This window comes from Zingiber officinale, chromosome 2B (genome assembly GCF_018446385.1).
Source record: "Zingiber officinale cultivar Zhangliang chromosome 2B, Zo_v1.1, whole genome shotgun sequence".
NCBI lineage: Eukaryota > Viridiplantae > Streptophyta > Magnoliopsida > Zingiberales > Zingiberaceae > Zingiber > Zingiber officinale.
The window spans coordinates 124769214-124913392 of record NC_055989.1 but is presented as its reverse complement, the minus strand read 5'-3'; the positions used below and the strand labels follow the sequence as shown (position 1 = coordinate 124913392).

The 144179-nt window shown below is 38.5% G+C and overlaps 4 protein-coding genes across 5 annotated transcripts; 1 reads left to right on the top strand and 3 right to left on the bottom strand.

The window, feature by feature from the left end:
- Positions 1 to 55493: 55493 nt before the first annotated feature.
- Positions 55494 to 56550, bottom strand: LOC122049514 (bZIP transcription factor 44-like). Its single transcript, XM_042610887.1, has one exon. The coding sequence runs from the start codon at positions 55933 to 55935 to the stop codon at positions 55564 to 55566; it is 372 nt and encodes a 123-aa protein (XP_042466821.1). The 5' UTR covers positions 55936 to 56550; the 3' UTR covers positions 55494 to 55563.
- Positions 56551 to 59165: 2615 nt separating this feature from the next.
- Positions 59166 to 60844, bottom strand: LOC122047026 (zinc finger CCHC domain-containing protein 10-like). Of its 2 annotated transcripts, none has more exons than XM_042608041.1 (2): positions 60731 to 60844; positions 59166 to 60175 (listed from the first exon to the last, which is right to left on the bottom strand). In XM_042608041.1, exon 2 carries the CDS (start codon positions 60132 to 60134, stop codon positions 59340 to 59342), a length of 795 nt encoding a protein of 264 aa, XP_042463975.1. In that variant the 5' UTR covers positions 60135 to 60175; positions 60731 to 60844; the 3' UTR covers positions 59166 to 59339. The 2 variants fall into 2 exon arrangements, with proteins under 2 accessions (XP_042463975.1, XP_042463976.1); XM_042608042.1 differs by having other exon boundaries at positions 59166 to 60189; positions 60731 to 60818.
- A 15374-nt stretch (positions 60845 to 76218) lies between these two features.
- On the top strand, positions 76219 to 78535 carry LOC122048652 (heparanase-like protein 2). Its single transcript, XM_042610193.1, has 8 exons — positions 76219 to 76431; positions 76502 to 76538; positions 76730 to 76913; positions 77051 to 77199; positions 77274 to 77507; positions 77622 to 77814; positions 77886 to 78011; positions 78136 to 78535. Exons 1-8 carry the CDS (start codon positions 76219 to 76221, stop codon positions 78533 to 78535), a joined length of 1536 nt encoding a protein of 511 aa, XP_042466127.1.
- A 4265-nt stretch (positions 78536 to 82800) lies between these two features.
- Positions 82801 to 122472, bottom strand: LOC122047025 (serine/threonine-protein phosphatase 4 regulatory subunit 3B). The gene is made up of 21 exons (XM_042608040.1): positions 122416 to 122472; positions 117723 to 117802; positions 113355 to 113414; positions 112034 to 112133; positions 111869 to 111946; positions 111053 to 111120; positions 110913 to 110981; positions 110758 to 110835; positions 110566 to 110661; positions 95061 to 95131; positions 93608 to 93685; positions 93433 to 93526; positions 87892 to 87993; positions 87247 to 87446; positions 87044 to 87158; positions 84735 to 84866; positions 84535 to 84642; positions 84280 to 84389; positions 84107 to 84202; positions 83604 to 83803; positions 82801 to 83304 (listed from the first exon to the last, which is right to left on the bottom strand). Exons 3-21 carry the CDS (start codon positions 113406 to 113408, stop codon positions 83222 to 83224), a joined length of 1932 nt encoding a protein of 643 aa, XP_042463974.1. The 5' UTR covers positions 113409 to 113414; positions 117723 to 117802; positions 122416 to 122472; the 3' UTR covers positions 82801 to 83221.
- Between the last annotated feature and the right edge of the window lie 21707 nt (positions 122473 to 144179).

Sequence of the window (144179 nt, the reverse complement as noted above, 5' to 3'; positions counted from 1 at the left end):
CTATCACTACAGATTCCCTTTTCCAGAAAGCAGTTGATTCTGATAGTAATTTCAGATCTAAACTTATCCAATTCATAATTTCAAACCTTCCTTCTAGCACCAAGAAATCAAACTCAGAATTCAAACAGATAAGAAACAAAATTTGTCAAATGAGAAGTCCTGAATTCAGAAACTAGCATAAGCAGATATATCCAGAAATCAACATTGCCTATACTGTTGCCACTTTTCCATGTTCAAATAATCTCTACACTATTCTGTAATCATCATTCCATCTTTCTTACCGTGTACCTTAGTTCTTAATTTCATAATTGAGATTTTAAGACAACTTGAAGTAACTTAAAACAACAGAACAGTAGACTCCACTTGGTACTTTAGTTCTCATTGTTTACCATTCCTTGGGCTGAATTTCGGGAACACTTCTGGAATTCTTTGACATTGCACTAGACCTGGTTATGGATACCAATGCAATCTACTTAAGCACCAACAGTTTCCAGTAGTAGCAACATTCAAATTCTCAGATTAAACAGCTCCAAAAATCAGGTTCACAGAAAAATCTGCTCTTACTTCAGCAACCACACTTTTATCAGCAACTTAACAGATTAAATTCAGTAAGCCTAGTTGGATTCTGAAATCTGTAGCTTAATTTCTTTCATTCCTCATTCCGCATATCATACTTCCAGGAACCACATATGGAATTCCAGCACAAGCTACAAAGACTCTAGAATGGAGTTAATCCCTGTTATCATCTTTCATCTCTTCACTACTTTTAGTATCAATTGTCTGAAATTATTTCCATTTTTTTTTGAAAGTTTATATACCATCAGCAATGCTTCTCGAACTGAATGGCAATCACCAATTGAATTTCCAATCCTACTCCTTAATCAGAACACAGCAACTCACTCTCTGTTTCAGCAGCTTCACAATTCCTGTGTTCCACTCAACATGTACTAGTTGGTACATTGGCTTCATTTCTGTCAAAATCAGAATTCAGTAGTAAAGATTATGAATTAAGAGATTTGCAGCTTCCTGTGGATTTGAAATTGCAGAAATAACTCAGCTTAAGAAATTCAGAGTGACAGCTCTATTCCATATAATTCATCAGTAGAGTTATTTAAAGCTATGGAACACTCCTTACAGCCTCAAAATTTTGTACACAACTTGCAATACATTTGTGACAGGAATCATAACAGATTCAGATATGAAATTACTTCCAGCAATCATCACAAACTCAATATCTTGTAATCTGAATACCAGCTGCCCAGAATCAATATGGCATAGCTTCCACTCGTTTGGATATTGCATTCTAATTCTTGATACAAAACTGATACAAACTTTTCAGCTCTGCTCTTCTCTTTCTGCAGAATTCTGTTTCATTTGCTTTGTCTCTGTTTTTTTTTCTGTTTAATTCTGCATCTTCTGTCCATACCTAATTCAGATATCAGTAACCAGCTTAAGAAGTTCAAAATTATAGCTCTATTCCATTATCTTCAGCATTGAAGTTGAATCATTGGCTAAATCTGTAAGCACAGATTACAGAAATCTGTGCAGTTAAGATTCTACTCCATTCACTTGAAATTCCATCAATTTTCTGCAGATTTTCAGATGTGCAGTGAAGTATTAAATTCAGCTCAGAATTTCCAGAATTTAGCTTCAAGTGGAATTTAAGCAATTAGATTAGTCTTTGACACAGATTCTCTTCTTAATTCAGAATCAAGCCTGTATTCCTATATTTCAGACATTCAGAAATTCTTAGAACACCATTCAATATTGAAATCAACCGAATTTTACATAAATTCCATCTCCCATTGAACTTCCTTACAACTATATTTTCCTTTAATCACACATGGTTGAGAACTGATGAAATTTGCAATTTGGCACTAACAGATTCTGTTTTGACAAGTTCTGTTGATACAGCAACATGCTTCTTCAAAAATTAAGCTCGTTGCCATCTTAAGAACTTGAATTGAAAAACATGTTCTCAAAAGCATTTTCAATTGGCACTACTAGTCTAAGCTTGGATTATGAAAGGATTATCTCAAAAAGACCTAATTCAGCACTCCAACCAATTAAAAATACATCCATTTACTCAAAAACACCAAACATCTCCCCCACACTTGAACTTTGTCCTCTTGGCAATCAAACTCATCATGTATTCAACCAAAACTCCCAATAGAAAGAATGGCAAGCAAAGATTATCAAGAATTAAAATACTTGATGAGAATATTTCAAGAAAATTGTGGAGAAAGAAATTGAAATAATGAGGGAACAAAAAATGACAAATATCCCTTATCTCCACGCATACATATGTTATTGTGACTTTGAAAAGAAACTAAGCAAGTTCTAGAGTTCATTGTTGTAAGTGCATGCCACACAAAGATAAAATGTGTTTAGGCTTTAAGTGGTCATCTCTAGGTATTTTTTAATGCAATCAAGCTCAATTAATCAATATGAAATCCACCACCAAATTAACCAATAACATGCAAGAAAAGCATCCAATCATGTTAAATGACCTAAAATTGATGATCAAATTTAAGAAACTTTTACCATCTTAAAAATATTACTAGAAAATTTCCATGGGAGAATTTATTCCAATTGAAATGCTATATACTAAACAAAATGCAAATCTGAAAATAAAGTGTGGAAGTAAAATGCAAAATGCAAAGTATGTAACTAAAGAAATGCATAAAAATGATTTATTAACAAAGCATGAATTAAAATGCAAAAGAAAATGAAATTAGAACCAACTCCCCTTTCATTCCGGTGGCCGAAGAAGATTTAGCAATAAAATCCACACCGGACATAGAGTAATCGTGGTTGCAATCAATTTCTTTTTATTAATCATTTTTCCTTTCAAGGCTTTTTCCGAAGGTCTGAGGCGGTTCAGTTCAAGCATCCAATCCGGAAGCTTGTGTTCTCCTACAACATCATGAAAAGAAAAAAACTCCCACACGCTGTGGGGTAAAAAGAAAATAGGAGAGTATTAGTGTGGGTATAAAATATATCAAAGAATGCATCACAACTAATAAAATCAACAAATGATACCTCTATTGAATTTTCTGATGAATCACAAAAAATACTCACCTTATCGTTTTGAACGGTACCTGGAGTGGTGATTGTTACCTCCTTTTCATCAATATATGGCTCAAGCTCTAGTTCTGGTAAATGTTCATCCTCATGTAGTGATTCTTGGGTGCTTGGCTCCATAGCACAAGTCCCTACACTTACATCTTCAACTTCTTCAAATCCAGGTGATTCTTGAGTGCTTGCTTCCGGTAAGCATTCCCCTACACTTAAATAATCTTCAACAACATATTCAGAACCTGAATCACTATCAACATCTTCAACAACAAAATCATTAGGATCAGAAATTTACATAATTACATAATTATCACAAAAAATACTAGAAAAATCATGTGAAGTGACAGAAGTAGGGTCAGGCCTGACAGAATCGCTACTTTCCATCTCTCCACTGGAATTCTGTGCTTGTAGCTGATTGATAGATGATGCAATCTGGTCTAACTGAATCTGTAGGTTCTGTATCCTTGAAAATTGTTGCTCTTGATGTTCACTCATTTGTTGCATGATCTCCTTGAGTTTCCATGTTGATTCATCCATCTGAAAATCATTCTGTTGGTAAGGTTGTGGCATAAAATTTGTTGAAACTTCTTGGAACCCATATGAACTCTGATAAGCTGGATATGGCTCAAAAAATGATCCTTGTGCACTTTCATACCTGAAACATGAATTATCCACCCAATTAGTATTAAAACCATTTGAAAATGACTCATACCTGTTTTGTTGATCCAAATTTGGATAAATTTGATACTCAGGCTGAAAACACTGATAATTCTCCATTCCACCTCCAAAATTATGAAAATATGGATCCATGCTAAAGAAATCTCCTGTTCTTCACTACAACACTAGCAAACTCAATATTAGAAGACTCAAAAGCATAAAGTTTCAAACACATGATAACATGAACAGTAAAAGCACTTAAAAAATCAAGAATAAACCAACATGAAAATACAAAAAGAAAATAAGCAATCAAATCAATCAACATGCTAACAAATAAAATCACTCAATGATCAATCTAAAATAAACACACATTGCTAGTTAGTTCCCCAGCAACGGCGCCAAAATTTGGTGTTAGCCTTTTTGCATGTCACTTGGCACATCAAATTAATTAAAATTGAAACTCATTTAACATAAAGATAAGCGTTGTAGCAACGAGTCCCAAGTCGTATTTTTTTCCAAGGGCAACTAGTAAGTGTATGAAAATCCTAGAATTGTTTCAACTCAAAATCTTGCATTATCATGGTCCAGAATAGAATCAAGGTAAGAATATTCTTAACTAGACATGCTCTATTAGATCTCATCACGTTAATATCAGTAAAGTTTAGCTCCCAAAGCATCATCAAATCAAATAATTCAATTCCCGAACTCCAAACCAAGTAAATTCAAAACTCAAGTCACATTTGCATAAATCAAACTACCTCCAATTCTCATTAACAATCACCTCAACAAACAAGCTCAAGAATTCAGTCACAATAAAATTGAATAGAGGTAGCAATCTAAACATCAAATTAAACATTCCAACACTTAAACAAAATTATAGAAACAAAGATTGAATTGCTAACTAAATCTTAAAACTCTACAAACTGTTAGTATCAGAATTGCAAAAACTAATCAGAATTAGGTCTAAGGGTGGGGTTTGTAAGCAAGAAATCACAAACAGAATTGCATAAGGAAACATGAAACAAAATAGAAATTGCAAAGAAATGTAATCAGATCACAAGATCTGAGCATGTTCGTGGACAATTCAAAGATTAAGAAATAAAGAAAACTAAACCCTAAAGCATTCCACATCCAAATCCTTACTGTAAAACCTTCATCATCCTGCTGTCAACAGAATTGCCTCAGAGAACGCCCATATGGCAATCGACAGCAGATCTCGAGCTTCCAACTAATCCACCGGATGTCTTAGCCTCAGAGAACGCCCATACAGCTCACACCCGAGTGGAATTCACAAGGCACAAGGAACAGCGCCGGAATCTGAAGATGCGCAAACTCCAATCGATTGATCAGACCGATTCCGGAGTTGCTGATGGAATGGAGAACGCAAGTGTGATCAGAACCTCAGAGAACGCCCATACAGCTCCGGTGATGATGGAAATCGCGGATCGGAGAACGCCCCTGCATCCGGATTGTGAAATGGACAGAAACCAACTGCGCGGTCTGGAGAACGCCCCTGTCGCTTTTGTGACCTCGGTCGATGATCGCCGTCAGCTTATAGATCGTCGCCGGTGAAAAAGGATAGCTCACGGATCTGGAATGAGGGAATGGGAGCGCCGATCGTCGCGCGAAGAAGACGACACTGTAGCAAGAAATCGCGAAGCCGAGCCCGTCTTCTGCACTGTAGCTTCTCAGATTTAAATCAGATCTGGATCTGATCGGACGGCTGAGATGATTCCGGGCTAAATCAACGGTGAAAAGTCATCCAAAATATGATCTGAAGGTACTGATGTTGATCTAGGGTCTGGATCTACTCTCCTGTAGGTCGGATCGATCAGATCATCACTAGATGGTCCAGATCCGACCAGTCTTCAATGAACGGTCCAGATTAATCCTGCTGGATCAATGGCTGGATGAACTCAGATCTGGATCAAAACTTCTGGATCTTCATAAATAGATCAGATCTGCTCCCCATTAAGTTGGATCGGCCATATCTTCAACGGATGGCTCAGATCTGCTCAATCTTGGATGAACGGCCTATAATGCTTCGATGCTTGATCGACTTGATTAGCCCTTGATTTGAGCCCAAATGCAGCCTGATCTGATCGGGTCCATGACCCTTTTGATGCCTACAAAATAAGGATCAAATATTAGCATCAAATTAAGCCATAATAACATAATTTGTAATTTAGTCCAAAATTGATACAATGTATAAAAATGTAATGTAAATATGGGTTATATATATGAAAACTATATCAAACCATGATTATATGAATGAGAATAGTATAGTAAAATCATGGTTATCAGGTATTACGATAAGAAAAATTTAGATGATTCTTCCACCCGGGGTTGTATGTGTTGGAGTATAGATTATTTTACCTTTGATTATAACTCACAATAGCGTCACACTACTTAAGTTGATTAATTTATGCAGATATACCTCCCAATGGGAAGGACTAGAGATTATATGCTAGTCTACCAAGCAGACGATTTGCTCCCTGTGGGTTACACGGATTCGGACTTCCAATCAGATAGGGATAACAGTAAGTCTACGTTAGGCTATGTGTTTACTCTAGGAGGTGGAGCCATTTCATGGAGGAGTGTTAAGCAGAAATGCGTCTCGGACTCAACCATGGAAGCTGAGTATGTAGCAGCCTCTGAGGTAGCCAAAGAAGCAGTATGACTCAGGAATTTCCTAATGGACTTAGATATGATTCCTGATTTGCCCAAAATCATCACAATTTATTGTGATAATAGAGGTGTAGTTGCAAACTCGAAGGAACCACGAGCCTATAAGACAAGTAAACATATAGAGCGCAAGTACCACCTGATACGAGACATCGTCAAGCGAGGAGAAGTTGTCATCACTAAGATTGCATCAGCAGATAACCTGGCAGATCCTTTCACTAAGTCCCTTCCGGCGAAAGCTTTTGATCGACATGTGGAAGGGATGAGAATCAGATGTATGGCAACAGATTTGGCAGCTTAGTCTTTTAGTATAAGTGGGAGATTGTTGGAATGTATACTAAAAGCCTAACTTTTGTAAACATTTATTTTTGAAATAAAAGAATCACATTGGTCAATATCTACATTTATTTGTTAAATATAATTGTTCAATTAATTTATATTGTAGACAACATGGTGTGTGGTGTCATACATAGAAGATCATGTTGTCGGTTCTTTATAAATTATAAACAGTTGCTCACGATTAAGATAGAAAGGAACAAACCATCAGAATAGTCGTAGTGTAATTAAGTATTAGTTTATCTTGATTAATAAATTACACTGATACACTCTTAGTGTATTGAGTAGGACCATTTTAGGTAAGTTCTTTTGTACTGACTTAATAAAAGAACTAGACATTCGTTATTATAGAAGTGTATGCTCTTAATTCTAATATAATAACAAGCATATATATATTTAATATTTATTTCTTTGACTTATCAAAGGGTGAGGTTTAGCTCGATAAATCAATATGCCCGATAAGTTGAGAAATGATATTACTTATAGTGTGTGTTGTTGATTATAGAAGGAATCTGTGTCATAGTTATCTAGGTTGAGAATGTCCCCAAGAGGAGCTCATAAGGATTGTCATGTTAAACCCTGAAGGTGGACTTAGTCCAACGTGACAATGAAGTTGAGTGGTACTACTCTTGGAGCTAGATATTAATTAAGTGAGTTGTCAGTAACTTACTTAATTAGTGGACATTCATTATCTTAAACACAAGGAGACTAACACACTCATAATAAGAAGGAGTCGATAATGTAATTTGGGATTGGTGTGGTAGTGCGATAATAACTCTCTAGTGGAATGAGTTATTATCGATGAACTTGAGTTGTGTGTTCAGGGTGAGCACGGGATACTCAAGCTCATCGGAAGGCCAAAACCAATTTCTCCTCTAGGTCCCTGTCGTAGCCTCATTAAACCCTCAAGTCCACCCAAAGAAAGGCCCATCTTGGTGTCAAGAAGGGGGCCGGTCCATTGCTTGGTGACCACACAAGCAATGGCCGACCACCATATCCTCTTAAGGGGCCGACCCCTTGCTTGGTGCCCAAGTAAGAGGGGGTCGGCCACAATAATTCAAACAAGGAGGGGTGTTTTGAATTTTTAAAATATTCTCTTTGTAGAAAACTATAAGTTTTAAAAGAGAGATTTTAAATTTTAAAACTTTCCTTATTTTAATTAAGACACATGTTTTAAAAGAAAGTTTAAAAGTTTTACAACTTTTCTTTTTTAACCATCTTCATGGTTTAAGGAAAAAAGGAAGAGAAGTTTTAAAATTTGAATTTTCTATCACCATGTTAAAAAAAGAAAATTTTATAAGAGAAGTTTTAAATTTTAAAACATGGTTTTAATTTTTAAAACTTTCCTTTTTTAACTCCTACTTTAGGAAAGAGAGCTTGTAAAATTTTATAAGAGTTTTTCTTCTTGTACAATTTTATAAAAAAATATTTTCTTCCTCTTTAAGGTGGCCGGCCAAAAAGAAAATAAAAAGATCATCATCCAATTAATGATTGGTGATTGATTCAATCAAGAGGAAAGAAAAGGAAAAATAAAAGGGAAAAGGAAAAACTAGAGGAAGATTTTAATTTTTGTAAAAATTCTTTCCTTATTTGCCTTGAGCAAGTAATATAAAAGAAGGGGTGAGGAGACTTCATGAGACACAACTCTTATTCTATTGCTTGGAAGTTCTCTTGGTGTGGTCGGCCCTCTCTCTTCTCCCTTTCCCTTTGCTCTCTTCTCCTTGGTGGTGGCGGTGGCTGGATTTTAGAGGAAGAGGAAGAAAGCTTTTGGGTGGTGTTCATCTTGGAGGATCGTCGCCCACACGACGTCCAAGGCGAGGCGAGGAATACGGCATGAGGTCATTAGCATACAAAAAGGAGGTATAATTAGCAATTATTTTCCGCATCATGCTAGTTATTTCTTTTTGTAAGAATTCCAAACACAAGAGGCATTAGATCTAGTATTTCGAATTAGTTTTTCGAGTTTGTGTTTTCTTTGTTTTTGAATTTGTGATTCGATTGTTCTTTTTGGTTAACCTAGAGTTATTTAAGGAAATTAAATATTAGCTTTCCTTAAAAGGCTTTGTCTAGGCGGTGGTGGTTGCTCCCATATCCAAGAAGGTCATGTGCCTCACCATGCAGTCCTGGAAGCCAATTTTGGAAATTAATATTTAATGGAATTAATAACATAGGTGAATTTGAATCAATAGTGTTAAGTTCCGCTTGCGATTCAAATCTAAACCATTAAGAATAGATAAGTTAAATTTGGAATCAATGATGTTAAGTTCCGTCTACGATTCCTAATTTAACTTCTAAAGAGCACAATAGGGTGCAGCTATCATATCCGACATGTCTATATTTGCACAATTACATTATAACACACACACACATTCATACTTGTAGTAATTAAACCAGAACAATAATGACTTATATGATAGAACTAGTAAGATTTAAATCTAAATAAAAATTTGCCTTAACATTAATGACTTATAGTATAACTAGTGAGATTTAAGAATTTGAATCATTAACATTAACATTTTATAGATCCTTCTTACTAGACTCTGTTAGTTTAATAAGCTCTTCACTACTGAACATCTCTCTATTATTGACCCAGAGGGGCCAGCCAGAGGAGGTGAATTGCCTATAAAACGAAAATGTCTTTCTCATTCTTTCAACTTAGATTAGTAGCCCATGACAAGGCCGTGTGGATCCACACGACCTCTTCCTTCTGGCTCACGGCTGGGATGACATGGCCGTGTGGATTCACACGATCGTGTTCTGCTTTGGTTCTGGATGAGCCATATGGTCGTGTGGCTCACACGGCCTAGCTGCTCTTGCTTTTTGGAGATGCTGCACGTCCATGTGGATTCACACGACCAACCTCTGCTTGCTCTCTGGATGTTCTTGTGGGATGACACGACCGTGTGGGTCACACGGTCGTGCCTTGCTCCTTCTCTGGTGAGGCCACACAGTCGTGTGGGTCACACGGTCATGCCTTGCTCCTTCTCTGGCAAGGCCACACGACCGTGTGGCTTCACACGACCTAGTAGTTCTTGCTTTCTGCTTCTTTGACATGGCCTGTGTGAGTTACACGACCTAGTGCAGTTTGCCTTTAGTTGCTGCCTGGATCGACCACAAATGTCGTTTTCTCTCCAATTTTGACTCTTGTCAATAGAAAATGCAGAAAGAGCATATCTCCGAATAAAGAAGAGTAATTATATTGAAAGTAAGACAAGGGGTAAAAAATGCATAGACAAAACATGCGTAAAGTATGTGAATGTGCGTCAAAACATATATAAAAGTGCATATAATCTACGTACATCAAGGGACAATTCCGGGGACCCTTTCCCTGGCTCGGAACTGATGTTTCTTATTTTGCAGAGCGGAGCGAAGTCTATAGTCGGTCAGCGAAGTCGCCACAACCCCAGTTTTCCACCTTCCCGCTTTTGGACAGGATCATTTTGGCGTTGTCTATGGGAACGTAGCTTGCATCCGAACGAGAAGATGGAGGATGCTAGATGATTCACCACGGTGATGCTAACACAAGAGGAGCTCGACATGCTGGTACAAGCCCGAGCAACCAAGATAGTGGAGCATCAATAACAATAGGCGCTGGCCGAACGCCAAACGCAGGAGCTCGCAACATCAGCCGCTAGTTGACCAGCTGAGCATAGTGACCGAGCGGACTTAGTATCTGCTTGGGGTAATAGCAAGAAGCCGGCTAGCACATATGGGGAAGCGCCCAATGCGCCTATCCCCTTCCACCAAGCGCTGTTCAGGACCCCATCAGAGGAACGAGGCTGAGCAGACAAGGATCAGGGGTATTCTTCAGATGATGCACCCGTTCAGGACAGAAGGAAAGGAAAGGCACCTAGGGAGGATGATTCACCCGAACGAATCAATTAGTAATTTTCGGAGGGGATTATGAACGACCCTCTGCCAAGGCACTACACGCCACTAGCAATAGGGGAGTATAACGAAACTACCGACCCGGACGACCATTTGCCAAAATTTGACAACGCGGCTACTCTTCATTAGTACACTGATGGAGTGAAGTGTCAAGTCTTTCTCACCACTCTCTCTGGGTCAGCACCACACTGGTTCAAGAGGTTGTCAGACGGATCAATCCATAGTTTCAAGGACTTCTGAGCAGCGTGTTAGGATCGATGGTCGCGGCTAGAGAGGGGGGGGTGTGAATAGCCGCCCCAAATCGTTCGTTTCTTTCTACAAATCAACGTTAGCGCAGCGGAAATGAAACCGTAGAAACGAAAAGGAAAAAGACAAACCTCAAACTCGATGGATGTAACGAGGTTCGGAGGTGATACTCCTACTCCTCGGCGTGTCCGTAAGGTGGACGAGCCCTATCAATCCGTCGGTGGATGAGTCCCCGGAGAACCGACTAATAAATACTCCTTGTGGGTGGAGAAACCTCGCCACAATAGCTTGCAACAGCAATATGGAAATACAAAGAAGAGCAAGAACAAAATACACGATGAATGTACGAATACTCGCTTGCCTTCTCGTCGACTGAAGTCCCGGATGAAGCACCAACTTCACGGACGAATGCCAACAAGCAACTCAGTCAAAGAAGCTCACACGAAGCTTCGGAGCTCAGCAAAGCTCAAGAGCACAGCTTTCAGAAGAACAGCAGCTCAGTTCAGAGGAGGAAGAAGAAGGAAGAAGTAGTCACACTGTAGAAGCCCTCAGCCTCTTTTATACCTGCATCCACCTGCGAAGAAGAAGCCAGAAGACAGCAGAAGACAGAAGACCGTTGTGAGCCAACGGATAGTTCTGGACCGATCAGGCTGAAGCCTGATCGGTCCAGGGCACCTCTGATCGGTCCTGGGACCGATCAGGCCCCAGTCTGATCGGTCGTGGGGACCGATCAGGCTCTATGCTGATCGGTCCCCAGACCGATCAGAATGCTTTCACAGAGAGTTGCCCAACTCTCTGTGCGTACCCTGATCGGTCCCGGGGACCGATCAGGCTTCCTGCTGATCGGTCCCCAGACCGATCAGTAAGCTCACAGAGGCACACTGATCGCTTTCTGATCGGTCTCCAGACCGATCCAGGTCTTGGTTTTTGCCCAAACCAAGTCCAAACCAATATCCGGTCAACCTTGACCTCTTGGTACATCATGCTTAGCATCCGATCACTCCCTTGACCTGCTAAGACTCCCCACCAAGTGTCCGGTCAATCCCTTTGACCCACTTGGACTTTTCTCTTCGTGTCAAGTATCCGGTCACTCCCTTGACCTACTTGACCTTCTCAACACCAGATGTCCGATCACCCTTGATCCATCTGGATTTTCCCTTGCCCGGCTTCACTCACCAGGACTTTCACCTAGCTTCACTCACTAGGGTTTTCACCTGGCTTCACTCACCAGGATTTCCAATCTGCCCGGCTTCACTCACCAGGACTTTCCAACTGCCTGGCTTCACTCACCAGGACTTTCCCACTGCCTGGCTTCACTCACCAGGACTTTCCCACTGCCTGACTTCACTCACCAGGACTTTCACCTAGCTTCACTCACTAGGGTTTTCACAACTGCCTGGCTTCACTCACCAGGACTTTCCCACTGCCTGGCTTCACTCACCAGGACTTTCCCACTGCCTGGCTTCACTCACCAGGACTTTCCACATCCAGTCCAGAGAACGAGCTACCGAGCCCTCTCTGACCTAGTCCGGAGAACGAGCTACCGAGCCCTCTCCGACTTCCACTTGCCAAGTTCCCATACTTGGACTTCTCCGTGCCAAGTCTCCATACTTGGACTTTTCCCGTGCCAAGCTCCCTGCTTGGACTTTTCACCATGCCAAACTCCCTGCTTGGACTTTTCCCATGCCAAGCTCCCTGCTTGGACTTTTCCCGTGCCAAGCTCCCTGCTTGGACTTTTCCGAGTCAGGTCAACTCACCTCGGGTCAACCAGGTCAACCTTGACCACGGGTTGCACCCACAATCTCCCAAGCTTGTATCCTTGTAAAACATCAAGATACAACTTTTCTGTTCACGTCAAACATTGTCAAACATAACTCGTCAAACATCAAAACACAACTCGAGTCAAGTCAACTCGAGTCTGGTCAACCAGGTCAACCTTGACCTAAGGTTGCACCAACACAGCGTTCCCTTTTTGATGTTTGACAAAACCCATAATCAAACCCATAATCAAGTTAGGTTAACCCGATAACTTAACTTAGGTTTTCCAATGTTCTTCCCTGAACATTCTCTATTCTCCTCAAACCTACACTCTCCCCCTTTTTGACACACATCAAAAAGAGTGAATCAAGGTCAAGAGTTTCTTCCTAATGAAAGTCCCATACCTTTCATTGAAACTCTTAGTTTCCCCCTTGATACTAAGGTCCAACAATTAACTTAGTGATAATCCCATATCACTCAAGTCTTTAGGAGTAAAAACTCCCCCTAAAAGTCAACTCCCCCTTGACTAATAGGTAAAACTCCCCCTAAAGGTCAACTCCCCCTTGACCATTGCACCAACAATGTCTTGGAGAGTTTCAAACCTTCAAAATACCAACTCCCGAGCTGAAATTTCAGACAACCAGTCGAATTTCAGTAATTTGGCATGCCCTAATCGGTCACCAGACCGATCAGGCTCCCTCTGGATCGGTCCAGTGACCGATCCACACAGACCTGGACCGATCAGGGAACCTCCTGATCGGTCCACGACCTCTGATTTCTGATTTCTGATTTCTTCTCCCGAAATTCAGAAACCTCTAGAAAATCACAGAAAATTCTAAAAATTGTAAAATTTTGAGGATACACTCCTCATAACATATACTATCATTTAAGTTCCATTTTCAAATCTTGATACAAAGTTCAAAAGTCTTTGAAATAGCTCAAAGTTAACTCATCTTTGTATCACTTTGCTCAATGATGAATGCTATCACTAGAAAAGCTTCATCAAGGTTTTTCAAATCAATTTTGAAATGATTTTAAACCATTTAATTTAGGACCACAATCTTTGGGCTAAATGTACATGACTTGTACATAAGCTTTCCCTATGATCCCCAATTTTAAATTAGGCTCATCTAGGTACAAGAACTATGCACCTTGTTCCTAACTCATCATCCTAATATCTCACACACATCTAAGGTGTATGAAACACATCCAAGTCAATTTTGATGTGAGATATGGGTTTAGGTTATCTTAAGCTAAGTTCTCATGCATTTTCTAAACAATAATTTGATCTCCATATCAAATTGTGTTTTAGTCCTTAAATCAATTTCATTGATCATTAATGCACAAGATGATGACATGACATATAATTGTGTCATAAATGGAAACATGTGCCAATGTCATGATGTCATGGCATAAAGTATGAAACTTAAATAAAGCATGACATTTAACTAACCTAAGCATTATCATGACATTTTAAATGATCATAAAATAAATATGATGTCATGACATGGCATATGGCAAACAATATATGGCAAATAGCACATAAAGGTATAGAAAATACCTAATTCTAGCCTTAGTTGCCATTTTTGATAGTTTTGATAATTTTGCCATAGGTTCTATATTCCTAAGTGTAATAGACCTAGCATCTTATACCAAAGATTTTTAGATCACCATGTGCCAATTAGATTGACTCTAGAAAACTCCTCAAATTTGATTGGCACATCCTAATCACCTTAGGAATAACTTTCCATTTCATTTTCAAGGCTTGATTACACCTTGAAAATTCCTAAAGTGCCACCTTTTGCCATGATTAGGTTAACTACCTATTCAAGTAAGGTTGGCACACCCTAACTCATCTAGCGTGATGAAATCACGCTCCTAGGAACCCAAACCTATTTGAGCTCATTGGGTTCACTAAATATTCACTAGGGATGACTTCCCTAGCAACCCTCCTATGACCCTCCTAGGCTTTGAAGCCTTGGTCATTTAGGACTTATCAAGATCAACTCTAGGGGTGACTCCCCTTGTGACCTTGGTGATGGTCTTCCTAGTCCTAGGTTTTGTTCCATAATCGAATGGAACATCATGGTAAGTGGGCTTGACCACTTGGGACTTAGGTTTGTGACCCAAACCTTTCTTGTCCTTGGACTTGGGTTTTTGACCCCTAGACCCTAGAGTCAAATCCTCAAGAGCCTTTTCTAGAGAGTCAAGTCTTGACCTCAAGACTTGATTTTCTTTCTCTAATACCTCAAGCTTTAATTTATCATTTTTCTTTGAGGTATTCCTAGGCATATGTCTAGATGATTTGGGATTTCTACCTAGGTTTTCCTTAACCTTAGATGAGGTAATTCTAGGGTTAGAATTTCTAGAATTGTCCTTACCTAGGCTAACATGTTTGGCACCTAAGCACATGTATCGATTTCTATTGTTGTCATGCCTATCTTTATTGACAATTGCAACGAAACTACTATTAACATGTGTCTTATTCAAATTGCAAGAATGTGCCTTAGAGATTACCTTAGGGTTTGCCTTAGCTCCCCCTATAGACGTGCTCGATCTCTTGTCCTTGTGAGATTGCCTCCCCCTCGGACATTGGCTCCTATACTGTCCCCTTCGCTTGCATTGGAAGCACACCACGTGCTCCTTGCTTTTGCGTTTCGGGACTCCGGCTTCCTTGACCTTTGGTGCCGGTGGAGTCTTCCTAATCCTCTTTGGACATTTACTCTTGTAATGCCCAAATTCCCTACACTCAAAGCACATTATATGTAATTTACTTGAAATTAAATGGCTTGAGTTACCTAGGGTTGAGGATGGATGAAAGCTCTCTTCTTCATCCCTTCCGGAGATAGAAGCTTCTTCTTCTTGCTCCGATCTTGAAGAGGAACTCTCCTCCTCTTCTTCTTTAGATGTTGAGTGGTCCTCAACTTCTAAATCCATTCCTCCATGAAGTGAACTCCTTGGCTCACTTGACTCCTCTTCATGGCTTGAAGTGGAGTTCCCCTCATGGAACTTAGCCAAGTTGTTCCACAACTCCTTGGCATTGTTGTATCCACCTATCTTACATAGAATGTCATTAGGTAATGAGAATTCAAATACTTTCATTACCTCATCGTTGATTGTGGAATGGTGGATTTGTTCCCTTGTCCACTTCTTCTTCTCGAGTGGTTTTCCTTCCTTATCCATTGGAGGCTTGAAACCTAATTGAACACAACTCCAATTTTCAAGGTTAGTCATAAGAAAATACCTCATTCTTACCTTCCAATACGCGAAGTCGTCGCGGTCATAGAAAGGTGGAATGGTGATGTCTTCTCCGAGTTGATCCATCTCTAGCTTGTGCTCCCTCGGGTGTTAATCCGGCGAAGAGCGACCTCGCTCTGATACCACTTGTTAGGATCGATGGTCGCGGCTAGAGAGGGGGGTGTGAATAGCCGCCCCAAATCGTTCGTTTCTTTCTACAAATCAAGGTTAGCGCAGCGAAAATGAAACCGTAGAAACGAAAAGGAAAAAGACAAACCTCAAACTCGATGGATGTAACGAGGTTCGGAGGTGATACTCCTACTCCTCGGCGTGTCCGTAAGGTGGACGAGCCCTATCAATCCGTCGGTGGATGAGTCCCCGGAGAACCGGCTAATAAATACTCCTTGTGGGTAGAGAAACCTCGCCACAATAGCTTGCAACAGCAATATGGAAATACAAAGAAGAGCAAGAACAAAATACACAATGAATGTACGAATACTCGCTTGCCTTCTCGTCGACTGAAGTCCCGGATGAAGCACCAACTTCACGGACGAATGCCAACAAGCAACTCAGTCAAAGAAGCTCACACGAAGCTTCGGAGCTCAGCAAAGCTCAAGAGCACAGCTTTCAGAAGAACAACAGCTCAGTTTAGAGGAGGAAGAAGAAGGAAGAAGTAACCACACTGTAGAAGCCCTCAGCCTCTTTTATACCTGCATCCACCTGCGAAGAAGAAGCCAGAAGACAGCAGAAGACAGAAGACCGTTGTGAGCCAACGGATAGTTCTGGACCAATCAGGCTGAAGCCTGATCGGTCCAGGGCACCTCTGATCGATCCTGGGACCGATCAGGCCCCAGTCTGATCGGTCGTGGGGACCGATCAGGCTCTATGCTGATCGGTCCCCAGACCGATCAGAGTGCTTTCACAGAGAGTTTCCCAACTCTCTGTGCGTACCCTGATCGGTCCCGGGGACCGATCAGGCTTCCTGCTGATCGGTCCCCAGACCGATCAGTAAGCCACAGTATCAGTGGATCGGTCTCCAGACCGATCCAGGTCTTGGTTTTTGCCCAAACCAAGTCCAAACCAATATCCGGTCAACCTTGACCTCTTGGTACATCATGCTTAGCATCCGGTCACTCCCTTGACCTGCTAAGACTCCCCACCAAGTGTCCGGTCAATCCCTTTGACCCACTTGGACTTTTCTCTTCGTGTCAAGTATCCGGTCACTCCCTTGACCTACTTGACCTTCTCAACACCAGATGTCCGATCACCCTTGATCCATCTGGATTTTCCCTTGCCCGGCTTCACTCAACAGGACTTTCACCTAGCTTCACTCACTAGGGTTTTCACCTGGCTTCACTCACCAAGATTTCCAATCTGCCCGGCTTCACTCACCAGGACTTTCCAACTGCCTGGCTTCACTCACCAGGACTTTCCCACTGCCTGGCTTCACTCACCAGGACTTTCACCTAGCTTCACTCACTAGGGTTTTCACAACTGCTTGACTTCACTCACCAGGACTTTCCCACTGCCTGGCTTCACTCACCAGGACTTATCCGTCTGCCTGGCTTCACTCACCAGGACTTTCCACATCCAGTCCAGAGAACGAGCTACCGAGCCCTCTCTGACCTAGTCCGGAGAATGAGCTACCGAGCCCTCTCCGACTTCCACTTGCCAAGTTCCCATACTTGGACTTCTCCATGCCAAGTCTCCATACTTGGACTTTTCCCGTGCCAAGCTCCCTGCTTGGACTTTTCACCATGCCAAACTCCCTGCTTGGACTTTTCCCATGCCAAGCTCCCTGCTTGGACTTTTCCCGTGCCAAGCTCCCTGCTTGGACTTTTCCGAGTCAGGTCAACTCACCTCGGGTCAACCAGGTCAACCTTGACCACGGGTTGCACCCACAATCTCCCAAGCTTGTATCCTTGTAAAACATCAAGATACAACTTTTCTGTTCACGTCAAACATTGTCAAACATAACTCGTCAAATATCAAAACACAACTCGAGTCAAGTCAACTCGAGTCTGGTCAACCAGGTCAACCTTGACCTAAGGTTGCACCAACACAGCGTTCCTATACTACTTTACTAGCAGTCGTTGCCATCAGAAAACGAGCGTGAATTTATTCTCGCTGAAGCAGGGGCCCAAGGAAGCATTGAGGGCCTACATCCATCTCTTCAATCAGGTGGCTATGGACATTCCAGCAGTCTCCTCAGACATGCTGGTAAACGCCTTCACCCAGGGGCTCACTAAGGGTGAGTTCTTCCGATCACTCATTCGAAAGTAACTAAGGGACTTCGACCACTTGCAAAAGAATGCCACCGAGTATATCAACGTAGAAGAAGCCCAGGTGGCGAGGAGGAGGGTTACGCCCGCCCAGGCCATAGGAGCATCTGAATGGCGACAACCGAGCAACCATCAACCCCCTAAGGGGTCTCAATCGGGAGAAGCTCAGCTACACCATGAGCCTAGGGCGCATGCTGTGTATGTTGGTTAGTCCTAGGAAAACGTACCGGTTCCACTGTACAAAATTTTTTGTATAAGTGTCGAACCTTTCCTTAAATAACCTATTGTGTTCTTTAGAAGTTAAATTAGGAATCACGGACGGAACTTAACATCATTGATTCTAAATTTAACTTATCTGTTCTTAATGGTTTAGATTTGAATCGCAAGCGGAACTTAACACTATTAATTCAAATCTACCTATGTTATTAATTCCATTAAATATTAATTTCCAAAATTGGCTTCCAGGACTGTATGGTGAGGCACATGGCCTTCTTGGATATGGGAGCAACCACCACCGCCTAGTCAAAGCCTTTTAAGGAAAGTTAATATTTAATTTCCTTAAATAACTCTAGGTTAACAAAAAAAAACAATCGAATCACAAATTCAAAAAAGAAGAAACACAAACTCGAAAAACTTATTCAAAAAACTAGATCTAATTGTCTCTTGTATTTAAAATTCTTACAAAGAAAATAACTAGTATGATGCGGAAGAAAATTACTAGTTATACCTTCTCTTTGTAAGCGAATGACCTCGAGATCTTCTGCCGTATTCCTCGCCTCGCCTTGGACGTCGTGTGAGCGACGATCCTCCAAGATGAACACCACCCAAAAGAGCTTCTCCTCCTTGTAATATTCGGCCACCACCACCACAATAGAAAAGAGAGCAAAGGGAGAAGAGAGGGAGAGAGGGGCCGGCCACCAAGAGAGTCTCCAAGCCAAAGAATAAGAGTTGTGTCTCATGAAGCCCCCTCACCCCTTCTTTTATATTACTTGCCCAAGGCAAATAAGGAAAAACTTTTTACAAAAAATAAAATCATCCAAGAGTTTTTCCTTTTTCCTTTTAATTTTTCCTTTTAGTTTTTCCTTTTCTTTCCTCTTGTCACTCACCAAATCAATGATTGTGATCAATCCTATTTGGTTTAGGATTGAGTTTGGCCGGCCCCTTGCTTGGGCACCAAGCAAGGTGGCCGACCACCATATTTAGGAAAGAAAAAATAATTTTTTATAAAATTTTACAAGAAGAAAAAATTCTTATAAAATTTTACAAGCTCTCTTTCATAGAGTTAAAAAAAGGAAAAGTTTTAAAAAATTAAAACCATGTTTTAAAATTTAAAATTTCTCTTATAAAATTTCCTTTTTTAACATGATGATAGAAAATTTTAATTTTAAAACTTATCTTCCTTCTTTTTTTCTTAAACCATGAGGATGGTTAAAAAAGGAAAGTTTTAAAACTTTTAAAACTCTCTATTAAACATGTGGCCAAATTCAAATAAGGAAAGTTTTTAAATTTAAAATTTCTCTTTTAAAACTTATAGTTTTCTACAAAGAAAAGATTTTAAAAATTCAAAAACAACCCTCCTTATTTGAATATTGTGGCCGACCCCTACTAGCTTGGTCACCAAGCAATAGGGCCGGCCCTTTAAGAGGAGATGTGGCCGGCCATTGCTTGGTCACCAAGCAATGGACCGACCCCCTTCTTGGACACCAAGATGGGCCTTTCTTTGGATGGACTTGAGGCTTTAATGAGGCTACGACAGGGACCTAGAGGAGAAATTGGTTTTGGCCTTCCGATGAGCTTGAGTATCCCGTGTTCGCCCCGAACACACAACTCAAGTTCATCGATAATAACTCATTCCACTAGAGAGTTATTACCGCACTACCGCACCAATCCCAAATTACATTATCGGCTCCTTCTTATTATGAGTGTGTTAGTCTCCCTGTGTTTAAGATTACGAATGTCCACTAATTAAGTAAGTTACTGACAACTCACTTAATTAATATCTAGCTCCAAGAGTAGTACCACTCAACTTCATTGTCATGTCGGACTAAGTCCACCTGCAGGGTTTAACATGACAATCCTTATGAGCTCCTCTTGGGGACATTCTCAACCTAGATAACTATGACACAGATTCCTTCTATAATCAACAACACACACTATAAGTAATATCATTTCTCAACTTATCGGGCATATTGATTTATCGAGCTAAACCTCACCCTTTGATAAATCAAAGAAATAAATATTAAATATATATATGCTTGTTATTATATTAGGATTAAGAGCACACACTTCTATAATAATGAAGGTCTAGTTCTTTTATTAAGTCAATACAAAAGAACTTACCTAAAATGGTCCTACTCAATACACTAAGAGTGTATCATTGTAATTTATTAATCAAGATAAACTAATACTTAATTACACTATGACTATTCTGATGGTTTGTTCCTTTCCATCTTAGTCGTGAGCAACTGTTTATAGTTTATAAAGAATCGACAACATGATCTTCTGTGTGTGACACCACTCACCATGTTGTCTACAATATAAATTAATTGAACAATTACATTTAACAAATAAATGCAGATATTGACCAATGTGATTCTTTTATTTCAAAAATAAATGTTTACAAAAGCTAGGCTTTTAGTATACACTCCAACAGTGTAGCATGTGACAGTCGGTCACCCAAAGGCTGCAAAAGGTAAAATATAGATGCTAATGTTTTGTTTGTTCCATCAGTCGGCGACACACAACACCCGGGACTGCTATGACCTGATGTCGATAGCTAGCAAGTTGGCTCCAAGGGGGTATCACCATCGATCACCATCTCATGATCGGAAACATAACACCAATAAGTCGGGCGAAGGGAAGAAAAAAGGATGACGGTCGAGCCTCAACACCACCAGTCCCAGCGAAGTAACAACACAAGTCTCACCCGAGCATTTGCCAAGTGGGGCAAGCCTTCGGCTCGAGAGGAGGAGAACATGAGCAACACCGCTCAGGGAGAAATAGGAATGATCGTTGGTGGGATGACTGGCGGTGATTCCAACCGGGCGAGGAATTCGCACACTTAGCGACTCGAGATTCATACCGCGGGCTACAGCAAGGAGAGGGTCGAAGGGCCCGAGATCAGCTTTGGCCTGAGGGACCTAGAGGGAGTGGAGATTGTTGGTGCAGGGAGCACCAGACGATCAAACCTGAGTATTTATTATGTCAAAGGATCCAAAGTTAAGTTGTCTTATGATCTAACAAGTTTGATTGAGCTCACAGGAAAGTCCTAAGTTATCTTAGGCAAACGTCCTAATGGATTCTAGGTAGGTGGAAAATCCGAGGAGGTGGTAACCCTAGGTGAAGAAAAGACCTAGCTACGGTTAGGCATGTGGAAAACCCTAGGGGGTGGTAATCCTAGACGGAAAGTCTTGGCAGGTCGAGTGATTCGAGCAGAAATCCTAGAGTCGGGGACTCTAGGTTGAAATCCTGGTGTCGCGAACCGGGTGGAAGACTGGATGGGTCGTGGAGCAAACGCCCAGCAGAAAGTCCTGGAGCCTCGGGTGTTGAGCAAAAGTCCAGTCGGTCTGGAGGATCGGTCTGGCAATAGATAAACTCTCCTAAGTGGAGTAGGTGAGGACGTGTTCCCCAGTGAGGGAACAATATGCGTCGGTTCGACCTAGGGTTTCTGGATGGAAATCTGAAGTCAGAACTAGATAGTCCGAAGACTGTCAAAATGACTTATTATTTCTTATATTATTATGCTAAACTTTGTTTTGCAGGATATGTTTTGTATTTTGGACTAACATATCTTGTAGGGAGTGAAAAAGCCTTAAAGCCTCGGATGAATAGTACCCGAGGCGCCCTCCATGGAGCTTGGAGGCGCCTTGGGTGCACTGCTTGAAGACTCCGCGCAGCAGAGCAGGAGGTGCCCTCCATGGAGCTAGAGGAGCCCTGGACGCTGGGTGGAGGGCGCCCTCCATGGGCTTGGAGGCACCCTCGGGCGGATAAGCACCGGGCAATGCGAAGCCTATCCACGCGCGGTTGACTCGGGGCTTGAGGGTGCCCTCCATGCAGTTGGAGGCACCCTCAATAGTCTACTTAAGGTAGATTCGAGCAGCAGCTTCTACACAACTCGAAATCACAATCTTCCTTCTGTGCTTTGCTTAAAGAACGATCCGACAAAATAGTAACAAGATTCTAACAACCAAAAGCTTCAAGTTTACCATTTTCCGTTGTCGGTATAATTTTTATTACTACTTTAATATTGTACTTCAAATTGTAAAGAATTTTTGAACTTATAGTGATTGCCCACCGAAAGCGATCAACGATCACGGGCGTTGGAGTAGGAGTCGCCATAGGCTCCGAACCAAGTAAGTCTTGGTGTTTGCATTGTTTCTTTTATTTCCGTTGCGTATTACTCGATAGTTTTAAAACAAAAGTGAAAGCCACGAGCGCTATTCACTAGGGGTGGCAATTCGGTTCGGGTTCGGGTTGGCAGGTTGACGGGTTGGCAAATGACAACCTGAACCTGACTTGATTATTAATTCGGGTCAAACTATTCAACCTAAACTTAATCTGTTTATTTGCACTTGACCCGAACCTGACCCGTTTGACCCGTTTAACCCATTTGACCCGTTTGACCCAAACATGACTTGAATTCATTAAAGAAATTTTGTATATTAAATTAAAAATAATATTTATCTACATAAATTGAAAATCCATATCATAAATGATAAGCCATGGCAACATTGCAATCAATAGCATATCTCTATGTAATTTTAGTTGACCCGAACCCGACCCGTTTTAACTTTTTTAAATTTGTAATTTTAGTTTAAATTTATAATTATTTATAAACGGGTTCGCGGGTTGTAATTGGGTCATTTCAGGTTGACTCGAACCCGACCTGTTTATTAATTGGGCAAATTGGGTCGACCCGATTTCGACCCGAACCCGAAACTATCCAACCCTAACCTGATTTTTTCGTGTTCGGTTCGGGTCATGTTTTCGTGTCGGGTCAAAAATTGTCACCCCTACTATTCACCCCCCTCTAGTGCTTTCGATCATACAGAGATGCCTCATGACAACGCGCTGATCATCCGAGCGATAATCACTAACTACGTTATTCACCAAACTTTTGTTGACATAGGGAACTCGGTGAATATCATATTCAAGAAGGCATTTGATCAGCTGCAAATCGATCAGAGCGATTTGCTGCACATGATGACTTCACTCTATGGATTCACAGGCAACGAAGTGTTGTCTATCGGCCAAGTTCGCCTGGCTGTCTCGCTCGGGGAGGAGCTGCTCAAAAGGATAAGGACCACAAATTTTATTATGGTGGACATGCCATCAGCCTACAAAGTCCACCTTCTTCCAAAAGATCAAATTCCCGGTGGATGACAAGGTGGGTGAAGTTAAAGGCAACCAGTTGGCCACTCGGCGGTGCTACGTCGAGATGGTCAAATCCGAAGCAAGAGCTGCTCGAAAGAACCCACACTTGGAGGTGAACGCTATCATAGAGAAGCCTCCTACGCTGGATTATGATGAGAAGGAGGAGGTGAAAATTCACCCAAGCCGACCGATGGCAACTACCTTTGTTGTCATCGACTTGGAAAGCGAGAAGAAGGCAAAGCTGGTCGCCTGCCTTAGACAAAATCACAACGTGTTTGCCTGGTCGACACATGAGCTCCTTGGGATGTCTCCAAGTGTGGCTTAGCATGAGCTTCATGTCCGACCGAACGCTAGGCCCATGAAGTAGAAAAAGAGGGACTTCAGCATGGAGCAGAACCTGATCATCCGAGCGGAGATCAAAAAATTGCTGAAGGTTGGACACATCTGGGAAGTCCAATTCCTGAGCTGGCTCGATAATGTTGTGCTAGTCTCCAAGCCAGGCAATAAATGGAGGGTCTGCATCGACTTTCGTGACTTGAATAAGGCGTGCCCGGAAGGATTTCTGCCCACTGCCAAGGATCAATTAGATGGTGGACTCTACGGCAGGATGCGAGTTGATCTGCATGCTCGACGCATACCAAGGGTACCACCAAGTGCTGCTCACCCGTGAGGATCAGGAGAAGGTCAACTTTATCACCACCAATGGGACATACTGCTACAATATGATGTCGTTCGGACTGAAGAACATTGGCCCCACCTACTAGAGGCTAATGAATAAAGTGTTCTATCGGCAGATCGGTCGTAACATGGAGGTATATGCCGATGACATATTAATAAAATCCCTCCGAGCTGCTGATTTTTGTGCAGATATCGAAGAAACATGCCGAACCTTAAGGGCATATGGGATAAAGCTGAATTGAAGCAAATGTCTGTTCGGCACGAAGGGTGGTTGCTTCCTCATATATATCATCACTGAACAGGGCATCATGGTGAATCCGAGCAAGGTGAAGGCGCTACAAGACATGCCCCCTCCCCATAGCTTAAAGGAGGCCCAACGACTGACTAGACGGATCATCGCGCTATCAAGGTTCATCTCCAAGTCATCCAACAAGAGTCATCCGTTCTTCAAGGTGCTACACAGAGTGATGAAATTATGCACCGACCAAGGAGATGAAGGCGCTAAAATTATCACAGTATCCATCACTAGCAAACCATGGAGATGAAGGAGTCCACGGTGTCTTGCCCGTTCAACCAATGGAGCATGGACATTGATCCTGTCTGAGAAGCCTGACAAAATGGAAAACTGGGAGAAAACCTACTGCTGATGAAGAATAATACCTGTAGAATACCGATCCGAGAAACCCAAAGCGGATCTAGGAAAATGAAGTCAAAGAATGTCCTCCTCGTGCGAAGATCCAAAGACGAAAGGAAAGCTTTAATGAAGAAAACCAAGATCTGGAGCTTCCAAAGCTTCCTGCGCATAAGAGACCAACCAACACTATTGTCAACGACCTAAGACCGGGGTGGGAATCCCTGGCTAGGCCCTCTGACGCACAAGTCAATGATCTCTCTTAGTGTGGAAGAAAGAAGAAGAAGAAGATGAACAGAAACTGAAAACTAGGGTTGTGAGTGTGAGCATCAACGTGAACATACCTGGCCAACGGAGAGGATTCCCCTTTTTATACCACTTCATATAACCTCCGTAGTTATGAAGTTTGTTATGAGATGACGTAAGCCCTGTACTTGTATAAAATAACTTTTAAGGAATCTTTTTTGTACCCCAGATGTACCTTCTTTGTCGTCTAGTACCTGCAGAAGAATCTAGAAACATACTTCCCGCCAAATTAGCGAACCTGTTATACAATCACATACCACAGATATTTTCATTAAACTATTCATGAATATTCTGGATGTATTTGCTCCTGCCCTGTCTTTATTATGTTACAGACAACCCGATATGATAGTATGCCCTGTATTGGCCGAAATTGAACCCAGACTATGTTCGGTCGGTTTATTACTACCGTTTAACTAATCGTTCAGTAATATATTACAAATTCTATAAAGCCTTAGATCTTTTCATTCCCGAGCGATCATGTATACTCAATTAATACTAGTTTATGTTCAGGTATGCAACCTTAAACAATCCTGGCTTTTCTATCTTAAACGTGTAAACCCGGCCGATATTGGTTTACCCTTCCTAAGGTATATCCCGACCGATATTGGCCTATCCTTCTCAAGGTATTTCTCGGTCGATATTGGTCTGTATCTCCTTAAGCCTATTATCCTGACCGATGTTGGGCTATGTTTTATTAAGTTATGTACCGGCCGATATTGAACTATCCTTCCCAAGGTATTTCCCGGCCAAGATTGGCCTATCTCTCTTAAGATATATCCCGGCCGATATTGATCTATTTTCTTAATTCTGCTATCTCCTTTCCCTTTTTCAGTAGGGACCTACTAAACTTAACCCATATCACTAGCCTTCCCTTCAAGTCTAGTCGAAGGAGGTGTAGACGACTGACTAGACACAAGTCTATTTTTGTTTCTTTGCCCATCTTTACCCGTGACTCTGCCATGGGCACTGTAGTGACTTTGTGATCTTCTTTATAGTAGCCCTCGTGACTTTTGGTACAGCAATCCCGTGAACCCAAGTATAGTAATCCCGTGAATCTTTTGATCCTTTAAATAGGGCTATGATCCTTTCTTCATTCTCCACTCGCCTCAGTTCTTTTTCCCCCTTGCTTCGCCCCTTCTTACTGAGAGTATGTCTTTTAAACTCCCCTTTCTGGAGGTAATTCTTATTGAACAAGGCGAAATCTATATATGAGGTTGCCTAAGCTTTAGATTTAGTTAACTCTCTGGTCCGAGAGCTGGAAACATTTCTATCGGTTGCCCAGTTTCAAGTGCACTCAGAAACTACCCTGAGGAACAAAGTTCCTCGAGATCTAGAATCTCAAGCAAAAGACATGACTGCTCTGCAGGCCCGACAGGCTCCAGAGGGGTTCACACTATTCATGGAGGTTCAAGTAATTACCCCCTGGATGTCACGATGAAGGCATAGCCCAGGTTATTTGCAGGTTAAGGCGGACACTCTGGAAGCAAAGCTCAAAGGCTCAAGCAGGAAAGGGACTCTTCAGTCACCTTTCCACCGGGGCATAAATAAATCTACCCTTCCTTGTTCATGTGACCACTCTGCTTCATAGTTTCCTTCGTCCCGGGCAAAATATTCCCACTTCTGCAGCCCGGGCAAGCTTCCTTCGTGCCAGACAAAATATTTCCACTTCTGTTGCTTGGTCGGGTTTACCCTTAGTTGGGTTGAAGTTTTCTAAGAAGTATGAGAGCTCGTGTTTCAGCATGTTTCTATTCAAGTCTAGCTGAAGGAGGTGTATGAATTTATGTTTAGTTGAATTACCTAGTTTAGGCAACATTACGTGTTCAATCAGACTTTGCCTATTAAGTATATGTAAACCCTATTTGTTCTTTACTTAATTGATGATATATTTTGAGTTATGTAAGGTTAAATGCTTTAACTACAATCAATATGTTAGACTCAATTAAACCCCTTTTGACTTTGGTTGATATTAACCTATCTTTCATAAACATATTAACTTAGCCGATATTGGTCTACTTCTGGTAACGTGTTGGCCTGATTGATACCAACTCATCTATGGTAGACAGGTTATCCCGACCGATTTTGGCCTGTTTATTGCAGCTAAGGTTATCCCGGTTGATGCTGGCCCATGCTTTATAATTATATTAATTCGGACAGTGCTTTACGCCTAAATGACTCTCATTATTTTTTATTTTCTGTCCTCGGTCCGGGTTCTGTCAAACTCAATGCATCCTCCTTTATCACACATAGTAAACTGCGCCTTTTCCCCCGAATTTCCTTGATTATGATTGGCTCTTCAACGGTAAGAGAATGTTGGAGGCGCACGATGAGGTGTTACCAACCCCAGCATGATTTGATTTGTCGCATCCAACATAAATGCCCATTTATGATCATATGACACGTGTCTTCTCTTTCTTCTGCGTAACACTGGCCTTTGCCCTTTTTTTTTATATAATCAACGGCGTCTATTGAAAAAAGATGTTCTAATCTAACGGTGGTTGTGTGTCTTCTGAACCCTAAACCCTTCATCTTCTTGTCGACTTTGACCCTTTTTTCCTTGCCTTAGCATTCTTTCTTTGCTGCAGTCTTTGATCAATCCTCGCGCTCACCGCTTTCCAGTGATCTTCTTTCTTGACTTCAGTAAGTAACTTGTTGTTCTGCTAATCTTTACTTCTGTCTATGGCTGAAGAAACGATTTCCCCCTGGAATACTCAAATTTCTTCTTCTTTCGATGAGAATGCTCGACTTTCTATTTGTATGCAATATGAAATTCCTAGGGAATATGACATCATCATTCCTAAACCAGATGAGCATCCTCATCACCCTCCTACTAACTGTGTAACTTTCTTTAGGGACCAGTTGATAGGGGGTTTAAGGTTTCCCATTCCTTCTTTTCTAATCGATGTAAGCCAATACTTTGATATTCCTCTCCAACAATTTGTGCCTAATGCCTTTCGCTATTTGTGTGGTATATACATGTTGTTTCGTACACTGGATATTCCTCCTACTCCTCAAAATGTCTTCATGTTCTCCTATCCAAAGGTAGCAGAGCCAGGTGTCTTTCTTTTTCAATCCCGGACTAAGATGGTCCTTTTTGATGATATGTCCTCTTCTCTCAAGGCCTGGAAATCTCGCTTCTTCTTTATGAAGTTTCCTGGGCCTATTCCCTGGTCTCATGTTTGGAGATCTTCTTTACCTCCTTTACATGATATCAAGGAGTTCCATCTTCACCCTTCTTTTCCTATTTATTGTGAAAAGTTGTTGTGTCGTCGTCTTTCTATCACCAAATGGCTGTAGAACGATCTACTATATCTGTTTAGTTTGAGCCCGGTCAAACATAAGATACGCGGCTCCTTGGTAAAGTTCTGTTTCTTCTTTTATCAGTTTTTATTAACTAAAATATTTCTTCTAATTTACGTAGTGACTAGTTTTTATGCTGCTCTGATCGATGAAGAGTTGTGTCTGGAAGAAGCTGCACTTCATGCTAAAGAACAAGAGCTTCTTATGGTCCTTAATCCACCCTCGTCCACTGAAGTCTCAGCCCCTCCCGCTGAAGCTTCCAGCTCTCAGGTGGTTCTGGAAGTTCCTGAGGGTCTTCCTGCAGGAATTCCAGATGTCCCTCTGCCAACCGTTTCTTCATCAGTGGTTGTTGCTTCTTCAGCAGCCACTTCCCTTCCCGTCATTGAGCTTACATCTCCTGTGAGCTCCGGTAAATCCTTTGTTGAAGTTGCTCCCGGCAAACACCCCAGATGCAAACTTACCAGAGCTCCTCCTCCCAAAAGGAGACTTATTCTTCCCGCTGAAGAATTACTTTCAGAAGGTTTTGCCTCTGCAGATCCTTCTTCTGCTGAGCCTACTTTGGCTGACCTCTATCCTTCTCTCATTTTCTCTGTCTCACCCTCTTCCAGTACTAGTGCTCCTGGTGGCACTTCTTTTACTTTTCCCCTATCTCTTCCAGAATCTGGGTCTTTACCCTCCTCACTTTCTTCCTATCTGGTTTTCGCTCCCCCTTCTATTTCAACCTCTTCCTTCTCTATGGGTTCTTCTGTCGTTCCCATCCTCCCTATATTGCTGGGAGGTTCTTTTGCTAGTGCTTGGGAGAAAATTCATCCTCTCTTTGGAGAGCTCACCACTCCTGAGACAATTGATCAATTCTCTCACAAGGAAACCCAGGTATGTTTATTAGTATTTATTTATTATTTATTCTTGATTATTTTATGACCCTTTATTATATTTTTAGCGATGGATAGCCAACATGGGTCTGTCTCGGCTGATGCATAACTTATATAATGAGAATAAGAAACTGAAACAACAAGTTGCTGAGATGCCCTTTGCTAAAATTTCAGAAGAATCCAAGAAACAATATGAAGCCCAGATTGAGAGCCTTCAATCTCAATTCAAATAAGCTACGGATCTCAACAAGGAATTAACTTCCAAATTAGAGAAACAGACTGCTGAGACAAACAAGTTGAAGTCTGATTATGAGTCTGCGTTAGCTGATAAACTCAAGGCACTACATCTGAAAGATGATGAAATAGCTTCTCTAAACACCTCCTTGAACACAGTTAAAGCAGAGGCATCTACCAAAGACGCCGAGCTGAAGACTTCCCAAACAACTTTGGTCGTCTACAAGGCTGGTGAAGATACTCGCTTCAAGGAGCGGACCCCACCGTCCTGATTGGCTTTGCTGAATTCAACAGGCCCATCACAAAGTCTATTTTGGCTACCTATACTGCTGGGGCTGAAGGAGAGATTAAGCAATTGCGGGAGCAGGGCTTCCTATCTTGTGATCCTCTTCTTAATTTCTTGGATCGACGCAGACTTCTTGCTGACAAGCCCGATGATCTATTTCCTCAATTGTCTATAGACTAACTCATTTACCTTAATCTTGATTGTTGTAAGGTTAACTACTACCGGTCATGACAACTCCTGTTAGAACCTAATTTATTTTTGTGAGGTTAAACTTCTTCTTATTATCTGTTGTCAAAAATTGTTTGTGTTAATGAATCTGTTAGACCATTTGGTTTACATTTTTATTCCATGCTTTTATCTTTCATATTTATGTGTTTTAAAATTATTTGTTTCATACTATCAAACTGGTTCTTTTCATTTAGGGTGGGTTACTTCCTAAATTTTATCTTCTTTTCATAATCAGCTTTTTCTCCCTACCCTTATCATATTTTCCACTCTATTATTGTTTACACAAGGACCTAATTTCCACCAGTATATTGTAACATCATCAATCTTGACCGATTTACCATATCTCGATCGATTTACTGTATTATTAATCTTGATCAATCTATTATAGCATCCTCACTCCCGATCGATCTACTATAACATCATCAATCCCGATCGGTTTATTATAAGGTTCTTAATCTCAACCGATTTTATCATAACTACCCGATTTACTATAGTATCGTCAATCTTGACCGACCAATTTATTATAACATCATAAATCTCGAACGGTCTGTTATAAGGTTCTTAATCTAGACCGATTTTATCATAACCGCCCGATTTACTATTATGTTTACAAATATCGTTCGGGATTTTACAAGTAGCGGCCTTTCATCCAATCTAGTATACTCATACGGGATTATTGTTTAATCAGATAGTTAATCTTAAGTTGCCCACTCATCCTTATACCAGAGCGACTTTCCTCACGCTTCTTTGATTCCTTTAGAATCAAGCGCAAAGAGAAAGTAAAACCTTGTCGCGTTTTTCCGAGGATGATCGTTGAGCTTACCTTCCTTTCCTTGGGATTCATCTTTCTTTTTGAATTTGATCCCATCTCTTAATGACGCCATCTCTTTTTATGGCAGTTATGTCTCCTTATGTTCTTCTTTATTGAGTTTACATTTTTTCTTTTCCTACCTTCCTTTATACCTAAGTTCTGTACGAATTATCGTCGGCCTTTGGATTTCTCCCCCCTTTCCAGTTCTTCTTCTATTTCTGTTTGAGGGTTTTTGGTCTAAGGCACAGAGGAAGGCAAGGGTTTAAGATGCTCTCTTCTGCTCCCCGACTATTTCTCCTGCTTTTCCCTGTTCACCTTCCTCCTGCTATTCAGCCTTGGCCACTTCTTCCCCTGCGTGGTTCCTTTTGTGCGCTTCTGACCTTATAGAGCCAGAGGAGGTGGAGTTACAAGTGAACTATGGTTTTCCTTCCTATATAGTTCACCCTACTCCTCAGGATAGTCCGCACCTTCCTCCTCTATGGAGTGTATCTATCTTTCGGGATCAAGTTTTACAAGGTTTTCGATTCCCTCTTCATCCCTTTTTTTTTCTGATGTTAGTATCTACTTTGAGATTCCCCTTAATCAATTTATTCCTCAGTCTTTTTCTATCCTCATAGATTTTGTTGGGGTGTCTCAACTGCTAGATTTTCCTCTATCCCCTCGTCTTTTTCATCACTTCTTCATTCCCCGCTAAGTAGACATCGGTGTCTTCAAATTTCAATCTCGCCCTAAGGGTATTTTGTTCAACAGAATTCCTCCTCAAGGGGAATGACGTCACAATTTTTTCTTTATGTGTCTCCCTTCTTCCTCTCCTTTTCCTATCAACTGGATATATGATCTTCCTCCAGTTCCTAGTACCGACAATCTCCTCGATGATCCCTCTGTCTTTTTCACTTTATCCAAACTAAAGGGGGCAAAATTTTCCCTATCGGCCCTGACTGTAGAGGGTTTAATGTTTCCCTTTGGAATAAGCTCTATTGAAACCCCTTTGAAGGTCTCTTTTGGTACGTTCAGACATTCTCAACTACGTCTATTAATCACTTGTTAATTATTTTCTATAATAACGCCTAATTCTTATATTTCAGCTGATACTCTTCTGCCAACTTTCATGTACAAGAACACTACTATGACTAAGTCTTTTTTGAATAATCTTGGAGAAAAATGGTTACAGGATCGTCGAGCCAATCTTACTTCCTCTACTTTAGGTTTATTATCTAAAGAAGAGCAAACAGCGGAAGCTGTTGCTGCTATGGAAGAGGAAGAGGAACAACCTTTTGTTGCCGTAATCAAGAAACCCCGGCTTACTGAGGATGTTTCTTTTTGCAACACTTTTGGTACTTTTGTGCAGACCCCCGTTGTTCCTTCTCCTATTTCTTTTGAGAGAGGTAAGGCACCAATGTCCTCTACCCACCTTATCTCCAATCTTTCCCTTAGAATGATGAGACCGGCTCTACTTATTCCTTCCTCTTCTGTTATTGTTTCAGCTACTTCTGCTTCTCAAATGGCTATTACCCCCTCTGCATCCTCCCAACCTCTTTCATTGGCCTTGCCTCCTCTGGCTTCTGGACCACGTGCTAAGAGAACACCTTGCAGGAGATCTTCTCCGAGTCCAGGGCCATCAGCTATCCATGCCTCGATAACTGAATCAACTTTCCTTCCGTTGCCATCTTCCATCCCCTCTAGTTCTTCTTCTGTTGTTCCCATTTCTACTACTTCCTTGCTTTCTATTCCTTCTTCTTCTTCCCGACCTCCTACACCTTCTGTCTCCACGCCTTTATTTAGACAAGCTATGATTCTTCCCTCTCAAATGAGACAAACTTTGAACCCTCTTGGTTATGGTTTTTTACAACTGCAAGGTCTATTGTCTGAATCTTGGCTGCATAGCCAAGAACTATTAAAAGGCACCAGTATTTCTAGCCACGCCGACAGTCATAGTCGCCAAGCTGTTGTTGTAAGTGTTTTCATTATATATTGTTAACTTCTTATTACTCCCGTTAATTGTACTATTATTTTAGTTCCTTGCCTCAAGTCTTCACCTGGACCAGTTAGTCGTTGCCTTAGAAAGGGAGAATAGCACGTTAAGGCTCAGGTGGAGGCATTGAGAGCCAATCATCCTCCTTCTCACACTGAGCTTACTCAATTACAAGGGAAGATGACTTTACAGGCTCAACAATTAGAGGCTATGAAAAAGGAATTGCAGCATCAACAATAATTATTGAAAAACAAAGAGCTTGAAAGAAAAACTCTAGAGTTGAGAGTGGATCGGTTGAATTCCAGCCTTCAGGTGGAAACTGCTTTGAAAGACAAAGTCATCTCCGATATTTCTCATAAAAACATTGTCTTAGAGAAAGTGGAGAGATTTCATAATGTCTTTGTTTCTGAGCAGGCTCAAGATTCAGCTTCAAGAGATTTTGCTATTCTACAAGAGCAAGAATAAAGGAAGGCTCAGGATGCCGAGATATCCTTACTCCAAAAGGAACTAGAACAGCTTAAATTAGAGAGAGACACTCTCAAAGATCAAAATACTAAACTACAAGCTGAATTTCAAAGTTATAAGGAGCAGGAGGAAGACCGATGGGAAGATAGGCGCTTAACTTATCTAAGGTCTCCGGCGTTTGTTAAAGAATATGTCCATCGAATCATAGAGGCTCTAAATCATTCTGTGACAGGGGTTATTCAACAATTGAGGGAAGGCGGTTATCTATCTCAAGAACCCCCTTCTCTATTCATAAATCATCGCAGACTTAACCAGGAATTACCCGAAGATTTGACGAGCCATTTTGAATAAGTATGATTATGTACTTATAAAAGATTTGTAATTAAAGGACTTGTAATTAAGTATTTGCAATATTAAAAAATTTGTACTTACCTGTTTTTCTGGCTTGTGTTAGCTTGATACTGCTTCCTTTGAGACGATCCTGAGAGCTAAGAATAAGTGCTATCTTGTTCAAAAATACTTCCTTATTTCTTGAAACGATCAAGCAGGAATATATATAGGATTCCATCCATACTTCAGGAGGGCGTGTAAGCTCGAGCAACTTTATACGAAAAACTCCATAGGATTTATGTCTTCTTGGTCGAGCGCACAACCCCGGATGATTTTAAATAGAGAACTTCATATGATTGTGACTCTTGATAAGGAATGTAATTTTGAAGGATTATATATATATATATATATATATATATATATATATATATAAAGAATTCCCTTTGAACTTTGAATCCTGGTCAGGAGTGTGACATCGAGTGATCTTTATAAGAGAACCTAGATGACTTTGAATCTAGGCCATGCTTATAATCCCGAATGATTTGATATGAATAATTTTATCAATCCTTGAATTTTCGGCTGAGTGTGAAATCCCGATAATTTGAGTCAATAAAGTCCTGTGCTCTATCAACATCTTGATCAGGTATTCAATTTCAACTGACTTTGCTAATGATAGTTTAAAGTCTTCAGTTCCTTTCAAGAAGACCCGTCTGAGTTACTTCAAGAGATTTTTCGATCGACTATGCTTTATGATCGTTTAAAGTCTTCGGTTTCTCCCATGAAGACCCGTCCGGGTTACTTCATGAGATTTCTTGATCGACTATGCTTTATCATAGTTTAAAGTCTCCGGTTCCTCCCATGAAGATCCGTCTGGGTTACCTCATGAGATTTCCCTATCGACTATGCTTTATGATCGTTTAAAGTCTCCTGTTCCTCCCATGAAGACCCGTCCGGGTTACTTCATGAGATTTCCTGATCGACTATGCTTTATCATAGTTTAAAGTCTCCGGTTCCTCCCATGAAGACCCGTCCGGGTTACCTCATGAGATTTCCCGATAGACTATGCTTTATGATCGTTTAAAGTCTCCGGTTCCTCCCATGAAGACCCGTCCGGGTTATTTCATGAGATTTCCCGATCGACTATGCTTTATCATAGTTTAAAGTCTCCAGTTCCTCCCATGAAGACCCGTCCGGGTTACCTCATGAGATTTTCCGATCGACTATGCTTTATGATCATTTAAAGTCTCTGGTTCCTCCCATGAAGACCCGTCCGAGTTACTTCATGAGATTTCCCGATCGACTATGCTTTATCATAGTTTAAAGTCTCCAGTTCCTCCCATGAAGACCCGTCCGGGTTACTTCATGAAATTTTCCGATCAACTATGCTTTATGTAAAACTAAAATGCTAGCACTAACCTTGTGATGGTTTAGCGTCTTTGAGATTTTCTTAAGGAAACAAGGTAGGTCCTTCCTTAAAGCTCCCAATCGACGGTCGCTTGAGAAAATTAAAAATGTTTGCCCAATAATTATCACACCATTTGAACCATTTTTATTTCTCGGGCAATATTTGTCCTGCATTATATTTATCGAATTACGTGAAGTACATGAATTATGAGCATACTTGTCATTTGTTCGCAGGGAAACTACTTCAGGTAATTTTGATTTGTTCTCTCGGACGTATTCTTGAATGATATGAGCTTGCTAAGTTCAGTAGGGCTGTAAATGATTTGCACTCCATGGACGATCGAGAATTCTTCCTTCAGTGTCCTGGAGATAATATGAACTCGATGCAAGTTTTTCTACCACCTTGTAGGGTCCTCCCCATTGTGGTGCCAATTTGTTAACGTCACCAGCAGGCTTGACACGTTTCCATACTAGATCTCCCACCTGAAAGAATCTTGGGTTGACTCTCTTATTATAATTCTGCCTCATTCGCTGTCGATATGATGTGAGGCGAGTTACAGCTTTTTCTTGAATTTCTTCTATCAGATCTAGCTCCATAAGCCGTCGACTAGCATTATCATCATCATATAGTTGTCTTCTGTCGGATTCCACTCCTACCTCATTAGGAATGACAGCTTCTCCTCCATAAACCAGCTGGAAGAGAGTGATTCCTGTAGCCTCTCGGGGTGTAGTACGATATGCCCAAAGAACACTGGGCAATTCATCTACCCAACTGCCTCCAACATGATCCAGTTTGGTATTTAATCCTCTTATAATCTCTCTGTTGGTTACTTCTGCCTGACCGTTAGTCTGTGGATATGCCACAGAAGTGAATGCTTGAATAATACCATAGCTTTTGCACCAGTCTAAGATTCTGTCTCCTTAAAATTACCTTCCATTATCAGAAACTAATATGTGAGGAATGCCAAATCTGCATACAATATTTTTCCACAGGAATTTAAGAACTGCATTTTCAGTAATCCGAGCAAGTGGTTCTGCTTCTACCCATTTAGAGAAATAATCCACTGCTACCAATAAAAATCTCCTTTGTGCAGTCACCATAGGAAATGGACCAACTATGTCCATGCCTCATTGGTCAAAGGGGCAGGAGACTATAGAGGTTCTTAACAGTTATATAGGATGGTGTGAAATATTCTGATGTTTCTGACAAGAAATACAAGTTCTTACAAATTTTATAGCATCTTCATGTAAAGTAGGTCAGAAATACCCTGCTAATAAAATTCTACAGGCCAAAGACCTTCCACCTATATGACTACCACATAAGCCCTGATGGACCTCTTGCAAGATGTATTGTATATCTTCGACTCCAATACATTTAAGTAAAGGTCTAGAGAAAGCCCTTTTATATAACTATTCCCCTATCATAGTATATTGAGCAACCCTCTTCTTAAATATCCTTGCTCATTCTGCATCAATTGGAAGAATACCTTGCTGTAAATATAATATGTTTTGCGCCCTCCAGTCACCTTGTATCTCTACGTCAGCCTGCCTTTCAATACAAGATACTAACAATGTCTGCTTTATTGGTCGATCCAAGTTCCATGGTATTATAGCAGAGGCTAATCTAGCTAACTCGTCTACTACTCGATTCTCAAATCGAGGAATTTTTCGTAGATTTACTTCTTGAAATTGAGCCTTCAATTTATCAAATGCCTCAGCATATAACTTGAGTCTATCATTATTAATTTCAAAGTTACCTGATAATTGTTGGGCTGTCAATTGAGAGTCAGAATAAATATAAACTCGAGACGCTCCCACATGTCGAGCGACCTGTAATCCTGCTATTAATGTTTCATATTCTGCTTCATTATTAGTATCCCTATAATTCAACCTGACAGAAAGTTGAAACTTATCCTCCCTTGGAGATATAAGGAGAACACCAATTCCACTGCCTTGTCTGGTTGAAGATCCATCCACATAAACTTTCCAAGTATCTTCTTCTTTAGGACCTTGAACTTCTATGATGAAATCTGCCAGAGCTTGTGCCTTGATGGCCGAGCGGGGTTGGTACTGTATATCATACTCACTAAGTTCGGTCGTCCATTTGATCAACCGACCAGATGCTTCTGGGTTAAGCAACACCCGCCCGAGAGTATTGTTGGTCGATACAATAATTACATGTGCTAAGAAATATGGGTGTAACCTCCAGGCAGTTAATACTAATGCATAAGCCAACTTTTCGAGTGTAGTATATCTACACTCGGCTCCTTTTAATAAATGACTGGAAAAATATACAGGTTGTTGCTCTTTCCCTTCCTGTCTAACTAACACAGAGGCTACAACATTTTCATTGGTTGACAGATATACCCATAGAGTTTCTCCCACTACAGGCTTAGCTAATACAGGAAGGGTAGACAAGTAGTCTTTTAATTCCTAGAAGGCTTTGTCACATTCTTCATTCCATTGAAATTTGTTAGCCTTCCGGAGTATTTTAAAGAAATGAAAGCTACGATCAGCCGACCTTGAAATGAATCTAGACAAGGCGGTGATCCGGCCAGTAAGTCTTTGGGCTTCCCTCATGTTACGTGGTGGCTCCATGTTCTGAAGTGATTTGACCTTGCTCGGGTTGACCTCTATTCCTCGCTCGGACACCATATATCTCAGGAATTTTCCCCCTTTTCTCCAAACAAACATTTGCCAGGGTTCAACTTCAGCCCATATTGCCTCAATGTTCCGCAAGTCTCCTCTACATCCCTGCACAGATCAGTAGCCTGAAGAGACTTAATTAAAATATCATCCACATATACTTCCATATTTCTCCCAATCTGCTTCTGGAAGACCTTATTCATAAGCCTTTGATAAGTTGCTCCTGCATTTTTTAGTCCAAAGGGCATAACATTATAACAATAAGTACCTTCAGATGTTACGAAACTGACCTTCTCTTGATCTTCCTTAGCTAGGGGGACCTGATGATAGCCCTGATAGGCATCCAGCATAAAAATGTACTCACACCCGGTTGTAGAATCTACTAATTGATCGATCCGGGGCAAAGGATAATAATCTTTCGGATAAGCCTTGTTGAGATCACGGAAATCAATACATACTCGCCATTTGTTCCCTAGCTTAGAGACCAAGACAACATTAGCTAGCTAGCTAGGAAACTACACTTCCCTAATGTAACCGGCTTCCATGAGTTTGGCCACTTCTTCTTTGATGATTTGATTTTGTTCTGTACTGAAATTTCTCTTTCTCTGCATGACAGGCCGAGCATCTGGGAAGACATGTAAAGAATGCTCCATTATCGAAGGAGAAATGCTCGTGACTTCCTTGGGCATCCAAGCAAAGACATCATTATTTCTTTTCAAGCATTGAACCAGCTCTGTCTTCAATGTAGTATCAAGATCGACTGCAACATAGGCAGTAGCTTCAGGTCGACCGGTCTGTATCTGGACCTCTTCCTTTTCATCATAAACCAGAACAGGTGGCTTCTCTTGAATGACATTGACCTCCATTCTTTAAATTTTTCGAGCGGCATTGGCTTCGGTTCTGACAATCTCCACATAGCATTTTCGAGCTATCTTCTGATCACCCCTTACTTCCCCGACCTGGTCATTAACAGGAAATTTAATTTTCTGGCAGAAAGTAGAAACGACCGCCCTAAACTCATTTAAGGCAGGTTGACCCAGTATCACATTATAGGAGGAGGGGGCATCCACCACCATAAAGTAAGATCTTCTTGTTCTCATGAGGGGCTCCTCCCCTAGAAATATGGCCAACTTTATTTGGCCCAGAGATTGTACCTCGTTGCCAGTGAATCCATATAAAGGAGTCACCATTTGTTGAAGTTCGCTCGGGTCGATCTGCAGTTAATCAAAAGCTTTTTTGAAGATAATATTTACAGAACTACCAGTATCTATAAAGGTACGAGAAATAGTATAATTAGCTATCATAGCCTTGATTATTAATGCATCATCATGGGATATTTCCACCCCTTCAAGATCTCTGGGCCCAAAACTATTCTCCGGCCCTGCTGCTCTCTCCATGCTACATCCTACGACATAGATTTCGAGTCTTCGTGCATGTGCTTTTCTGGCCCTGTTGGAATCTCCATCAGTGGGCCCACCCACTATTATATTAATGCTGCCTCGGGCGACATTGCTCTTGTTTTCTTCTTGTCGAGCTATCACGGCTTCAGGCTGAGCTTTCTCAGGCATTTGAGATATACCGACCGGGGTTGATGATATACCCTGCTGAGGTTCGACCGGGCGATATTCTAATTTGAGTGGAATCTGCTGCCTGGGATATTATTGCTGATAGTAATTTTGTCTCTGATATCGATCCCTATTAGCTCTTTTATTTTTCAAAACAAAACAGTCTTCTGTGTGATGACTGCTAGTCTTGTGATAGGTGCACCATCTCCTTGGTGCTTCTTGCTGTATCTCCACATGTTCTACTGCTTGTGGACGATATTTTGGATGACGATGGGGTGGATGAACCACTCGAGGTCCCCTAGGTGGAGGGACAAGAGCAGGAGCCTTCTCCTTAATAGGGGTAGGAGAAGAAGTAGTACCCTCTTTTCTGCAAGCAGCTTGAGCTTCTTCAACATTAATGAATTCAGTGGCACATTCAATTAAGGAGTCAAAATTGGCAGGAGAATTTCTCACCAGATCATTAAAGAAATCATTATCATTCAAGCCTTGAGAGAAAACACTTACTAATATCTCCATAGTAGCATTGGACACATCAATAGCTACCTGATTGAATCTTTTGATATAGGCTCTAATGGACTCTTTAGATGCTTGTTTAATTGAAAATAAACTCCAGGGAGTTTTATGATACCTCTTGTTGCTGGAAAAATGGTATAGAAAAATTTTCTTGAAATCCTTAAACTTTCGGATAGATTTTTTCGGCAATCTCTTGAACCAATGTTGTGCAGCTCCTCCGAGTGTTGTAAGGAACATCTGGCACTTCACCCCATCAGAAAATTATTGTAATAATGCTACATTCTCAAATTTCAACAAATGATCTTCTGGATCTGTAATCCTAGTGTATTCGCCGATCTACAAATTTTGATATCGCTTAGGAAGCGGATCATCCAGTACGCTTTGGGAAAATGGGAAAATGACTTTTTTCGGCGAGCTATCACTAGTTACCATTATCTTAGCTTTGCGCTTCTCTTTGTCTGGCACCTCACCAGAGGATTCCTGAAATATAGGCCTTCGTCCTTCCTGCTCAAAAGGAGTATGAAGGAAAGCTCGAGGACGCCTAGTTGGAGAAGCGGCAGTTGGAGGGAAATATACATGATCTTCTTCTTCCAGCTCCTTTCCCTTTCGGTGCTCAGTAGTCGAAATCGCCGGATTATGAGCTACCGGCAGAGTAGCTCCAGTATGAGCTTGTTGTTGTTGTTGTTGTTGCAAAGCCTTCTGTACATGAGTGTTAATGAGGAAATCCATATCCTCATGACTAATAGTGAGTAGGTTCAATTTTCCAGTGTCTTCCATCTTGCAGTCTCAGATTTAGGTGAAGTTCCCACATACGACGCCAAATTTGATCCTGTCTGAGAAGCCTGACAAAACGGAAAACTAGGAGAAAACCTACTGCTGATGAAGAATAATACCTGTAGAATACCGATTCGAGAAACCCAAAGCGGATCTGGGAAAATGAAGTCAAAGAATGTCCTCCTCGTGTGAAGATCCAAAGACGAAAGGAAAGCTTTAATGAAGAAAACCAAGATCTGGAGCTTCCAAAGCTTCCTACGCACAAGAGACCAACCAACACTATTGTCAACGACCTAAGACCGGGGTGGGAATCCCTGGCTAGGCCCTCCGATGCTCAAGTCACTGATCTCTCTTAGTGTGGAAGAAAGAAGAAGAAGAAGTTGAACAGTAACTGAAAACTAGGGTTGTGAGTGTGAGCATCAACATGAACATACCTGGCCAATGGAGAGGATTCCCCTTTTTATACCATTTCATATAACCTCCATAGTCATGAAGTGGACCCCGGTTTGTTAGAGTTTATTATGAGATGATGTAAGCCCTGTACTTGCATAAAATAACTTTTAAGGAATCTTTTTTGTACCCTAGATGTACCTTCTTTGTCGTCTAGTACCTGTAAAAGAATCTAGAAACATACTTCCCGCCAAATTAGCGAACCTGTTATACAATCACATACCACAGATATTTTCATTAAACTATTCATGAATATTCTGGATGTATTTGCTCCTGCCCTGTCTTTATTATGTTACAGGCAGCCCGATATGATACTATGCCTTGTATTGGTCGAAATTGAACCCAGACCATGTTCGGTCGGTTTATTACTACCGTTCAACTAATCGTTTAGTAATATATTACAAATTCTATAAAGTCTTAGATCTTTTCATTCCCGGGTGATCATGTATACTCAATTAATACTAGTTTATGTTCAGGTATGCCACCTTAAACAATGGCTTTTCTATCTTAAACGTGTAAACCCGACCGATATTGGTTTACCCTTCCTAAGGTATATCCCGGTCGATATTGGCCTATCCTTCTTATGGTGTTTCTCGGTCGATATTGGTCTGTATCTTCTTAAGCCTATTATCCTGACCGATGTTGGGCTATGTTTTATTAAGTTATGTACCAGCCGATATTGAACTATCCTTCCCAAGATATTTCCCGGCCAAGATTGGCCTATCTCTCTTAAGGTATATCTCGGCCGATATTGATATATTTTCTTAATTCTGCTATCTCCTTTCCCTTTTTCAGCAGGGACCTACTAAACCTAACCCATATCAGACATCATTGGGTTGTTTCCAATGGCGACCACTCAGCGAAGATTCCTGCTCGTCGTCATGGATTATTTTTCAAAATGGATAAAAGCTGAGCCGTTAGCAAAAATAACCAAGAAGATGGTTATCAAATTCATCTGGCAGAACATCTTGTGCCAATTTGGTATCCCCGCCGGTTCGTCTTAGACAATAGGAGGCAGTTCACTGGTCGGAGGCTCAGGGAGTGGTGTGAAGGCTATTATATTCAACAGGCCTTCACCTCAGTGGCCTACCCCCAGAGCAACGGCCAAGTGAAGGTCACCAATTAGGAGATCCTCAGAGGTCTACGGGCTCGGCTTGACCACGCAGGAGGTAGCTGGGTCGACAAGCTCCCCAGCGTCATGTGGGCCCTTCTCACGATGGCAAAGGAGGTGACCGACGTAACACCATTTCATTTAGTGTACGGCGGTGAAGTGTTAGTCCTGTTGGAAGTCGGAGTGGAATCCGATCGGGTGCAACTCTATGATGAGGGGACTGCTGAGTGAAGACTTATTGAGCTCGATTTAGTGAACGAGACACGGGATAAGGCTACCGTTCGACTGATGGCGTACCGACAGCGGATGAAGCAGAACTACAATCGGAGGGTGATCCCGAGCTCCTTCTAAGTCGGTGATCTAGGGTGGAAAAGAATAAAGCTGGTCGGCGATGTCACCAAACTTGAAGCCCCCTGGGTGGGACCCTACAAGGTGATGCAGAAGCTTTGCTCAGGAGCCTATTATTTGGAGGACGAAGACGAAAGACAACTCGAGCGGCCGTGGAGCGCGAACCATCTCCAACTCTATAGGGTCGGGTGAGAGGTGCGTGAATAAATACAAATGTATCTGTATAAGTGTATGTATGACTTCTGGATGTAGGATAAGTATGAATAAAATCACAAGTGTTCCATACTCTTGAGCTAATCTGCCAAGTTAAAAGTCGAACGACGACTATAAACCCAATTCTTTATCGACGGTCGAGCGGCAACCTTAAACCCTCGTCTATGTCAACGGTTGAGTGACGACCTTAAACCCTCATCTACGTCAGTTGTCGAGCAGCGACCTTAAACTCTTGTCGTCATTAGTGGTCGATCGGTGACCTTAAACCCTTGTCATCATCATTTGTTGAGCGACGACCTTAAACCATTATCTACGGCTGCGGTAGAGTAGCGACCTTAAACCCTCATCTACGTCAACGGTCGAGCGGTGACCTTAAACCCTCGTCTTCATCGACGGTCAAGCGGTGACCTTAAACTTGTGTCTACGCATTTCAACGATCGAGCGGCGACCTTAGACTTGTGTTTATATTCGTAAATAGTCGAGTGACTACTCTAAACCCGAGGCCACGACGAGAAATGACTGATCGACCGCTCTAAAGCTAAGTCTTCTGTAAATAAAGATGATCGACGAATATGACATCACTGATTGGTAGTTCATGGGGTTACACTTAAGAAATTTTTCGTAAAAACTATAAGTGGTTCATAGTCCTATTCGGGCAGAGTGGAGATCAATGCATAAAAGGAAAAGCATGCCGAATGGGCAATTTTCCATTAACACTTAGAAAAATTCTAAGGAGCAATACAAGAAGAGGCCCAAGGAGCAATACAAAAAAAGGCGGGCTGACATCGCAGGAGCGGACTCACTTGAGGTAATCCAGTACATCGTCAGGCAGCGACTTGGTCATCTTGTCCCGACTGATGACCTTGTTTGTCAAAGTGGTCGGGATATAGTCACCGGCCTTCAGTTGGTCGAGTGTCCCGTTGATGGCAAGGTTGAAGAGACGGAGCGCCCGATCGGTGAGTTGTTCATTGAAGGCATCTGAATGGAGGTAGTCCCTCTTCATGAGCTCGAATCGGCTGGACTCTGCACCTTGATAAACTTCAAGGGCCGCTCGGGAAGCTTCCAAGTCCACCTCCAATTTGGCTAGCTCCTCATCCTTTGCGTCGAGCTGGGCCCTCGCTGCAGACTACTCGACCAACTGACCCTCTCGCTCGGCATTCAAGGAGGCCTCCGCTTCCTTCAGACTCTGAGCCAACACCCGAAACTCCTTGTTCTTGATTTCCAAATCCTCGCTGGCTCGGAGCTTCCTGATGTTGGTCGAGTGGATCTTTGCTTTAAAGGAGGAAGCTTGATTGTTGAGCCTCGCCAGCTATGTTGCCTGCTTGGCACTCTTCCCCTTCTCTGCCTCCAGCAGCTCAAAGCTCCGCTGCAAGCCAACCCTTAATTGGGCCACTTCGACTCTCATCTTCTCCAAGTGCACCTGTGAAGCAGATGATTGGCTGCTTGGAGCACGCAACTCCTGGACTTCGTGCTCTAAATAGGCAAGCCTGTAGCACATAGCTAGACTCTCTACCCAAAACTCCAACAACAGAAAATTGTATATGTCAAACGGATAAAGAGTAAATGAAAAAGCAACGTACATACCCCAGTAGACATTTGGGTGTGACTGTTGGCAAGCTCCCCTAGAGAGATGACTGCCGCACGGGCCCAAGTATCGACCCATATCTGTATGAGCAACCCTTGGATCCTTATCTGGTGCTCAGGGGTGAGGGACACTGGGTCATCCGCACTGCGATACTCATCATTCGACAAATGAATGATCGCAGTTATTTGCCTCTGGCTGTTCGGGCCAGAGGGGTTTGAAGTCACCCTGCTAGAAGACTGTGACGTCGGAACTGGGCGGATGTGGGATACTTGAGCCATCGGAAAAGAGGGTGGTATGAAGGCGACTGGCAGAACACAAAGTGTCCCCTGAGGCAGCATGAACAATGAGGGTGTCCGATCGGATGACATGAAAGCCGGAAGCTCTGCGACTCCCTGCTCAACAAGATGAATGGAGGTCTCGCCCCGCTCGGATGAAGGTCGAGAGACGAGCGGTGTTGGGGTTTGCAAGGCTAAAGTAGCAGAACGGGAGGACACTTCCACGTGGTGTATCTTGCGCTGTCATAGAGGTTTGCCGGAAGTAGCTGACTCTAAAGCGACCGCGATCGGAACCATCGATGGCTGTTTAGGTGGAAGGTCCATTTTTCGGCCGCTGCATCACTTGCCATCATCTAACTTCTCCCAACACCGCTCCCCAACCCTCGCATTCCCTCTTCTTCATAGAGCGGATCCTCATGAGAGTCGATCAGCTGCAGGCTGTGACTCTCCAGCTCTACCATGATAGCAACATTGATCTTTGCATCCACGAGCTTGCATTTGCCAGCCAGACATGCACACAACATGATTCGAGCTACAAAAGAGAAGGAAAATCAGTTAGATTCAAAGATCGGGGAAACAAAGAGCATACCTAGGCTAGAGGAAGCTTCGTGCAGATCAGACTCAAGCTAAAAATGTAGAGGACGCCCTCCAGCAGTAACTTATGGATATGGTACTTTTAACCGGCCAAGATTGAGGCTGCCTAGAGATAGTTCGATTGGCCTTTGTACTTCTCGAGCGAGGGTGGATTCATCACTTCTAATTGCCAGCTGGTCGAGAAATCTGGCCGCTTGGAAAAGCGAACGAAGAAGTAGTGGTCCTTCCAATGCTTATTGGAGGACAATATTTTATCAAAGAAGACCGAGCCCACTCGGGCCTGGAAGAGGAAGGTCCCCGACTCGGAAAAATTAGGGTAATAAAAATAATGGAAGAACTGAGGAGTCAAAGGAATGTCGTGCAGGCGGAATAAGACAACAACCCTGCACAGCAGCCGAAAGGAGTTCAACACTAATTGATTAAGAGATATACGGAAATATTTACAGACTGCGGAGAAGAAAGGCGATAAATTGGTCCTTAAAGAAACACATAAAAAACCCCGGTGGAGGTGCGTGCGGCCGATCGTACGCGGAAGGAATGACAATTTCATGGTCGGAGGGAAACTCATAGATGGGTTTTAAGGTTTAACTATCATCCCTGTCAAACCTGGACTTAGTAGAAGTATACCAGAGTCTAGAGACAGAGACAGGGGGTTGTGAGTAATCAGCCATCAAAAACAGACTCAATGAAGAACAACAGACAGATTGGAACAAGAAAAAAAGAGGGAGCATATAGGAAAGATCGCCAGAGAAGAAGAGAAGGTGAATCGTCGTGGAGGAGCTCGAAGATGAAGGCACCCGAAATGGAGAAGACAATGATGCATGCAAGGTTTACAAACCTCACGGTCGATCGACCTGAACCGTCTAATCTAGGGTTGCGAAAAATTAGGAGAAGATCCAGCCGTTAAATTTAAAAAGGCGTCTCTCAAGTCACCAGTGGATATCCTCCAGTCACGTCAAACACGCGACGGCAGAAAGGAGGACACGTGACGCTCAATCAGTGAAATTCATTAATGAAGCTTAATTAAAAGGTATGGGTGCATGCTTGATTATAATGATCAAAGATTTGCACGGTCTTCAAGAAATCTGGATGACGTCAGGACGTTCAACCGAGGAGGCGCCAGAAAAGAAGAAAATTCGCCTAAGTGTTGTCGCTCATCGGACCGACCAGACACAGATAATGTACTTGTACATTGCCGAATGACCGAGGCTTTATCCACTAGGAAAGGCACGATCCGAGTGGCAATTACAGACCTAGATTGACGAAACGAAGATGAATGGTGAATATGCTTGTGACGATCAGAAACTGGGGAGCACATGTAGGGTTTGATTAGTTACGTAAGACACCGAAGACGCTACTTGTCCAGTTAGTTAAACTTGCAGCCTCTTTCGACTAGACTTGAGGGAGAGGTTTGTGATGCGGCGATAGAGGGAGACCCACTTGGCATGGGGTCAACTGCCATGGTGGAGGTCAAAATCAAGATAGTCAACACCCAGGTGGCAAAGGGCTAAACGGAGGATAATTATAATAGCTGGTTGGGTCAGTGAGGGCCAGACCGACGGAAGACATGTCCGAGCATACCACCCATCTAGCTCGGGATGATACATAAGACAACCGACGCTTAGTACGGGGAGGACATGTTACCACACGGAAGAGAAACCAAGGTCGACAGAGCGGAGGTGTCCTCACCGAGCGACTTCCCCGCTTGGCCAAGAAAGGGGACCTGACCATGGATGGAGTGGAGTCCCGGCCGAGCGGCTACCTCGCTTAGTCCAGCAATGGGACCACTGTAGTATCTCTTGATATCCTTTTGGGAGATAGTGCCACTGACACGAGACATGGTCGGCAAGTGGATCGTACTATGGAAGCTTCTAATGTCTTGTCAGGGATATACATGTCCTGTTAAGGTATGTTATTAGAGGTACTTTCCTGACAGGTCATTTCATAAGATATATTGGAGAGCGTGCCCATGCCTCGAGGAGTCCGCACGTTGCCCACCAGGGCTCTATATAAAAAGGGGGGTCCATCACCGGTGAAGGTACGCGTGATTACTGTTTGGTGCTAGTTCTACTGTTGCCCCACTTCTACAAGTTTTGGTCATTGACTTGAGTGTTTGAGGGTCAACGCCGAGGACCCCTTTCCTAGTTCGACACTGACATTTCTTGTTTTTCAGAGTGGAGAGAAGTCTACAGTCGGTCAGTGAAGCTGTCACATCCCCAATTTTTCACCTTCCCTCTTTTCGACATGATCATTGTTTATTTCTTAGGTGCAGGGAGTCTTTTTATAGCCCTTGGAAAATCTTATCCAAGGCTAAGGCGCCTCCAATAAGGTGGAAGGCGCCTCCAGCGAGGTAAGCGAAGATAAGGTCTAATTTTCTCCAACGGTTGTATTTTGCTCAGTCTAAAGTGCCTTCAAAGGGTTGAAGGCGCCTTCCATAGGTGTTTGAAGGTGTCTAGATCATGGGTTTATAAGAGAAAAGATATCTCTATTGGAATGAGGCCTTTTGGGTAGAGTCCAAGAGCAAAACCATGAAGGCTTAGGCCCAAAGTGGACAATATCATACAATTGTAGAGATATCTAAGTTCTTTTCGATCCTACAATTGGTATCAGAGCTCGGACTGCCAGAAAGTTTAATCGCCAAATGTGCACAAGAACTATGATCTGATTGAGTTATATGGGTACAATATTGACCTCAAACAAAGAAAGTGGGGGCTCCTATGTTTGGATCAAGAGGACCAGACACTAGGCAGGAAGTCCTAGTTGCGGCTAGGCAAGGAAGTCCTAGTAGGTCGAGTGAACCGAGGGGCACGAAGACCTGGTGGGTCGAGGATCGGACGTAGGAAGCCTGTGGTCCTTTGTTTGAGGGGGGGATTGTTGGGGTTGCAAGGTTGCAAACATAGTCCCACATTGAAAATACATGGGAAAGATCATGGGTTTATAAGAGAAAAGATATCTCTATTGGAATGATGTATTTTGGGTAGAGTCCAAGAGCAAAACCATGAGAGCTTAGGCCCAAAGTGGACAATATCATGCAATTGTGGAGATATCTAAATTCTTTTCGATCATACACCTTCAACCCTATTGAAGGCGCCTTCCCACAGAAAGGCGCGGAGGCACCTTCAATCATATTGAGGGTGCCTCTAGCAGCTCTGCAGCTCCCCTTTAGCTCTTCCAATGTTCTGATTGCCTGGACGATTTCATCCATCCGAAATTGGGCTCACCCGAATCCATCTTCTGGCTTTCTTCTCTAGCAGGCTTCCTCCCTGACTTCTTGTCCCTCAAATGTCACGCATGTCCTTCTCGTCCACCATGTACTCTTCCGAGCACCTCGTCCCTCAGATGCATCGAGCCCGTCAGCACTCTCCTGTGCCATCCTTCTTGCTACCTATGTCTTCAGCTCAACTTCTTGTGTTCCTAAGCTCCTACACACTTAGACACAAGGATCAAACACAACAAGACCTAACTGAACTTGGTTGACCACATCAAAATTATCTTGGGATTCTAACACTTCCAAATTTTGTAATTATCTTTTCTGTTCGTGCTTTAATTTCTATAAGATGTTACCCCCACCTACGATGCTTTGCTCAAAGGAGTCTTTATAGCGCTTTTATATAGTTCTTGGACTAGCAACTATCTAATTGTAAATCGGTAATCTTTAGTTTCTTATTTTATTTTTTATACATTTGTTTATTATTAACTAACGTGTGTTGTCTTTGCTATGAAGAAAATAAAAGATAATTTTTAATTCTAACTTGTAGATTATTCAATTCCCTTTTAGCCGGTTTACCTAGACCTTCATTACTAACTATAAATATTTGGTTAACTTTACTTTCTTAATTAATTAGGTTTACTCATCATTAACTTAACTTGACTAACCCTTAACCTAAAGGACAGTAGGCATTTCTAATGTGTTATCTAGGTCACCCTTACAAACTTATAAGTCACTCTAAAACCTCTCATTTAAGATATCTAACTCCTTTTACCTTTCTATTTTACACAATTAAATAACTCGTTGGATAATAACCCCTACATTCGAAGGATAAATTATATACAAAGATTTTTAAGTCAACTCTAAACAAAGGGGCTTAATTTCGATATTTACCAATATCATAGATCCAAACTATTCATTTAAAATTTTTAGGTAATTTAAAAAATGTTCAAAATATTTTATTCCTAAAATATCTAAAAAAAAATGATTGTCTACCCTTTTGTTTTTTTTTTTGTATGCAGGTATCCAACTCTTACTTGGTATTGTCACGTTAGCAGCCTCTAAACAACTGTCCCATATCATTGAAAGAGAGTTCAATAGAACCCAAATTGGTAAGTGCATGGACGGGATCCATAGAGGTGATGAAATTCCCTGTCAAGTTTTAAGCCTCGACCACTACAGTCATTATTCCATGCACTTACCAACTTTACCAATTGAGCCAATCTTGGGGATGACCTAATGTTGTTAGGATATATAGCGAGTTAGAGAGGATGAATAACTTTGATCGCTTCTTTGAACTTGATTTGTAATGGAAAACTTGAAGCCACGTTAACACCTTGATTTAGTTGGTATCACCTTCTTAAGGTGACTAATTCAAGGGTCTTATCCACTATGAAAACTTCCTTCTTGAAATTTCTTAGGAGGTGGAGAAACCTCGTGAAATCTTGAGCACAAGAAATACAATAATAAATAAAAGTAGATACAATGAATACACAACTTTACATGAGTATTGCTTTGTGCACTTTCTTGTTGCTTGGAATTATCTTTTGTTTGGTTGGAAATGCAACAACACTTCTTCCTCAACCCTTCAAGAACTAGCGTTAGCTATCTATGCTTTAAACCTTTGCAAAAACCCTTTTCTAGGGTCAACTTATGCCTCTTAATCGATTGACCTTACTCAATCAATTGTCACATCAGATGATCATTCAAAAACTTGCAGAATGATTTTTTTCGCTCATCCAATCGATTGGTGAGTCATATCAATTGATTACAAGTTTCTAATCGATTGACTCAATTGATTTAGAAGCTTTTTGTTCGCGGATAATCACTATTCAATCGATTAGTCTAATCGATTGACAAGGTTGAATCGATTTGGGCAATCGATTCCAAGCCTTTCTGATCTTACGTGAAAACCCCTTCATTGATTGGCCTAATCAATTAACAAGAGGCTTAATTGATTGACCAATTGATTCACAACCTTACTGTGCTTCGCGAAAAACACTTAATCAATTGACCCAATCAATTGAGCTAATCAATTCCCAATCCTAAACTTTAAACCTGAGTTTAGGACTCTTTTTCTCTACCCTCAAGTCATCTGTGACTCATTGAGACTTTTCGTTGCATAGCATTTGGTCAACCTTAACCTGTTTGGACTTCTTCACCAAGTGTCCCATCAACCTTTGACCAACTTGGACTTTTCATCTTGTGTCAAGTGTCTCGTCTTTCATGACCCACTTTGACTTTTCATCTAGTGACAAGTGCTTGATCCTTCATGACCCACTTGGAGTTACTATCTCAAAATGTTTGGTCCTCCGCTATCCACTTGGACTTTTTTCTTACCAACTCTCTGTTAGACTTTCGATCACTAAGTGTTTGGTTAACCTTTTGATCACTAAGGACTTTCTATTGCTTAACCTCTAGTTATAACTTTCCCCGATAAGTATCCGGTCCTCCCTTGACCTACTTAACTTCTCTCTATATATTATCAAATATCGAAACTTAAGCTCGGACCAACCCGAGCTTAGTCAACTTTGTCACCCTTGACTCGAGGACGATTTCACCAACAGGTGTGATTGATTTAGTCCTGCCTCGCTGAACGTTCTCACCGCCACCTCACCAGAGGCTTATACGCTGCTCTCTCTCTCGCTTCTTTACTTCTTCCGCCGCCACCTCCTCCTTTCTCCGCGCAGACACCACCGCGAGCATCCTCCTTTTCTTCCTCTCCACGCAGATGTTGACGATTCCTCAGCACGCCGCTTCCCGACGCTATCTACGCTAGCAGTTGCCTCCTTCTTCCTTGCCCTCGTCACTTCTAGCGACCGCCGGCTTCAGGCAGTTGCTTCTCGCGTACAAGGACCCTTTGGCCACCTCCAGCAGCCACCACCGCTTTCGACGGTTACTACCCCAGTCGGTCACACCTTCGTCTTCCGGCTAGCACCCTTGTTCTAACCGGCCGACACTTTCCACGCTGAGTTGGCCTTGCCAGCAACCTCCATCAATGAGTTGGTGCAGAACCTCCGCTGCCGGTGCGGATCTGCCCAAGTCATACACTTTCGGTGTCAGTCGGGCCTTCTAGCTTCCATTGTTATGCACTCCCTTAGTGCTTTGAGCCTTTATCGTGGATCGGGCCTCCGAGCCCTCATTGCTATTGTGTTCTGATATGATTTGTTGTGTCTAGACCTTCATTCCATTACTACTATGTGACTTGTGTGTTGTTATCCTATCTTGGCTTGTACACCGATGTCATATCCCGACCTATGTGTCGTTATTATCTCTCGGCCTGTGTGTCGATATCATGTCTCGACTTATGTGTTGATGTCATAGAACGACCTGCTTGCCGAGGTTGCATCAAGTTTTGTGCCACTGTGTCCGGCTCCGCGTCGTCAGATCCAGCTCTCCAGCCTGTTCAGAGTCATCTACTCTTCCGGGTCACAACAACTCGACCAGAGTCCCAACCAGCTCACCGATCCACCCGAGGGTGCCCCCTGGGCTAAGATACGTTCTCCATTCTTATTCTATACCCATTTCATGATTATACATCTTAATCTGTTACTTATATATTCGTTGAATTTGCCTCGAGTATCGGGGTACCAGAGACTGGGGCGACCCGATCGCTGGTTGTAGGTAGCGTTGATCAGAGGACTTCTGACGACTTGGTCAACATAGAAGTCATCTCAGGATACCCTTCCTCTGGGACATCATGATTCGATCAACATTCCATCCACGTCACCCGGTGGTCCGCCTAACTCAAATTCCGGACAGGATCAATTTGGCGCATTTTGTGGGAATCTTCTCTAGCTGATCTGGAACATGAAGATGGACGACGTCGGGAGGTTCTCTGCCATTATCACAGTCTCAGAGGATCTTGACATATATATTATCTTCTACCCTCACTCCACAGGTATTCGGGAGTCAAGGGATTGAGTTGGAGCTTTAGCTGGCTGACAGGTTAGTTTTTCCATTATATTTTTTCCTGACTCCACGGGTATTCGGGAGTTAAGCGACCGAGACAAACCCTCAGTCGGTTGGCACGACTCCTCGATCAAGTACGTTACGGGCTCTGCTCCCTTTTTACGGTTATAGGATCTGCTATAGCTCCCTGATAAGAGAGTAAGATCCTAATTCCTTGATAAAAAACTAGGGCCCTAGATCTTTGATCAAACACTAGGGGCACAGTTCCCCGATCAGACATTAGGGGTACAACTCCCCGATCAGATACTAGGGACACAACTCCCCGATTAGAGACTCGCGGTACAGCTTCCGGATCAGGATCTAGGGGCTTCGTTCTTTGATTACAGGCTAGGGTCTTTACTCTTCGATTAGGGACTAGGCGCCCAGCTCTCCGGTCAGGTGTGTTATAAACTCTGCACCCTTCACCATGGGTCTCTGTATCCTCTTACTGCTATAGGCTCTGCATCCTCCTACTGCTATAGGCTCTGCACCCTTCACCATGGGGCTTTGCATCCTCTTACTGCTACAGGCTCTGTTTTTTTCACCCACGGTGCTCTACTTCCTTCTATTGCTATGGACTCTACTCCCTTATATTGCTATGGATTTCACTCCCTTTGACGGTCAGGGCTCAAATTATTCTCTCCCTGACTCCACGGATATTTGGGAGTCAAGGGATCGATACTATTTCTCTCCCCGACTTTATAGGTATTTGGGAGTCGAGGGATCAAGTTAGATCCTCAGCCGGTTGACACAACTTCGCGATTAGGTATGATAAAGGCTCTGCCCCCACCTATTGCTACGGGTTCCGCTTCTATGGACTTCAGGGCTTATCCTCCCTCGTTCGGAGTCGAGCTATCACCACCGGTCTAGGACCAGACTATCACCACTGGTCTCGGACCAAAGTATCGCCACCGATCTCAGATCGGAGTATCACCGATGACCTCTCGGTCGGGTTCTAGACTCTCGTTCCAGCGCGAGTTATAAGTGAGCATGCTCTCGCGACCAACGACCTCTCGATCGGGCTCCAGACTCTCGCCCAAGCACAAGTTATAAACGAGTCTGCCCTCCATGTACTCTTCTCACTCGTCGCTCGGTTGTCACTCGCCCTCTACTCGGATCTCCGGCTTTGCCCCCTCTTGCATTTGTCTTCGATGGGCTTCACGCTCGCTCGGTGAATCGACGTTGTGCTTTTCAATCTCTCGGGACCCACTCCCCCTCGGCTCACCAGCTTTGTGGTTGCTCAACTCAAGGGCTCTGCTCCCGTTCACTTTTAATCTCACGGGCTCCATGCCCGCTCCGTTCACAGGATTAGCTCCTGCTCAGCTCACGAGTTTCACTCTCATTTGCCATCGACCTCTAGGTTCCACCCGATCAACATTATCTCTGGTGCCTGGTCGACATTTGTCCGTCATGCGTTTAGCTTCGCTCACTCGTCCTCTTTCCACCCGCTCAGCATTCTCTCTATTTCCTGGTCAGCACTTTCGGTCGCTCGGTCGCGTGCTCGACACCGCTAGCCTAGCATCTCTCTACCCGATCGGCATTATCTCGATTTTCCAGTCGACATTTTCTCAGTCGTGCGCTCAGATTCTGCTTTATGTTAGGCTTGGTCTAGTCAGTCGGACTTGTGCCTCCTTTAACTAGACTTGAAGGGGAGGATTGTGATATAGATATATCTGGAGGACCCTAGTGGAATTAAGGAGAAAGAGGAGGGTATTTTTCGTAAAAGCATTGTTTAGGGCATAAGTGGGGCAGTGAGCACTATTCCGGGGGGTTAGGTTTGGTGGGTTCTCTTCTCCGCTGCCACCACAGCCGCGAGGGGTGCACACCGCCACCCCCATTCGGCGCCGCCTCGCCGGAGGTTCTCGCCGCCACCTCACTGGAGGCTCATACGCCACTCTCTCTCTCGCTTCTTTGCTTCTTCCGCCGCCAAGGGGGAAGGCAACAGAGGGAGGCTTGTGTGCCGCCACCTCCTCCCTTCTCCGCGCTGACACCACCGCAAGCAGCCTCCTTTTATTCCTCTCCACGCAGATGTTGCTGATTCCTTCACACGCCGTTTCCCGACGCTAGCAGCCACCTCCCTCTTCTTCGCCCCCGTCGCTTCCAGCGGTCGTCAGCTTCGGGAGGCTGCTTCTCGCATATAAGGACCCTGTGGCCGCCTCCATCAGCCACCACTGCTTCCGGCGGTTACTACCCCAGTCGTCACACCTCGTCTTCCGGCCAGCACCCTTGCTCCGACCGGTTGACACTTTCCACGCTGAGCCGGCCTTGCCAGCAACCTCCATTAATGAGCTGATGCAGAACCTCCACTGTCGGTGCGGATCTACCCAAGTCGTACGCTTTCGGTGCCGGTCGGGCCTTCTAGCTTCCATTGATGTGCACTCCCTTAGTGCTTCGAGCCTTTATCGTGGATCGGGCCTCCGAGCCCTCATTACTATTGTGCTCTGATCTGATTTGTTGTGTCTAGACCTTCATGTCGTTACTACTATCTGACTTGTGTGTTGTTATCCTATCTCAGCTTATATACCGATGTCATATCCCGACCCACGTGCCGCTATTATCTCTCAGCTTGTGTGCCGATATCATGTCTCGGCTTGTGTGTCGATGTCATAGTCCGGCCTGCGTGCCGAGGTCACATCCAGTTTCGTGCCATCATGTCCGACTCCGCGTTATCAGATCCAGCTCTCCAGCCTGTTCAGAGTCATCTACTCTTCCAGACCACGACAACTCGACCAGCTCACCGATCCACCCGAGGGTGCCCCCTGTGCCAGGGTACGTTCTCCATTCTTATTCTATGTCCATTTCATTATTATACATCTTAGTCTGTTACTTGTATATTTGTTGGATCTGTCTCGAGTATCGGAGTATCAGAGACCGAGGCGACCCGATCGCTGCCTACAGGTAGCGTTGATTAGAGGACTTCTGACGACTTGATCAACATAGAAACCATCTCAGCATCCCCTCCCTCCCCTCTTGGGACATCACGATTCGGTCAACATTCCATCCATCTCACTCGATGATCCGTCCGACTCAGATTCCGGACAGGATCACTCATTATCACTACTTCATCCATAAGTTTAATTAGTATGAAATAAAGATTATAAAAAACTTCAAAATAAAATTTAAGAAAATGAGATTACAAATTTATATAAGATATAAATTTATACTAATGTAATTATACTTATTAAACCAAAAAAAAAAAAGGGAAAAAAAGAGATATAAATAGAAATTAATTGCTTCTATCATAAACCAAGTGCGTGTTTCATTGCTAGCTATTCCTTACACGAACCACCCCCCATCGTCACCCATTGAAGGGAAGGCCTCCCGGCGGCGTTGCAGCATCCCCTGTTCGTCCATGGCCACGCCGCCGAGATCTTCCGCCAGGCGGAGCACCGCGCTGAGCGACTGCATCCTCCTCTCCAGCCTCTCCGCCTGCTCCCGGAGATCGCCGTTCTCCGCCTCCAGGCGCTGGTGATGCTGGCTCAGCGCCTCCACCTGCGCCACGATCTCGGCGTTATCTTTCGTCAGGTGCGCCACCTGGTTCGCCAGATCTTGCAGGTGCTGCTGCTTCCTCATCCGCGATCTCCGCGCCGATTCCCTGTTCGAGAGCTTCCGCTTCCGCTGCCTCTCCTCCATCTCCGACCCGGACATCTCGTTTCCGCTTCGATCGGCGACGGCGAGGCTTGAAAGGCGGATTCTTCCTTTATTGAAAATCGAGCGACCAAGATCAAATCTTTGGCTCAGGAGAAGACATAGAACCAGTAGAGGAGCACCACGGAGAAAGATTGGAGGAAGCAGATTCGGCGAAGATGGGCGGCGACGTTCATAAAGGTCACAGAGCGGCTATTAATGGAAATGACCTTCACTGAACGGATTTCATCAACAGGACCTTCCAGCGCAAATTAGGGAAAAGAGAGGCGACCGTATTTGAGCCAACAACAATGCCGGAAACGGATCGCGTCGAGCAGCAAGAGGAAGGCGCAAATCTCGAACTCCAATGTCTCTCGAAAAGTGGAAACTTGGAAGGGGGCTGTCGATGATTGACGGGATTGATCGGCGCGAGAAATTGACAGCGGAAACCTAACCCACCATCGAAAAAGATGGATTTTTTTTTGGATTATTTCAGAACAGAAATCGCTTTCCTCGACGAGACAGCAACCAACGCGAAGAGCGAGGGATCCAAACCAGCTTCCAAGATCCAGACTTGAAGCGCAGGTTCGATCGAGCACAAAGATTCGACAACAAAGGATCGAACAGGACGAAGAGGTCGAGCGAAGGTAGATGAAGGTCGAGCCTGGCTCTCGAATGGGGTATTTATAGGAGAGAGAGGCGGCATATTGGGAGAGTTCTAGGAATTTTCCTGTAGTTGACTTTACGATGCAGATTACGTCGATGAATTTATCACGTTTTGGGTTGCGCTTGAAGAGTTGAACAAGAAACAAAGTGACAAATTTGTGATTCTATTCATCGGGTTCATTATTATTCATTTTTTAATAATTCAGATAATTAATTCTAAATATATCGTACAAAACCTTAAATCGAATAAATAAAATTATTCATACCAATTTTCTTATTAAAATAAATTTGGAATAAAAAAATTACTTTATTAAATTTAAATATCCACTTTTTAATACATTATATATCAACTTTCCTATTTCTTCTTTCTCCTCTATAATATTTAAGGAATATATTTCATTCCTTAAATTTAAAGATGTACTATTTGTAAATAAATAATATAAGGATCCTTAAATTTAAAGATGTACTATTTATAAATAAATAATATAAGGAATAAATAGGATAATTTATACCTCCGTGATATTTAGGAAATTATATTTATTTTCTAAATTTAAAGATGTACTATTTATAAATAGATAATATAAGGAATGAATATTATAATTTATACAAAGATATTTTAATTATGTTACCAAAAATTTTAAGTAAAATTTTTAAATAGAGTCTGTGTTGTAGATGCTTTAAGAAGGAACTCTCGGTATCTAGAAAGGCAAATCCTGTTTTTACCATCGCACGTAGACCAGGGGCTAATTCGACGAGCCTAGTAAGAAGCGTGACTTTGTTTACTCTTGAGAAATATTTCTACTGACTCATTTCATTAACATTGTAAAACATAATTTTTTTGAGAAAATGATTTGATATTAAAGAAATGTTTGCTCATTCATACTTTTCACGTGGAAAAAAATTAGAAGTAGAGACTTAAACTATCAATATTTCGGGTTGGATTTCTTGTAAAGAAACTGGAACTCATGATGGATAAGCTCAACCTTTACGTAGGTTGAACAAGTCAATACCAATGCCAAAGTTCTCGTTGAATGAAAGTCAAATCATTCCCAAAGAAATATGTATCTGGAACTTTGCTCAAGAAAAAAAACACTAATGGAAATTGATTAAGATTCTACAACGGCAAAAAGGACTCAGTTTAATGAGTACTTATCTGCAATTCCAAAAATCAATTTAAGGTTTAGAGGTCACTTATGGAGTCTAAGCGAGTTTAATAAGATGAGACTTGTTTAATTAGGGCAAGCACCCTAATTAAACAACTTTGGATGCTTGTTGTTTGTTTAGTGAAGATTTGTCTATTTTCGTTAATGAGATCCAATATAAAAACAGAAGGCATAAGACAAAACAATATCTACTTAGACAATGTGCATAGTTATTGTTTTAAACAACATCATGAAGACATTTGAAAATATCAAAATTTTCGTCATTTCAAATTCACATGAATGCTGAGAGTTGTAATATGTTTATTTAAACAAATTTCGCCATAATCAATTTTACATTGTGATCACGTAGAAATCAGTCATGCCCCATGGGATGGATACCCAGTTGGATAAATATCCGGTTGACTAAAAGGTAACAGACTTACTATAATAGAACAAAAGATCAATTTCCAACGGACGTATATCCTTCAAGAAAACCCCTCTTACCCCTTAACTAACTTAGCGGTCGACTAAAAATTACTCATGTCCCCACGAAATATTTAGTTGACTAGAGAATGACAGATTTACCGTTGGTGCAGTTAACATTAATAGTCAAATTCAGATTTTGATGAATAACAAATAATTTAAATTTAGATGTTATATTTGTTTAACCTCTTCACTGAATGTGCGGGAATTGACGGGTCCAAATAATCTGACATCAAATTTTATTCCGCTCCATACTCAACTTTAAAAAACTAAAAATGAATATTTTAAAATACACGTAATTCATCCTCTCACATGTAATAATCCTACACTTACACCAAGAAAATAAGAAATTAATTCCCGATATATACATATCCTCCAAGAGAAAAACTCAGTACGGGTGACCCTTTTGTTACAATGTAGAAACCAGTGATGAGACACCCAAATCATCATGTTAGACAAGAACATACGACACATGATAGAGAAAAACGAAAATTAAAAAGTTAAATCATTCAGAGAAATAAAAAGCACAAAATTGAGTAACATGATTGAACAGACAAGCACTAAGTAAGCAACTATATCCATATAACAACAATCAAATTTTCTCCGGAGTCAGCTATATGGATTCTTATATCGCACTAAACTCTAGCAGCATGTGACACTAAAAGAGAAAGAGGGAACATTGCAAGCACACAGTATGTATACATCACGAAACATGTGCAGACTTCATACAAAATCTTCCATTAGGAGGTTGATAACATATGCAGTTCCTACAAGTTCTACACTTGAGAGTTCAATCTATGTAATTTAAATTTAGCAGTTGACATTAATAGATAAACTTTTTTTAAATCTAATTCTTTATGTCATCTAGGCAAGATTCTTTCGCAACAAAAAAACCCCTTTCCCAGATTATAGGTCCTATAATGAGACATATAGCGTTCTATCACCTCAGAACAGCCAGTATAATGACCAATAAAATCAGAAGTAATCAAAGCAACAACATAAAATGATAAAGTTATCACTACTATGAACATCTGGAAAAATTAAATCTACTACCAGAAAAGAACAGATTAAATCAAGCGCAATAACACCAAACTTTACTGATATATGCTAACTATACTAAAAGAGAAACCACTCCTAATGCCTCCGGCTGTGACGTTTGCTCTTCTTCCTGCTGTTCTTCTCATCAGAATCACTATCTGAGGCAGATTCAGAATCAGAAGAATCAGAGGATGAGCTAGACCTTCTATGCCTTCTTTTCTTGTGCTTCCTTCTCCGTCGCCTCCTTTCTTCTGAATCAGAGGAAGTGTAGCTGGAGCTAGATTCACCAGAAGAATCTTCAGAACCAGTCACTGAAGACTCACTATCTGAGTCAAACACTGAAGCCTCACTACTTTCCTCCTCTGAATCAGTACTGGATCGGTGCTTCCTTTTGCTCTTTGTGCCACTATTCCCTCCAACCTCCTTAGCATGATTTTCCTCCCTTGCTTCCTTCCCAATGTCAGGGTTGTCAATTTCATAAGATACTGACAGGGTCATCTTCAACTTAGGGTTCTTCAGCTGCTGAGTTCTAGAGGGCCGAGATATATAGACACGCTCGTTCTTGCACTCATAAGTCCAGTGGCCAGCCTGATAACACTTCTGGCACTGTGAAGCACCACCAGCAGAGGAAACAGAAGACTTCAAATCCTTCCTCTCACCCAATCTGACTGCTTTCTCTGTGCTCAATAGATACATTTGACGCTTTGCTTCCTTTCTTTCCTGCCATCGGCTCGGTCCTTCTTCCTTCTGCCCATAGGCATTCACATTTCGAGCTGCTGCAGTAGCAGCTCGCTCAGCTTGAGCCCTACTAAGACCCTTTGCAGCTGAAAGTGCTGCTGCTTTGACCCGGTCAGCAGCAGCCTGGGTCTTCTCTTCTTTCTTGCTTGACATAACAGACTGCAAAACTAGACCAATCTAGAACTCCTAATGACCTGCAAATGAAGACCTAATTCAATCATTAAGATCAGAAATAGACCACAAATTTAGCCAAGTTATTCGACGTGAGAAAGATTCAAACAACTCAAACACAACCTTTAGATCGATTAAATATTGATATTAATGAAAGAACAAGTGCTGAAAAAGGAAAAAAAAAGACAGGAAAATGAGGAGTCAGATAACCACTATCATAGCTAATCAATCAATTCAAACTTTTAAAGGATTTTAAGAACAGAGACTGGTAAAGAAAAAGATGGAAATCCATGAATTACCGACCCCATCAGAAATCAATCATGAAGCGAACGATCCAATTTATAACGCAAAGATGAGAAAAGGACGAAGAAATTCATTTCAGATCGCCAACCAGATCATAAAGAACTTCATCGGCAACACAAAATAAACAATCATTGATATTGACGATGGATCGCGAAATCGATTTCAGGAAGAAAACATACAGAAAAAAAACGGATCGAGGATCGCTCTCGTTGATCACCGTGAAGCGAAAAGGATAAGATCCAGAATAGACGCAAAGCGTGAGAGATTCAACGTACCTGAGGCTAGAGAGGCGAGAGAGGCGAGAGGCGGAGCGTTGGCGAACCCTAAACGCGGCTATCCACGAGAATACGAGAGAAAGGGAGAGAGCAATCTCTTTATTTTTCCACAATTGGAAAAAAAAAAAGAGAAAGTTTCATATTACTCCATACGTTTTTGTTATTATCATTTTATTCTATACTTTCATAGAATTACTAAAAGAGTCCTTATAATTTACTGATATCACGCTTTACTCAATTAGTTTCAGTTTACCCTTTATGGTTAACAGAAATGCCCCTATAAATTATACATTTTTTAATTCAACCAAGACTAAACCAATTCAAAAATTTTCATTGGTTATACGCAATTATGTATTGTGATTAGTGACTAATTAGAGTGTTTTGATAATTGATAATTTATTTAACCTAGAAAACAATTTGATTCAAATAATATCTTAAATTTATAGGCGTTATTATTCATCTATCATTAGGAAGAATTGATCACTCTAGGACTAAGTTTATCCTATCATTAGGAAGAATTATTAAAGAAAAAATAGATTTGAGAAAAAACTTTGACCATGGATAAGGTATCTAAGTTTGGATTTCACCCAACATACAATATACATAGCAAGTATCGCAACCATATGTTTTATTTTGAACAATTAAGTGTAACGATAAAGTATCAATCTAAGTAGAACATACTATCTAATACGGAGAGTATTAGAGATCTTTACATGGGTTAAGAAGGTCAATAGTCCTGTTGAAATGGAGGACATGTTGGACAATCTACTATCGAATATATTAAGAAATTAATTGAATTGAAATTACACAAAATCAATTTTAACTTATCTATCGAGATGGCTTAAGCTGATAATCTCATGCTGCCAGCGGGGCTAGTTCTGCCAAATTTCCGGTGGTCCGAGTCGCGGAGTCAATGCGATGCGTAGCAGAATCGGGAGTCGATCGTCGAGTCGGAAAGAGAATTCACCGAGTAAGATGCCGAGGCTCGCGCTCAACGCAATTTCCTCGAAACAGATTCACCCCACCTCCGGTTGTGCTTCGACGTTCTCTTGGATCGTCTGTTTCCCATGATACAATGGCAAAACCACGAACACAACCAAGCACTGGTTGTTCATGGTTAACTGAGAATGCACCAGAGTGCTATCACGAGTAGTTCAGTCGAGCGGATGCACTACTGAGATAGTTTTTGTGGGAAAACACGAGTGGACAGAAGTTCGCTCCCTGCTCTTCCTCTCGCTTTCTTTTTCGCTTATCTTCCGCTCTACTCTTTGCTCAAGATCCAACCTCCTTATATATGAGGTCTTATCTTGCCTGTAATAAATGATCAAATTATAGTCATTTAATACCGAGTTAAATGTCATCATTAATAAGTTTAATGTTTCATTAATGTCGACATGTTACAAAATCATTATTAATGGGTTTAATGTCACTATTAATACTGAGATATTACGAAATCACCATTAATGAGTTTAATAACACTATTAATGTTGAGACGTTACAGAATCACCATTAATTTCATATTAATGCTTTCGTTACACTATTAAGCATATAGTAAAAAGAGATTCAAGTGACAATATGTTGGTTCATTCTTTTGGAAAAATTTTGTCTCAACCAGTCTGACATTCGACATGCGCAGGTCGTGCTTACACACGAGTCAACCTTGGTTTAATATAATCTGGACCCTAGATTTGCATCCACCCTCGTGCACTCACGCGTGAGAGAGACTCTCCCCATGCATATGTTTTCAACATCAATGCACGTGTCATAATTTAAACCAACAATAAAACCAAGAGACTTCTGTTACGACTCTCAGCGGCCGCCTAGAGGGGGGTGAATAGCCCCTGTACAAATCAAGCAAACGAACCTTTCTCGGACTTATAACTTAATTAAACTAAATACTTGCATAAACAAAATAAGAGATAAACTAAAAAGATGAGGCTCGCAGATTTACTTGGTTACAACCAGGGAATTTGTTAATCCAAGGAAGTTAAAGTGTACTAAAATTCTCCTTCAGGCGAAGAAGTCTCTTTACAGCAATAGAAGCACAGAAATAGAAAGCTAAAATAGAACAGTGGATGTGTACAAATGTTGTTTCACAATTTCTTGTTGTTTCTTAGCTTTGGGAGCAAGGCTGCTTATATAGCCTTGCTCCGGGCGCCTGGAAGGGTTCCAGGCGCCTGGAGGGGGATAAAACTTTATCCCCTTCGCAATGGGTCGCAGGGATAAAACTCTGATTTTCCAACAATTTAAAAAAAACTTTGAAAAAATTTAAAAATAATTTTGAAAAAAACTTTGAAAAAATTTGAAAATAATTTTGATATCACTTTAGAAATTGCAACGTAAATATTTTTAGAAACTCTAAGTTTTGCAAAAAAATTCTAAGTAAAAATAAATTTACAAAAAAAAAATTCTAAGTTAAAAAGACTGCAAAAAATATTTGAGTAACTATTTAAAGCATTATTTAATTATAATTACATGCTTTATCAGTTAGTCAATTAAATATTTTATTTCATTAATCGCTTCCAGGTTGTGGCGATGCACGAGACCTTCTTGGTTATTGGAGTAACAACCACTTTCTAAACAAAACATTTTAAGGAAATTAAACATTTAATCTACTCTTTGAAAGCCCTAAGTCTAATTAAATTTTAATTTAGACAAGATTTTAAAACCCAATTATGTTTCTTCCAACTGGATTAATCAAGAAACTTTTGGGAACACATTCTTGTGAGATTTTCTTAATTTGCCCCTTATGGTATTTAAAATACCAGTTGACATTATTATATCTCTTATTGTTTTGATTTTTAACATTTAAGCATGCACGATTTTTCAAGTCTTCTACTTGTATTTTTAATTTATCATTTTTCAAAATCTTCTAATAGACAAGATTTGGTTAGAATTAACTTTAATTCTTTATTTTCTTTTTCTAGTTTGCAATAGTCTTTAGATAATAATTTAACAAATTTAAATAACTTATCGGGAGGAAGAGATCGTACCTGACTTACCTTGTCAATCTCATTATTCGTAGTCCCCCCTGAACTGTTGTTTTCTTCTGAAAACTCTATCCCTTCATCGATTCTCATCTATGATGAGCTTTCTGTGTCATTAGGAAGGAATTTGGCTATTAGGGTTGTCCCGGCAATTTCCTCAGTCTCGGATTCTTCTGATGACGACTCGGTGTCCATTGAGGAGTTAGATTCGACTTCAATTAGTTCTTCGTAGAGCTTCAAGAACTTTTTCCAAAGTTCTTTCGCACTTTGATAGTTACCGATTCTGTCGAGATCCTCCACCGGTAGTACGCTTATTAGATGATATTCAACCTTACCGTTTGACGTAAAGTCGTCGCGCTGCTTTTTAGTCCAGAGGTGTTTTTCAATTTCTTCTCCGTTTGTGTTCTTTGAGGCTTCATAACCATATTTCATTATTAATAAAATATTAAAATCTATTTTTAAAAATACCTCCATTTGTTGCTTCCAAAACGCGAACCCCCCTCGAACGTTGGTGGGTAGATGTTAGCTCCGGCATCTCATGTGTTTCATTCGGCGATTAATCCTCCTGAAGCGTCTTAGCTTTGATACCATTTGTTAGGACCCTCGGCGACCGGCTAGGGGGGTGAATAACCTCTACACAAATCAAGCAAATGAACCTTTTTCAGACTTATAACTTAATTAAACTAAACACTTGCATAAACAAAATAAGAGATAAATTAAAAAGACGAGATTCACATATTTACTTGGTTATGACCGGGGAGGTTATTAATCCAAGGAAGTTCAAGCGCACTAAAATTCTCCTTCAGGCGGATAAGCCTCTTTACAGTAATGGAAGCACAGAAATAGAAAGCTAAAATAGAATAGTGGATATGTACAAGTGTTGTTTCACAATTTCTTGTTGTTTCTTAGCTTTGGAAGAAAGGCTACTTATATAGCCTTGCTTGGGATGCTTGGAAGGTTCTAGGCGCCTAGAGGGGGATAAAACTTTATCCCCTTCGCAATGGATCGTGGTCAAATGCGATCTGGATAAAATCCTGTTTCAGGCTCCCGAAAGGATTCCAGGCACCCGAACTAGGAAAGTCAACCAAGTTGATTTTTCCAATCTAGCCTTCCGCTCATGTTTTGCTCGCCTCGATCCGGGTCTTCCGCTCCGGTTCCTCTTGCTTAGGTGATCTCGGCCATCCGGAATACGACTCACCCGAACCCAACTTCCGACCTTCTCAAACAAGCTTCCGCTCTAGCTTCTCGTCCCTTAGAATCGTTGCGTGCTTCCTTCTCGTCCCCCAACGTACTCTTCCGTAGCTCTTCGTCCCTCGGACGTACTGAGCCCGTCAGCTCTCTCTCGTGCCGACCTTCTCGCTAGCTGCATCTTTTGCTCCTCGAGCAACCTTCCGCTTCGAATTCTTATCCCTCGGAAACACTGCATGTTCCCTTCTCGTCCGTCGGTGTACTCTTCCGCAGCACCACGTCCCTCAGACGCACCGAGCCCATAGGTTCTCTTTCGTGTCGTCCTTCTCGCTAGCTACGTCTTTTGCTCGACTCCATGTGTACCTAAGTTCCTCCACACTTAGACATAGGGTTAAACACAATAGGACTTAACTTAACTTGTTTGATCACATCAAAACTACCTTGGGGTACCAAAAACTTCTAATGTGGGACTAAACATATGCACAATAGAGTCTCTTCGTCTCCACCTCTTTATTCCATTCACATTTCTAACTATCCCCCGCATGAATGGAAAATAGGGTATATGATAGCATTCAATAGTTGAGTCAAATATAGGATAGGTAGATTTTACCCCTTTAAACCTTCCCTTGTGAAGGTCTGTTTGCTTACTGGCTGATAGTAGATGCGATGTCCTTGAACTATTCTATCGTTTGTGAAAGAATTGACATATCTCACCCAAGACTCTTCCTGACGCAACTCAGTTCTCATTAGTGTGTTCGTTCTTGGCCATGATCATGCCTGGTTCTATGAGAAGCTCTAAGAATTGTGCTTCCAATTCTCTTCAAATCAGCCCCACTTATTTCTCACATAGATGATCCCTCGAGAGTAGTCATCTACTCTTCTTGATCATTAAAAGTCATATGCTTAACCTCCATCCTTTACTGATTCATTGAGTCATTCTCTCACAGTATGTCTAGTCAGTGAAAATTAGTTGTCCCTTTGAACCTAGTTCTTGGGATCTCCAGTCAGTATAGGTTGGGTATCCTCTGCACCGATCACTCACAATGGCATCAAGCTCATTACTCGTGATGAGCTTGCAACTAACTCTCTGTTTAACCCTTTGGTTAGCATATCCACTATTTTATCTTTTGACTTCATATAGTCAACAGTGATAACTCCCGTTGAGAGTAGTTATCTAATGGTATTATGTCTACGACGTATATACCCAGACTTACCATTATACATATGGCTCTGTACCTGGCCAATTGCTGATAGACTATCGCAATGTATGCAAATTATCGGCATCAATTTTGGCTATTTCGGAATATCTTCTACGAATTGTCATAGTCATTCAGTTTCTTCACCACATTTGTCAAGAGCTACAAACTTAGATTCCATCGTGGATCTAGTTATTATGGTTTGCTTAAAAGATTTTCAAGAAATGACTGCACCTCCAAAAGTGAATACATATACACTCGTAGACTTAGAGTCTTTTATATTGGATATCCAACTCGCATCGCTGTATTCTTCGATCATAGCAGGATATCTCATATAGTGCAATCCATATTCATGAGTATACCTTAAGTATCTTAGTACTTTTGTTATCCTTTTCTAGTGCACAACACTGGGATTACTCGTGTATCTACTCAGTCTACTTACTGCGTAGGCCAAGTCTTGTCATGTACAACTCATCATGTACATCAGACTTCCAATCACTTGAGAGTACTTTATCTGAGAGATACTTTCACCTTGATTTTTTGATAGATGTTGACTCGTATCTATTGACGTTCATGCCAATGTAGTATCACCCTTGGTGAATTTTTTAAAAATTTTGTCCACGTAATGGGACTGACTAAGAACAAGTTCTTCTGTCATTCTAAGACTTTTGATTCTTAGAATCACATCAGCTAGGCTCATGTCTTTTATGTCAAATCTTGAGTTCAACATATCTTTAGTGAATTTGATTATCTTATCATTACTCTCAATGATAAGCATGTCATTTACATATAGGCACAAGATGGCATAATGACTCTATGTGATTTTCATGTAGATACATTTATCACATTCATTGATCTTGAATCCACATTCCTTCATGGCATTATCAAATTTCTGATGTCACTGCTTTGGTGCTTGTTTCAAGCCATATTATGACTTTACTAATCTACAAACCTTATTTTCCTGTCTTGGCACAGAAAACCCCTCAGGTTGGTCCATGTAGATTTCTTCTTCTAAATCCCTATTTAGAAAGGTTGTCTTTACATTCATCTGATGTATTTCGAGATTCTATAGAGCGAAAATAGCCAACAATACTCTAATAGAAGCTATTCTCGACACCAGAGAATACGTATCAAAGTAATCAAAGCATTCTCATTGTCGGTATCATTTGATTACCAATCTGGTCTTATACTTATCAATTGTGCCATCTGACTTTATTTCCTTCTTGAAGTTCCACTTGTAACCTAGTGGTTTACTTCCCGGAGGAAGATCCACAAGTTTCCAAGTGTGATTTTGCAAGATAGGTTCTATCTCAGATGTAATTGTCTCTCTCCAGTGAGGTCCATCAGAAGAGCCTACAACTTCTGAGTAATTTCGAGACTTACTTTCCAACATGAAAGTGATAAAATCTGATTCATAGGATTTTTCTACACGAGCTCTTTTACTTCATCTAAGCTCAACCTCGACTGGTTCATCATCATTTTCTTCACCTTGTGTTTTATATACCCATTTGAGGAGCTGACATTCTCTCGGGTCTTATACGGAAACACATGTTTGAAGAACGAGACATTTCTCGATTCGATTATCGAGTTCTTGTGTATCTTCAGTATGTGTGATTCATACACATAAAATTGATACATACTGCTGTTATGTGCATATCCAATAAATATGCAATCAGCAATCTTTGGTCTTATTTTAATTCTTTTTGGACCAGACACCAAAACTTTGGCAAGACACCCCCACATTCATAAATATTTGTAGGATGATTATCTTTCATTCCACAACTCATAATAGATCTTATCTATTTTCTTTTGGAGCACCTTATTTAAAAGATAATTAGTTATTAACATAGCTTCCCCCCATATTAACTCTGGCAGTCTAGAGCTCAATAGAAGAACATTCATCATCTCCTTTAGAGTTTGATTTTTTTCGCTCAGCGACTCCATTTTGCTAAGGAGTATAAGGAGCTATTGTTTCGTCTGAACCCATGTTCAACACACAAGTCAGCGAACAGTGATACATATTCACCGTCTCGATTACTTCGAACCACCTTAATCTTTCTATTAAGTTGGTTTTCAACCTCATTTTTATAGAGAACAAGTTTCTCTATAGCTTCATCCTTATTTTTGAGAAGATACATATAATAGTATTTTATGTTATTATCTACAAAAGTGATGAAGTATTCATTCCTACCATGTGTTGGTGTACCTTTAAGGTCACACACGTCGGTGTGGATTAGCCCGAGTGGTTCATTGCTTCTTTCAATATGTTGAAAGAATGACCTCATTAATTTCGCTTCAACACAAATCTCACACTTGTGTTTCGGGTCAAGATGGAATGTAGATATCTTTTGCATGTTTATTAATCTATGCAGCACATCGTAGTTAATATGTCCTAGTCTATCATGCCACACACATGAAGACTCAAGCATATAAGTGGAAGAGTTTTCATTCTTATTTATCTTAGGTCTAATGGTCATTACATTGAGCTTAAACAACTCATCAGATGTATAGCCTCTTCCTACAAACATTCCATTCTTATATAGCACAACTCTGTCTGACTCAAAAACAATACGAAAGCTATGCTTGCTTAGCAGTGATCCAGACACTAGATTCTTTCGAATCTCCGGAACATACAACACATTGTTCAGAGTAAGTTCCTTACCTGAGGTCATTTTTAGCACCACCTTTCCTTGGCCCCATGATGTCTGAGGTTGTTGAGTTCCCCATAAATAGCTTGTCTCCATTGACTTCTTCGAAGTTGTGGAGTAGCTCCTTATTGCAACACACATGTCTGGTGGCTCCAGTATCGATCCATCATTGCCGTGGATTTGAACCCACCAGGTTCAACTCAGAGACCACAGCATAGAGCTCATCCATTTCTAGTCCCTTATTCAGGTTGGCCTCCTGCTTCTTTTTCGGTTTCCTACACTTCAAAGATTTGTGACCCACTCTGTCACAGTTGAAGCACTTCCCAGAGAACTTCTTCTTACTGATACCTCCTCTGGGTCCCATCTTGGAAGACTTAGGGTTCTTTCGTTTCGAGATTTGACCGTGCTCGATCACGTTGACTTTCATAGTAGCCTGAGAGAACAACTTTCTCTCTAAACTATTGTTGTCTTCTTCGATACATAGTCTAACAATGAGTTTCTCCACATTCATCTCCTTCTGCTTGTGCTTCAGGTAATTTTTGAAGTCCTTTCAGCCTAGAGGCAACTTCTCAATGATAACAGTCATCTGGAAGATCTCACTCAGAATCATCCCTTCTAAGTGGATCTAACGCAAGATCACCTGAAGCTCCTGAACTTGGCTGATCATTGTCTTGGAGCCAACCATTTTGTAATCCAGGAATCTACTCCTGATGAACTTCTTGGCCCCCGCATCCTCCATCTTGTACTTCTCGTCCAGGGGTTGTCACAGCTCCTTAGCCGTTCTCTTCATGCTATACACAGCGTACAACAAGTCGACAAGATAGTTGAGGATGTAGTTTTGACAAAGGAACTCAGAATAATTCCATGCCTCCACTGCACTAATAGTCTGTGTATCAACATCCTTAGCACGCTTGGGAGGGTCCTCGGTCAAGAACCGAGCCAAATTGAACGTGGTCAGATAGAAGAGCATCTTCTGCTGTCGCCTCTTGAAGTTCAACCCACTAAACTTCTCTGGCTTTTCCTCATGATTGATTGGCACAGTTCCAATCGAGGCGGAGGGGGCCTTCATGTGTTGAGTCTATTGCACCTTAATACTTTGTTCTGTGGTCATCTCAACAGAATCGAATCTGTTTCAAGATTGTGAACACTAAGAAGCTCGTTGGACAAAATTAGGTCTTCACAACTTCACTATTTACAGTGATGCATTAAAAGGAGGTCTCGGGTGCATCCTCATGTAAGAGGGAAGGGTTATTGCTTACACTTCACAACAATTGAACTCGTACGAGCAAAACTATCCAACGCATAACCTCGAACTAGCTACAATAGTATTCACACTAAAAATTTGGAGACACTATCTATATGGTGCCAAGTACGAAGTGTTTACAGATCATCAGAGTCTCAATTATTTGTTTACGCAGAAAGAATTAAACATGAGGCAATGACGATGGGTTGAGCTCTTAAAGGATTATGATTTAATAATAAGCCACCTAGGCAAAGCAAATAAGGTAGTTGATGCATTAAGTCGGAAGAGCATGAACAAGATAGTTTTGGCATCACTCTCAGCACAATCATGCCTTCGAGAAATAATCAAATTGAAGTAGAAGCAAGACCCGACGTTGGCAAGACTTACAAAGCAGATCAAAAAGGGAAAAGCACTTGATCTTCAAACAAATGATAGCGGGATCCTATGGATGAAAGGAAGGCTGTGGGTGCATGTCATTGATAATCTTCGACAAGAAGTAATGTTTGAGCTCCACAAATCAAAATTCTTGGTCCACCCTGGCAGTACAAAGATGTATAGGGATTTGAAGAAGAACTTCTAGTGGAGCGGAATGAAGAAGGATGTCAGGGAATTCGTCTCTAGGTGCCTAGTATGCCAACAGGTCAAAGCAGAACACCAATGACTTGGAGGACTTCTTCAACCTTTAGAGATTCCAGAGTGGAAATGAGAGCACATTTCCATGGACTTTGTGGTGGGATTGCCAAAGTCAAGACAAAGCCATGATATGATATGGGTAATGGTGGATAGACTCACAAAATCTGCACATTTCCTACTCGTCCGCATAAATTATAATCTGGATAGGCTGGCTACTCTATACATGGACAACATTGTGCGGCTGCATGGGGTTCCGGGAAGCATATTATCCGATAGAGACCCAAGGTTTGTGTCTTGTTTTTGGCAAAGTTTTCAAAAAGCTATGGGGACTAAGATCACTCTCAGCACAACCTACCACCCTCAGACTGATGGCCAAACTAAGAGAACAATACAGACACTTGAAGGCATGCTAAGAGCATGTGCTCTGGACTTCAATACTAATTGGAGTGAGCACCTGCCTTTAATCGAGTTTGCCTATAATAACAGTTATCATAGCAGCATTAGAATGACTCCATATGAGGCTCTATATGGGTGCAAGTGTCGGTCACCTCTATATTGGGATGAAGTAGGGGGAAAAAGCTATCCCTAGACCTGAGCTTATCTAAACCACGATCGAAAAAGTGATTGTCATCAAGGAACGACTTAAGGATACTCAAGATCGACAAAAAAGTTGGGATGATTTAAAAAGAAGACCAGTGGAATTTGAAACAGGTGATAAGGTCTATATAAAGATTTCGCCAATGAAGAGAGTAGTTCGATTTAATAAAACTGGGAAACTGAATCCTAGATATGTAGGGCCTTTAGAAATTCTAGAGAAAGTGAGATCACTAGCTTACAGACTAGCATTACCATCAGATATGTCAAGGATTCATAATGTCTTTCACGTCTCCCAACTAAGAAGATATATTGCAGATCCGAACCATATTATGGAAACTGGACCACTCCTAGTCAAAGCTAATTTAAATGAAGAATTAAAGTATGAATAAGTTCTCATTCAAATTATTGACACCAAGGATCAAGTACTTAGATGAAGAACCATCTCATACGTCAAAGTACAATGGTCCAATTACACTGAAAGGGAAGCTACCTGGGAACCCAAGGAAAAGATGCCCAAGCATTGCCCATATCTCTTCAAAGATCAAGCGAGCTCAAGTTTCAAGAACGAAACTTCCAATACGGAGGGTGGGATGTAAAGACCTGATTTTGGACATGGTGATGGACACTAGTGGACATACCTTTGAAGGTTAAGTTAGGTTTGGCTCCTAGAAATCTTAATACCTTAAAATTGAACCAAAGTTTAAGATTACTTTGTGTCATATGTAGGTTTGGATCTTAGGGATTTCAAATGTTGGATCTAGTTACGCCTATGTATCCTCTTGCTCTTTATCATGATAATTTAATGAGTCATATGTTAATTTTATGTGTTTCAAATTTTTATTCTAGTCATATCTATGTTTTTTTTCTTGCTTTCTAACAAGATGACTTAATGAGTTAAATTTTATACCTATGTTTCTTTTGGTTTTATCATGATAATATAATGAGGCATGTGTTAATCTTTTATGTAATTTGGACTTGTTCTAGTTATGCCTATGTTTCATGTGCTAAGTTGTAATGGTATGGTGATCCTTCATCTAGCCATGACCTTCCACCTAGTATTTTTAATGGATGACCATTAATCTAGCCATGACCTTTCATCTAGTCATGCCCCTTCATCTAGCCATGACCCATCACCTAGCCTTTTTAATGGATGACCCTTCATCTAGCCATCTCTTCATATGCCTTGGTCACTCCTTCATCTAGCCATGGTTGGCCTATACATAGCCAAGGCATTGTCTTCCAAAGGCATACTCGAATCCTTTGAAAACTTTCTGTCCAAGTGCTGTAAAAATTTGTCCAAACCTCATCCACATTTCGTGCAAGTTTCCACCCAAGTTTCGATCAACAAGTGCAAGTTCAAGTCCTGTAAAATTTCTGTCTACAATCGAAGAAGGTTCTAACTAAGTAAGTGGGCTTTTCGTTTCGAATATAGTTGTGATCTATGTTTTCATTTTATTATTGATCATTTTATATTGCTCACTTTAGTTTTCTGAATTCCAAGATGCACTGTTTTGACTCGAGTTAAATATGGCAAAAGGAAATTTCTGAAAACATGCTAAGATATGACAAGTTATGACTCTGATGCAGTGGGTAATAATAACCGATATATGACCTCACCCCTTAGAGGAATTACATATAGGGGATTGATCAGTAAAGGGAATTTCCGAAAACATGATAAGATATAACAAATTATGGCCCCTGATGTGATGGATACTAATAACCGATATATGGCCACACCCATTAGAGGTATTACATATAGGGGACTGATCAGTACACCATAGATAACAAGATGATTAACAGTGCTATAAGTATATGTTTTCAATTAAGTTATATTTCTATCATGAATTCTGAATATCTTACTATGGTTTATATTCTGTCATTCTATGTTCGATCGACCCCACTTATTGAGTATTTTCTCAAACACTCACACCCCTTATTCTCATCCCCAGATAAAGATGAGAAACAAGTCGAGAACGAGGAGCAAGAGACGTTTTCGGGCTGGTAATGAAGCCCTATCCAAGTGATTCTGCCTTTTAGTTCATGTTATCTTTACTTGTACGCTACCCTTTTTTCGCTTTTAGATTGTAAAGACAATAATTCCATTATATAATTACTGGTTTGGTATTCACTTTATGAGGTTTATTGTTTTCGAGTATTTATATTCGCGAACAATGCCAGTGTCATGTGCCTAGGTCACGGGGCGTGACATTGAAGCGACTCAATGCTCCGCCCAATCAAATCAGCTTGCCCGACTCTTCTAGTCTGTCCATCTGACTCTTAAGATCTTAGCTTCCCCAACTTCCCCAAGATGAATAGACAATACGAAACCTTCAAAGGTATATTCGACTCCAGGTAGACCCGACCCCGATTTGGAACCGACGATTCAATGATTCAGAACTACCAGTTCAGAACTGCCGGTTCACAATTCATCCATGGCTCATCACGATTTATAATTCGTTCGTGGTTCATCACAGTTCAAAATTATTATATTAAAAAAAATTAAAATTGTAAATTCATAAAAAAAACTTGCATTTATTTATGTTGTCTACTTATCTTCTTGGGGTATAGGAAGATCAAAGTCCACATAATTTTCTTACATTTTTACCCTTTACCTTATGAAGTGGCATTGCTAATGAGTCATTAGCTATATTTCTTTTAATTGTTAATGAAGATGGTGTAGAAATAATGAAATGAAATCTTTATTTATAGAATTTATTTATAAAAAAAATCAAATAATTTCAACCTTTAAAAAAAATTATTTACTTTCTTACTCTCGTAAATGAAAATTATAATAAGTTAATAAATAATTAACTAATACATATAAATATTAATTTAATGTAGGCTAGTTGGTAAGGTTACTTCACCTTTTAAGAGAAGACTATGTTCAATCCTCCACTAATATAATTTTTTTATATTAAAATATTCATCTATAAAAAAAATAGTTGAATTACTGATTAACTAGTGATCCACTATTAATTGGACCATTAAATCGTAACCGACCCAACCCCGACAATCGGGTCAACGGGTAGCTAGCCCATCAACCTGGTTATAGTCCCAGGCTAGGTTTGGATCAGCCCCGACCCAGGGGCAGATCTACTTTAGGAGCTCGGCTCCCCGACTCAATGCTCCGCTCAATTAAATCAGCTCGCTCGACTCCTTCAGTCAGTACATCTAACTCCAGGGGCTTAGCTCCCCTGACTCCATCACAATGAACATACATTAAGAAACATTCAAAGATACATTCAACTCCAGGGGGCTCAGTTCTCTTGACTTAATGTTAACCGACAATCCATGGTTAATTGGACCATTGAATCGTAACCAGCCCGGGCCAGGTCTAGTTCAAACCCCGCGAAGGGGCAATTCTAATTCAGTGGCTCAGCTCCTTGACTCAATGCTCTGCTTAGTTAGATCAGTTTAAGAAAGATCATGGGCTTATAAGAGATATCTAAATTCCTTCGGTCCTAACACATCTAACTCCAAAGGTTCAATTCCCCCGACACAATACTCCGCTTAGTTAGATCAGCGCTCCTGATACCTCCATCGGTCCACCTGAATCCAAGGGCTCAACTCCCCTGATATCCTACTCAGATCTCTCGAGTTGACAAGCCCACACTATTTGGTTTCTCCTTACTGATTCAACTCAATCCTCCTTTACTTATTAGGCCAGGCCCTTTGGCCTAGTTAATTATATGGACTTGTACCAGTACCGGAATTAACGCAACATGTGGGATGACGTGTGAGCTATCAACACAAGTGAAATAATATGATTATACAAGATACGGGATCTGGGTAGTGTGGCTATATGATACAGTAGGATCAATGATGTGACTTTTTTCTTACTATGACATGCCATCTAATAAATGAAAAAAGAGGTATTATTTCTTCAGCAACGCTATATAAAAGGAGCATATGTGCCCAAGGACAAAAGTACTCATACACGCGCATACATATCCACCCCTTATCTACTGTTCACCTTCTATATTTTTCTCCTACAGGAGATTGACTTTAGCATCGGAATGGTTGAGCCAAGACACCCCCAACCTCCATTCTAACACTCTTTCTCCTTCTTTGTCTCTCCTTTCAACTTCGTGAGCTCTCTCAACTGTCAACACTCCTTGATGTTCAACGATGTAGTCAACACTAAAGACAACTTACCAATGTCGTGTCGACGATCTCAAGCAAGAACACTATCCATGAAGCTTATTTTAGAAGTTCAATTGGTGACACAAAAGTTTAGAGTAGGAGGTAGGTCAACCAAGATAAGAGATTGGCTGACTTAGGCTTTTGTATTGACCAAGATAATTAAGAACATTGACATTTGACTTTTAGAATTGTTTGAGTTGAGTTAAATCCAACTTTTGTTAGATCAATTGAAGAGGAGTAAAAATGACCATCAAGGGTCATTCAAATGTCATTTGTGTGTCGAAACAAATGAGGATGTACCAAGATTGACAAAGTTTAATGGTATGTTTTCTATTGATTGAGGAGAGTAACTTTAAAAGTTGCATAATAAAATCTAATAAAGATAGAGGCTTGGATTTGAAAGGTAATTTTTTTAAAAATTACATATTGAATTGAAGACAAAATTATGATTTATAAGTATTTTTTTTTCCAAAAATTATCATTTTATTGAAGAAAAATATGAAATCGTTAACTTAGAAGCCCTACACTATTGGAAAGGGGGGAAAAAAAAATCAAGGGAGACATTTGTCTAAGTGCAGTGGCCTTTTGCACGTGGGAGATAGAAATTCTCATTTTAGTGAATTATTTAAGCAATTTTTTATAACCGATATTGAACAAGATAAGATAAGTTGAGCTAATAGAAACCTTTTTCAAACAATGGATAAATATGGGAGCTTGGATTGGAAAGGCAAACTTAGCATTAGGTTTGTTATTTGTTACTAGCATTAGATGAGAATTGCCAAATTTAGCATTATAAAATTAAGTCACTTTGAGCTAATTGGATCATTAGGCATGCTCTTCTATCGGTTCAAAGATGATTAATCAACATTTTTTCTTGCCTATCTTTCTCATCTTCATTGTTCCAACTTTATCTCCAGAAGTTGCCAATGTAATGATCACTATGAATGGATCTAATTTAGCAGCTGAAACCAGCAATAATTTTATTTGTGCAACTCTCGATTGGTGGCCTCCCGAGAAGTGCAATTATGATCAATGTCCATGGGGAGAATCTTCAATCCTGAACTTAGTGAGTAGCAAGACATTATTTTAGTTTTATATTTGCTGAAAAGTTTAGTAACTAATTTAATTTTCTTTAGAACTTGAGTCATCCATTTCTTGCCAAAGCCATTCAAGGTAATCATTTTTATTCTAGTTTAATTGCACCTTTGATTGTTTTATTCTTTTAAAACCTTTACTAGTCGATAGAAACCTTAAATGACTAATTGAAATGTCAAATATTAAACCCTAACACAAAGGAGTGAAAAGTCCAAATATTAGAGCTCATAGTTGCATCATCGTAACCATGTTCTTTTCTTTGAAATAAGCATTCAATCCTTTGCGAGTAAGACTGGGAGGCACACTACAAGATAAAGTTGTGTATGGCATGCCAAATTTGGAGCAACCATGCCTTCCCTTTTCCAAGAGGGTTGGTGATTTATTCGATTTTTCTGAAGCTTGTTTGAGCATGACAAGGTGGGATGAGCTAAACCATCTATTTCAAAAGACAAGGTAAGTTCATTACAAAGAAATTATAGTTGTATAATTGAAGGTTTTCTCGTGTTAAGTTTATGAGAAACATTAGTCCAATCTATATTTCATCCTCTAGCTAGCCAGAGTGGAGCATTCATTATGATTTTTGATTTCAGAGCTGTTATTATATTTGGTCTAAATGCCCTATATGGGAGAAATCACATACAAATTAATAAGTGGACCGGAGCATGGAACTCCACCAACGCCCGAGACTTCATCAGCTACTCCATATCAAAAGGATACAATGTCGATACATGGGAATTTGGTATGTTGATATTTTACACTCAAAACATCTTATCGAGAAGAAGAACAATAGCTACTAAGACTTGTTTGTATCAGGCAATGAGTTGAGTGGGCAGGGAGTGGGAGCTAGTGTAGACGCTGAGCAATATGCCAAAGATTTGATGGTGCTTAAAGCTATGCTAAAGGAGTTGTACAATGATTCACATCAACAACCATTACTAGTTGCTCCGGGTGGCTTCTTCGATCCACAATGGTATGCTCAGCTCCTTCAAGACTCAGGTCCCGGAACTCTTGATGCCATGACACATCATATTTACAATCTAGGTGGAGGTGAGTTTAGGAATGTCGAATGTAATTCTTTTTTGTCTATAAACTTCATTCGATAGCCTTGCTCGATGTCGAATTAACTAATATAATTTGTCTTTGTAACCTCTACTTATATAGGTGATGATCCTCACATACAAGCTAAGATTATGGATCCTGAATACTTAAGTAGTACTATGATTGATACATTTAGAACTCTCCAACTCACTATAGAGACGAATGGACCCTGGTCTTCTGCTTGGGTTGGTGAAGCTGGAGGCTCATACAACAGCGGCAATCGTGTTGTGTCAAACAAATTCCTTAACAGTTTTTGGTTGGTTAATTTATTCTCAAACTCCTATTTCAAAATTAATTCCTTGCACTCGCTAACAAGTGTGTATTTAGGTACCTTGATCAACTCGGCATGGCTTCAAAGTACAACACCAAGGTTTATTGTCGGCAAACATTAATCGGAGGGAATTACGGCCTTCTTGATTTGAACACTTTGGTACCAAATCCTGATTACTATAGGTGAGATTAGAAAATCATACTGAAAATGCAACTTTATTACTTTATAGGGATGTGCCTAATTTTAGTTGAAAACTTTTGACAAATGGTTAATGACTTGTGTTGATATCTTCATTTTTCATACTAGTGCTCTGTTGTGGCATCGGCTAATGGGGAAGGGAGTTCTTGATATCGAAGTTAGTGGTTCGCCATACTTGAGAGCTTATGGCCATTGCAGAAAGAAAAGGTCCGGCATCTCTATGTTGTTGATCAACTTAAGCAACTCAACCAAGTTCAGTGTGACTATCCTTGACGATAGTAGCAAAACATTAAAACATAGAAAAGAATATCATCTCACAGCAAAAGATGACAACTATTTAAGCCAAACTATGTTGTTGAATGGTACGCCGTTAGAGCTCACCGAAGAGGGAGGCCTTCCGCCATTGAAACCTTTGAATGTTCTAGTCGAGTCACCTATCGAAGTGGCTCCCTTATCGATTGCGTTTATTGTTTTTCCTAACATTAAAGTGGGAGCTTGTATGAGTTAAATATGCATGAAATATGATGTTGATTATTTGTGTCACATTGGATTATGATGAAATGAATTTCATCATCCCTCTCTCCCTTTCAAGGGGAGAAAAGTACAATTTTTTCTTCACTTTGCATCTGATAAAAGATGTCTTCGTTGAGGCTACAAGATGTTAGATGATGATCAATAGATCTTGTTAGAAAATTTAAAACGAAAACACTTGTAAATATGAGTGTCCCTCTTTTAAAAATTAGCCAAATAACACTCTCTCAATGATTTGATACCTGAAGTACCCCTCTGGCCTCTCCACTTCAGCTTGGAGAAGCTAAGATTCCCCAAATTTCAAAGGTGAACATCAAGTTTTTTGAGAAGGATGGCAAATACATATTGCTACTATCTTACATAACCCATAGAATTGTGTTACTTAAATTACAATTGATAGAACAAGAGTTGTGTTTTCTTTTATATATAATCTAAGTATCTGAGCTTGGTCTGACTAATCTAAAGGTAGATAATCTTCCTCTTGATTCGTCTATTGGATAAATCCAAAGCATATCTTAGGTGCACTTAGAAGCCAACCTCCATAATATCCGTCCCATTTGAAATTTATATCATATTTCTCTAATTTCTTTTCTAAGTACTTTACCATTTCACCACCTATTAGTTACTAAGCAGTGGTTTATCAGGTATTAAAGTGAAAAAATAATCTTGAAAAATCCTTGGGCACATTTTAAAGAATCCTCCCAATTATATAGAGGAGAATTGATTTTTTTTTTGAATTTTTTTTATCAAAAGTGAGAACAAGATTATAATATTCAATAATCAACACTAAAGGACTAAATTATTTTTTTTTAAAAAAAAGACATAGGATTTCATGGGGAAAATAAAAAATAAAAAAGGACTAAATTATCAAATATGTGATTTAATTTGGCAAACAATCAAAAGAGTGCCCTTATCCATATAGTTAAAAGCAGTCCCGGGATAATAGTGCAGTGATCAAGTGTCTTCTCAGTTTTTTATGTATCTAAGGATCGAATCTCAACTTCAACGAATTAACGGATGAATTTTTCTTAATGGACGGTTGACCTAAGAACGTTAGATTGATAGACCTCCCGCTATAAGCGCTTCTCGATTTATCCTAAAGGCTGATAGAAAACTTCCATAAGATTGAACAGGTTACCCTCAAGATTAATCCGCTTAAGGTAGATACTTAGTACTAACTAAAAAAAATACTCCTCTTTTAAAAAATTTAAAAATGGTGCCCCACCTATAATGCTCCTCTATGTTTCACCTTGGAGCTACTATATATATGGCAACATCAATTTTGGAACTATGTTTCACCTTGGAGTTGATCGGTGGTGATATTTGTATCAAAACTGAGTCAAAACTATGTTTACACTTTGAAGTTGCCTTGAGCTATTTTGACCCAACTTTGGTCTAAACTCTCTCCCTTGGAGTTGCTTGGTAAAAACCAATTCCAAGATATTGTTGCTTTGTACAAAGCAACTCCAAAGCGGTGTTGTTTTGTACAAAATATTTTCAAAATAAAGCACAAAAAGATATTTTAGGGATCAAATAACAGGTAGGGCGTTATAATGATAAATTTTAAAGAGAAGTATCTTTTTGATAATATGGATAAATGATTTTTCTACAATTTAGTTTTATTAGAATTTCTTATTTTAATGGCACACTTTAAGCATTTCCAATAAGATGACAATAATTTTTTTTTAAAAAAAAAAAGATAAATAAAGATAGATCTTGGATTTAAACATTAGTTTTTTTTTTTTTAAAAAAAGACAAATAAAGATAGAGGATTAGATTTGAAAGGCATTTTTTAAAAAAAATGACAAATTGAATTGAAGATAAAATTAGAATTTATAAGTTTTTTTTTTTTTGTAAATTCGTATTTTAGTGAACTATTTAAGTAGTTTTCAATTACCAATATATAAACAAATAAGATGAACTAATAGAAACCTTTTTAAAACAAAAGATAAATATGGGAGCTTGGATTGAAATGTCAAACTTAGCATTATGTTTGTAATTTGTTAGCGACATTAGATGAGAATTGTCAAATTTAAGGACTTTATTTAACCAATTCTTCTATGTAAAATCAAGTCACTTAGAACTAATTGGATCATTAGGCCTCAAACCTACTCTACGCTTTTTAATATTATCAAGGCGCATTAGTATTTTATTTCCTTTGTGGATGATTTAGTGAGTTCTTTCTTTTAATTAAGCTCTTTTATCCTTTTCTATCTTTGTGGTTCAAAAATGATTAATCAACCTCTTTTCTTGCCTATCTTTCTTTCCAACTTTATCTCAAGAACTTACCTATGTAATGATCACCATGAATAGATGTGATTTAGTGGCTGAAATTTGATGATACTTTTATTTGTGCAAGTGACGATTGGTAGCCTTCCGAGAAGTGCAATTATGATCAATGTCCATAGCAAGTATCTTCAATCTGAACTTAATTAGTGAGTAGCAAGACATTATTTTTATTTTATATTTATCTAAAGTATAGTAACTTTTGTGGATTTCTTTGCGAATTGAATCATTCATTTCTTGTCAAAGCCATTTGAGGTCATTTTTGTTTTATTTTAATTTTCATCTTTATTGTTTTATTCTTTTAGAACTTTTATTAGTCAATCGAAATGTTAAATGACTAATTGAAATGCCAAAAATTAAACGCTAACCCAAAGAAGACAAATTGAAAGGTCCAAATATTAAAGCTCATAGTTGCATCATAGTAACCATGTTCTTTTCTTTGAATTAAGCATTCAAACATTTGCGAGTAAGAGTCAGAGGCTCATTGCAAGATCAAGTTGCATATAGCTTGCCAAATTTGGAGCAACTAAGTCATATTCTGAAACCTTTTTGTGGTTTCAGAATTTTTCGAGTTGAGTTACATTGAACTTCTAATTTGGTCAATTGAAGAGGAGTAAAAATGATTGTCACAGGTCATTTAAATGTCATTTGTGTGTTAAAACAAATGAGGGCATACCAAGATTGAGAAATATCAATGAATGATATGTTCTTTTAGAGCAAAGATAAAGTCATCATCTTATTAGTCCCTCTAAGCAGTCTCACACTCTCTGTAAGAGGTAAATCATGAGAGTATTTGCCTTCTTTTATTTCTTTTTTTTTATAATCTAAGTATCCAATTTTTTGAACCGACTAATCCGGGAGATGACCGGCCCAGTCCCACAAAAGTTTTCCATCCGCCACCAAAATTAATCCGAAAGCGCTCATAGAAATCCATCCAGATGACTAACATTCTTAGGTTCGCTACTCAATTATGAGTTGGATGCTTTAACCATTCAACTATGGATGCTTAACTTAACACATCATATATTGTAAATAAACAAATTCCAATTAGAATGTTTAACCTAACACATCATATATCATAAATAAATAAATTCCAATTCAAATACAATCTTCGTCGGAGGTGATCTAAATATCAATGAAGAGACATCAATTCAAATCCTAGATTGTCGAATTGAGATAGATCAAGAATTCTCACTATTTCTTAGATTCATGGATCAAATTCAATTCAATGAAATCTTTCACTCGCATGTTTTTCCACCAAGAATGCTCTATGAAACTTTTTTACCTCCAAATTTTGAATATCATCCTTAAACCTTAAATTCGTTGGTTATCCATTGAAAGATTTAACCATTGCACTATTACCTCAGGATATTTACTTTCTTAAATTGATTGAGAGTTGATTGGACTGAGTAGCCTGGTAATTTAAATCATTGCTAATGAAATACAATAATGCAACCAAACTCGAGTTGCTCATGCAAGAGCAGCTCGCAGAGACAAGGTGGCAATGACGGTGTCGAGATAGGAGATGACGATGAAAAGCTCATAAGTAGTAGCTCCAGCATAAGCAATTAGAATGCGATAAAGGAGGAGATGATGAAGATGAGAGGCTCGAAGCTAGTTGCTCTAGTTGATAATGAGAATGAAAATCTCAAAGGCACAGGAAGATGTAGAGAGAAATTTCTATCAAATGATTAGACCGACAGAGATCAAGACAGGACAAGAATTTTGATTAATATTCTTACACTGAATACAAAATTAGTGAAAGTTCTGCTGTGATAACAATATTAAACAAAACCAATAACGTGAAACTTGGAAGAAAAATATCTCCCCGCACAAGTTCTTAGATGGAAAAGGTATACAAATTATATACATGTGGTCAAACCCAAATTAGAAAAATCAATTTATGGAGAACCAACAGGAGACTCCTATAGCACCTACCAACAAGAAGCAGCAACATAGGAAAGCACATAAATCATCTTCCCAAAATCATAATAGGGCATACATGATCATAATACACGAGCATTTTGGGGTTAAACACTTTATTTTTGATCGAGAATTGACACCTAATTGGGTCCACAATAATAAACTATAATATTCTACACGAGCATAAATCAACATTTTTTCACAATTGAGATGCCAAGGAGTAGCCAATATTCAAAGTGAGGCAGCTGCGCACATGTTAAAAACTTAATGGGTAGAACGGTCTCAACAGTAGTATTTTGCTGCATGGTTCACACAATTTGCGTAAAAATTCCACTGTTCTACAACCGAACAAAAGTACATGCTGCAGCACACTAATAGCACGTTGTTTCCCATGTATAAAATAGAACCTGATGCTCTACTTGAAACATACAGAAAGCCAAATCGCTTCACCTCTTCAATCCTGGGCTCGAGCATTAATTAAAGCTGACTGCTTATCCGTCTGGAAAGTAGAGGTATGTTGCAATTTCTTGACTCTTCCTGTGGCGAAAAATGTCATCTGCTAGATAATTATGTCAAAACTATGACTTCATCTACTCAACAACGACTGTAACAATAGATATTCTAGCCATTAGGAACACCCTTTGACAAGGAACTATTGGGTGGTATTGATGGAGAATCCTCTCCGCTAGACTGTCTAGTTTCAGGAGCTTCAGCCAGATGATTAATAACTACAGATTTTGAAGAGACTTTTACAGCTAGTTTGTCCACTTCATTTGAACCACTCTGCGAATTGTTATCACTGCAGGATGCACTTGCAGAAGAAACAGCAGCCTTACCATCATTTACTCGTATATCCAGCTTCTGTTTCTTTGTTGGCTCGGACTTCCTGTCTTTGTTCTCGTGCAGGTTGGCAGACCTACGCTTGATCTTCGAAAATGTCACAACATCATCCTCCGTAGAAGTATCAGATTTTTTTGGTGGTGGATTATAGTCCTCATCATCATCATCATAGTCAACAAGTCCAACAGATCCAGGCCTGAGATGCAAGAAAGCTCATTTATGGTGCACAAACACTATTAATCTGTTCTTAAAAGCAATTGCATGATGTTATGCCACAACAGGCAAATAAAAAGGATAGATAAGTGACAATTCTTTCAATTCTCATGAAATAAAATCCAGGAATTTTGAGAATCTGAACTTTTTCAAATTTTGCTATCTAAAGCACCTGGTAAAGTATCTTCCCGCTATTAGTACTCTGAAAAGTAATAGAAGATTGAACCATGCTAGTTCAAGAACAAGTTTAAACATTGAAAGTGGGAATTAAAATGTATCTGGACACCTGAAAGATGAGTGATCCTTGATTCCATTTGGCATCTTTGCTCGTGCATGCTGGTTTCTTGATTGAGAAAAACCAGCAGCTGAGTCCTCTTCATCGCTGGAGTATATACCAATATTATCCTTGTCACAGATAAAAGTTGATATTGAATAAGCAGCGGTACCCTTACAACAAACCTGTCCTCATTGAAGTAATCTTCCTCCTCCTTTTCAAGAGCTCGTTGCTCAGTCTGACTTCTAGGTTCCATGCTGGTAGCAGCATTCTTAGTCTCCGGATTCTCCAGCAGCTGTCACACAATAAGGCAGGCATTAACTAATGCAACAAGTAGAAGTAATGGCCAAACATTTAAAGAACATTGCTTTCCTTATGTTAGTTGATATGATAACTTAAATAATGCACCAAAAATACAAGGATGACAAAAAGAATCATGCCTGCTCTTGTTTGATCTTTAGGGATTGAATAGTCCCCAGGTGTCGAAATTTCATCAGCTTATCCCAAAAAGAATCAACTATGTGCAAGACAAGAACCTTTACATTCTCCTACACATGTTTACTAGAACTGTGAGAAAATTTTTCAAAAGATACTGTAGTCAAAATAAAATAGTAGGGAAATAAACCAAGAGGTAGATTACCCTTCGAATATACTCAAGAAGTTCCAGTACACCAGAATGTAGCATATTGTAGCGATCACCATTCTCGATAAATGCCTCAATCACTGGTTTCAAAATATTATTTCTTGCAATATGGCGAAGAAGATGCTCATCCTGCAAGAAGCCCATATTTTTTATATTATTTGCACACTATTAAAGTGAAAAATAGTTGTAGGAATGATACAACAGTTAGTTAAGTATGCATTCCAAGGTTGACAGAATCAGAGAATTCCAATATGGATTGGCTGAGTTGCTGGATTGGCAATAGCCAATACAATCTTGAATGGTTTCTTGGATTGTCAGCTATGGTGATGGTGAAATTCCAATTTAAAAAATCCATTGTATACCAAAAGAAAATGATAGATGTGGTTTGCTGCAACTACTTCAGAAGCTTTAGCGGGTGAGGTTTAGATCCAAAGGGGGAAGAAAAGAGCTCAGCTCTAACCATCCCATCATCAATGGGAGGAAGGTCTATGACATTGATTGGAGAAGGAGAGGACTCTGAAAGCAAGGTTCATGGTCTTGAGCATGGAGTGAGGTGTCGTATCACGTTAAGTAAGTAACTTTCATGAATTAATATACATCAGGCATGGGCTATGGATAATAATAATAATGTGATGACAATAATGATAGTAACAATAACCATAATGTGGTTTAATAATTTTTTTAATTCAATTGGAGAGTTTGGAATCTGGAGTGAGATTGTGCGCGAACCGATTGAATTTTGCCTTGGGCTCAAATCGGACTTAATTGGAGGTTATATGGCTAAACTGGGTTGGATTAAGTTGAACTGAACCAGATGGATTTAGTTGCCTTGATCTATTATGGATATAATTTTTGGTATCAAAATCCCTCCCTATCCCTTATTCTCTGGCATGTGATTTTTCCTCCCCCTAGCATCTTGTAGGCCTTCTCTCAATACCATCGACAAGCTCTCCCTCCCCATCTCCAAATCTTGCACACAAGCATTGTGTATGTCATTAGCCACTTCACCTGCATAAGGCACACCATAGCCACACCTTGAGCCTATCATTTGTATCATCGTCCTCATCACTCACCCTTGAAGCCCCTGGTTGTTGTCTCTTGCCTTGCCCACAACATCAACCGCAACATTGCCCTTATCGTTGCCACTGCCCATCCTGAGCAGATGCACACTCTGTCCCTTATGTTGTCATTACCACTGCCCACAAATTTCCTCTCTCAGTAGATGGCATTTCCTCCTCTCTTCCTTGGAAAATGCAGCAACATGTTCTGACTTTCTCCTTTCTTTTCTTTCTCAGTTGGTAACCGTCGAGTCCTTGTTTTCAGCATAGGCAGTCAGTATTCTATCGCAGCATTGACTTTTCTTGCTGCCCTTCTTCAGACTTTTTCTTGCTGCCCTTCTTCAGCATCTGTGAAATTGTGTCCATAGCTATAGGAACTTGCACCCTCATGCAAGATCTTATTTTCTTTGTGGTAGTATGAAACTTTTTCATGTATCATCATTGTAGTATGCTGTTTTTCTCTGTTGTTCATTTCTAGCAGCCCTCATCGTGATTGAATATCAAGTGTAGCAGAAAGAGGGTATCCATCGTCCACCATAATGTCCTATTTTTTGCTTTTTCAGATTAATCACGATAGAGGTAGTCTCTTCGCCTCTTTTTGCCAAGTTGAAGTCAGTCATGATAAGTGTACCTAGCGTCACAAGAATTCTGAATGACTAGCCTGTAACTCTGTTGCTTACTAATTGCTTGTATATTCCTCATGGACTCTTAGTTGTTTCATTGGATATGCATCGTACTAGAGGCTCTTAGTTGAATTAAAAATGATTTTTTACTTATTTTTCAAGTAAATGCATGTAGATATGAATTAATATTAACTTTGCTCCTTTACTACTTATCTTGTTTACTTAATGATTAAAAAATTTAGATAAATAATTTTAGAGAAACGAACTATAAAAAAAAAACAAATATTCATTGAATTCATTTTGACGTGTGACCAAGCATGGATACAATACAACAAGACGTAAAGTATGAGCTATACTCCCTAGAAGTAATGTGTGAATTATCTGATAATCTGTGATTTAAGGACCAAGAACAGTGAAGCAGAAGCTTAAACCCAACTTACTGATTAATACAGCAGCAATTCCTGTGTTATTGTTAGCATGCAATGTTTGTTGTACTTACAAATAATCAGTCAATACTACAAAAGCTTGTTGCAAGGCATATAGAGTATGACTATCAGGAGATAATATGTATTTTGACTATAAGAACAGTGCAAAATTACCAATAATACAAAACCCAAAAACTCACATTACAGGAAACAATAGTACGCATGAAGCGAACAGCAGACACAACCAGAAACTTCTCCCTTCTGCGTGTAAGACACAAGACTTTCTCTATGGCATTATTCACAAGAAAACCACCCCTGCATAAATGAAGAAACTAAATTTCTCCATGAAATAATAGGAAGTTGTAGGCAAATTAACAATCTAATAACTGGATCACATCCTCACCTTATTCTACAAGGATGATGAATCACACAGAAGCATAGAAGCTCACAAATGTTAGCTAAAATTTCTGGCTTAGTTGCCGTAATAGATGCAGGTCGGTTGGTGATTGAACAGGAACTGTTTTGTGGAGGACAAGATGATGCTATGACATCCAATAACAGAGGCAAATGCTTTTCGTAGAAGATGTCTACAATTGCATCTCTCTTCAGCAAACATGGAAAGAATCAGAAATTAATAACATTAAAAATACATGGAAAACAAAAAATGTTTCTCTGAAAGCTAATAACTTGGGGAAACTTTTCCAAAACCAATATCTGGAAAAGATTAGCAAATGCAATTAAGTAAACACAAAATGCATGCTTCAAACCACACAAATCGTCTAGTTTACTTAGAAAGAATTCTATTTTGGTATCCATCATGAACTTTATTACAACTGAGGAGTTAACATTGCATTTTTTTCCTTTCATATGTTACTAGAAATACTATCTTTGTGGGGATCTCCCATTCCAGTTTTTCTGGGGAAAAAACTTTGAATAGATTCATGACATTAATCATGCGTCAAGGTGATCTTGGACTGTCAACCAATTTGGAAACAAGAAAATAGATAAACAAGAAAAAACCCAGTAAGCATGTCTCTCATCAACATACCTGTGAACCTGAGGTACCACCATATGAGTCAATCAATATTCGAATAATTTCAAGAAACTGGCAATGCATCTCCTCTCCAAAGTCTGTAATTATGCCTTTAACCTGGAAAACTTTTGATCTGAAATTCTATTTTTGCATAATATGCGCCATACAATTATGATAAGCCAAAATCAACCAATTCCAAAGCTATAAATATAATATACTGGTACGAAGACAATTTGAAATTCCAATTAAATCCAAGTGATATTATAATCTAACTAGTATATCTACAGATGAAATAAACACTACAAATGGTTACAACTACTCTTATTGGTAGACCTTTAACTTACCTGCCATGACATGGACGATCATAAATTTAAATAAGAAAATCAATTGCATAATATGAATGTGAGGTGTATTGTCAGGTAACAGACAACAGATGTAAAACTAGATTAAAGAATCGTTAGTTATTTATTTGGTGGAAACACATGAGAGATGAAAAAAATTGGATGGAAAACAACCATACTTATCCTCTATTGTTCTTCCCAAATGTGATGGAAGACAAAATTATAAATACCCCGTATAAGCCTTGATGTGATCCATCAGGTTAAGTTAGATCGTGTTATATTTGATCCTTGTGTCTAAGTGCGCAGGAACTTATGAACACAAGAAGTCGAACGAAAGACATAACTAGCTAGAAGGAAGGCACAGGAAGTGAGTCGATGGGCTTGGTGCATCTGAGGGACGGGGTGCAGCGGAAGAGTATATCGACGGATTAGAAGGACACACACGGTGCTTCCGAGGGACGAGAAGTCAGAATAAAAGACTGCTCGAGGAGAGAAGGCCGAAGTTGGGTCCGGGTGAGCTCAATTCTAAATAGTCGAAGTATCAACCAAGTGACCGGAGCGAAAGACTGTGTTGACTTGTCCGAGCGCCTAGACATGGTCCAGGCGCCCGAACCACCTGGCACCACAAGGGTGCCTTGGCGAGCCGTTACTACGGATGACGTCGAATGTCCACATCAGCGACACTCCAAGCGCCCGGACCGATCAAGGCGCTCGGGCAAGGATAAAGTTTTATCGTCAGACCGTTGCGTAGCTGTTACGAACAAACCAGGTGCACCGCTGGGGGCGTCTGGACCGAGTCTAGGCACCCGGAGATGCCACGTCAGCAAAACAACTATAAATAGAGTCCTGGTCTTCTTCATTCAACACAACACACACTCGTACTTCTCTTGTAATTATGTTTTAAAATGTTTGTACTTTAATTTTTGTAAGAGAGTTCTCCGCCTACATCAAAGGAGAACTTTGTTAGTGCTTTCAACGCCATTAATTAACAACCTCCTCGGTTGTAACCAAGTAAAATCTATGTCTCTTCCTTTCCTTTCTGTTAACTTATTTTTGTTTAATTAACGAGTGGTCTTTGCTGAAAAGAAAGCAAAAGATTGTAAATTCTAACTTGCAAGGCAATTCACCTCACTTGTTGACCGCACCGGGACCTACAATTGGTATCAAAGCCCGGACTGCTATAGAAGGACTAATCGCCTGCTAAAGCAAGGAGACGATGGTCGGACCAAGCATCTACCCACCAAAGTTTGAAGGGGAGTTCGCACTCTGAAAACGCAGGATGGAGGTATTTCTACAGACCGACTTCGAAATTCTTTAATAATCAAATACGGTTTTGTACTACCCAAAAATCAACAAGGAGAAGAAAAAGAAAAATATCTTTAGACCAAGGAGCAAAACGACTTCGTAGCCAACAGCAGAGCAGAATAGCACCTATTAAGTGTACTACCGCCTCAGGAAGTCAACCACATCAAAAGCTACACCTCAGTCAAAGAACTCTAGAAGTTCTTGGAGCTTGACGAAGGCGCATCAGAAGCAAAGCTAGAAAGACGAACATCATCCGTAGTCAGTTGACAAACCTCCGAATGTAAAAAGGAGAGACAGTGGCTCAACATGTGAAAATCGAGGAGCTAATCACCGGACTTATCAATCTTCGCAAATCGATAACAAATTGAGACTCAGTTCGTTATGGACTTAATGCTTTTCCTAGAACTCTAAAGTGGACTTAAATAGTAGATGTCTACTATATTTCAAAGAATCTAGAGGTAAATACTTAGAAAATTTATTCTCTACATTAGAATTACATGAGTCTAGATATGCAGGTACAAAAAAAAGAAAAAGAACTAAGTCAGAACTTGGCATTAAAAGCTAACAAGAAGGACGAACCGGAGTCAGATTCTTCCCTCGACAAAGATGAAGCGGCTTTCATGGTAAGAAAATTTTTAAAAAATTTTAAGTCTAACAGTTTTAACAAGTCACAAGCCAAGAAGCATCTCAGAAGCAAAAGGAAGATTAACTGCTACAGCTATGATGAAACAGGACACATCAAGGACAACTACCCAAAAATTGAAAGAGAAGGAAAAGAGCAAAAGACCATCACGAACGAAACATAAGAACCTAAAGGCGACGTGAGACGAATCGTCGTCATCCGAATCAGAGATTGAAGCCTACGCCGGACTTGCACTTATGACAAGTCACCAAGAAGACGACGAGACTTCAACAAAGATGAGCATCGACGAAGGGGGAGACACTTCAAAAGAAAGCAGCGATAAAAGGAGAGCGTCCACCAACGAAACCGACTCGATAAGTGAGGTACGTTCTCTACCTCCCGATAAATTATATAAATTTTTTAAAATATTTTTTAAAAGTTCTTGTAAATTAGAAACATAAAATGAAAAATTAAAAATAGAAAATTTAGAATTAAGAGTAACCTTAGCAAAATCATGTCGATTAGAAGATTTTGACAAATTAAAAATGAAAAATTAAAAGATCAAATAGAAAAAATAGAAAAAGATCATTCATGCACATGTTCAAAATTCTAGAAATTCTCAAAGGCTTAACTGGAATTTTAGATATCACATGGGATAAATTAGAATAGTGACAAGAAAATATATTCTAAAAAATTTTCTGATTAATCCAGTAGATAGGAATCTATATTGGATTTCAAAATTATGTCTGGATTAAATTGTCACTAATTTAATGTTTTGCTAGGTTAGAATATTCTTTTTGAAAAATATTTTTCGTGCAAACTTTCTTTTAGAATTTTATATTCAAAATTTTTATAATGATAAGACAATAGATATTCTATTCAAATAAAAATTTCCAAACCGTTATCTGATTTATTCGGAATTATTTATCGAAAATAATATTTTTATAATGAAAATTTATCAAGATATTATTTTTGAAAATTTTAATTTTTTTGGATAAACATTAAATTTTAAGTATTCAGAAGAATTATAATAATTTTTTGCCATCAAATTCTATTTTTAAAATATTTAACTTTTTAAATTATTATTTTTTATTAAAATATTCATACCACTCTAAATAAATATTTATTTGTCGTAAATATTTTTACTCTGATCTTTCTGTTTCTAGTTCACGTTGATTAAAATTTTCAAAAATCTTCTAAATTTGAAACTAATTTTTAAATTATTCTTGACAAATCTGGTATTTAATTTTTAAAAATTCGGATATTCAAAAATAATTCTTGAAAAAAAAATTCAAAATTGGGCATTGTGCACTCACCCTTAGAAAAAAAAATTCAGATTTTTTACGACATTTACTCCTAATTTTTGATATGATCAAATGGGCCCAAAAATTTTGGGGGTTAAGGGAAAGTTAATTAATTTGCAATAATTTAGTAGTACTTAATTGCAAAATTCATGTATTAAATTGTCAATTTATATTTTTCACATAAAGTTTATGTTTATTTTACCAACTTTAACTTGAGTCGATGCACGTCAAAAAGGGAGAGATTGTAAGTACTCCAACTAAGTTTTGATGTGATCAATCAAGTTAAGTCCTATTATATTTGACCCTTGTATCTAAGTGTGCAGAAACTTAAAAAAACAAGAAGTCAAACGAAAAACACAGCTAGCGGGAAGGATGGCACGAGAAGCGAGTCAACAAGCTCGGTGCATCCGAAGGACAAGGTGCTGTGGAAGAGTACACCGACGGACAAAAACACGTGCGGCACTTCATAGGGACGAGAAATCGGAGTGAAAGACTGCTCGACGAGAGAAGGCCGGAGTTGGGTTCGGGTGAGCTCAACTCTAGATGGCTAGAGCATCACCTAAGCGACCGGAGCGGAAGGCGCTTGGACATGTCCAGAAACCCGGACCCCTGGCACCGCAGGGACACCTCAGCGAGCTGTTGCTGTGAATAAAGTTTTATCCTCAAACCGTTGCGAGCAAATCAGGTGCACCACTAGGGGCGCCCGGACCAAGGCCAGGCGCACGGAGATGCTACGTCAGGAAAACGGCTAGTTCGACCAGGAGACTATAAATAAAGCCCTGATCTTCTTCATTCAACACAACACACATGTACTTCTCTTGTAATTCTGTTTTAAAGTGTTCATACTTTCATTTTTTTATGAGGTTTTCCACTTACATCAAAGGAGAATTTTTTTAGTGCTTTCAACGCCTTGGATTAACTTCTACGTCGTAACCCGTAAAATCTCTACTTCTTCCTTTCTTTCATGTTAACTTATTGTCTTTGCTGAAAAGAAAGTAAAAGATTGTAAATTCTAACTTGCAAGGCAATTCACCTCCTTTTGCCTGTCGCACCGGGTCCTACAAAAATATTAGAGTGTCCTAGTCTAATAAATTCTTCATCCTTCTAGTAACAACCCACTATATAGCATATATATGTCATACGTGATACGTAAAAATGCATATGTATCTCAGTGAGAAACCTTGGAGAGTTGCTTGCCTTAATAGCATCTCACGATAGTGGAGAATATTTAGAGAGTAAAAGAACATCATTGATTGAAGATGAAAACAATGAGATGACCAATTTTACGCGTCTTTAAATAATCAAGTTTCATAAGACCCAATAATTAGACAATTTCTTAGAAACAGTAATTGTAGAAATAAGAGAATAAAACCGAGTAAAAACTTTTAAAAAATTGAAAACTAGACAATGCACCGAAAAGGATCTCTTCATTAAACATGTTGGGATAACCAAGGAACTACAACTTCAGAAATGGTTATGATAAAAAAGAGAGAACGTATAATGACTGACTGACAATTCCAGCAATGGTTATGATATTGTTGACACCATTAGTGGATAAATCTCTTATCATTTGTACTTTTAATTCTAACGTAAAAAAAAAAGAATACATTTAGATTACCTCTATTGATTCCTAACAACAAGTCCATGTTAGTCCTCCCAACAATTTGTCTTGGCTATATGGATCTTAACAACTATTTAAATAATTAGGTTTCATGGAAGTTATTTTAAATAACCTACAAAAAGTAGTATACAGTAGACAAATCAATGATAACATCGCAAATGCCTCTTATAGTCTCCCAAATATTAGGTTTCATAGGTAACTGGATGTTTACAAGTTGCATATTAATCATTTATTTAAGAGGAAAATCAAACTGATGACATCCTTCAAATCCCTAAACAAGTAAATATCTTCTAAATAATTAGCCTTTATCCAAATAAAGATATACATTTTGAAGTATGAGTGATTATTTATCAATAGGCTCACCAATTGACCAAGAATGGTGATTCCCTCTTGTTGAAGGACATAGGACCGAAGAAGATTAGCATCTTGGTTAAGAAAGAGAATAAGGATATCTGTCCTGCATTACCAACAGATAACTAAGTTAGCAATAACATACACCAGTAAAAGATAGCAACCAAAATTACACTATTTAAATTACCCAACAGAAACGAGCTTTCTATCCTGACTCTGCAACACATTTGTTATTATGTCAAACAGACCTTCAGTGGCAAGATCCCTATAAGAATAATCAATAATCAAGCTGCAGTAAACTAAAATGCATTTATATAAATATTAACATCCAGAACAAGAATAACAACAGAGTGGCATCTAAAAATATATAAATTAAGGGAAAATCACTCATTACATCAGTAATAGTTGCTTAGAAAAGTATGCATCCACAGAAACAACAGTTTGAGACTCATAAAATGAAAGTCTTTTGGGCTTTCCTCATAGTAGTATGCTTACAAAAATTAATTTGGAAATTTCTAAAGTTGCTGTAAATTTAAATAGTTCAAAGAAAGATAGCATGTACAATCACAAAACTGAGCAATTATATTTCACACAATATAAATGCTTTTTCAAACTCACAATTCACTATCCAACTTCTAATAAAGCTGACATCCAGTTACACAATTCAATCAACATTTGGGAGATTATATGACATGTTTCTGGGCATAGTTCCTTGCATGGTTTAAGAAACCCTTGCATGCCAATAGGCATGGATGAAACATACTGTTCAGCTGACCAACCAGCATGTGGAATGGGTCAAGACAGATGACTATCCTTGGAAATCTTCTCCATGGAGATGGAACATAATGTGGTGTTTTGTGTAGAAATGTCGAGGTAAAAAGCCAACATGGCTCATGTCAATTAGACACGCCAGAACATGTCTTCTTCATTGACTCTTCTCCTTGTAGTGGATGCAGAAGGTTAACCCAAGTGTCTTCATCCTGCGGAGGAGGTAGAAAGTTAATCCTCATGCCTTCTTCATACATAAGAGACAGAATATTCCTCAAATCTTTCCACTCCTTGCTTCTTCCAGCATAGGAGGTGAGCCGAGGCTAGAGTCTGCTATTTCTTTTCCTCCTCCAACTCTTATTCCATCTTCTTTTCATTTCCTACCTCCTTCGAATCAGTGCCATTGGCACCATATGTTGACACCATCGGCATGACATGATATAGTATCATTCTGGCCAAGAATTATACATGGGCTTAGAATGATCCTTTAAACCTTGGTTCCTTGTACACTACTAGTATATCTGAATTTACACAACTAATTGCATTACATTGTCACTTTGACCAACTTATGGATGGGAGAGTTTTTGTTGATTAACTCAAATCTACATGAAAGGTTAGTACTTGGGAGGTTAAATTCATGGTCAAACTTCAGGGTATGGAATATATACATGGTTAAGTTAAGCCGTGATAATAATGCCATTCCAGATTCATATTTAGCACGAAAATTAGAAGTTCTCATAACACTTCTTTATCATATGATAAAAAAAAATCCAAATATCATCAGGCAGACAAATAACAAAGCCATATGGCAGGTGATATTTACTGTCAAAAAATAAATTGGAATAATCAAACATCTGGCAATGAGCACATACCTAAGTAATCGCAATTGCTGAACCTGCTGCAAGCTTTTACTCAAAGAACAAAATTCATGCAAGAAGAAAACCTGGAGGATGCCAAAATTGTCAAACGGTGTTTAAAGAAAATACAAAAATTAAACTAACACAATCATGAACCAATTCTATCTTGTGGGTAACATTGAAAACCTGTATTAAAGGGGTAGATCATAGAAAACGTGACAAATTTTTTTATTAATGGACTTCTAAATCAAAATTGTACAGATTTTCAGAGTTTCTATGCACAAATAAGAAGACTTGCCAGCTCAATATGGGGCATGGATATTGCATAGACACTTATTGGAGGCATGCTAATCATTCAAGCACTACCTAAAATCAAATATCTGGTTTTCATATAGTGCTTCATAGAAGTGAGTCTATAATTCAAATTCTATTTTTTCAGTTAAGAACAAATACTAGGGATTGAAACCTGTGTTGAAATGGTGATATATAGAAAATATACCAAGATTCTTCTGCTTCATTAACTTACAAGTCCTTATTAGTCCATTTTCCAGAGCTTCCATGCACAAATTAGATGAGTTGCCAGCTCAACTGTGGGGCATAAATATTTGAATGCATCCAGGATAATTCTTGGATTCATACTAGTAGGACAAGCTCTATAAACATCTGGTTTTTGACATAGTGATGCTGGAGAACCTAATTTTTTTCCCAAATAATTGGACAAATTCCACTATTTTCCAAGTTATGAAACTAAAATGAGGATTTTAATCACTTCACAAATGATCTCACATGTTCATTCATTCTGAGAACTAGGTAACGAATTAATAGAATAATTTATAAATATATTAATGAATAGATCAAAGTTACTACTTAGTCATTAGTTATTGCTACTGTAGTATACTCCCTCATTAACTAACAACAGAAACAAAGTTCAAGGACACTATGGTCTTGCCCCTCGGATAATGGTGCAGCGGTATAGCGCCTTCATCTAAGGATCTCGAATCCTAGCTTCGGCGAATAAATAGATGAATTTCTCTTAATGGGGGATTGACCTAAGAGCGCTAGGCTGATGGGTTGCCCGCTACGAGAGCTTCTCATGTTAGCCTAGTGGCCGGTGAGAAATTTCATTGGGATCGAACCGGTCACCTCCAAAATTAATCGGCATAAACTGGATACTTGGTGTCAACTAAGAAAAAAGACACTAGATACTCATACAGACTACAAATGAGCATCTAGACAACTCTCTTGTTGTATGCATGAAATATTTTATCAACCGAAGTTGCCAAGTTTGCTTTTTATCTGAAAACCATAACCCACATTAGTGGCATATGAACCCAAAACAGAGAAAGAGAATCGGACCAAACTGAGAATTTTGGTCTTCGGATTGAAAGTTCCATAACTTTCTTTTTGGTTGTTTTGATTTACCAACTGTAATAAATCAAAAGCACAAACCAAAACCAAATATGCATATGAATAGTTCTTGAACTCTTTCCTGAATGTTTGTTTAGGCAATTTATATAAAAATTGAAAAAGTATAGCACCATTGATAATCAAATAGTCAGACGTCATGTTTATTTATTGATTCTAATGTTTCTAAACTATGTTGAATCTTTTATCCTTGATGATTCAATATAAATTGACTATAGTATTTCAGATTATGCTGGCACGATTAAACTGATAGATTCACGGGTCTTAGGAAATAGTTTAGAGCATCACAGTGTTGATTTATGCTAGTCCTAGTAGCTCTCTAGACAATAATGGAATATTAAGCTAAAGTTGTGCCCAAGTGCTCTTAGAGCAAAGGATGAATGCAACAGAGTGTTATTGTTTCAAGTTGAAGGAATGCCAGCAAAGTCTGAGGTTTAAAGCGCATGAAACAAATAGCTAAGACCTATAGCTACCAAAATAGAAGAGGCCTACAACCAAAAATAAGATTTAAAATCTCGACCCATGTCAAGGTGTCAATCCTATACCGAAACGACGGTTTCGATATATATATGTGTGTGTGATTTAAAATCTCGACCCGTGTCAAGGTGTCAATCCTATACCGGAACGACGATTTCGATGTGTGTGATTTAAAATCTCGACCTGTGTCAAAATATCTCTCAGTGTTCTAAAAAGCATCATTAAGCACGCTAAAGCACGAAGCGAGGAAGAAAAGCTTCGCTTTAGCCAAAAGGGGGGGAAAAGCGGTCAAAGTATGTTTGACCGAATTAACCGTGATTAAGTGCGATTTTTTATTTATAATTTTAATTAATTTATAAATGTTTAAAATAAGAAAAAAATTTGGAGAAAACGAAGAGACAGAAACCGTCTCTCAACTCTCGGGGGGAAAACCCATAATATGCCATAAACCCCTCGCCATCAAGAAAACCCAAAGAAAGCGATCTGAAAATATTACAACTTGTCACCGACTTCAAATTTTGCAAACGAATCGGCGGTGGGGTTGCAGCGATGGCGGCATGTGTGATGGTTTCTGTCCAATCTCATCTTCTTGTTTCCTATCCATTGTCCATTCTCTGCTTCTCTGCACAGTCAGTCTCCCCGACGATTTACTAAAATTTCGTCAATCAACCTCTCGCTCGAAAGTAGGTTTCGATTCGAACGCCACTCTGTGATATGTGATTCAATGCGTATTTTCAATTCATAGAGAACTTGTTTTTTAATTTGGAAATTCTGAAAAATGATAAGAGGTGAGCTTGGGATGGCTATTCTGGAATGAGTAAATCTAATTTAAGTTTCGGTTAGGACTCTGCCTTTTGAAGAATTAGTTCCTCATTCGGATCTGGAAAGGAAGTAAGATTGTTTGTCTGATCAGGACCTTTATGTAGTCATAAACCTTGTAAGCTATAGGTATTCCCTCACGGTACAAAGAAGTCATAATGTTTTGTTGTTCTTGCTGATTATAGATTTATAGGTTCATTGAGGATGTGAATTTTAGGCATATTGTTGCAACTTGCAAGCATGAGGGTGGAATTTTTTCAGACGAAATAAAATGCAATCACCTAACAAAGTTTTAGAATTCATGGCCATATCTGGTTTTACCAATTATTAGGACAAATCCAGATCATGCGATCCTTTTTGTTGAAGCAGCCAACAGCGGGCTTTTAGTAGACTAGTAGTAGGTAGTTGCTCTGGTTTTCTTTTTGTCAGATTATGCATGTCTTCTGTCAAAATTCTATTTTCTAGTACATGATCCTGTAACTGATTGCAGAATTTTGTTAGGTAAAAGAATTTTTAAATCTCTCATTCATCAATTATTTACCTGTAATCTACTCCTAGTTCAACGAGCAGAGTACTGTTTTTGCCTTACAAGTTTTATCAGTTCAAAAATTTCTTTTTGTATTAATTATTGTGATGTTAATGAAGTTTTTTTTTTTTGTGTACTTTAATTCTAATTCGTGTTAATTGTCTTTTATTTGGAGAAATTTGGATTGTGAGCATATGGTCAATTGGACTTGTATTTCGTAGGGATCAATGGAACAAAATGATTCTTATATGGCATCTAACTCTAATTCTAAAGACAATGAATTGAAAAAAGAGTCCAGGGATGTTGAATGGGAGACGGCTGTGATTATAGATCGAAAAAATCCTAACTCTGTTAAATGTATTTTATGTGGTAAAGTTACAAAGGGTGGAATATATAGGTACAAAATCCATACTTCGGGAATCAAAGGAAAAGGTGTAAAATCATGTGGGAGGGCAACCGAAGAACAAAAAGAAAAATGTCGTTCGACACTTGAGGACAACAAGTCTAGGAAGCTAGAGAAGGTATTGAATCAATCTAAGATAATGGATGACGTGGTTATGACTTTGAATTCTCGTGAGGAGGAAGATGATGAAATAGCTATCATTGAGAAAGAAAGCAGGACAAGGTCTATCAATGTAGGACCCATTGACCAATTTGCAAAGTCAATTAAAGTAGATGATGCTTCTATGAGTGCAAGTAAGAAAATGAGGCAACAAAATATTAATGATGCAATTGCTAAGAAAATAATACTTGAAGTCCATCAATATTTGGCAAGATGGGTGTATGAAGCTAGATTTCCTGTCCATGCAATTGAGCATGATAGTTTTAAAAGATTTGTTGAGGCTTTAGGACAATATGGTCCAGGTTATATCCCTCCTTCTCAATACCAACTACGAGAGCCACTCTTAAAAGGAGATGTAGAGAGAACAAAAGAAACTCTAAAAAAGCAAGAAGAATGGAAAAATAATGGTTGTTCTATTATGATAGATGCTTGGAGTGATAGGAAAAGAAGAAGCATCATGAATTTGTGTGTGAATTGTAAGTTGGGTACCACTTTTATTTCATCGAAGGAAGCTTCAAATGATGCTCACACTACCAAATACATATTTGATTATATTAATGCATCTATTGTTGAGGTTGGGCCTCAAAACGTGGTTCAAATTGTGACTGACAATGCTTCAAATAATATGGCAGCCGCAATACTGTTAGCATTAGAAAGACCCAATATATTTTGGACATCATGCGCCACTCACACAATAAATCTTATGCTTGAAGGAATTTCTAAACTTCCTATGTTTAATGGAGTGATCAAAAAGGCAAAGTCTTTCACTATTTTCATTTATGCACACAAGGCTTTGGCATTGATGAGAAAGTTTACAAAAAGAGAGATAGTTAGGCCTAGAGTCACTAGGTTTGCAAGCTCTTTCCTAACATTACAAAGTTTGCTAGACAAGAAGCAAGAGTTGAGAAATATGATGACTCGCAATGAATGGTATAACACTAAATGGTCTAGGAGTAAAAAGGGGAAAGAGGCTTTTGATGTTGTTATTCCAAATGATTTTTGAAACTCGATGGATTTGTGCTTGCAAATATTCACTCCATTGGTAAAAGTTCTTAGAGGAAATTTAAAAAACATTCAAGGAAGAGAACGATTATTTGCCGATTTTAAACATTATTGATTCCAAAAGCAAGGGTCGTCTTGATGGTCCACTTCATACCACAGCTTATCTTTTGAATCCATATTACTTCTTCAAAAATCAAAGTATAAAAGATGATCCTTTGATAACGGATAATATGATTGTGTGTGTTGAAAAGTTCTTTCCCGAAGCTCAAATGCAACATCATGTGATAAATATTGAATTGCAAAAGTACACTTAGAAAGAAAGTGCTTTTGGGAAGAAACTAGCAACAAATGGATGTCATATTAATGATCAAAATTACAATCCAGGTATGTTGACATTATTCTTGACTTCCTTTCATATTAATATATTATTTTTATCATATTTTGTCTCTTTTTCTGTTTTTCAATATTTTCCAGTAAATTGGTGGGATTTCTATGGCAATGAGACACAAATTTAAAAGTGATGGCAAAGAGGATCCTTGACTTAACTACTAGTTCATCCGACTGTGAAAGGAATTGGAGTGTCTTTGAAGGGGTAAAATATTGTTAATTGTCTTGTTATCTTTTAATTTGATAGTTGTATAATAATTTATAAATTACTCTTAACTTTTTTAATTTTTTTCTTATCTAGATACACACCAAGAAAAGGAATAGACTAGATACTACAAGGATGAATAATCTAGTTTATGTGCAATTTAATGCAAGATTGATGAACAAGAAGAAAGAGAAGGATAAATTTGACACTTTACTTGCACGTGATGGTAGCAAGGCACAATCTTGGATAGTGGAGGGTTGTGATGATGAAGTTGAGGTGGAGATTGACACTTTAAGAGACTAATTCTAAAATATTATAGGGGAGCTCGATGAAAACGAGTTTGTATTGGATAATATTGAAGATGAGATGAATGAAGATGAGGAGATCGAATCAGAATCAGACAAGGAATTATATAATATCTAGATTTTTATGTTCTTTTATTGTGAAAACTGAAAATTACGGGATATTATAAACTGTGACTTTTGCCTATCTAAAAATGTGAGAAATTTATGCATGAACCTTAAATTCATCATGTTTAAGTATTATTTGATCTATTTATTTGTTTAAGATAATTAAATTTTACTTTAAAATAAAAATCACTTTTTTACGCTTAAAATCATTCTAAGCTCGCTTAAACTTATAAAGCTTGAAGCTTGGGCTCGGCGCTTCGTCGCGCCTTTTAGAGCATTGTTCTATATATATATACCCTGCATACCTTTTTTGTGAACGATCATGGGCGACTCTCACTGAGTTCGGGCGCCTAGCCGAGTTCCAGGCACCCGGACTCAGTGAGAATCATCTAGCAATTGCCCATATAAGGGATACAAGGGGTATAATATTCATGGTTACAAATCTTAGTTATAAGATAAAAAATTATTATCTATAATAATTATATAAATTAACATAAAGATCATAATTTATATTTAATAATTATATAAATTATTTATTAATTATATAATTATAGTTTATAAATATTCTAAATTATATATATATATAGTTTATTATGAATTCTAAAATCAAATTTATTTAAAATATATATATTTATTAAAAAATTAACAATTATTTTTTAAAAAAAATGTTTATAAAATTTTAAAAAAATTTTAAATATTTTTATAAAATTTTACTACATTTTAAATTTATAAAAATAATTTAATGTTTATATTAAAAATTATTTTAAATTATATAACTATATATTATATAAATTATCTATTTTTTATATTTTTAATAATAATATATATTATAATTATATTAATTAATTAATTATAGCTTATTTCATTAATTATTATTAATATAATATATAATTATAATAATTAGTTCGAAATTAGATAATATAATATAATGATTTTAATTAAAATATTTAATAAATCCTAACTTTTCTTCTCCCTCGCAATTCGATCGTTGTCTCTCGATTTTTTTTTGCCTTGCCGCCGCGGCCGTGGGGCGGAGTCCGCAGCTGCCGCGATGGTCGCACAACAAATCCGCCGCGACTATGAGGCTCACACGACAAGTTCGCCACCGGCCCGGTGCTCACACGACAAGTTCGCCGCAGCTGCGGGGCTCACGCAACGCCTCCGCAACCGCAAGGCTCACGTGACGCCTCTGAGGCTGGTCGTGGGCCTCGGAACCTACGAAGCGCCGATGTCGATTTCAGTGTGTGGGATGAACGGTAAGTTTCGCCCGACACAGAATGAAATTTTAAACACTGACCAAGAATACAGCTCAACCTAGACTTGAGGCAAATGAAATTATTTGGAGGGAGTGGTACCAGAGAGGTACTCAAACCAAACTATAACATTTGAGTCTAAGGCAAAAATACCCTGATAGAGAGGATGGGAACATGCACCAGAGGCAAATGATCAAGATCGCATATAGTAAAAATAGTATGTATAATGTTAGGTTGAATATAGATGACAGTGAGAAATTTACGACTATTTGTGATTTCCTGACTCTTTTAAACAAGATTGCAATGGCTTGATAGATGCCTGTGATTGGTATGGGATAGTTTTGGATTTAAACATATGAGTAGTGGTTACCAAATAAATTTAATTAATTTTTAAAAACTAGAGTAGTGGCTATCAAATAAAACAAATTAATTTATAAAGTCTAAAGAAGTGGATACCAAATAGAATTAATTAATTTTATAATAGATGTATATTTTACATATTTAAAATTAGATTGAGCTTTGCAGTTACCCAGCTCATTTAATCTGTTACGAGTACACATCTTAACATTGTAGGGTGGGCAACGGTAGGTATAAGTACTATGTATTCCTTATACAAATATGGAAATGAATCATACCAATTTCAACTCGTTGCCATTGCCAAGGACGAACACAGTCAAGTAGATAATTAAAGGATGCTCAATTCTCAACAAATTCAACAACAAAAACCTTCATAGATTCTTGGTGGAGAGGCTCCTAATACCAAGCTAATAGTTTAGTTTTTCCATCTGTTGTCTTGCTTCATCTAAGGCTGCGTTTGGTAGGGTGTAATCTGTCTTGTAATATAATCCAGATTACATTACAAGGCTGATTATTTTGTTTGATTTCATTTTTAACTTGTAATGTAATGTAATCTGGATTACAAAATGTAATGAAGTTTTGTAATCTGGATTACAAAACAAACACATAATCCGATTACATTACGAGGTCAACTTTTAACAAAAATTTGAATGTCAAATATACCCCTAGTCTGTCGCCGCCCAACTTCGCCCGCCGTAGTAATGTAATCAAGATTACATTACATTACATTACAAATTTGATTACATTACAAGCTCAATTACATTACGCCCAACCAAACGTAGCCTAAATGTAATCCAAACAAGGTGTAACTAATTTATCTTGTTTTTCACAATGAAACAAAGTCATTGTCGAGTTGTAAAAGTTGTGTATTCAGTGGGAAATCCTTTAAATTAAGGGGTTTAATTAGCAAGATATCGTATATTTAGAAAAAAGTTAGGTGGCGTTTGGTTTAGAGGTATGGGAATGGTGAATTGGAATGATTCCTTTTTGTTGTGTTTGGTTAATGGGAATAGGAATGAAATATTGGAATGGAATCCCTCGCCTTAGGTTTGATATCTCATTCCAAAAGTAGAGTTCTTTCAACTTCCAACCAATCATATTCGTCGCTATATTCGCGGTGTCAATGGTGGTCTTCAAGGTCACAATTTGGCCGAGATTTTGATCGTTTATCTTGAATTTTTTAGCTCCGTCGGTAGCTAATGTGCTGCTCGGTCTGTTACCGGATTTCATCATGGACAAAGGCTGGTAAATAGGAAAGGCGTGAAATAGAAGAAGGGACAGCTGATCGTCCAATGTTAAGTTTTTAAATTTGGGCAAGAACCTTTTCATCGCGTCATCGGTTGGGCAAAATATCGATCACCGACTTTGGAGATTGTCCTTAAAGGTCTTCTCCGCTGGAGAAGCCTAGAGTATCGGCCAAGACTTTACATCCGTGGGCCAACATTACGTCCGTGATATTCACCTGGGAAGGCGTGGCGGTTGGCGCTTCCACGTTTGGTGATGACAAGATGTTACTGATCTAAATAACGAAAATGTTCCTCCACAGATCTAACAAATGTGACATCAATGGTGTTGCTGCCGTTGTCAATGGCCCCCTTTGAAGTCGGTGACACGAAGCCGGAGGCGCCAAGCACGGTTTCAATGGCTTGGTACATGGTGGCGATTAAGGCTGTGGCATTGGTCTTGTGAAGCTTCTCAGCGTCGAAATAGTCAAGGATGTGGACGGAGGGGGCATTTTTTGTGATGAGAGGGTATTTTTGAGAGAGAAGTATGTGGACTGATGGTGATCTTCAAGGGCATTTTTGGAATTATAGTTGACTCCCATTCCAGAATATCAAACTAACCAATCACTATATTGAAATAATGATACTCATTCTCATTTTAATCTACTATCAAACTCATTCCGATTCCTATTCTTGCAGCATGAATCAAACGCCACCTTAGTTTCCTATTTTATCTATTGTAATTTTGTATACAATAATATGTATTCCCATTTTGAAAAGTAAGAGTAAGAAGAGAAATCAATTTTTCCACATGATATACCTAGATTTTTCTGGATTTTTTCTCATTTTTCTTTCCGCATTCATTGCTGATCTCTAATCAATTTTTTTCTGCCTTCATTGCTATTTTTTTTTCTCCGCTATGATCTTTCTTCATCATGGCCAATTCTCAAACACCGTTTCAAACAATCCTAGCCAATCTATTGTCTAATGCTAATCCAGCCTTTGAGGCATGGAATGAAGAAGACTGAGATTATGTCTTGGTTATAGGATTCCATGGGATTATGTCTTGGTTATGGGATTCCATTGAAACATCCATCAGTGATACATATATGTTTCTCACTACTGCTAACAAAATTTAGGACTGCAGTACCTACACTTACTCAAAAGCCCATAATGTTGCCCAAATTTATGAACTCAAAGTCAAAGCAGGTGCTACTAATTAGGGAGATAAAAAAGTCACGGAATATGCACTATTTTGCAAAATTTGTGGCAAAAACTGATTAGTACCAAGTGAGATGAAATGTACTGCAGATGTTTATTGAAAAGGATTGTGTATATGATTTTTCGGCCACTTAAATCCTAAATTTGATCAGGTCTAAATCCATATCATTGGCAAAGACTACATACCATCCCTAGCAGAGACAATCTCCCTACTCCCAGCTGAGGAAAGTAGACGAAGAGTGATGCTTGAGCCCCAACCTATGGCTGGATCAGCCCTTGCTACCAAAACTGATTCGCAGGAGAAAGATAACGGTGGCTTGCCTTCGATTAAAAACAATAAAGTCCATCTTTGGTGCAATTATGTAAGAAACCGCACCACACCAAACAGACATGTTAACCCACCAAGCCGAGAATGGGGAAGTCATGGGGGGTAGCACAGACCTCAAGCACACTTGACCGAGTCATCCCATACTGAAGACAACTCAATCCTAGACGGATTCAATAGTGTAGAAATTGAGAAACGTCAAGGATTGTTGGGTCTCTTGACAAACCTTCTAGCGTGCTCTTTGACTCTCTTAGATATCCCCTCACTCCCTTTTTGCATGAATACCTCAAACGATTTCTTTGATAACTCATGGATAATAGACTTCAATGTCACAAGCCACATGACTCCCAATTCTCAATTTTTCCATGCTGATAACCCCAACCCATGTAACAAAAAAATTTGTAATAGCCAATAGTTGTTGGTTTTGGAGATATTCACCTTACCCCAAGTCTTATCTTTAAAAACATCCTCCACGTACCAAAACCTATCTGTCAAATTTGTTTCCATTCAAAAATTAACTATTGAACTTCACTATCATGCTATCTTTCCCCCTTCTTATCGTGTTTTCCAGGATTACGATTCGGGGATGAGGATTGGACTTTCTAAGGAACATAACAATTTTTACTACCTTGAATCCACTAAGAAGATTGAGAATAATTTGTCTGTCTTTTCATAGTTCTTCCAATAAAGATAACATTTGGTTGTATCACAAACGTCTTGGTCATCCCTCTTTTTAGGTTTTAAAAATCATGTTTCCTCATTTTTTTCAAGGATTGGATGTTTATGAGTTTATGATGTTTGCAAATTAGCAAAACATTCTCGTGCACCATTTTCTATTAGTAATAAAAGAGTTATATTCTCTTTCATTTGATTCATAGTGACATATGGGTCCTTCTAATATTCCTAATGTATCTAGGACTCAATGGTTTGTCTCCTTAATTGATGATTACACTTGGATTACATGGTTGTTTCTCCTTAAATAAAAATATGATGTCAGTATTGTTATTCCTAATTTCACTCAATGATTCAAAATCAATTTGGAGTGAAAATCAAAAGCTTTAGGACCGACGACGCTAAAGATTACTTCAACCAAATCATGTCCCCCTATTTCCAATCATAAGGGATTATTCATGACTCGTCTTATGTTTATACACCTTAATAGAATGGCATAGCTAAAAGGAAAAAATGGATACTTACTCAATACTACTACCATTCTCTTTCACAATAATATCCCTAAATCCTATTGGGGAGAGGTTGTCCTTAATGTCACATATATGATAAACAGACTTCCCTCGCATGTCTTAGACAACAAGAGTCTCATGCAACACCTTAACAATTTCTATCATCATTTCCGAACCACAAATGGGCTTACTCCTAGGATTTTTGGGTGCACTACCTTTATTCGTATCCACCGTCCACTACAAGGTAAACTAGACTCTCATGTCATTAAATGTGCCTTCCTTGGATGCTCAAAAAGGATACAAGTGTTACCACCCTTCATCTCAAAAGTTCTACACCTCGGCCGATGTTACCTTCTTCGAACATACGCCGTTCTTCTCCAAGTCTTATCCTCGGGGGGAGATTTCAATGACATAATATAGCACTTGTGAGTCATTTGAAACGATTAACGCTCTTCATCTTTCTCCTACTAAAATCCATACCGAAACACCTTCTATTCCTATTCCATCAAGTGAGTCACCTCTATCTTCCTTTCCATCCAATGTCCCTCGTGATACTCCAAGGATTCCTCAAGTGTATTCAAGGAGAACGGTTGCCCCAGAAGTGATACAGATCCAAGAACCTCACCCACAAACCTCCGACCCTAATATTGGGATCACAATAAGATTTAACACATCTTTACAATCTATTGAATCATCCATTGACCTAACAAACAGCTTTAACCTTCCCATTGCGATTAGAAAAGGTACAATGCACCAAACACCCTCTCTGCCCTCTATCTCAGTATGTCTCTCTTAAACATCTATCACCAGCCCACAAAAAATTCATTGCGAGTCTAAATATCATGATTGTTCATAACACGTTTATGAGGCATTGTTAAAAAAGGGAATGGAGGGATGTCATGAAGAAGGAAATGGATGCATTAGAAAAGAATAAGACATGGGAGGTGGTTGATAAACCAAAGAGAAAGAACATTGTTGATTATAAGTGGATTTTCACACTGAAATACAAAGCAGATGGATACCTTGAGAGAAATAAAGCTAGGTTGGTGGCAAAAAGATATACTCAAACTTAATAGGGTAGATTATGAGGAGGCCTTCGCTCCAATTACAAAAAGGAATACTATCAAAGTTCTACTATCTTTGGTTGCACACCTCAACGGGCAACTCCTACAGTATGATATGAAGAATGCATTTCTCCATTGAGATTTAGATGAAATTTAAATGAACATCGCACCAAGATTTACAAGGATACTGGTAACAGAGTATGTAAATTGAGAAAGGCTCTTTATAGTCTCAAAACAATCTCCTAAAGCATGGTTTGGAAGATTTGCAAATGAAGAAGTCTAGGTATAAACAAAGCCAAGGAGACCATACTCTCTTCATTAAGTACTCAAGTGCAAGGAAGGTGACGGCTCTTCTAGTCTATGTAGATGATATCATTGTAACCGGAAAGAAAGAAAAGGAAAAACATGATCTCGAGTTGAAATTGGTGGATAAATTTGAAATAAAGGAATTGGGCACATAAGTATTTCCTTGGTATTGAGATAGCATACTCTACCAAAGGAATTTTTATTTCTCAGCAAAGGTATGTGAGTAATCTGTTAGCTAAAACAGGAAAGATTGGATGTAAGTCAAGTTCTAGTCCAATTGAACCAAATCACAAGATGGGAGAAGCTAAGGAAGAACCAGCTATTGACCAAAGGATGTATCAGAGGTTGGTTAGCAGACTCATATACCTTGCTCACAATCGGCTAGACATTGCATATTATGTGAGTGTAATCAACCAATTCATGCATGATCCAAGAGAATCTGACCTTCAAGTTGCTTACAAGGTATTGCATTACTTGAAAGAATCTCCAAGATAATCTTGTCCAAGAAAAATGAGACACTAGCTTTAGAAGCCTAGACTATGCAGGTTCTCTAGTGGATAGAAGATCAACTACAAGATATTGTATTTTCCTTGATGGTAATATGGGAGCATGAAGCAAAATGTGGTGGCAAGATCATCTGCAAAATCAGAATTTAGGGCAATCGCTCAAAGATTATGTGAACTACTCCAGTTCAAGATTATTCTGGATGATTTGAAATCAAATAGGAATGTCCCAGAAACTCTATTGTGACAATATCAGCTATCAATATTTGCTCAATCCTATTCAACATAATAGAACTAAGCATATTAAAATTGATAGACATTTCATCAAGGAAAAATTAAACGAAGGATTAATGTATATGTCATATGTTTCTTCGAAACTACAATTAGTTAATGTGTTAACAAAAAGACTGAACAGTTCCCGATTTCATTATTCTATAGTCAAGTTGGGAATGGAAAACATCTATTCCTCAACTTGAGGGGGAGTGTCGAGTTGCAAAAATTGTGTACATAGTAGGAAATAAACAGCTGTGTACAAAATAGGAAATCCCTTAAAGGGGTTTAGTTAGAAAGATATCATAAATTTAGGAATAAGTTAGTTTCCTATTCTCTCGCCTAATTTCCTATTTAATCTATTGTAATTTTGTATATAATACTATGTATTCCCATTCTGAAAAGTAAGAGTAAGAAGAGAAATCAATTTTTTCAGTCACTAATAAGAAATCAGCCTAAAGGGGATGGGGAAGATCCAAATAAATCAACAGAGACCAGTTTGAGTCAGACGATTGTATACCAGCTCAAACTACTACAGACCTAGTACATGGACCAGTATCAGTAGCAGATCATCAAGTTCAAACTCCTGATCAAGCAAGTACACAACTACCTAATTCTAATGTTTTACATTATAAAAGCTAAAATCAAACACCACAATCATTGGATTCAAGCAGCATGTGCATGCGTAACCAACTAGAATCTAAAAGCAAGCTAAGGTTCAACTATTTAGCTCATGTATAAACTTTTGCTATCTTTGTTCTAGGTCAAAGGAACCATCACAACTCAAACTAAGAGAAATTAAGTTAGCACTTAGCACCTCTAATAAAGTTATCTTATAGCTTCTAACTTAATTACTATCCTTCCCAAATGCAAATCTCAAGGGTTAGTCAATTATGCATTCTCTTTCTGCCCTTTTTAACTGAAAAACTCAACACTTCAGGATGCATTTTCCTCGATTACTGCAACACTGGCTTGGCACCGGACCGTTTAACCAACTGGTGCTACGAGTAAAGGGGAAATAGCATAATAGACCAAGCAAAAATATCTCTATGTAGCCGTCAGAAAAGTAAAAGCTGTTTTCTTCTCATCTGAAGATTGCAGCTGAGCCATCTTGGGGCTGCCTTTGCGAGGTGACATCAACTGCCTGTTTGACTAGAAAGGAAAAGCCATCTTCAATCTGAACTAGTGCTGGTTAGAAAAAGATCGAAAGATAAACAGGGCCATTTGTCTGAAATATATTTTATGCAAATCGTAATCAAACTGTGATTTATAATCAGAAATCTCTATAGAACTACAGGGAAAAGATCCCAAACCGAGGTAACTAGGAAGCCAATTCCATTAGGCTAGAAATCACTATTTCCCCTACTGAGAATAGCTAAGGCTCATCATGTTAAAAATGCAACACGACATAGAATAAAGGACTGCAAAATAAAGCCATGGGTCCTCACATGCCTTTTCTTCTCTATTAGAGATGTTGCTCACAGATGACTTTTGCAGCATGGAACAGGAGAAAAAGAGGATCCAAGCCCAATTTCTAACAAATGAAGATCCCCTTTATTCCGTATTCTGTCTTAAAGATTTATAAAGCTCGATGAGAAAGGGTGGTTAATAGCTAGTTTATGTGAACGATAGCAGTAAGAATCACTGGATGGAAATGTTAGCCTTTCGGAATAAAATGGATGAACAGGCATGTAAGCCTTCCATTATTAAAATTTGGGGAAAACAATGGACCTATATTTACATTGATATGCCACCTTAAAGCAGTTCCCTTCATTGGAATTCTGTAAACGAAAAAAAAAAAACTATGGATCGCCATGAAGGGGTGTACCACTGCAATAGAAAATCGACCTTGAGTCAAGCAATTCACTTCCAACAAACTCATACAATAGATACTGTGCAGCATTCAAATAATACAGCAAAGAAGAAACATCAAAAGCTCGGATACAAAAGAATATCTACTTATATGCAAGATAGCAAAAAGTATCTAGAATAACTTTGTATTACCAGATCACTTTTTGATTCAATGGATGTAGACGTAGACTTCATCCTTGAAAATAGTTCTTGGATAAAAGAGGTATCATCTTTCAACATTGAAATAACCTTCAAAAGGAAAATCTCACGTTAAAAGAAAAAAAAATCAGAGATGATAACATTAAATAATACAAACAAGGCTGCTTGTAATCTTGAGAGCCTCACAGCAGCATTATTAGCATGAATCATTGAATTGAGACTTGCGTTTACAGCGTCATCCAATACCCTCGGAAGAATAACATCCTAAGAGTGTCAAGACAACAATGAGATGCTATTCAATGAATGATAAGCCTGTCTTAATTTAAGCAAATATATGTAACCTTGATATAGCCAACTCTATAAGTCTGATGTATTTTGGACAGTATAGAAGATTCTTTGATAGAGATAGCCTACAGAAGACAATTCTTTTAAACCAATCAAGTGGGTAGTAATCTTCAGTGGTGATTGTCAATTAACTTACCTCCTTAAAAACAACATGTTCCTTCAAAAATGCTCGGTGCCTCTGCACTTGAGAGACCTCAGGATCATCTGCAATAGTCAATTCTTTTTATCCAAAAAAAGAACAGATAATCACATAAAAGTCAATTTTAAAATTCCTAAAAGGGAATAGATTATCACATAAAAGTCAATTTGAAAATCCCTCTGAATATCTTTATCAAGCACCATTAAAGGCCTATGCAACAACACAAACAGTTACCAGAGGAAATATGACCAAAAGGTATCCCAAACCTCTAATACAGAATACTCCAAAACATATTTGACTAGCTAAAGGTAAAAAGACCGACAGTACTATTCACTAAATAGATGTAATAACAAAGTTATTTCCTAGTAGAAATGCAGATTATTTCAGCATCAAAATTAGATTAATACAAATTTATAAGGACAAAAAATTATACTATCAAGATCAATGTTGTTAAAATGTCGTTCTAAGAGATATATACCTCAGTTCAACATAGACAAAAAAGATTATCACTACTCACAATCATGAGGGAATTGGACTGATTTATCTATAGGAATAACTACAGTTAGAATTTAGAAAGTCAGCCAATTAATTAGGGTTACCACTATAATTGCATGATCTGAATGGGGCGTCAAGAAACAAATAAACGGCAATCACAATGCATCTAACCATGTACTAACAAGCACAAAAAGTTGGGGATGGATTAAATCATAAGATAAAACAATCAATCATATCATCAAGAAAACTGTCATATTTCATTTAAAAGATACCAAAAACAATAGAAAGAGAAAAAAAATCACAGGAAAGAGAACATACATTCGAGGCAGCCAATAATATCTAAAATATATTTGGGCCCAAATATTCTCTCAAAGATCTGAGGATTGTTTAGTAAAACTACAAGACCACCACAAACAATTTTTTTATTAGTAAGAAGAAAGAAGATCAATATGAAAAAGGTGTCATGCAAAGATAATTACTCACAAATCCCTTTAACCAATCTAAAAATTGTATGGAGACCATCAATGTTTTCTCTGTCTTCACACAATCTGAGTAGATCTACAAGCTTGGGAAAAAATTCTTGCTACAAAAAACACAAGGAAAACAATCAATAAACAAAAATTAGAGCTTATGCATGTAAAATTGACTATTACAATCACAGTTTTGATCAATTATTTCTTTCTTGCTACACGGAAATGCATTAAACCTATGAGTAGCATGCAATAAATCTGTTACCTAGTGCTATGATAGAAGCACCAATTGCGACCTATTCTCTTCTTGTTCTGTTTCACTCTGTAATAACACATAATGACCCTCTCCGCCATCAAAATAATGACACAACTTTCCATCAAAAAAAAAAGAATCCCAAAAAAAATTACCAACAAAAAAAGAGATGCAACTTTTCATTGCAAATAAAATACAATAAAAAATGTCTTGAAATGGCCAAATCTAGAAATACTAAAATCTATTAACTAGTACCAAGTAGTTCTTCAGTTCAAATAGGCATATGGAAGGAAAAACATGGATGGAGTTATGCTTAAGCAATATGCACTTATGGTACTACTTCGGCAGGTCCTGTTATTATTTTATCAAAAAGAAATAATAATCAATGGCATGAAACAGGACAATACATAAAATTACAAAAAAAAAAAAGGCTGGAAAAATATCAACAAGCCAAACATCCTTTTGATGAGAGAATTAATTTCATTAGTTAGATATTACTTTTCTACCTGTATATCTTACACCAATAACATTCACAAATTAACCCACCTACACCATATATTCACCAAAAGGTATCATTGCTCCTCAAGTTGGTCTCTAGATATCCTAAATCACGAGCTTGTTATAAATATATTCATTTGGGACCTCATCAATACTATCAATGATATTGTCAATTGCTTTCTAGAAAATGTAAGAATCTCATTCTCCACTCATGAAAGACTGTACTGGAGGTGATGCACATGACAACCTAATTACTACAATATAATTTCATTGATTTAGCAGGAATATACTCAACTTAGGCATTTACTGTTTGAACCAACAGAAACATATGTAGCAAGGGTCATAAACATGTATTTTTTTCAATTTACACACAATACTAGACTCCCTGAGAAATGAACCAAAGAGGTCAAATTTATTAAGCATGCATTCTCAATGTCCATAAAGTGATCATGTAACATCATTGCTAAAAGTAAAACCAAATAAAAGAAAATTTAGCCAAAAGAGAAAAAGTGCAAATGTAATCAATATTAGAAATTTGAGTGTATCCCTCAGATAGTAGTATTAACATTAGTAACAAACTTACATCTTTCAAGATCAATTCTCCAACCCGCATTTGATCCATAATCCCACAATCCATTACAGTCTGCAGGATGATAAATGAACAGGAATATGATTTTAATCATAGTGTCACAAACCAAGCATGAAAAGTAGGCAAACAAAACAAACACATGCTATTCCGAGTTATTGACCAACCACACACTAGGTTCATCTCCCAATAATTTCATTTAATATATCAAAGAAACAAAAAAAATGTCACAATTACAATGCAGGAAAAGATACATGGTTGAAAAACTATTGAGGCTCAATGCCCGTGACGCATTAAACTCTTCTACTAGCATCATATTATTCTCTCTCTTATTCCATATGGATTTTATTAGAACTTTGATTTTAACACAAGTGTCTATATACTTCTAGAGAAGGGGAGCCTTGGCGTCATAGTAAAGTTATTGCCGTTTGACCTAAAGGTCATGGGTTTGAGTCGCGAAAAGAACCTCTGGCAAAGAATGATAAGACTATGTACAATAGGCCCTTTCCGAGACCCCGCATTGCAAGAGCTTCATGTACCGGGCTGCCCTTTTTTTGTGTATATACTTTTGAACAAATTGCGTATTATGATTACAAAAAAATGCAAGAAAATCTATTCACTTCCCTTCCCCTCTAGACTGTGTAACAATACTACAGTTATAACTATTATAAATTAATATTTAAAAATCATATTTTAAAATAGAAGATAAATTCAATGTCATATGGATAAGATTATTTTTGCCTGTGATATTATTGAATAATAATTTATATTTAATATTCCATAACTATTGAATAAACTTTGGAAGAATAGCAAGTCAAACATGTGAATCTGAGCATAACTTGATTAAGACTTTTTGGAGGGGTGGGCGCATTTATTTAACCCCGAAAGAGATCCACAAAGATGAATTAAAAGTGGAAACGGTGAAAACTAATAGCTGATATACATTATCCTCAATTGAACAAACATGATTTGTTAGCAATAAAACAATAACATGGTTGATGTCGCTAGTGAATTTTGATAAAATGTTTAGAATCACCATCACATAATACAAACAGCTCCCACCATTCGCTAGCATAGAATGAAATGAAAACTAATAGAAAAATGTATTCCAGCATATTTAAAAGACGATTTCATATTAAGTTTTTAAACTCAAATCAGTCCTCCTCAAGTATAACGAAACAATATCTAAAGCTTGTAGTTCGCTCACAATCAAACAACGTTTAGTTGAAATAAAAAGGTTGAGCTTAAAAAGGCCTCCTTAAAACTAAAGCCTAAAAAAAGCATTCTAGGGGCATCATAAAAGAGCACTCCAATTGGATAGATTCATTGATGATGTAACCTTAAAAAGCCTCATCTTGAACAGTTTTGAGTAAGTTAAACATAATGAGATAAAAATGTCATATACTAACTTTAAAATTGATCAATGAATTAAAACTTTTATTAGAATAAGATCCTTTATAGTTAATCTAGCCTATTAAGTTAGTTTCCTTATTTTCTCCTATGGACCAAATGAGGCTTCAACTGTGCAGAAGTGTAATGATTATAAAGTACCTAGTATATTCCTAATAATTTTTAAATTGTTGCATATCATATACTTTTAGAGCATTCATGTCTAGTTTATTTAGCTACCAGGAAAAACAATTATAATATACTTAACTTGCCATCTGATTTAAACAATAGTTGAATTTTTAAATTAAAGAACATGCATTTGCTAATTTACTACAAGAAACCTGAGTCTCTATTTTCATACTGAGTCTCTTTTTGTACGTTGACTTTGTCACGAATTGAGTTTATATAGATTCATCCTCAACATTACCACTTTCACACCCAATGACTATAACGTAAACGTAGGCATCATCCTTTATGACAAACTAAGATATTTTCTTGTTCGAAAGAAAGAGCAACAAAAAGGAAGAAAAAAAATCAAAGCCCATAAGAAAGAACAAAGTATAAATTTTTTACTCGTTGGAAAGGAGAATCCAAAGGATATCTATTATAATAAAGACACAAATTGTGTTTTTTGATTCCTTACTGGAAAGAAGATGTTAGCTGAGAGTTCAATTTTTAGTCTTACATTGTTTAGGGGCATCTCTAAGCAATAAGTCTTAGGGGTTTAATTTCCTTAATGAATTAGAAATTGTTATGGCAGGACATGATTAGCGGTGCTCTACTAGAGGACTCAAGGTGGAGCACATCACCATGCTTTCACTATGGGTAAGTTAAAGCAAAAAAGTGGTATATGCGCCATCCTATCATAGCCATAGATTTTTCTTTTGACGCTCAATCTAGCCATAGTGATGGGGGTGCAGGTTGGCCAGATTTGCAACGAGCAGTTGTTTCAGAGACTGACCCTGCCAAAGAAAAAAATCAATCTTGATTTGATTCACTCCCAACAGGAGTGTGGATATAGAAAAACTAGTGTTTTGAAGCTTCCAAGTTGACGAGCAATCGTTTAATCCCTTTCATTGGGAGAATTGACCAGTGTGAGGTCTACAGTTTGATGGAGAATCTGGAGAGCACTTTTGAGTTCCACAACTATCAAGATGAAGCTAGCCACCTAGAGCTTTAGAGGAGAGACATTTGGTGGGAGGTTCAGAATTTGAGAGTACACATTATCCCAAAGCTTTCCAGAATGCCTTCAACAACAGGAATTCTTGAGCATTAACAGAGGGATTAAGTGTAGTAGATTATTGTGTTGAGTTTGAGTTGTTCTCAGCTTAAAGTGATAGCAAGTCTCATCTCAGTGTCAGGGGGCACAGGTTGACAATTAAGTGGTCGCAGTCTAGAGAAGGTGCCACTAGAAAGCCCTTCCAACTGCAGGAGGTTAAGACATTTAGAGCCAGCCTAACAAATCCTTGCGTCAAGATTCTTGTACATGAAGGGGGTCAAAATAGATGTTCCTGCTATGGTGGTCATGGACACAAACATTTATTTCTACTCCAAGCAGCCTGGTCACCATACAAAGATTGTGCATCGAAGGTGCAGCATCGACTCCTAAGGCCTCAAGCTGGACAGTTTCAATCTCAACATGACCCGCAACAAAATTGACCACAGAGGGGTAAACAACAATAGCTAACCAGCCCAGCGATAGTATCAATAAACCCAAACAAAATAATCAGCAAAGTGTTGTACCATTTACAACCTTAATAGTAATATCGATCTCGTAACGCTGTTAGCCATCTGAGCAGAAGCATTAACCATCCTAACAACAATCAGTCACCCAGCAACATTTTCAAATAAGTCAGCAGTAGGGGGTAACTGGCTGATCATCCTTATGTCTTGAGACATGAGGTGGCACAGAAGGCCAGTGGGACAGTGTTCAGAGGTGTTATTATTGTTTTTGGTATTATTGTTGACATATTGATTGACTCTGGCAGTACTTTCATTCAAATCACCTCAATTTATGATCAAGTTGGGGAGACAACCAACTCCTTGAATTTGTGGTTTGACCATCTTGACACCTATATTAAGATCAAAATAGAAGATAAGGGGTTGTTATTGAGTTTAATAATCATACTTTAATGGTGAATTTGTTGGTCTGGACTTCACATCATTCTAAGACTGGATTGGTTATCACAGAACAGCACCATAATAGACTGCTAAGCTAAGATGGTAACCTACAAACCTTAAGATCAACCTATTGGAGTTTGTTGGGATTCGAGATTTGAGTATATCTATCACCCCACCGCTCTAAGCACCTCAGTTGCAGTCGAGTGTGCGGATTATTTGTTATCTATAGTGACCACAGAGGTACATGTCGCAAAGCAGCTATCTGAACAAGTTTAGAAAGTTAGGGTGCCTCAAAGTGTATTCCCCGATGATATGTAAGGTTTACCACTAAGGTGAATTTTCCATTGACCTACAACGTGGCACACAGTTCATTTTTATGACTCCTTATAAAATGGCAACAAAGGCATTGGAAGACTTGAAGATTCAACTACAAGAAAAAAAAAAGGCAACTCGGTGTATGAAGCTCTAGTCAATACGAGCCCCGAGGAAAGATCGAACCACATTGGGCTTAGTGTATGCAGCCTCATCCTGCATTGCAAACAGCTATTTCTGCAACACGAACCGGTGACCACCATATCACAAGGCAACTTTATTGTCGCAAGACTTTCTAGATAAATGGCTATACACCATAGTGTGCCTCCTTACGGTGCATCAATTGACAGCATAATATTCAAACAAAAAAAAAAATCACTGTTCCAGAGATGGGAAGGACATTAAAGTATCCTCCAATGCCATAAGAAATAGGCAAAAATAGTATTACAATACTGAAGCACTTATTTCACCTATTTAGTTAGGGAAAAGCCTGAACAGAGGATCATGATCAAGAAAAAAAATGAGATTTTTGACAAGTCAAACCTTCAAAATTATAGGAAGGCTGGATAATGAAATGGAAGGAAGTTCTCTCAGTTCACTATTAGCAGCACGAAGTGACTCATCTGCAATGTGTAGCCAAAATCTGATCATGTACAGTCAAATTCCAGATTAAAAACAGCAAATACTTTTAAAGTGTATGATACACAACTAATAACATAAAAGAGAATAGAAGGAAATAGCCTACAAAATTCACAGAGACAGAGCAAGGTACTCAGTTGAAGACAAGTAAAACAAGGAAATTCTTTTAGAAAAAAAACTGAAATGCCCATCTAAATTTACCTACATAAAAGAGTTGACAAGGAACCTATCGGAACAACATTACTACAAAAGAAAAACATCTATATTATGCCTAAGATAAACGGTCATGCTCGTAACCTTGGTTTATTGTGTATTACCAATCCTAGCAATAGCATTCTGGACGCCACTCAAGTTGCAAAGGTTGTTTTCCTTGCAACATTATGTAGATAAAGAAAATTTTCTTGCTAAATAAAATAAAATGTAACTTTGGAAAATCAAAATCACTCCACAGATTGTCATCTCATGGAAATTCCAATGCCAAGAATCCATAAAGATACATAACATCAAAGAATTTGCAAGCATCCATCAGCAGTAAAAAGGGAGAGAAACGAGAGAAGTGAAGAAGAAACCTTATCACTGATATAGAGAAGATAGGACTTTCTTTTAGTATGAAATTCAAGATCTTGCACACTCAACTAGGTTTCATATGGGCTTTCAAGCATCCATGGAAAGGAACAAAGGAAAATGAAGTTGATTTCAATTTGTCTGATTGAGATATCCAAATATATTGCAAATAAAAATGAAAGGAATACATCAAAAAGTCAATACCTTGCTATACAACTCAGGCTTCTATCAAAGAAATAAAAATTTATCTGAACCAGATCATTGAATGATTCATTTATCATCCTCGCTTTAGTGGAGAGTAACGAAGTACTATGGTATTTCTGTTGTTTTATATATTTATCTCTTCTAAGGTATAGAAATCCTAAAATTCCTTTCTGATATAATCAACTAAGGAAAACTTATCTTTTTTTCATTCTCTTTCATGAGATGCATATCACAAAGAGTCTTGTGTTATGGTAGGAAAAAAGTGTAACATTGAAATGCACTCCTGACGCATAAAATCAAATAAAACAAGCTTTGTTTCATAGTACTATCCTGATATCATGTTATGCAAAAACAATATCATTTGTTTGTGTAAATTTTAACCCTGCACCCTCTTCCCTCTTTATATCATATATGCCAATAGTATCCAATCACTTACTTGTCAATTCAGAATCATTTGAGACAAAAGAGAAATAAAAAATTAATCAAAGCAAAGCAAATCAAGGGTATCTGCAGAAAGCAAAGCGCTAAAACTACATATACAATGGCTTCTAGAATCACTTTTACTGACACCTAGCCCTATCAAACAAAGTAAAATTAGCCAAAGATAAAGGAAGGAAAGGAAGAGAATCTTAAATTTAAAAAATAATCCATCGAGGCATTAAAAGACCAAAACAATGTAAGAAAAAATGGCAAAAAATCAAATTTTCAATGAAATTGCCAATACCCAAATTGATACAATGAAGGGACACTGTGCTGGATGATTTCTTTGCTGCAAAGGGATTCCTTGCACCAATGTTTTCTTCTAAGGAAACACGATCAAAGACAAATGGATAATACTCAGAGCAGCCAAAGATGTTTTCCCTCAAGAAAGAGTAGAAAATGAAATCAAAACACATCACCTAGATGACCTAAGTCATTCTAGGGCAGGGCAGAATACCCGAGCAAAGATCCTGTGGTGCATCCAGATGAATATGAAAAATTTTGAAATTGACAAGGGTTGCATCAGTGCTTGTCCACCACCATTGTCCTACAATGCAGTGGTATCCAAATTGCATGCCCCAAGTAGTTTGTCAAGACTAACTAACATTATCAGACATGACGAAAGTTGTCAAGACAAACTAACATTAACGGACATGATGAAAGTAAAGGGACTATTCATGGAGGCAGAGCATGGACCTATCACAAACAACCTCAAAGAGTTGAATTACACCTAAAGTTGCCTTAGACATTTAGCTATATAATAATTAGAGCAATTTTTTGGAGCATTAAGAAGATTAGAGGAAAAGAACTATTGAATTAATTAGAATGAAAATAGTTATTTTATATACAAGCCACTAACATAAAGATAATAGCCTAATAAGTCATGTGATAAATTCTCTCTTCACACTTCCCTTATGTTGGAGCATAGGCATCAATAATACCCAATTTACTACACAAAATAAGTCGCCACTAAACTTTTGGGAAAACACATAAATATTTTCTTATTAGTTCCCTCAAATGAAGATAAACAAAATATGAAATTCACAATAATGAAGATAAAAAATCATCAAATTGTGAATAAAAGATTGATTGATGAATAAAGATCAGGGCCTTCTACAACATTTCTGAGACAGAAGATATTAAATGAAAGAAAAAATTTCTAACATTTACTACAAGTGAGAGAGAAAACAACAAAGAAGGAATTGGCAATAAAATAAAGTTGGGGAACTTCAATGTTAGGCAAAAGGAGGAGAGAAAATTTGAAATTTAAGATACTGGAGAAGAACAAAGGTTATGAAGGAATGTTGGTTTGCTGTGATGAAGAGAGTGTTTCACAAATGCTTTCAGCATAGGAAGAAAATACTAAGCTTCAAGTCTTTGATTAAACCCCATGCTATTTCCAACCCTTTTTTTTTTGTTGCCTTCTCTTCTTTCTTCTATTTTAATTTTTCTTCTCTTCGCACAAATTTGTATCTGATGTTTGTATTTTTGATGTTTATCGTTGCACCCATTTAAAAAGGCAACCTATATTATTATTTAAACTACAAGCCTTTTCCCTATTATTATGTAGCTAACTTATTTTTGCTTTTCTTTTTTGTTCTTCTCTATGGTCCGCTCGCATGCTTTTTAACTGATGCTATTTACCTAGGTCTTGCTACAACCATAGCATTGTCTGCTAAACAATTGGGCCTAGTCTAGCACAAGTGCAACAAGAGCTAGATCTCTTGAATCTTGTGATGTTGATATCAATGTCAAAAGGACACAAGGTTCGATGTCTTGATTGCGACCACTAAATACAAGCATCTCAATGGATGCATGCAGCAAAGGCTCATTGGATCTAAGTGAATTACCATTTTAGTCAAGAAGCACCAAATTTGAAGATGGTCTTCATTGCTTGATGATCATGGTTCGTGAGGAAGATAATGTGAAAGCGACAATGTGCAAACTTGCATAAGTTTTGGAAATGTTAACAATGCTAGATGGAAGTTAGTAGTAGGAGCAATCAATGAGTTCAAGGGTCACTAACGAATTATATGGTTAGGATGAAACAATCCATCCCCGACAATCAATGACAAGAGACTAGATATCAAAACTCATTGATGAAATTGTCACACTTAAAATCTCATCACAATGAGATTTGTACCATGGTGAAGATGTTTGATATGTACATATTGTATTATCACATTGAGAGATACATCTCAATAGGTTTCAACTCTAGGAAGAAATTTGAGGTTGCATCTATTGTAGGAAAACTCCAAGAGACGTGTTTAAGATAATATGAACATATACTTAGGTGACCAACAAAAGACTCAATTAAGCAATGTGAGACCATGACAAATATTATCAACAAAGATCAAAGAAGGCTTGATTAGCAATGATAAAATAGGATAAAATTAATTTTAAATATAAATAAGGATATAGCAAGGGATAGAGGTCAATGGTATAAGAGGTTCCATATAGTCGATCCCACTTGGTGGAATAAAGGCGTGGTTGTTATTGTAGTTATTTTAATAGGGAAAACATTATTATTATTTTATATAATATTTTTGAATTAATTTTGTAATGTGATTTGTTTTTATGTTTGCCCCGATACTTTTAATTTTTAATAAATAAAGATGAGATTTCATAGATGACTCATATTTCTTTTTAACTTTAAATGTTTAATTTTACCAATTTTTATATTTGAAGACCTCATTTCAAAGAAATTAACCAACTAAATGAATTATCGAATACTTCTTCAGAAAGTAAACTCTTAAGGAAACAAGGGATCAATAAGCCAAGCATTAGATTCTTTAATAGATACCTTAACACATCCCGTGTTTACTTGGATCGAAAGGAAAAATAAATAAATAAATAACATCCTCAATTTATTTAGTTTACTTGAAAGGAAATAGAGAAAAGGAAAGAATTTATTTTGCTCAATTCTTCTTATTTATTTCTGCCTGAAACAAACAGAAATGAAGGGAAATAAATGTTAGCACCCAATAAACACAAACGTATACTAATTATTATTCTTTTGATTTTGTCTAAGCAAAAAAAAAAATGAAATAGAGGAGAAATAAGATATTACAATTCTTTTCTTTTATCTTATTTTCACTTAAACTACTTCATTTCTCTCCTATTTCCTCTTCTTCAAGTAAACATGGCATAAATAATAACATTGGGCATCCATCAACTTAATTATTTGAAAACCTTGAAACGGATCTTATCTCAATAATTAGACGACTAAAAGTGAATATTGTGCAAAACCATTTGTTACAGAAAAATTATGCCTGACAAATTTTTGACCTTGTACATAATTGTAAAATAAATAGCAAATAGCATAATGGGCAACTAACGATAAATTTACCATGTGATAGTAAAGAGTGAGAGACTTCAATATTTTCTGATGCTGGACGGGGGCCAATCTCAACATCTAAAAAAGACATAAATAGAGTAGTAAACAAATTTTATTAAAAAAAAATAGAAAAAGAAAGAAAATTCTGCAGATTAGCTTACCACCAAGACTACTAAAATGAAGGTTCCTCTGAATTTCGCACACCTGGTCCCTGAATATGTAAAAATGATGTCCAAGTAAATTTCAAATTATACAGGTTTAAAAAAAAAATCCCAAGAACCAGTTGAGCTAGCAATGCCAAAATCAACTACCATATATAACAGCATCCTGGAACCTCTTGAAAACTCAGTGCAAATTCCACATCTAGTTCTGGATCCTTCCATGAGATTATGGTCTCTATAAAACAGAAAAGGGAGTTTCAGAAACTCATGAAATCACTTAGAGACAAGTTACCAGCTTACATCTATAAATTAAACAATAGCATCACCTTCTTGCCTTCGGTATATATCATTTGAAGAGATGCAATGTGAAAGTAAGATTTCATCATCTTCTTCGTCAACCACAATTAGGCCAAGATCCTCAGTACCCTTAAATTATTAGGATGTCATAAGATCAAATGGAAAGGGAAAAGAAATATGTTCAAGTATGCATACAAAATAACTACCTACAAAAAATATTTTCAGGAAACTAAATGTCGAAGTATGTTATTACGCTAACCAACATGTGTGCTGATTCAGACTAGCACATTGAAACTGTAGATATTTTACCACTGATTGACACTTCCCTAGTAGCCATCATTTTGTCACTTGGGACTAGTACCGTGGATTTAAGATATTTACTGAACTTTTAATGGCATCAGGAAGTTGAGGAAGGAACACCATATTGTTATTATTCACTATTGGAGATTTGTGTATTTGTGGTCTTTCAGGTTGGTTTACTTCGAAGGGGGGAAGTCAGTGTTAGCAAAGGAAGGGGAGAGGGTCACACGGAGAAGACTTCTGTTAGTCCTACAAGTAAACTATTGTGGGAAAGGAAACTTGAAGAAGACCACAGAATCAGTTTGCTCTAAAAACTCTTCACCCAAACTTAGGCGGACATGGAGGGAGGGAAAGGAAGCCTATCTGAAATATCCACTATAGACAAACTTTCAAGTTCAGAAGTTGAAATCGAATTTTTCACTCCCCCTTCTTAGCTCTACTTGTAAGTTTCAACCATGACTTGCTCCATCAGCTACCTCCTCGATGATGCTATCGCCCTCAACCTAGTCATTGTGACAGGACCACTCTCATGGTCCACAGTACACTATGGCAGTTCCCAACAAACAATAAATGAAAGGAAAAGAAGATTTAAATTGTAATAACATTTTTATCATCAAGGAATTGTCCTACAATTTTGAATTTATACATCCACAAAGAAGAAGAAGACTACATGAAAGGCAGCAGCACAATATGGAAACAAGGGAGGAGGTGTTGCATGGCATATTAATGAGGAAAATGCTATGGGTTTCGATCATTGGTCGTCATCTATGACCATAAGATGGAGGTTGTAGATAAGTAGACAAGGGAGGAGCAAAGGATAATTTGGTTATTTCTTCCCTTTCTTTCTTCCCATTTCTAACACCTATGTAAACAACTTTGTTTCCTCCTCTTCCTCCCCTTTTTGTTCCCTCATTCATCACCCTCCATCCTCTCTAGTTGCAGTAACCATAGTAAACATAGTCATAGACCTAACTAATTATTCATAAATATAGGTATCAGACAAGGTCTAGTAGTCTTGTTACTTATAACAATACCACTATGTAATTAATACAAAATATGCCCAATTATTTCTTATATCTAATAGTCTTTATAGTGGCAAATAGGATTTGAAAAGTCCGACATGCTTATATGAAAGCATACATGACATCTTTACTTTACAAGACCATGGTGTTCAATAACATCAGTATAAACAAAATGCTATAACCCATAACACTCAGCAACATTACCTTGCAAGCCTATTTTTTTTCATTTATAAACTTTTTTTAACCATCAAAGATAAGAATGAACTAATAAACATCAAGAAAGGCCTTAACACATTTAGACAAAATTAATGGGAATTGCTTAATCCTAATCTTCAAACATAATAAAAAAAATTAAGAAACAATACAGAAAGAGAGTAAAAAACCTCCAAATAATCAACCCTGACATGCCCTGTTCCATGGTCATCCCAATTGCCTTCATCATTCAATCGGTAAACCTTAACACGCTAAACCATTTTGTAAACAAAATAGTTAGTGATACAAAATTGAAACAAGGCCCATCATAGTTGAATCAACCAAAAAAACCAAACCAAAGCAATAACATCAAACTAAATAGTAAGATGGATAAAAGCATCCATAAATTATAAAAAGGAAAATAGACCGTCAAGATAGTCCATCTATTGTAATCATTAAAAAAAAACCTATTCAAATGGAGCTTATCCCAATAACAGAATTGCAGCAAAGAAGAGGCTACAAGAACCTTTGGAACATAGAGGAAATCACAATTCACGTCATATTTCTTACAAGTCTGAATTGCCCTTGCAATCAAAAATCATCCATAACCATCAGAGATTAATCAAACTCAAAAAACACTAAATGATGAAAACCATGAAAAGAGATAGAGATGCAGATGGAAGTTCAGTAATAAGCAAGGAAAGAAAAAAGAACTGTATAATGTACATAGAAGATACTAACTCAGGACTCACAATCAACCATGTCTGATTTTGCCACATTTATTTCACTACATTTCTCACCATGTTACTTGAACTTAAGTTCAAATATCCAATATAGGCATGGATCTCATTTTAAGTGCTTATATGTGGTCAATAGAGATGCCAGTGTTTGTCTCAAAATGTCTGCATTTAGCATGAATATTAGAATGGGCAAAACAAAGAGTATCAATAGCATAGTTTCCTATCCAATGTCACAGCAGAGAGTGAGTAGGAAGGGGGCAGGAGAAATTAGCTTCAAGATGGTAAAGAAACCATGACAAAGGGATATATCACTGAGTTAAAGGGCTAAATGTGAATGATGCAAATGCTCTATGCAGAACCTAACATTCTATAATAAAATTTCTTATGATAGTTAGCTCTCAACTGACAAATTGAACATCAAAAACTGAGAAAGGGAGTTTTCCCCCTTTTTTCTTCAAGAGCAGCTTATACCTTAGAAATCATCTTTTTGGTCTGAGTTATTGAAGTTTGGCACAATCATGCTGTGGTAAGTTAATAGGTATCATCTGTGAACGTATCTAGAAGCCAAATAAAAATAAAAACTCCACCAAGGTAAATTTAACTTACATTGTTCACAAATCCTACATTATTAAGAACCTTCCACAATAATTTAAATGGAAGCATCTTCAACAAGCCAAACATCCTTTTGATGAGAGAATTAATTTCCTTAGTCAGATATTACTTTTCTACCTGTATATATTACACCAATAACATTCACAAATTAACCCACCTACACCATATATTCACCAAAAGGTATCATTGCTCCTCAAGTTGGTCTCTAGATATCCTAAATCACGAGCTTGTTATAAATATATTCATTTGGGACCTCATCAATACTATCAATGATATTGTCAATTGCTTTCTAGAAAATGTAAGAATCTCATTCTCCACTCATGAAAGACTGTACTGGAGGTGATGCACATGACAACCTAATTACTACAATATAATTTCATTGATTTAGCAGGAGTATACTCAACTTAGGCATTTACTGTTTGAACCAACAGAAACATATGTGGCAAGGGTCATAAACATGTATTTTTTTCAATTTACACACAATACTAGACTCCCTGAGAAATGAACCAAAGAGGTCAAATTTATTAAGCATGCATTCTCAATGTCCATAAAGTGATCATGTAACATCATTGCTAAAAGTAAAACCAAATAAAAGAAAATTTAGCCAAAAGAGAAAAAGTGCAAATGTAATCAATATTAGAAATTTGAGTGTATCCCTCAGATAGTAGTATTAACATTAGTAACAAACTTACATCTTTCAAGATCAATTCTCCAACCCGCATTTGATCCATAATCCCACAATCCATTACAGTCTGCAGGATGATAAATGAACAGGAATATGATTTTAATCATAAGTGTCACAAACCAAGCATGAAAAGTAGGCAAACAAAACAAACACATGCTATTCCGAGTTATTGACCAACCACACACTAGGTTCATCTCCCAATAATTTCATTTAATATATCAAAGAAACAAAAAAAATGCCACAATTACAATGCAGGAAAAGATACATGGTTGAAAAACTATTGAGGCTCAATGCCCGTGACGCATTAAACTCTTCTACTAGCATCATATTATTCTCTCTCTTATTCCATATGGATTTTATTAGAACTTTGATTTTAACACAAGTGTCTATATACTTCTAGAGAAGGGGAGACTTGGCGTCATAGTAAAGTTGTTGTTGTTTGACCTAAAGGTCATGGGTTTGAGTCGCGAAAAGAACCTCTGGCAAAGAAGGATAAGGCTATGTACAATAGGCCCTTTCCGAGACCCCACATTGCAAGAGCTTCACGTACCGGGCTGCCCTTTTTTTGTGTATATACTTTTGAACAAATTGCGTATTATGATTACAAAAAAATGCAAGAAAATCTATTCACTTCCCTTCCCCTCTAGACTGTGTAACAATACTACAGTTATAACTATTATAAATTAATATTTAAAAATCATATTTTAAAATAGAAGATAAATTCAATGTCATATGGATAAGATTATTTTTGCCTGTGATATTATTGAATAATAATTTATATTTAATATTCCGTAACTATTGAATAAACTTTGGAAGAATAGCAAGTCGAACATGTGAATCTGAGCATAACTTGATTAAGACTTTTTGGAGGGGTGGGGCGCATTTATTTAACCCCGAAAGAGATCCACAAAGATGAATCAAAAGTGGAAACGGTGAAAATTAATAGCTGATATACATTATCCTCAATTGAACAAATATGATTTGTTAGCAATAAAACAAAAACATGGTTGATGTCGCAAGTGAATTTTGATAAAATGTTTAGAATCACCATCACATAATACAAATAGCTCCCACCATTCGCTAGCATAGAATGAAATGAAAACTAATAGAAAAATGTATTCCAGCATATTTAAAAGACGATTTCATATTAAGTTTGTAAACTCAAATCAGTCTTCCTCAAGTATAACGAAACAATATCTAAAGCTTGTAGTTCGCTCACGATCAAACAACGTTTAGTTGAAATAAAAAGGTTGAGCTTAAAAAGGCCTCCTGAAAACTAAAGCCTAAAAAAAGCATTCTAGGGGCATCTTAAAAGAGCACTCCAATTGGATAGATTCATTGATGATGTAACCTTAAAAAGCCTCATCTTGAACAGTTTTGAGTAAGTTAAACATAATGAGATAAAAATGTCATATACTAACTTTAAAATTGGTCAATGAATTAAAACTTTTATTAGAATAAGATCCTTTATAGTTAATCTAGCCTATTAAGTTAGTTTCCTTATTTGCTCCTATGGACCAAATGAGGCTTCAACTGTGCAAAAGTGTAATGATTATAAAGTACCTAGTATATTCCCAATAATTTTTAAATTGTTGCATATCAAATACTTTTAGAGGATTCATGTCTAGTTTATTTAGCTACCAGGAAAAACAATTATAATATACTTAACTTGCCATCTGATTTAAACAATAGTTGAATTTTTAAATTAAAGAACATGCATTTGCTAATTTACTACAAGAAACCTGAGTCTCTATTTTCATACTGAGTCTCTATTTTTGTACGTTGACTTTGTCACGAATTGAGTTTATATAGATTCATCCTCAACATTACCACTTTCACACCCAATGACTATAACGTAAACGTAGGCATCATCCTTTATGACAAACTAAGATATTTTCTTGTTCGAAAGAAAGAGCAACAAAAAGGAAGAAAGAACAAAGTATAAATTTTTTACTCGTTGGAAAGGAGAATCCAAAGGATATCTATTATAATAAAGACACAAATTGTGTTTTTTGATTCCTTACTGGAAAGAAAATGTTAGCTGAGAGTTCAATTTTTAGTCTTACACTGATGAGGAGCATCTCTAAGCAATAAGTCTTAGGGGTTTAATTTCCTTAATAAATTAGAAATTGTTATGTCAGGACATGATTAGCGGTGCTCTACTAGAGGACTCAAGGTGGAGCACATCACCATGCTTTCACTATGGGTAAGTTAAAGCAAAAAAGTGGTATATGCGCCATCCTATCATAGCCATAGATTTTTCTTTTGACGCTCAATCTAGCCATAGTGATGGGGGTGGAGGTTGGCCAGATTTGCAACGAGCAGTTGTTTCAGAGACTGGCCCTGCCAAAGAAAAAAATCAATCTTGATTTGATTCACTCCCAACAGGAGTGTGGATATAAAAAAACTAGTGTTTTGAAGCTTCCAAGTTGACGAGCAATCGTTTAATCCCTTTCATTGGGAGAATTGACCAGTGTGAGGTCTACAGTTTGATGGAGAATCTGGAGAGCACTTTTGAGTTCCACAACTATCAAGATGAAGCTAGCCACCTAGAGCTTTAGAGGAGAGACATTTGGTGGGAGGTTCAGAAATTGACCTATGGTATTTTTCTATTTATTTAAGGAGAATCAAGGAGACTATCGAGAGTACACATTATCCCAAAGCTTTCCAGAATGCCTTCAACAACAGGAATTCTTGAGCATTAACAGAGGGATTAAGTGTAGTAGATTATTGTGTTGAGTTTGAGTTGTTCTCAGCTTAAAGTGATAGCAAGTCTCATCTCAGTGTCAGGGGGCACAGGTTGACAATTAAGTGGTCGCAGTCTAGAGAAGGTGCCACTAGAAAGCCCTTCCAACTGCAGGAGGCTAAGACATTTAGAGCCAGCCTAACAAATCCTCGCGTCAAGATTCTTGTACATGAAGGGGGTCAAAATAGATGTTCCTGCTATGGTGGTCATGGACACAAACATTTATTTCTACTCCAAGCAGCCTGGTCACCATACAAAGATTGTGCATCGAAGGTGCAGCATCAACTCCTAAGGCCTCAAGCTGGACAGTTTCAATCTCAACAGTACCCGCAACAAAATTGACCACAGAGGGGTAAACAACAATAGCTAACCAGCCCAGCAATAATATCAATAAACCCAAACAAAATAATCAGCAAAGTGTTGTACCATTTACAACCTTAATAGTAATATCGACCTCGTAACGCTGTTAGCCATCTGAGCAGAAGCATTAACCATCCTAACAACAATCAGTCACCCAGCAACATTTTCAAATAAGTCAGCAGTAGGGGTAACTGGCTGATCATCCTTATGTCTTGAGACATGAGGCGGCACAGAAGGCCAGTGGGACAGTGTTCAGAGGTGTTATTATTGTTTTTGGTATTATTGTTGACATATTGATTGACTCTGGCAGTACTTTCATTCAAATCACCTCAATTTATGATCAAGTTGGGGAGACAACCAACTCCTTGAATTTGTGGTTTGACCATCTTGACGCCTATATTAAGATCAAAATAGAAGATAAGGGGTTGTTATTGAGTTTAATAATCATACTTTAATGGTGAATTTGTTGGTCTGGACTTCACATCATTCTAAGACTGGATTGGTTATCACAGAACAGCACCATAATAGACTGCTAAGCTAAGATGGTAACCTACAAACCTTAAGATCAACCTATTGGAGTTTGTTGGGATTCGAGATTTGAGTATATCTATCACCCCACCGCTCTAAGCACCTCAGTTGCGGTCGAGTGTGAGGATTATTTGTTATCTATAGTGACCACAGAGGTACATGTCGCAAAGCAGCTATCTGAACAAGTTTAGAAAGTTAGGGTGCCTCAAAGTGTATTCCCCGATGATATGTAAGGTTTACCACTAAGGTGAATTTTCCATTGACCTACAACGTGGCACGCAGTCCATTTTTATGACTCCTTATAAAATGGCAACAAAGGCATTGGAAGACGTGAAGATTCAACTACAAGAAAAAAAAAAGGCAACTCGGTGTATGAAGCTCTAGCCAATACGAGCCCCGAGGAAAGATCGAACCACATTGGGCTTAGTGTATGCAGCCTTATCCTGCATTGCAAACAGCTATTTCTGCAACTCGAACCGGTGACCACCAAATCACAAGGCAACTTCATTGTCGCAAGACTTTCTAGATAAATGGCTATACACCATAGTGTGCCTCCTTACGGTGCATCAATTGACAGCATAATATTCAAACAAAAAAAACAATCACTGTTCCAGAGATGGGAAGGACATTAAAGTATCCTCCAATGCCATAAGAAATAGGCAAAAATAGTATTACAATACTGAAGCACTTATTTCACCTATTTAGTTAGGGAAAAGCCTGAACAGAGGATCATGATCAAGAAAAAAAATGAGATTTTTGACGAGTCAAACCTTCAAAATTATAGGAAGGCTGGATAATGAAATGGAAGGAAGTTCTCTCAGTTCACTATTAGCAGCACGAAGTGACTCATCTGCAATGTGTAGCCAAAATCTGATCATGTACAGTCAAATTCCAGATTACAAACAGCAAATACTTTTAAAGTGTATGATACACAACTAATAACATAAAAGAGAATAGAAAGAAATAGCCTACAAAATTCACAGAGACAGAGCAAGGTACTCAATTGAAGACAAGTAAAACAAGGAAATTCTTTTAGAAAAAAAACTGAAATGCCCATCTAAATTTACCTACATAAAAGAGTTGACAAGGAACCTATCGGAACAACATTACTACAAAAAAAACATCTATATTATGCCTAAGATAAACGGTCATGCTCGTAACCTTGGTTTATTGTGTATTACCAATCCTAGCATTCTGGACGCCACTCAAGTTGCAAAGGTTGTTTTCCTTGCAACATTATGTAGATAAAGAAAATTTTCTTGCTAAATAAAATAAAATGTAACTTTGGAAAATCAAAATCACTCCACAGATTGTCATCTCATGGAAATTCCAATGCCAAGAATCCATAAAGATACATAACATCAAAGAATTTGCAAGCATCCATCAGCAGTAAAAAGGGAGAGAAACGAGAGGAGTGAAGAAGTAACCTTATCACTGATATAGAGAAGATAGGACTTTCTTTTAGTATGAAATTCAAGATCTTGCACACTCAACTAGGTTTCATATGGGCTTTCAAGCATCCATGGAAAGGAACAAAGGAAAATGAAGTTGGTTTCAATTTGTCTGATTGAGATATCCAAATATATTGCAAATAAAAATGAAAGGAATACATCCAAAAGTCAATACCTTGCTATACAACTCAGGCTTCTATCAAAGAAATAAAAATTTATCTGAACCAGATCATTGAATGATTCATTTATCATCCTCGCTTTAGTGGAGAGTAATGAAGTACTATGGTATTTCTGTTGTTTTATATATTTATCTCTTCTAAGGTATAGAAATCCTAAAATTCCTTTCTGATATAATCAAGTAAGGAAAACTTATCTTTTTTTCATTCTCTTTCATGAGATGAATATCACAAAGAGTCTTGTGTTATGGTAGGGAAAAAGTGTAACATTGAAATGCACTCCTGACGCATAAAATCAAATAAAACAAGCTTTGTTTCATAGTACTATCCTGATATCATGTTATGCAAAAACAATATCATTTGTTTGTGTAAATTTTAACCCTGCACCCTCTTCCCTCTTTATATCATATATGGCAATAGTATCCAATCACTTACTTGTCAATTCAGAATCATTTGAGACAAAAAAGAAATAAAAAATTAATCAAAGCAAAGCAAATCAAGGGTATCTGCAGAAAGCAAAGCGCTAAAACTACATATACAATGGCTTCTAGAATCACTTTTACTGACACCTAGCCCTATCAAACAAAGTAAAATTAGCCAAAGATAAAGGAAGGAAAGGAAGAGAATCTTAAATTTAAAAAATAATCCATCGAGGCATTAAAAGACCAAAAAAATGTAAGAAAAAATGGCAAAAAAATCAAATTTTCAATGAAATTGCCAATACCCAAATTAATACAATGAAGGGACACTGTGCTGGATGATTTCTTTGCTGCAAAGGGATTCCTTGCACCAATGTTTTCTTCTAAGGAAACACGATCAAAGACAAATGGATAATACTCAGAGAAGCCAAAGATGTTTTCCCTCAAGAAAGAGTAGAAAATGAAATCAAAACACATCACCTAGATGACCTAAGTCATTCTAGGGCAGGGCAGAATACCCGAGCAAAGATCCTGTGGTGCATCCAGATGAATATGAAAAATTTTGAAATTGACAAGGGTTGCATCAGTGCTTGCCCACCACCATTGTCCTACAATGCAGTGGTACCCAAATTGCATGCCTCAAGTAGTTTGTCAAGACTAACTAACATTATCAGACATGACGAAAGTTGTCAAGACAAACTAACATTAACGGACATGATGAAAGTAAAGGGACTATTCATGGAGGCAGAGCATGGACCTATCACAAACAACCTCAAAGAGTTGAATTACACCTAAAGTTGCCTTAGACATTTAGTTATATAATAATTAGAGCAATTTTTTGGAGCATTAAGAAGATTAGAGGAAAAGAACTATTGAATTAATTAGAATGAAAATAGTTATTTTATATACAAGCCACTAACATAAAGATAATAGCCTAATAAGTCATGTGATAAATTTACTCTTCACACTTCCCTTATGTTGGAGCATAGGCATCAATAATACCCAATTTACTACACAAAATAAGTTGCCACTAAACTTTTGGGAAACACACATAAATATTTTCTTATTAGTTCCCTCAAATGAAGATAAACAAAATATGAAATTCTCAAATTCACAATAATGAAGATAAAAAATCATCAAATTGTGAATAAAAGATTGGTTGATGAATAAAGATCAGGGCCTTCTACAACATTTCTGAGACAGAAGATATTAAATGAAAGAAAAAATTTCTAACATTTACTACAAGTGAGAGAGAAAACAACAAAGAAGGAATTGGCAATAAAATAAAGTTGGGGAACTTCAATGTTAGGCAAAAGGAGAGAAAATTTGAAATTTAAGATACTGGAGAAGAACAAAGGTTATGAAGGAATGTTGGTTTGCTGTGATGAAGAGAGTGTTTCACAAATGCTTTCAGCATAGGAAGAAAATACTAAGCTTCAAGTCTTTGATTAAACCCCATGCTATTTCCAACCCTTTTTTTTTGTTGCCTTCTCTTCTTTCTTCTATTTTAATTTTTCTTCTCTTCGCACAAATTTGTATCTGATGTTTGTATTTTTGATATTTATCATTGCACCCATTTAAAAAGGCAACCTATATTATTATTTAAACTACAAGCCTTTTCCCTATTATTATGTAGCTAACTTATTTTTGCTTTCTTTTTTGTTCTTCTCTATGGTCCGCTCGCATGCTTTTTAACTGATGCTATTTACCTAGGTCTTGCTACAACCATAGCATTGCCTGCTAAACAATTGGGCCTAGTCTAGCACAACTGCAACAAGAGCTAGATCTCTTGAATCTTGTGATGTTGATATCAATGTCAAAAGGACACAAGGTCCGATGTCTTGATTGCGACCACTAAATACAAGCATCTCAATGGATGCATGCAGCAAAGGCTCATTGGATCTAAGTGAATTACCATTTTAGTCAAGAAGCACCAAATTTGAAGATGGTCTTCATTGCTTGATGATCATGGTTTGTGAGGAAGATAATGTGAAAGCGACAATGTACAAACTTGCATAAGTTTTGGAAATGTTAACAATGCTAGATGGAAGTTAGTAGTAGGAGCAACCAATGAGTTCAAGGGTCACTAACGAATTATATGGTTAGGATGAAACAATCCATCCCCAACAATCAATGACAAGAGACTAGATATCAAAACTCATTGATGAAATTGTCACACTTAAGATCTCATCACAATGAGATTTGTACCATGGTGAAGATGTTTGATATGTACATATTGTATTATCACATTGAGAGATACATCTCAATAGGTTTCAACTCTAGGAAGAAATTTGAGGTTGCATCTATTGTAGGAAAACTCCAAGAGACGTGTTTAAGATAATATGAACATATACTTAGGTGACCAACAAAAGACTCAATTAAGCAATGTGAGACCATGACAAATATTATCAACAAAGATCAAAGAAGGCTTGATTAGCAATGATAAAATAGGATAAAATTAATTTTAAATATAAATAAGGATATAGCAAGGGATAGAGGTCAATGGTATAAGAGGTTCCATATAGTCGATCCCACTTAGTGGAATAAAGGCGTGGTTGTTATTGTAGTTATTTTAATAGGGAAAACATTATTATTATTTTATATAATATTTTTGAATCAATTTTGTAATGTGATTTGTTTTTATGTTTGCCTCGATACTTTTAATTTTTAATAAATGAAGATGAGATTTCATAGATGACTCATATTTCTTTTTAACTTTTTATGTTTAATTTTACCAATTTTTATATTTGAAGACCTCATTTCAAAGAAATTAACCAACTAAATGAATTATCGAATACTTCTTCAGAAAGTAAACTCTTAAGGAAACAAGGGATCAATAAGCCAAGCATTAGATTCTTTAATAGATACCTTAACACATCCCGTGTTTACTTGGATCGAAAGGAAAAATAAATAAATAACATCCTCAATTTATTTAGTTTACTTGAAAGGAAATAGAGAAAAGGAAAGAATTTATTTTGCTCAATTCTTCTTATTTATTTCTGCCTGAAACAAACAGAAATGAAGGGAAATAAATTTTAGCACCCAATAAACACAAACGTATACTAATTATTATTCTTTTGATTTTGTCTAAGCAAAAAAAAAAATGAAATAGAGGAGAAATAAGATATTACAATTCTTTTCTTTTATCTTATTTTCACTTAAACTACTTCATTTCTCTCCTATTTCCTCTTCTTCAAGTAAGCATGGCATAAATAATAACATTGGGCATCCATCAACTTGATTATTTGAAAACCTTGAAACGGATCTTATCTCAATAATTAGACGACTAAAAGTGAATATTGTGCAAAACCATTTGTTACAGAAAAATTATGCCTGACAAATGTTTGACCTTGTACATAATTGTAAAATAAATAGCAAATAGCATAATGGGCAACTAACGATAAATTTACCATGTGATAGTAAAGAGTGAGAGACTTCAATATTTTCTGATGCTGGACGGGGGCCAATCTCAACATCTAAAAAAGACATAAATAGAGTAGTAAACAAATTTTATTAAAAAAAATAGAAAAAGAAAGAAAATTCTACAGATTAGCTTACCACCAAGACTACTAAAATGAAGGTTCCTCTGAATTTCGCACACCTGGTCCCTGAATATGTAAGAATGATGTCCAAGTAAATTTCAAATTATACAGGTTTAAAAAAAAATTCCCAAGAACCAGTTGAGCTAGCAATGCCAAAATCAACTACCATATATAACAGCATCCTGGAACCTCTTGAAAACTCAGTGCAAATTCCACATCTAGTTCTGGATCCTTCCATGAGATTATGGTCTCTATAAAACAGAAAAGGGAGTTTCAGAAACTCATGAAATCACTTAGAGACAAGTTACCAGCTTACATCTATAAATTAAACAATAGCATCACCTTCTTGCCTTCGGTATATATCATTTGAAGAGATGCAATGTGAAAGTAAGATTTCATCATCTTCTTCGTCAACCACAATTAGGCCAAGATCCTCAGTACCCTTAAATTATTAGGATGTCATAAGATCAAATGGAAAGGGAAAAGAAATATGTTCAAGTATGCATACAAAATAACTACCTACAAAAAATATTTTCAGGGAACTAAATGTCGAAGTATGTTATTAGGCTAACCAACATGTGTGCTGATTCAGACTAGCACATTGAAACTGTAGATATTTTACCACTGATTGACACTTCCCTACACTTCCCTAGTAGCCATCATTTTGTCACTTGGGACTAGTACCGTGGATTTAAGATATTTACTGAACTTTTAATGGCATCATGAAGTTGCGGAAGGAACACCATATTGTTATTATTCACTATTGGAGATTCGTGTATTTGTGGTCTTTCAGGTTGGTTTACTTCAAAGGGGGGGGAAGTCAGTGTTAGCAAAGGAAGGGGAGAGGGTCACACAGAGAAGACTTCTGTTAGTCCTACAAGTATACTATTGTGGGAAAGGAAACTTGAAGAAGACCACAGAATCAGTTTGCTCTAAAAACTCTTCACCCAAACTTAGGCGGACATGGAGGGAGGGAGAGGAAGCCTATCTGAAATATCCACTATAGACAAACTTTCAAGTTCAGAAGTTGAAATCGAATTTTTCACTCCCCCTTCTTAGCTCTACTTGTAAGTTTCAACCATGACTTGCTCCATCAGCTACCTCCCCAATGATGCTATCGCCGTCAACCTAGTCATTGTGACAGGACCAGTCTCATGGTCCACAGTACACTATGGCATCAAGGAATTGTCCTACAATTTTGAATTTATACATCCACAAAGAAGAAGAAGACTACATGAAAGGCAGCAGCACAACATGGAAACAAGGGAGGAGGTGTTGCATGGCATATTAATGAGGAAAATGCTATGGGTTTCGATCATTGGTCGTCATCTACGACCATAAGATGGAGGTTGTAGATAAGTAGACAAGGGAGGAGCAAAGGATAATTTGGTTATTTCTTCCCTTTCTTTCTTCCCATTTCTAACACCTACGTAAACAACTTTGTTTCCTCCTCTTCCTCCCCTTTTTGTTCCCTCATTCATCACCCTCCATCCTCTCTAGTTGCAGTAACCATTGTAAACATAGTCATAGACCTAACTAATTATTCATAAATATAGGTATCAGACAAGGTCTAGTAGTCTTGTTACTTATAACAATACCACTATGTAATTAATACAAAATATGCCCAATTATTTCTTATATCTAATAGTCTTTATAGTGGCAAATAGGATTTGAAAAGTCCGACATGCTTATATGAAAGCATGCATGACATCTTTACTTTACAAGACCATGGTGTTCAATAACATCAGTATAAACAAAATGCTATAACCCATAACACTCAGCAACATTACTTTGCAAGCCTATTTTTTTTCATTTATAAACTTTTTTTAACCATCAAAGATAAGAATGAACTAATAAACATTAAGAAAGGCCTTAACACATTTACACAAAATTAATGGGAATTGCTTAATCCTAATCTTCAAACATAATAAAAAAAATTAAGAAACAATACAGAAAGAGAGTAAAAAACCTCCAAATAATCAACCCTGACATGCCCTGTTCCATGGTCATCCCAATTGCCTTCATCATTCAATCGGTAAACCTTAACACGCTAAACCATTTTGTAAACAAAATAATTAGTGATACAAAATTGAAACAAGGCCCATCATAGTTGAATCAACCAAAAAAACCAAACCAAAGCAATAACATCAAACTAAATAGTAAGATGGATAAAAGCATCCATAAATTATAAAAAGGAAAATAGACCGTCAAGATAGTCCATCTATTGTAATCATTAAAAAAAAACTATTCAAATGGAGCTTATCCCAATAACAGAATTGCAGCAAAGAAGAGGCTACAAGAACCTTTGGAACATAGAGGAAATCACAATTCACGTCATATTTCTTACAAACCTGAATTGCCCCTTGCAATCAAAAATCATCCATAACCATCAGAGATTAATCAAACTCAAAAAACACTAAATGATGAAAACCATGATAAGAGATGGAGATGCAGATGGAAGTTCCGTAATAAGCAAGGAAAGAAAAAAGAACTGTATAATGTACATAGAAGATACTAACTCAGGACTCACAATCAACCATGTCTGATTTTGCCACATTTATTTCACTACATTTCTCACCATGTTACTTGAACTTAAGTTCAAATATCCAATATAGGCATGGATCTCATTTTAAGTGCTTATATGTGGTCAATAGAGATGCCAGTGTTTGTCTCAAAATGTCTGCATTTAGCATGAATATTAGAATGGGCAAAACAAAGAGTATCAATAGCATAGTTTCCTATCCAATGTCACAGCAGAGAGTGAGTAGGAAGGGGGCAGGAGAAATTAGCTTCAAGATGGTAAAGAAACCATGACAAAGGGATATATCACTGAGTTAAAGGGCTAAATGTGAATGATGCAAATGCTCTATGCAGAACCTAACATTCTATAATAAAATTTCTTATGATAGTTAGCTCTCAACTGACAAATTGAACATCAAAAACTGAGAAAGGGAGTTTTCCCCATTTTTTCTTCAAGAGCAGCTTATACCTTAGAAATCATCTTTTTGCTCTGAGTTATTGAAGTTTGGCACAATCATGCTGTGGTAAGTTAATAGGTATCATCTGTGAACGTATCTAGAAGCCAAATAAAAATAAAAACTCCACCAAGGTAAATTTAACTTACATTGTTCACAAATCCTACATTATTAAGAACCTTCCACAATAATTTAAATGGAAGCATCTGGGTATATAACTTAACCCACCCACTCACACTAGGAATTATCATATTATCAAGCAACAGATCCAAAAAGGGTTTTTTAAACTATTCAAATCTTTAGATTTGAAAAATTCGACAAGAAATATTCACATAATGCATTGCCACTCAGTCTTTACTCTCATTACTAAACATATAGTAAAATTGTTAAGACAGGCTGTCTCAATTGAAGGATCCCTATCCATACTGTACCACATTAAGTGAGCAACAACGAAGTAGAGAAAGTGAGTTAAAAGTGCAGTTCAGAGAAAGCCAGGCATTTTATTGAAAATTATAGATCCGAAACAAAATTACCACAGCACAAGATACCTGCAATAACCAAACCCATAGGTCCTAAATCAAAGAAACGGAGACAAGCATACGCTGGAAACCCAGTAGTTACATTAACTCGGAGAAGACAACATGAATTTCAAAGGTAAAGAAGCAGTAAAACAAAGTGAATGTTTGCACAAATGGCGCGAGTACCCAGTACAAACCAAGAAAAGGAAACTAAACCAAAACAAAATCAGACAAAGTATTTCGAGATAGCCAATAACCGTGCAATTATGAGAATTCACTACAATAAGCTGCCAATCACAATACTAGGGCATCGAACAAAAAAGCCCAAATCCCACAACACGAAGCAAGATTTCTTGCATCGAAAAAACAAAACTAACCAGGGAGCTGGAAGCGGGATTAGGTGCCTTGCCCCCGGTGCCCATCACCAGCTCGCCGTCGCGGCAGCTCCTCTCTCGCGACGAATCGAGGGGGAGGGAGGAACCCCGAAAACTGGAAAAGGGCCGGCAGAAGCCGAGGAGGCGAGTACGCGGGGAAGAATTTAGATGGACAGGGCGGTAGAAACCCTAACGGCCGCAGGAGAAGCCCGAACTCAACCTCTTCTTTCCTCTTTCGACTCCATCGCTCACGCGGTGGGAGGCACACTGGAAGGAATCGTCAGCGAACGACTTTGCTTTGCTTTGCTTTGTATGACATTACGGGAATGCCCCCGCTGCTCGAACGGCGTGGATAAAGCCGTCTCGTTCGAGCTAGGGTTCGGGGAAGTAGAAGCTGCTTCGTCGACGTGAGGCGTCGTTTACGGTTGAAAATACCTGAGGCCTGTCCTGGAGCGGCAGCAAAACTGTCGAATTGTGTGTTGTTACTAAAATAGACACCGTTGAGGGCCAGGAGGCGGGCGCGGCTCGGCCGAACCGTGAGAAAACGGGCTGGAGTTTTTCCCATGTTGCGTCTGAATCGAACAAGTGATCCGTGGCTGTCGAGCTGGGACAGAGCCGACTCACGCGCGTGTCTCAGCATTATTTTTTCCTCGATTTTAATTTTATAAAATTAATTTTCTTTCTTTTTCAGTAGTTTTTATGTATAATAAAATAAAATTATTTTAATAAAAATAATAAAAACTTCGCCTATGATTTATTTTCTCTTTTGTCCGAGAAACGTATTTATAAATTACAAGTTTTTCATAGTAAACGTAGGTCTAAACAATTTGAAATAATAAATAGATAATAATCTTTTAATTTAACACAGGTAAATTAAAAATATCTTCTTGTGTATTTTAAAAGAAATTACTATGATTTTCTTAAAACTATTTATATTAAATTACGAAGCGCGCTCGATAATTAATTCTTAAGATTGGGTCACAATCCTTAAAAATCTTTTCACTTCCCCAATACCTCGCACCCTATCATCTGTTTAAACTTAGTTGAATGATTGATATATTTAATTAAAACTAGTGATACGTGCACAAAGTATGCTTAATTCTAATGCTTAGATTCGTATGCTTAATTATGATAGTTAAGGTCAAATGATTATTCATCAAATTTGATCAGAATAAAAAATTAATTATTTGGAATCCCAGTACGGACTTCCTATGAAAAAAATTAATTTAATTTAATATTATATTTATCTTAATAAAAAAACTAAGAAAAATATTTTTTTTAACATTGTCTGTCTAAAATATTTATAGAAGTTTCTTTGATCATAGTGTTGTCAATTATAAGATGTGGGACTAAAGATAATTATATTTTTTTATATAAAACAATCAGAGAAAATTAATGATGAGAAAAATTCATAATAATACGCCACAGCTGAGTCTCGAACTCTAGATCACTTATTGTTTCGCTTGTGAAATTACTAATAAATCTTGGAATTATTTTTAATGTGAATAGAAAAAAAGATATTAACATAAATTCATTTTAGGTTTCACCAAAGTTAGTTAATAATGGGATTTTTAATAAAATAGTAAAATAGTAAGATACATACATTATCTATGAGATATATGGAGATTAATTTTTATTAATAATTTAAATAAAACATATATAATGATGTATGATAACTCAAATCCATTCATATATAACACCACTCACGAGAGGCACTCACTGGATTTTTTATTTATTTATTTTTTATAAACTTTTAGTTAGGCCAATAAACTTTTGCCTTTAAGATTTAAGGATTAAATTATAGTATTAAGTATAAAAAATATTATGAGTATGTAGAACAAAATGGGTAGGATATCAAAATTATGTTATCGTTAGCTTATGGTGCTCACAAAGTGAGAACCAAGTATATTTTTTTCTTTATTTATTTTAGAGTTTAGGCTTTAGATTATAATATTGATCATATCCGAGAGTCGAGGTGATGGGTGCTGGGAACGTGACGCTCCTGTTGATCGTGCGTAGACTCCGCGATAGAGGAACCTACAACCACAGCAGCGTCAGTGCCGAGCCAGGGAGGGGTTCCCGGCGAGAGCCACCAACGCTCAAGTCAGTCTCCGGTGATGTGTAAGCAAGGAAGTGGAGTAACAGAGTAACAGCGTGGCTACAGTAAAGATTAGCATACCTCCGTTGAAGCTTGGGGCCCTTTATATAGGGCTCCGGGGGTGCGCGTGCACGTTTCTCGAGGGTGTGCACACATCTCGAGGCATGCGCGCTTCTCAAATCTTTTCCTGAAAAGACATGTCAAGAAAGTGTTCATGACAATATACCTTAACGACCCGAGTATATCTCTGACGTGACAGTGGAAGCTTCCGCCGTACGATCCACTGTCTGACCATGCCGTCGATCATGTCCTCTATCTGTGGCACGAGCTCCCAGAAGGATATCACAGATCCTCCTCTTGTTCGTTACTAGGCCGAGCGGGTAAGTCGTTCGGCCAACCATCAGTCGTCCGGACACTATCATTCTCGGGTCGAGCAGGATGGGCGCTCGGCCAACTGCCCACTGTCCGAGCTCTGCTTTGAATGTAATCTGCTCGATCAGTTGGTTGATCGGCCAGGTCACTGATGGATCCCAGTTGGTCTGCTAAAGGGTATCAGTCGACTATGGGACCGATCCTTGAAGCCAATCGGCGCTTCGCGTATACGACCAACGCTGTCGTCACCCGAATCTCTTGAGAATTCATGCAAATCACCCTCATTAAGGCCGAGCACACGCCCCTGCCTATTAATAGCGCTCATTAAATGCTGACCACCGGGGAACTGCCACGTGTCGTCGCCGCAGTTGCCGCCTATCCGAAGTGATAGGCACTGGTGCGACGTTTGGCGGTTTAAATTCTACGCCCGGATCTGCGCTTCGATTCTCGTGACCAAAATCGGACAACTCCGGTCGGTCGAGCCCGCAGTTTATAAAGCAGTAGCATCGGCTTCTCCTCTCACCTTGCGCCTTCTGTGAGAGTTTTGATGGCGATCTGTATATGTGCTATGTGCTCCAACAATCTCCTGCATTTCATCGGCGACGACATTTTCCTCCTGTAAGCTTTTTTTTGAATCCTCCCTCCAGTCTTTTTTGCTTTCCGATACTGTCCATGCTTGCTCTATTTTCTGCCCATCTTACTTTCCCTTCGGACTCCTTTCCCTTCACATTTTGGCCATGGCTAGCATTTCACAACCGTCGTCCCCGCTCCCGGGCGTTGGTACACTACCATGGAGACCCGATTCTATGTGGGCGACGTTGAGAGCCTCAAAAACGCCTTCGAGCTTCCCTTTGACCATGAAATCATTCTGGTCTCTTCGTCTGATCAGCCCAATGACCCATCGATCGACACCATATGCCTATTGCGAGACCAGTTTGTGGTCGGTCTTCGATTCCCTATCAACCCCTTCATCATCGAAGTCTGCAATTACTTCCGTGTTCCCCTTCCGCAGCTCATACCAAATTCTTTTCGCTTGCTGTGCGGCGACGTCGTGCTGTTTCGATTGCACGGCATTCCTCTGACCCCTCAAGCCTTCCATTACTTTTACTATCTCAAGTGGTCCGAACAAGGAACTTTCCTCTTTCAGTCTCGGGTCGGTCTAGTATTTTTTGACAAAATGTCAACCTCCAACAAACACGGGAATGAGTACTTCTTCTATATGTGACTCCTCAAACGGCCTAGCTTCCGAACACACTGGCAGGTCGACCTACCACCCCAACCTGATTTGAAGAAGTACAAGAGCCGCTCGGACTACCTGCATGCTGCCTTCGTGCTGGCTGGTCAAAAATATGGCATCCACAAGCTGCTGCTGGAAGATGTCATGTACATCTTTGGTCTAAGCTCGATCCGTACGAAGCTCCCGAGCGGCTTAGGTACGAATCCTCATCCGCGGGTCGCTCACTAACATTTGGGAGGAAGCCAGGGCGCGAGCCGCGACGATGCCCCCCGGGGCCCTTAGCAACAGCTACCTGCAAATGTCCATCAGGGTATTATTTTATTATCTATCCATGATTTACCTCCAATCAGCATTAACGTTTTTTTCGTTCGCTTGCAATACTGGGTGGAAAGTATAGTCATGTGCCAACGACTCGTTTTTGTGGAGGACGAGCTGAAGAAGCTCAAAATCTCGAGTGGCGCGTCTTCCTCCCAAGGGTCGCCTATTACTGAGGTCGCCAAACTGAAGGCCGGCCTGGAGAAGGACAACAAGCTCCTTGAGGCCAAGTGGAAGAAGACGGCCGACCAGGAAGTTATGTTGGGCCGGCTCAACACACAGGTTAGCACTTTCAATAAGAAAATCGAGTCGGCCAAGGCGAGGAAGAACCGAGTCATCGTCGATCTGGAGCTGAAAAACCAAGAGGATCAGGATCTCGCGCAGAAGCTCAAGGAAGCAAAAGACTTTTTGGTCACTGAGCTGATCTATCGGTCGGCTATAGAGGCTTCTCTTTAGGGGAAGCTCCAAGCTGCTAAGGATGCTTTGGAGGCCTGCCGATTGGTGCTGGCGACGTATCAAGAAGGTGAATCGGGCGGGCTTGAAACACTAAAGCAGACTTATCTCCGTTCGGACAAATTCGCTGATAAGGTCGTCCAGCGGATCGCCGGGATCTTCAAATTGGCTATTGACGGGATGCTTCAGCAGCTTAAGGTGAA

Excerpts from the sequence above, each read along its gene's own strand:
- LOC122049514 (XM_042610887.1), bottom strand. The coding sequence starts at position 55,935 with ATGTCCGGGTCGGAGATGGAGGAGAGGCAGCGGAAGCGGAAGCTCTCG.
- LOC122047026 (XM_042608041.1), bottom strand. The coding sequence starts at position 60,134 with ATGTCAAGCAAGAAAGAAGAGAAGACCCAGGCTGCTGCTGACCGGGTC.
- LOC122048652 (XM_042610193.1), top strand. The coding sequence starts at position 76,219 with ATGATTAATCAACATTTTTTCTTGCCTATCTTTCTCATCTTCATTGTT. Across the intron at positions 76,914-77,050 it reads CATCTATTTCAAAAGACAAG|AGCTGTTATTATATTTGGTC; the intron begins GTAAGTTCATTA and ends TTTTGATTTCAG. Across the intron at positions 77,508-77,621 it reads TATTTACAATCTAGGTGGAG|GTGATGATCCTCACATACAA; the intron begins GTGAGTTTAGGA and ends CTACTTATATAG.
- LOC122047025 (XM_042608040.1), bottom strand. The coding sequence starts at position 113,408 with ATGGATTGTGGGATTATGGATCAAATGCGGGTTGGAGAATTGATCTTG. Across the intron at positions 112,134-113,354 it reads GAGAATTGATCTTGAAAGAT|CAAGAATTTTTTCCCAAGCT; the intron begins GTAAGTTTGTTA and ends TGTTTTTTGTAG. Across the intron at positions 110,982-111,052 it reads AACATGTTGTTTTTAAGGAG|GCTATCTCTATCAAAGAATC; the intron begins GTAAGTTAATTG and ends TGTCTTCTGTAG.